This window comes from Lissotriton vulgaris, chromosome 1_2 (assembly GCF_964263255.1).
Source record: "Lissotriton vulgaris chromosome 1_2, aLisVul1.2, whole genome shotgun sequence".
Taxonomy (NCBI): Eukaryota; Metazoa; Chordata; class Amphibia; order Caudata; family Salamandridae; genus Lissotriton; species Lissotriton vulgaris.
This window is the reverse complement of record NC_141686.1, coordinates 362,821,958-362,966,136: the sequence shown is the minus strand read 5'-3', so window position 1 is coordinate 362,966,136 and position 144,179 is coordinate 362,821,958. Positions and strand designations below refer to the sequence as shown.

The 144,179-nt window shown below is 47.9% G+C and overlaps 1 protein-coding gene and 1 pseudogene across 2 annotated transcripts; one reads left to right on the top strand and one right to left on the bottom strand.

Annotated features, from left to right (window-relative positions):
* Nucleotides 1–29,455: 29,455 nt before the first annotated feature.
* On the bottom strand, nucleotides 29,456–81,508 carry LOC147736875 (uncharacterized; annotated as a pseudogene). The gene is made up of 6 exons (XR_015307516.1): nucleotides 81,428–81,508; nucleotides 55,287–56,272; nucleotides 54,098–54,506; nucleotides 52,009–52,156; nucleotides 42,481–42,606; nucleotides 29,456–30,930 (listed from the first exon to the last, which is right to left on the bottom strand). The product of XR_015307516.1 is annotated as an uncharacterized LOC147736875 (transcript).
* Nucleotides 81,509–100,641: 19,133 nt separating this feature from the next.
* Nucleotides 100,642–141,735, top strand: LOC147736874 (uncharacterized). Its single transcript, XM_086953549.1, has 2 exons — nucleotides 100,642–101,767; nucleotides 140,853–141,735. The coding sequence occupies exons 1-2, from the start codon at nucleotides 100,642–100,644 to the stop codon at nucleotides 141,725–141,727; spliced, it is 2,001 nt and encodes a 666-aa protein (XP_086809675.1). The 3' UTR covers nucleotides 141,728–141,735.
* The last annotated feature ends 2,444 nt before the right edge of the window (nucleotides 141,736–144,179 follow it).

Here is a 144,179-nt window from a genome sequence, read left to right as displayed (position 1 = left end):
ACTGTCAACATTCCAAACTGCCCAAACCAGGAAGTGTTGGCCACCATCTTGTTTTTCAGGAGAACTGAGGCACAAGAGAGCCCAAAACAAGAGTGGAAAACACGAAAAGGGGGCAGGGTAGAGACCCCCCCAACCCTCTAGCCCTTCTCAGGATAATAATATATATAAACGTTATCTGCTAATAGAATTAGCATTTACAAAACGTTTGAAATTTATTGAAAAAAAATATAGGTTTCACGCCTGATATAGTTAGGAATTAGCATTTAAAAAACCTTGCAAATTCACTTAAAAAACCATAGGTTTCAAGCCTTATATAGTTAGGAATTAGCATTTTAAAAACCTTGCAAATTCACTTAAAAAAAACATAGGTTTCAGGCCTTATATAGTTAGGAATTAGCATTTCAAAAATCATTGAAATTGCTCCTATATAGTTGAGTTTGAGTTTAAAATATTTCTTAAGCGCGCGTACACCAAGCGGTTTCATGGCGCTATAAAGTACTGAAAACCTGAGGGGCATGGAAGACGGGAGAACAAGGGAAGGAGCCTATGGAGAAAAGGCTTGTGTGAAGACTGGTGGTGTGTGCCTGGTGGAAGTCTGCACTGCCGGCAGGTGGTGTATGTGCCTGGTGGAAGCGTGCACTGCCGGCTGGTGGTGTATGTTCCTGGTGAAAGGGTGCACTGACAGCTGGTGGGGTGTGTGTGCCTGGTGAAAGCATGCACTGACGGCTGGAGGTGGGTGTGTGCCTGGTGGAAGTGTGCACTGCTGGCTGGTGGTGTGTGCCTGGGGGAAGTGTGCACTGCCAGCTGGTGGTGTGTGTGCCTGGTGGAAGCGTGCACTGCCGGCTGGAGGTGTGTGTGCCTGGTGGAAGCGTGCACTGACGGCTGGTGGTGTTAATGTTAATGTTAATGTTACCGGATTTCTAAAGCGCATAGCTGCCCGTGAGCGTCCCAGCGCTGAACAAGTACAGATGGAAAGAAGAGGGAGGGAGTCTCACGGGAACAGCCATGTCTTTAGAGATTTTCGAAATGTCAGAAGGTTGGGTTGTGCGCGGAGGTCAGAGGGGAGGGAATTCCACAGCTTGGACGCGTTGTATGAAAAACGTCGACCTCCTGATCGTGCTCTATTGATCTTGGGTGGTCTAGTGAGGTGGGTATTGGATGATCGAAGGGGTCTGGAGGTGGTATAGGGAGCAACCAGATCTTTAAGTATGGGGGGGCTTTTCCGTTAAGGATTTTGTGCATAAGGCAGAGCGCCTTAAACTGCACTCTTTCCATGACGGGTAGCCAATGCAGCGCTCGAATGGCTGGTTTGGCCGAACAGCGACTCTTGGTGTTGGTCAAAATCCTGGCGGCAGCGTTTTGAACTACCTGTAATTTAGTAGTAACCTTTCGTGGTGCGCCCAGGTACAGCGCGTTGCCGTAATCCAACCGTGACAAAATGAGACCCTGGATCAAAAGTTTCCTTGATTGGAAAGGGAGTAGTGGTAGGATTTTCCGGGTGGAGCGCACGAGACCAAAACAGACTCCCGCCGTTTTCCTTGCTTGTGTTTGCATGGTGAGATTTTTGTCTAACCATAAACCGAGGCTTTTAATCTCAGGTTTGGGAGTTGGAGGTTTTCCCATGCAAGGGGGCCAAAGAGAGTCTGTGAGGAAGTGGGCCTGATTCCCCATCACCATGATCTCCGTCTTGTCGCTGTTAAGCTTCAGGTGAGATCTGTCCATCCAGCTGACTATGTCTCTCAGGCAGGAGTAGAGGTCTATATTGGGATTTTTCTGCTGGGTGAGGGAAACCACCAGCTGCGTATCGTCTGCGTACGTCAAGAGTTTTATCCCATATGGGGTGACTATCTTTTCCAGGGGGGACATATATACGTTGAAGAGCGTAGGGCTCAAAGAAGAGCCCTGTGGCACTCCACAACGTATAGGGGTCTCTTTAGATGTATAATTGCCCTCTATCACCTGGAATGAGCGGCCTTGCAGAAACGATTTCAGCCAAGACAGGGCGAGGCCTGTGATCCCAAGATCACTAAGTCGGTGGGCCAGGATCTGGTGGTTGACCGTGTCGAAGGCTGCGCTTAGATCCAGGAGGATCACTGCCACTGATCCTCCTGTATCCATGATCTTCCTGGCCTCCTCGACCACCGTCAACATCGCTGTTTCAGTGCCCTGACCCGGGTGAAAGCCTGTCTGAGAGGATTTGAGTAATTCGTTAGTTTCAAGATAGTTAGACAGCTGGGAGTTGATGAATTTTTCTGTTATCTTGCTAGTACACGGGAGGAGGGAGATTGGTCTAAAGTTGGAGAGGTTGAGGGGGTCTAAATTCGTTTTTTTTAGTAGGGCCCTAACCTTCGCCTTCTTCCAGCTAGGGGGTACCGTTCCGTTGGTCAAAGAGGCATTGATCACGTTTACCAGAGGATCGAGAATGGTCGGTGCTACCAGCTTTAAGATTTTAACTGGGGCGGGGTCTGATGGTGAGCCACTTTTAAGTGACTGGAGAATAGGCGACAGAGTGTCAGGACTTATGAGGGTGAATGAGTCAAGTCCCGTGTTAAGGGTGTTGATCTGCATTGCAGATACCGGAGGTTGATCCATAGGGGAGAGGGGCGGAAGTAGCTGTAAGATATTTTGGATTTTTTGATGAAAAAATGTAGCCAGTTTGTCACATTGGTTGTCTGAGGGGTCATTCGAGCCTGATGGTTCTTGTGTTTTTAAGAGTTGTTTGACGATTAGGAAAGTCTCCCTCGATGAGCAAGATGCTGCATTAATTTTCTCTTGAAAAAAGGAGGTTTGTGCATTTTTCAGGGCTTTTTTGTACGTAAGAATAGACAATCTATAGTCCTTCTTGCGATTAGGGTCAAAGTCTTTCCGCCACACTCTTTCAGCTTTTTTACAGAGTTTCTTTAGATGGCGAGTCTCCTGGGTAAACCATGGGGCAGGGTTTTTTTTGCGGGAGGTAAGGTCCGTTTTTTTGGGGAGGATCGCGTTAAGGGAGTTTTCGATCCATGAGGAGAACTCCATGTCTGCTGTGATAGGGTCTGTTTCATGGGTTGGTTTTCGGAGTTCTAAGGCCTGTTTCCATTTATCCGTGTCTAGTTTGGCCCAGGGACGCAAAGGTTTGTCAGGGGATTTGTTGGGGAGAGAGATGTTGGGTACTTCCCATTTAAAAGGGATGAGTAGATGGTCCGACCATGGCAGAGGGATCGGGGCGTTAGTTTTAAGATCCTCAATGTTACATATGATAGGGTCAAGTAAATGTCCGAGCATATAGGTAGGTTGATTGCTCTGGAGCTGGAGCTGAAGAGTCGCTAAATCAGTGAGTAATTCTGATGCGGTATTGTCGTCGTCCTTATCAAAATGAATATTAAGGTCCCCTAGGATTATCATGTTAGACGAAATACTAGACAAGGCAGTTGAAAATTCCAGGAGGGAACTACAAAATTGGCCCAAAGGCCCTGGTGGACGGTAAATGAGGATTCCTGAGAGGGAGTTACATGGGCATAGTTGAATGTTAAAATGTACGTTTTCACAGTTCGATAGGGGGCTGTCATGAAATCGACATGTGAATTGATTCTTATAGATAATCGCAATCCCTCCACCCTTTCCCTTTGCTCGATCTAGATGTTGCAGGAGGTAGCCCTGAGGTAGCGCCTGAACAATGTCGTAGTCCGAGTCTGGGCTGAGCCATGTCTCAGTAAGAAACAGGATCTCGAGTTTCTCCTCTTCTAGTAGCATATGTATTTCCTGGGCATGTTTGGGTAAAGATCTACAATTTAATAAGCCCATTTTAATGATTGTCGGGGGAGGTTGAGTCTTCAGAGCTGGGGTGAATTTGAATGGGCAGTTTGGACAGTGGGTACACTGGTTCTCACCTGTAAGGGAGTTGGAGCAGGAAGACTGTAGGGGCTGGTTCAATTGGAGCAGAGATTCCCTGGAGTATGCCAGCCTTGTTTGAGTGTAGAGGTCCAGGGTGCCTGGCCCTAGGCTCATTCTGGCGCGGACGGGCGCAGACGGGCTTGCCTTAGGCGCGCCTTTGACGCGCTGCCGGCGCGCCCGCTGCGCTTCCGCCAAAGGCACATGTTAAATAGTGGGTAGAGAGCGTTGGGGGGTTGTGTGGCCTCAAAAGGGGGCGTGGCCTCGGTGCACGCCGGCAATGGCGTCCGAGAAAGTTTGTTTTGGCCCGAGTCCGCTCTCAGCGCTAAGATCCACTGTGCAGCGTGTAGCCAAGTGAGGGTTCTCGTCCTAGAAGCTGCTCAATGTGAGGTAAGTTTTTTTAAAAAACAAATACAATCAACAAGTGACACTCAAATTTTAAAAGCAATTCTGCTCCCGGCTTCCGCCTCAGGAGTACCGTTCTAAAGAGCGCTAGTTCTCAGCGTCTTTATACTAGTGCAGGGGGGCGTGGCCTCAAAGGGGGCGTGGCCTCGGTGCACGCCGGCAATGGCGTCCGAGAAAGTTTGTTTTGGCCCGAGTCTGCTCTCAGCGCTAAGATCCGCTGTGCAGCGTGTAGCCAAGTGAGAGTTCTCGTCCTAGAAGCTGCTCAATGTGAGGTAAGTTTTTTTTTTAAACAAATACAATCAACAAGTGACACTCAAATTTTAAAAGCAATTCTGCTCCCAGCTTCCGCCTCAGGAGTACCATTCTAAAGAGCGCTAGTTCTCAGCGTCTTTATACTAGTGCAGAGGGGCGTGGCCTCAAAGGGGGCGTGGCCTCGGTGCACGCCGGCAATGGCGTCCGAGAAAGTTTGTTTTAGCCCGAGTCCGCTCTCAGCGCTAAGATCCGCTGTGCAGCGTGTAGCCAAGTGAGGGTTCTCGTCCTAGAAGCTGCTCAATGTGAGGTAAGTTTTTTTTTAAAAACAAATACAATCAACAAGTGACACTCAAATTTTAAAAGCAATTCTGCTCCCGGCTTCCGCCTCAGGAGTACCGTTCTAAAGAGCGCTAGTTCTCAGCGTCTTTATACTAGTGCAGGGGGGGGCGTGGCCTCGGCGCACGCCGGCAATGGCGTCCGAGAAAGTTTGTTTTGGCCCGAGTCCGCTCTCAGCGCTAAGATCCGCTGTAGTGCGTGTAGCCAAGTGAGGGTTCTCGTCCTAGAAGCTGCTCAATGTGAGGTAAGTTTTTTTTAAAAACAAATACAATCAACAAGTGACACTCAAATTTTAAAAGCAATTCTGTTCCCGGCTTCCGCCTCAGGAGTACCGTTCTAAAGAGCACTAGTTCTCAGCGTCTTTATACTAGTGCAGGGGGGCGTGGCCTCAAAGGGGGCGTGGCCTCGGTGCACGCCGGCAATGGCGTCCGAGAAAGTTTGTTTTGGCCCGAGTCCGCTCTCAGCGCTAAGATCCACTGTGCAGCGTGTAGCCAAGTGAGGGTTCTCGTCCTAGAAGCTGCTCAATGTGAGGTAAGTTTTTTTAAAAAACAAATACAATCAACAAGTGACACTCAAATTTTAAAAGCAATTCTGCTCCCGGCTTCCGCCTCAGGAGTACCTGGTGAAAGCATGCACTGACGGCTGGTGGTGTGGGTGTACCTGGTGAGGAAAATGAAATTTTATATGGCCAATATGTCCCCTGCGTGTACCCCAACGTGTAGTATATGTGCATGACATCCATGCATTTTCCCTCTATGGCCGCCCTGATGACGCCTCTGCATTTGCGTCCAACGTTAGCATGTCAGTTATCCAGTCCTCCATGAAAGAAACGATAATTCTGCTTTGAGGCCTATGTTGCCAATGCATTTACATGGTGCACGTTTAAAAGCCGTTTTCATGGCTCAGCCGAGCCAGGACCCGAATTCAGGCTCCGAGCCTCCTCTTGATACTCTGAAAGCTGCAGTTTAATTATGTACCCCTGACCTCTCACATACTTCCTGCTTAGCCGAGAGGTGCCCAGTCAGCCTGGCCTGCCAAGACAGTGTTTTGCCTACAGTTATCTGTTCAGCTCCACGGAACCACATTCCTGACTAACGAAAGGGATAAACATATTCCGCCTGCAAAAGATAGAGCCCAGCCTTTCTGTCTCCATGCAAGTGATTTACTGAACCCGTTTCCATGGAGGGCCCATGGCCCCACGCAATGCACGAAGAAATGTATGCCTACACTAGCTTTCAGTGATGAGCAGCCTTTGCTCGAGCGACCTTTACTTCAGACAATACATCCTCCAAACACAAGATACTAGATAATGCTAAAGGTGCAGGTCGTTCTGACATCCCAGACTCTCCTACTAGTGCTAAAGTCAGCTCCCCCCAGCTCTCCCCAGTTACACGTCAATTCCACGTCATGACCAGTTTTGCGCGCACAAGTAGGGTAAAGGTTCCTGCTGACCACGCAGACCCCCTCTATGCGTCCACCCACCTATGACACACCTATGACTCATCAAGTGAACACCCATGTGCACACCTCCTTTCACGCCTCTATTCACGCCCATGTGCTCTTATCTTTCACGTGCTCCATCTGGAGTGCTCCGCCTTCTTTATCGAATTCAATGTATGTTTTAACTATATATATATTGTACTCTGTGAATAAAGATTTAGATGACGACCCTTCCTGAACCTTAGTGGTGATGGAACCCGATTCTCCAGTAGCTCGAGCTATTGTAATAAAGCCCTTTTGAATCGGACACCACGGACTCTGCCTCTCATTTTATGAGCAATCCCTATTAATGTATAGAAATTATGACTGGGTAATTAATTATTTACCACATTAATCTGGCGCCCGAACAGGGACCAGTCCCCTTCCCCACGCGCCGGCGATGTAGGTCCAGCCCCCTACTCCTTCTATAGCCGTGACGGACTTCAAGTGTACACGACAGCGGGACTTCCTGCCTACTCCCTCAGGCCCACGGAGGAGACGGAGACTGTGACCAGGCATCCACACGAGGCGGTGAGGATTGCGGACCATCCCGACCAGAGCCCAAGCAGAGAGAGCAAGGTCCGTGGTATCCCGAGGCCCACCGGTTCCGAGGCGCATGCGCAACACCAGAAGCCGTAGCAGTCCAGTCCAGTATAGAGTTTCTGAGGCCTTCAGTTTTGCTTCCCGGTGAGTACCATTATTGGGAACGCATAGAGACGGGTTCATTTATATGAGCCCGGTAAAGACGGGTCTGGGTACACAGATCCGGTAGAGACGCGTCCATTTAGGTGGATGCGGTAAAGACGTGTCCCTTTACAAGACCGGTATGGCTGTACTGTTTTTGCAGTGCATAAAGTAAAACAAGTTTTTTCAGGAGTGTTTTTTCTATGTACTAGTTAGGATGTATCTGTTTTTAATGTTTTAATGTCGTAGTGTGAATGATTGTTTCCAGTCTATTTTGCCGTATATTGTGTTTTCATTCAAATTTGTTCCAACATGCCACTGTTTTCGAAATTACGTCAGATAGGGACCAGGAAAGGGATACTCGAGGAGGCAGTCCCCGTCCCGCCTAGGGACACTCCTGGCCATTTTATGTACCAAAAGTATGGGCTAGATGCCATACTGTTTTTAGACTTATGGGTAGATTACACGAAGGATCTGGAAGAGAAATATAAATGGCCTATCTCAGGGACATGGGATGCTGATTGCATCATGAGAGTAGAGGAAGCACTGTGGAAAAAGAAAGCTAGACAGTCCCAGAAAGATGCCATAGAGTTATGGCATAAAGAAGCGCATAGGAGATCAGAGAAAGAAATCAACAAAGCAGAGAGAAGTAAAGAAGCAGCAGAAAAAGCCAGAGAAAAAGAGCTAAAGGAAGAAGGTGAACGGGTTAAGGCAGAGTGGATAGACAAAGAAATGCCCTTATTAAAGGCATGTATCCCGTCCTCGCCGAAGGACTACCTAAAGTGACCCCAGAAGTACCCAGTAATTTGCCGCCACTACTGATCCCGACCAAAGTACCTAGTCATAAACAGACAGCCGCGGACATTTTTCTTTCCTCGTATTTAGAAGACGCCGCTCCGGATTATGTTGATATAGATTTTTCTTCTCCTGGCAACAATCCTAACAATCCTTTTCTCCCTCCGCCAGCATCACAGGATCAACCCACACCAGTAGAGACCTTGACAGTAAAAGACGATTCAAGTCAAGGGGCAGTAGGAGGGGGGCCCACTAGAGACATACGGCACACACCACCACCATCACGAACACTGCGAGAATTAGCACTACAACGAACGGCAAAAACGACAGCAGCATCACTTAAACAGAATATAACGCTTACATCCTGTATATATGACCCCGTACCAGGTGTAGGCTCAATGCTCATGTACTCAGTACAATTGAGACGCGTTGCAGACTATTTGATCACATTGCCAGACATGAAGGACTATTTAGACAAAATATACCATTTCATTAGAACGGGGGAGGGACCCGAAAGTATACATGAGGCCATGGCAAAAAGGAAGGTGGAGGTTCAATGCATGCTTTTACGATTTTTGATTAATTGTCTGATCAGGGAGCAAGACCAGCCAGATAAAGGAGTGACTAAAGGTATGATTGATTGGAGTGACAACATAGCTGCCGGTAAACATGATACAATGTCAAAGATAGAATGTATGTACAGAAAAATTCGTAAAGAAATTCTGAATTTACATAGGAAAGAGTCCGACGAGAAAGAAGACGACTTAGCCTCTGAAGAGGATGGGCCAGAAACAGAGGAAGTGGATAAACTGAACTACGTAGGTAGAGCGAGACAGTTTGACAGGCCTAAAGGCCTAGATTACAGTAAACATGGCCCTCCTATACCCAAAAGATATTCTCTTGAACACCTATTCCAAGCTACTGAGAATGCACTGAGAAAACGAGTAGGGGCGGTGAACCTCATACTATGCATGAACAGGAACTAGCCCGGTCAGCCGTTCAATGGGCTTGTAATTCTAACATATATAATGATGACGTAGTGGCGCAAACTTTTTTAAGCCTTCCTCCGGAAGAACAGCGCTTAGCTGGTATTTACATGGTTCAACATCTGATCACGTTATACGAGAGCCAGCATTCTGATCCCGGTCCCTTACATAAATTACTGGACGATTTACTCCTAGAGAGATGGAGAGGCATAGGTACCGAATTAATTAATGTCATTCTAGACCAACGACATAAGTACTTGACTTTTCTGACCACACACTTGATTCCTGCCCCAAACCGCGTCAGAAAGACCTTCCACATAGACAGACAGAACCCCCTACGAGAGGTGCATCCCGTCAAAAATGCAGCGAATGAGCTTCAACGAGTATATGTCTACACACCCTTGACGAAATTAGAAATATTAGAAATGAAAAAGATGCTGCCCTGCCATGATAAAGACCCAGGGGGGTTCCACCGTGAATTAAAGGACATTCTCCGGATAGGGGATTACACATACGCTGACATCATTAAATTATTAAAAGTACTGTTACCAGCAGGCATTTACGAAAAGCTTAAAGAGAAGGAATGGGAGGTGGGAGAGAAAAAGATCAGTTGGACAGAATTGGAAGATGAAGACAAACTTCGAGGCCCTGGTGTTGGTCTTGGGGAAAAAGCTAAAGCATTACCTGAATTATTGATACAGGTCTTGCCGAGATTATTAGTTACTAAAAAGGAAGATTGGGATGCTATTTCAGCCTGTAAACAGAAACCAGATGAAGACACTAGTGATTTTTATTCTAGATTCGAAAAATGTTTTATTATTAATAGTGGCCTGAAGACAAATAGTGAATCGTACCCACATCTTTTCGTAAGCAAATTAGTAGAGAATTCCTTACCCCCGATCAAAAATAGAGTACTGAAGGTTGAGAGTACTTGGCAAGCAAATAGCCCTTCCCAAATGTTACAAATGTTACAGTACCACCAGAACAGAATTAGAGAGGAACAGGAACACGAAAAGAGACGCATGAAAGATACGAAAATGAAAGTACTAGTTGCACAATCAGTACCAGCTGATGGCCATAAAAAGGGCATGGCACCTATTAAGGGGAACTGTAATTATTGCAAGCAACCAGGTCACTATGTGAATGAATGTGCAGTCCTGAAACACAACATAGCTACAGGCAAGACAAAAGAAAGACCGCGTCCTCCTAGACAGGATAACATCCCGCAGAATACGCAAACGCCAAAGAACTCGCAACAGACAGTAGCTACACCGCAACCCATTGCTGCAACACAACATGTCACGCAACAAATGTACCAGTACGCCCAGTCAGATTATCCAGAATATCAACAGTACTCATGAAATAGCCTAGAGAGGGAGGTTGGCTTGCCCCTTATTGAGGTTCCTGTAGATCAAGAGGGTCCCTATGTACATAGTCGTGTATTGGGAAAAGATAGGAAATTTGTAATTGACACAGGGGCGAGCAGAACTACCATTAGTCATGACGAGGTTCCAGGGGAACCCCTCTCAGGCTCACAGAATATTGCCCTGGGATTTTCAGGAAAGCCTATTGTTAACGAAGTGTCAAAGCCAGTTTCCTTAGGAGTCGGTCCATTGTCCCGCACTACAGACTTGTTACTTACTAAGTCATGTCCAGAAAACCTGCTTGGTATAAAGACATTGAAAGAACTAGGAGCAGTGCTTTGTTGTTCTCCGGAAGGAATGAGATTGTTTTTACGTGATTTTAAAGGACATTATGTGTTGAGAGATTTTGATCCGAGACTCCAGAATGTACCACAGCATTTATGGGCGCAAGGTCCGACTGATGTAGGTTACATGCACATTACGCCACATCGTGTCACTCTCAAACCAGGAGTTGTACTGCCACAAATCCGACAATACAAGTTACCACCTGATGCTGTAGTAGCATTACTAAAAATTGTAGACGGACTCATTGCACAGGGAGTGGTTGTAGAAACTGACTCCAATGTATGTAATTCTCCTATCATTCCTATTCTTAAACGAACTGGCCCAAATGCACCACCAGTCTACAGACTAGTGATTGACCTTCGAGAATTGAACAAGTGTATAATACCCCAGTACCCAGTGGTTCCAGACATTTCTTCATTACTGACTGCAATTGATTCTGAGGCAACGTTCTTTACTGTAATTGATCTCAAGAACGCCTTCTTTAGTGTCCCAATACATCCAGAAAGCCAGTACCTTTTCGGATTCTGTTTAAATGGACGCAGCTTCAAATTTACGAGAGCTCCTCAAGGATTCACAGAAAGTCCTAGTATTTATAGTCAGGCCTTGAAAAGACAACTAGACAGTATTCACATGCCTACTGACACCACACTACTCCAATATGTGGACGATATCCTGATCACAGCACGAACAGAACGAGACTGTGAACGTGCATCACTGACAGTCTTATACTTTCTGGCAGACAAGGGGCACAAGGTGTCCCCTTCTAAGTTGCAATTCTGTGCCCAGCAAGTGGTATACCTTGGACACTTGCTGTCCAAGAGGGGTAGACAGCCGACACCAGACCGCATTCAGTTAATTGCAAATCTTCCACAGCCCAAGACACAAAAGGAGGTACGGGCCTTCATTGGCCTCACTTCTTACTGCAGACAATGGATTCCCCAGTATGCATATCTAGCCAAACCACTCATACAGTTGACAACACAAGAGGCAGCGTCTTCGACTGTCCTCCCCTGGACTCAAGAACATACCCTTGCATTTGACGAATTGAAAAAAGCTCTATGTCAAGAACCAGTTTTAGCGACTCCATGTTACAGCAAGCCTTTTACACTTTTTGTCACTGAACGCAAAGGTACAGCATTATCTGTCCTTACACAAGATGAAGCAGGAAAACACAGGCCTTGTGCTTATTTTTCTAGTACATTGGATCCAGTGGCCCAGGCTCTGCCTGCGTGCCTGAAATCAGTTGCAGCAACAGCCCTAGCAATCAGACAAAGCGATTCTATCGTGTTAGGACACCCCCTGACAGTACAGGTTCCACACTCAGTGGAAGTTCTCTTGAACAGAACACAGACACAACACCTGACTATAGCAAGACTGACAGGATATGAACTGACCTTATTCCAGCCACACATAGAGATCAGACGATGCAATACCCTGAACCCTGCTACACTCTTGCCATCAAGCACAGCAGACCCTGCACCACATGACTGTGTGGAAGTAGTTAATACCGTAACGAAGCCAAGACAAGACCTGACAGACATTGCACTACCAGACCCCGATCTGACACTTTATGTAGACGGTTCATGCATGAGAACAAGCACAGGAGAGTTAGTGGCCGCATATGCAGTGACCACTGATACTGAAGTCATAGAGACACAACGAATTGACACACTGTCCGCCCAAGCAGCAGAGCTCATCGCTCTGACACAAGCATGCATACGAGCCAAGAACATGAAAGTAAACATATACACAGATTCACAGTATGCCTTCGGAGTCGTTCACGACTTTGGTGTCCTGTGGCAGGAGAGAGGTTTTCTGACCTCTCATGGGGCCAAGATTCAGCATGGTCCCCACATCCAGGCTCTGTTAGACGAAATACATTTGCCTACAGCTGTAGCCATCATGAAGTGCAAAGCACACACCAAAGTCACAGACACCATTTCCCAGGGTAATGACCTGGCAGATCGAACAGCTAAACTTACAGCTCAGACTCCAACAGACATTCCCACTGACACGACAAAGACAGAAGCACCATCACTGACAAACTGTATGACAGTCAGGGATCCCTCACAAGATGTACTCGACATTCAGACACATGCCACTCCAGACGAAATAAAGAAATGGACTGAACAAGGAGGGGTCCAGACAGACCAGGGTTGGATGACAAAAGGCAAAGCCACATGGTTTCTCCCTGACTCCATGGTTCAAGTTATCATAAATACAGCACATAGTCCAGCACACTTAGGAGAAAAGGCTATGTTAGACAGTTTACAGAATATATGGTTCAACAAGCACCTGCGTGCAGCAGCAAAACAGAAAGTGCGTACCTGCATGATCTGTTGCCAGTTCAATCCAGGCAAAGGTATTCCTGTGGAACAAGGTGGATTTCATCCTCCTGACCACCCTTTTGAAGTCCTCCAGATGGATTATATTCAGATGGACAGATGTCGAGGATACAAATATGTCCTAGTAGTTGTATGTGCACTATCTAGATGGACAGAAGCGTACCCAGTCCCAGATTACACTGCTGTGACTACTGCCAAGCAGTTGGTCCGAGAATTCTTTCCGCGGTACGGCTTGCCCCGTGTCGTGTACTCAGATAACGGTCAGCCATTCTCTTCTGAACTGATGAAACAAGTATCTCTTCTGTTAGGGTACCAATGGAGATTCCATTGCGTACGGCACCCAGAGGCAGCAGGTCTCGTGGAGAGACACAATCAGACACTCAAAACCAAGTTAGCGAAGGTCTGTGCAGAAAAAGGCGTGGATTGGATGGTAGCCTTGCCGGTTGCCCTCTTTTACATGCGAATGGTAGCTCATTCCAGAACAGGACTGTCCCCGTACGAAGTGGTTTTTGGTAGACCACCGAATATGTGGGGTACGCCTATGTCAAAAAGAATTACTGATGTCGATAGCAACATGCTGACAGATTACCTGGCTTCCTTGATGTCTGCACTCCTTTCTTGTCGTTCACAGGTTGCAGCTGCCTTCCCCGACAACACCCAGGTGAAGGAGCATTCGATTGTCCCTGGGGACACTGTCTTTATTCGGAATTTTGATCGTTCAAGTCCTCTCGAGCCCCGCTGGCACGCGCCGAAGCTGGTACTACTAACGACGAGAACCGCCGTCAAGGTCGAAGGAAGGAAGGGCTGGATTCATGCCCATCACGTGAAATGCTTCCATGGACTTGGATCAGTAATAGACACTAAGGACTGCCCAGATATCAGTGACTCGAAACTCCCTTTGCTAGAAAGAACTCCGCAACAAGAGTACAAATTAAAGCTACGGTCTAGTAAGTCAGACAGCGTTTAATTGTTTAAGTCCCCCTCGGGTGAAGCGGTTAGACAGGTTCCTGACATGTATAAGATCTTAGACCCAAATAGACAGAGAGATAGACAGAGAGACAAACAAGAAAAATATTGCAAATCTTTACGCAGTAGATGTATAGTAACTCTGATCATAATGTTTTTTTAAAGTATATCGATTATCTGTATAAGCTTGACGCTACATGTTTTCTTTCCTCCTCTTGGTTCACATATACATTCTTCCTTCAATGACACTGTAGAGCACACATTCAGTGATCTGCCACCCCATGAACTGTCATATCGACTAGCACTGCGCAACAATACTTTTATTCGTATGTTACACCATTCTCACCAGACCAGCAATGTAACGAATTACTGGGTATGTGGCCGACTCCCACCTTATCAGAAAACGAAGGGAGTTCTGCCCCTCTTTCCATATCCATTTTCGCACAATGGTTCGTGCGGAGCATGGTTTGCTTTAATGTCATCATTACAAGACAGAAAGTTCACAGAAAATTCCCAGAGTGAATGGGTTTGGGGGGACCTGAATATAGTAATGAACAAGGCATGTTTCCCAGACAAAGATGGTTTTCCCCAAAGGAAAGGAACAGATCTAGAAAATGAAGTGTACGACCTAGGAAATGTTTCCCTTAACTTTATGATTCTGAATGTTCTGTCCGAGAAAACCACAGGTTCACCATCTATAACAGTTTTACCGGTAAAAGGTGAATTATGCATTAGAAAGAAAGGCTCAGTGCATTTAGGACACAGTGAATGTAATACTGTGATCGAGTTCAATGATAAAGGAAAGTCTACTTTTAAAGCTTCTCGCCATTCCTATTTTATTTGCGGTCAGACAGCCTATGTACATCTGCCCTTAGACTGGGGTGGGACGTGTTATATAGCGTTCCTACTGCCGCCTGTTTTTCTAGCCCCATCCCATTATCATCGAGATTCCAGACTAGTACATGTTAGACACAAGAGGGAGATCAATTCCCTAGTTGTTGATCAGACTGAGACTGCTTGGGAGCAATATACAGATTTCATTAAAGGACACTTCTGGTTCATAGGCCCCGTCCAAAACAGTAAATTAATACGCAGGTTAACAAGAACACTTGAAGCAGTAATAAATGAGACTACATCTGCTCTGGCGAACTTAACAGAGGAGCAGTCTGCTATGAGACTCGTTGTTCTTCAGAATCGTCTTGTTCTTGACGTCATCCTGGCAGATAGGGGCGGAGCTTGTAGAGTGATCGGATCCAGTTGTTGCGTGTTTATTTCTAATAACGCGCCATCCGTGTATGCAGCAATAACAAGACTCCACAAGATAGCCCATGAGATGCACCAAGACCCATGGACCTGGTCCAGTTGGCTCTGGAATGTCATATCAGCATGGGGATGGAAAGTATTGTCGTTCCTAGGAATGATACTGCTTATTCTGTTCAGTTGCTGTCTCTGTTTACAATGTGGCCCAGCGATTTGCGGCTTGTGCGCCACTGCCTGTATTCCCCGTCCACGTTCACATCCGCGAATGACAAAGGACGAACAAATGATGCTGTATGAACAAATAGATGGTCTCATGAATATAGATGTTTCTTGAAGGGAACGTAGGGGACAAGGAGGGAATGAGGAAAATGAAATTTTATATGGCCAATATGTCCCCTGCGTGTACCCCAACGTGTAGTATATGTGCATGACATCCATGCATTTTCCCTCTATGGCCGCCCTGATGACGCCTCTGCATTTGCGTCCAACGTTAGCATGTCATTTATCCAGTCCTCCATGAAAGAAACGATAATTCTGCTTTGAGGCCTATGTTGCCAATGCATTTACATGGTGCACGTTTAAAAGCCGTTTTCATGGCTCAGCCGAGCCAGGACCCGAATTCAGGCTCCGAGCCTCCTCTTGATACTCTGAAAGCTGCAGTTTAATTATGTACCCCTGACCTCTCACATACTTCCTGCTCAGCCGAGAGGTGCCCAGCCAGCCTGGCCTGCCAAGACAGTGTTTTGCCTACAGTTATCTGTTCAGCTCCACGGAACCACATTCCTGACTAACGAAAGGGATAAACATATTCCGCCTGCAAAAGATAGAGCCCAGCCATTCTGTCTCCATGCAAGAGATTTACTGAACCCATTTCCATGGAGGGCCCATGGCCCCACGCAATGCACGAAGAAATGTATGCCTACACTAGCATTCAGTGATGAGCAGCCTTTGCTCGAGCGACCTTTACTTCAGACAATACATCCTCCAAACACAAGATACTAGATAATGCTAAAGGTGCAGGTCGTTCTGACATCCCAGACTCTCCTACTAGTGCTAAAGTCAGCTCCCCCCAGCTCTCCCCAGTTACACGTCAATTCCACGTCATGACCAGTTTTGCGCGCACAAGTAGGGTAAAGGTTCCTGCTGACCATGCAGACCCCCTCTATGCATCCACCCACCTATGACACACCTATGACTCATCAAGTGAACACCCATGTGCACACCTCCTTTCACGCCTCTATTCACGCCCATGTGCTCTTATCTCTCTCTTTCACGTGCTCCATCTGGAGTGCTCCGCCTTCTTTATCGAATTCAATGTATGTTTTAACTATATATATTGTACTCTGTGAATAAAGATTTAGATGACGGCCCTTCCTGAACCTTAGTGGTGATGGAACCCGATTCTCCAGTAGCTCGAGCTATTGTAATAAAGCCCTTTTGAATCGAACACCACGGACTCTGCCTCTCATTTTATGAGCAATCCCTATTAATGTATAGAAATTATGACTGGGTAATTAATTATTTTTGAAAGCGTGCACTGACGGCTGGTGGTGTGTGTGTGCCTGGTGGAAGTGTGCACTGCCGGCTGGTGGTGTGTGCCTGGTGGGAGTGTGCACTGCCGGCTGGTGGTGTGTGTGCCTGGTGGAAGCGTGCACTGCCGGCTTGTGGTGTGTGTGCCTGGTGGAAGTGTGCACTGCGGGCTGGTGGTGTATGCCTGGTGGAAGTGTGCACTGCCGGCTGGTGGTGTGTGTGCCTGGTGAAAGCTTGCACTGCCGGCTGGTGGTGTGTGTGTGTGCCTGGTGAAAGCGTGCACTGGCGGCTGGTGGTGTTTGTGCCCAGTGAAAGCGTGCACTGACGACTGATGGTGTCTGTGCCTGGTGAAAGTTTGCACTGACGGTGTGGTTGTGTGTGTGGTTGTGTGTGTGGTTGTCTGTGTGGTTGTGGTTTTGTGTGTGGTTGTGTGTGTGGTTGTGTGTGTGGTTGTGTGTGTGGTTGTGTGTGTGTGTTGTGTTTGTGGTTGTTTGTGGTTGTGTGTTATTGTGTGTGTGTTTGTGTGGTTGTACGTGTGGTTGTATGTGTGGTTGTGTGTGTGTGGTTGTGTGTGTGTGGTTGTGTGTGTGGTTGTGTATGGTGTGTGCGTGTGTGGTGCATGTGGTGGTGGTGGTTGTGTGTGTGGTTTTGTGTGGTTGTGGGTGTGGTTGTGGGTGTGGTTTTGTGGGTGCTTGTGTGTGGGTGCTTGTGTGTGTGTGGTTGTGTGTGTGTGTGTGGTTGTGTGTGTGTGTTGCACAAATACTTTACTCATTGCTTTGGATGATAAGTCTGCCTGCTCTGCGCCAAGTCACCAGAGGGTGAGCACAGGTTATCTTCATTGTGTATCTGGCTTAAGCTGACTAGAGTGGGGGTTTTTTCCTGGCTTAGGTACATAGTTTAGCCAGCCAGAAATCCCATTTTTAACTGGGACCTTTCATTGGATAACCCCCTTAGGCAAACCGCGGCAACAGAGGAAGAAGTGGAGGTAGAAGAAGCTTCCTGTCCATGCCCATCAGATCTTTATGATTCTGCCTCTTCGCGCCTCTGTGGATCATCCAGGAAGTCCCTTCAGTTGTATCTTCTCTGGGTCTTTGAAAGGCCTCGTTGAAATCTTACAGAATTCTTTAAGAAGGAAGGCGAACAATACAAACTGCACAAGGGTGTGTTTGAGCCTCATTTATCCCACAGTTAAAAAAACATTTTTTGAAGAAAAAATATTTTTTCCGGCAACAAACAGAACAAAATGTGCTGCCTGTATTGTAAGACAATGAGTGAACACATTTTTCAAAGATTTGCACGGTTAAAAAATAATAAAACATCTAAAAGGTGAAGCTCAGTGCTCCAGGTTTCTTGCAGTAGGAGCTGGAAAACAAACTAGTGGCCCACCTGCAATCTACAGGGCATGATGGGATGCTGGAGGTATCCTATGCCTTCAAGGAGCAGCAGAGTTTTACCAGCTTCTCAGTCTTGAGACTATTAGTCAACATTGTACCTGTTTTTTTCATCCGTCCTTTAAAAACGGTTTGTATACCTAGTGAGTACCTAAGAATTGTTTTTCGGTAAATAGCAGAAAATTGGCCTATATAGCACTTCATAGGTTGCTCTAAAACTTTTCTTCTTCTTTGGTGTTTTCCAAAATAAAAGCGTAAATTGATTTCTCATTTGTGTTTTTTTAAGAATTGCTTGTGGATCAGATGTATGATGTTACAACGCATGTTATTACAACGGGTGCTGTTACATCGTGGTCGTTACAACGACTGTGATGTTACCACGCTATGCCTTTACAACGCAAGTCTTTACATCGACTTGCGCTAAGTGGCGTGCTAACATTATAAAAGTGTAATTTACTATTCCAATTCTAGTCCACTTATCAGTACGGAAGGTGTTGGGATAGTAAACTACACTACTTTTAATGTTAGCACGCCATCTAGCGCAAGTCGATGTAAAGACTTGCGTTGTAATGGCATAGCGTGGTAACATCGTGGTCGTTGTAACAACTGCGATGTTACAGCATCGCGGTGTACTGTCCGCGTTGTTAATGATGTTTCCCTGTGGATCCCACACGTGGGTGGGTCAGTTCAGTGCTCATGTCTAATAATGGCGATCCCCTCGGGGGGAGCAGAGTTGAAGCCACAGGGGGTGGCTGTGACTCGATTGGGATGAGGAGCTGTAATCAAGGGCTCATACACACTTGAGCTGGATTACCTGTTTCAAAAGAGACAGAGTGAATGTGAAGCCCATGTTGTGACTAAGGTGCTCAAGGAGCGGCAAGGGCCAAGGTTCTCCCTGTGGTCTGTATTGCTCTGATTCTGATTCTTAGGTTAACCTTCGGATTTCTTGAAGTTTGCCTGTAGTTCCACTTGTATGGCTGGTAAAGAGGCATCCAACGCCATCATTGCTGAAACAGGATTATTTCCCTACGCATCTCCTGGAGCCGCAGTTTGAGTCACGTCACCTGGGAAGCAAAACTATTGTGCTCAGCTTGCAATCAAATCACTAGCCTGCTTCTCCACAAGCAGATTTTGTGAATCATCCCAGTCACTCTCCTGGTCTGCAATAACATAACGTGTATTTGTACAGTGTGCGTTCACCCAGAAGGGCCTCTTGGCACTGAATAATAGAGGTTTATTGTTACCCAACTCAATGGTACTCATTTTATCAAACTCAGAAGGAGTAAAGGCTGGGTGGAACCACCGGGATTTGAATGTTACGACCCACGGCGGTGGGACACAGTGAACACTGCCTAGAGCCATGATTATCAAGAAAAGACTACAATTCCCATGATTCTCGGAGGCGAGCGACGCGTCTGGCTATGACGTCAATTCACGGAAGTCTCAAGACGGAGTGAATCCAGCATCGCCTCGCCGTTTATTCTGGTTCCGGAATGCTGTCACGGTAGGATACCATTTCCCGGAGTGTGGCTGAGTATCCTTTTCTGTTTACACCTGTTTGCTTCCTTCGTGTGACTTTCCTTGTGTCCCGCAGTTGCGGTTTTCCGCTCTGGGGGAATCCTCCTCTTAGCGGGTAGCGGAGCCTTGTTGCTGAGGCTTCGTGATTGCGGACCCGCTGTACTTGGTTCATGACTCTTCCTTGATTGGTGTAAGGCTCCCGAGTAGGAGCTCATATGTGGCAGGGAGGTTTAAAGACTGCCGCTATTACTTTTGACAATTTGCAGAGTTACCACGGGCTGTGGCAGCATCTTGTGTTATTATTTTGGTTTACATCATCGGCAGAGAGAGAGTATCTGCTGGGGTGATATCCAGGTCACTTATATTACGAACAGAAAAGCAGCGATTCTGTGTTGGATAATTGCATATATATATACTTGCTGGTTCAGGGTCTAAGCAGCAGTTTATATCAACTTTGCACATTAAGGCTTTGGGTGACGTTATCCCGAAGTCTTTTCTCTTCGTTGTCCTAAGGAAGCAGAGATCTATTATTGCTGTTTTACCTTTCTTATTACACAACAGGGGTATAATGAGCTTCGCCTGGCTGGCTGTTTTCCATTCTGCCCTCTGTTGAAGCCCCTACATTAAGCACCACTGGTATGTGACTAGTACCATAGGATTATATTGATTTACTACAGTGCATTCAGTGAGTAACGCATTGTCTTATATTTTAGGATTGTGCTGTTGTATTTTACACTCTGATGGCCAGGCAAAGCCTACCTTTTCCTGCCCTCCAGGTAACCAGTGTTTAGATACATGACTGTATCGCCTAGTGTAATTACAAAGAGTCTAGTGTATACAGGTAATACAGGGCAGGTTGTGCTTATTGAATCTTGTTCTCATTTCAGCTTCTCCGCCCTCCCGTTCCTGTCCTGCAGTTCCTGTTATCCCTCCCTTGATCACCACTGTGTGTCTGTTTATGGTCAGACCCAGAGGTTGTCGAGAGGTGGAACCCTTTTTGGCATCGTACCATCCTGAGGACATTGGGACCTGACAGAATAAACGGCCCAAGAATTTAGTCCTCCCGGTAGTACGATATCATGTCCACCCTCGAAGATGTCATGGCAGCTTTGGCCCTGGTACAGGCTGAGTTACAGGCTTCCAGATCTGAAACTGCAACATTGCAAGCACAGGTGGATACAATGAGTAGAAACCCCTTTAATGCAGGCACCCAGCCCGCTTCCTCCTTGGTAGTGGAAGTACCCGCCCCGATACCCTTGGCCCCTCCAGAACGATTCCATGGGGATAGTGATAAAGTGCAGGTATTTCTCACTCAAGTCCTTCTACACTTCTCATGCAAACCTAAGGTCTTTAACACTAACCATGCAAGGGTGGCCTTTCTCATATCCTATTTGGGTGGGGATGCAGCTCAATGGGCAGTACCACTAGTAAAGAGAGACGATCCTTTGTTAAGGGATTGGGAGGCATTTAGGTCAGATTTCGAGAAAACCTTTAACCGTAGGTTAGCCACCTTGTCTGCAGATAGGGAATTGCTGGGGTTAAGACAAGGAAACAGGGATCTGATAGCATATCTTAACGACTTCAGGAGGTTAATTGCTGAAACTGAATGGCCTGAAAATAAGCGTTTAGCCATCTTTTACACCGGATTGACTGGCGAGATGAAAGACGTCCTGGCCCAAATAGACCCTCAGCCCAGTAATTGCGAGGACATGATTAGCTTGGTGTTGAGGCTGGATCATCGCCTTAGTGATCGAAGGGGAGAAACTCGGCGGAAGGACAAGACCATGTCCAGTTATGAGCACTCCAGAACAACAGAAGTAACGTCCTCAGCAAAACCCGAGCCCATGGAAATAGGAGCAGTTAGATCCCCTCTGACGGCGGAGGAAAGGGAATACCTAAGAAAGAGGGGATTGTGCTTATATTGTGGCAGGAAGGGGCACTTCATACGGGAATGCCCAACGAGAACAAAAACCCGGTATGAAAACCGGAAGGTGTCTGTGTTGTCTTCCGAACAGAAGGCGGGAAACGAGAAGGCTTGAAGAGGAATGAAGGGTGGCCTTCAAGTAAGTTGTATATCCCTTCTTTGGATAGAAACAGCACAAAAGAAGCTATACATTTCTATGTGGATATAGGTGTGGACATACATGAGGAAAGGAAATGGATTCGAGCAATGTTAGACACGGGGGCGACTGGCTGTTTCATGGATCATGCCAAAGCCAGTAGCCTAGGTCTGGAACTGCAAGAGAAGGAAACCCCTGAAGCAGTGTTTGCGGTGGATGGTCGAAAGTTGGATTCCGGACCTATCCGGTTACAAACCAAGGAACTCTGTATGTCCATGGGTGTAGAACATCAGGAGAGGTTGTTCTTCAACATTATTCACGCACCGCAGTATGGGGTGATTCTTGGACTCCCTTGGCTGAGGAAACACAATCCCGCAATAGATTGGGAAAGTCAGGTTCTACACTTTTCATCGGAGTTCTGCCAAAGGAATTGCTATCCGATAACACTAAGTCCTGCTATAGGTTTGGCTAGCATCCATCATATTGCCACGGCAGTTGAACATGATGTGGAACTTCCGGCTGAATATCAAGACTTGGCAGAGGTGTTTAGTGAGGCAAAAGCGGAAACATTACCACCCCACAGACCGTATGATTGCCAAATAGATTTAATTCCTGGGGCTAAAATACCAGCAGGACGAGTGTATGCTCTGACGGAACCAGAGACTCTGCATCTCCGTTCATACTTGGATAAGCTATTAGAGCTCGGATTCATCAGGGAATCTAAATCCCCGGCCGCCTCTCCGTTATTCTTCATCCCAAAGGCCAATGGTGATCTTCGAGCCTGTGCTGACTACCGAGCATTGAACGCCATTACGGTGAGGAATAAATATCCCCTTCCTCTAATCAATGTATTACTAGAGCAGGTGAAGGATGCAGTGATATTCACGCGGCTAGACCTAAAGGGGGCTTACCACTTAGTCCGAATGAGAACCGGGGATGAGTGGAAGACAGCCATCAAGACCCGTTTTGGGCTGTACGAATATTTAGTGATGCCCTTTGGGCCGTGTAACGCTCCGGCAGCCTTCCAGTTTTTTTTGGATGATGTTCTTAAGGAGTACTTGGATCGCTTCGTCGTTGTATATATAGACGACATCTTGATTTACTCCTCCACCACAAAACAACATACGGGTCATGTGAAGGCAGTACTGCGTACTTTATTGGAGCATCGACTATACTGCAAGCTCAGTAAGTGTGAGTTTAACACTACCTCAGTGGAATTTTTAGGGGTCATGCTCACACCAAAGGGCCAGGAGATGTCCGAAAGGAAGATTTTGGCTGTAAAAGAGTGGCCTACACCCAAAACCGTAAGAGACATCCAGTGCTTCATTGGGTTTGCGAATTTTTATCGCAGGTTTATCGAAAACTTCTCTGCTATGGCCTGCCCGATGACGAGACTATTAAAGAAGAAGGTGGCCTTTGTTTGGACAGAAGAAGCCCAACGAAGTTTCGAGGAGCTGAAGAAAGCCTTTGTTTCGGATCCTGTACTGGTACATGCAGACCCTAGCAAGCCTTTTATAGTGGAAGCTGACGCTTCGGATGTAGCAGTAGGAGCTGTGTTATCACAACGCCATTCCGACACGGGCCAGTTACATCCAGTGGCTTATCTATCTCGTACGCTAAATCAGGCTGAACGAAACTACGTAATAGCAGAGAAGGAACTACTGGCGATAAGAACAGCCTTTCTGGAATGGAGGCATCATCTCATGGGGGCTAGACATGCTGTAACTGTTTATACGGACCATCGCAATTTACAGTACATGGCTGCAGCACGCCACTTAACGCCTAGACAGATGCGGTGGATGATGCATTTCGCAGAATTCGATTTCATCGTGACCTACAGGCCGGGAAAGGATAACCGAAAGGCAGATGCATTATCTCGACAGTACACTAGGATCGACCCTGCAGACAGAAGAGAAGAGGCCATCATCAACCCAGAGAAGGTTATAGGTGTCACCTGTACCCAGATGTTTCTACGCAGCGTCCTTAGAAATGTTCAGAGAGAGGACTGGAAGAAATGGTTAAATGCACACAAAGAGTGGACAATGGTGCAGGGTCTCCCCATGCGAAAGAAACAGTTGCTATTACCCATCCAGGCCCTACGGAAGCAGGTGTTTCAGTGGTGTCACAATGCGCCTTGTGCAGGACATAACGGCAACAGCAAGACTCTCGAGCGGATACAAAGACAATTCTGGTGGCCAAACATCAAAAAAGACGTCACGAATTGGGTGGCGGAGTGCCCGGTTTGTAGCCAGATGAAAACGTTGCATACCAAACAGTCAGGTTTATTACAGCCTCTCCCCACGCCTGATGTTCCATGGGAATGCATTTCAATGGACTTTGTGTTAGGCATGCCAGTTGATCAGGGGTGTACCGTCATCCTAGTGGTAGTGGATTATCTGACCAAAATGGCGCATTTTATCGCATGCAAGACGGTACCTTCTGCTAGTGTGTTGGCGCATCTAATCCTCCAAAACATAGTGAGGTTGCATGGGTTACCCAGAGTAATTATATCCGACAGGGGCAGTCAATTTACGGCTAGATTCTGGAAGACGTGGTGTAAGGCATTAGGTATAACATCCAGTACATCCACGAGTTTCCACCCACAAACTGATGGGCAGACAGAAAGGGCAAATCAAACCTTGAAACAATATTTGAGATGCTACGTGGATGTCACTAATGAGGATTGGGTGGATAGGTTATGGTTGGCTGAAATAGCTTATAACAGCGCTGTTCATGGGTCCACAAAACATGCCCCTTTTTACTGCACATATGGCTTTCACCCTAATTTTACTCCGTTCCATCACCCAGCTTCCGCTTCCCCTGTCCCCGAAGTTCAGGAAAGGGTGCAGAACCTCCAGGAGACCTGGCGCAAGGTTAAGGGGCACCTAGTACAAGCCAAGGCGAGGTACAAGACCTACGTAGACAAGCACAGACAAATGGGTCCAGTGTACAAAAAAGGTGACTATGTATGGTTATCCACAAAGAACATACGATTCAGGAGGTACAGTATATTCAACCCTAAATACATAGGTCCTTACAAAGTTCTTAAACTGGTGAATCCTGTGGTGGTGAAACTGGCCTTACCTTCATCCTTGCGAATACATCCAGCATTTCATGTATCACTAGTCAAACCCACGAGTGTTGGTAAAAAGATCAGGCCTTCTCCTGTTGAAGTCAATGGTGAGGAAGAGCATGAGGTGAGGGGTATTGTGGATTCTAAGATCTATCGCACCAGATTGTGGTATCTGGTGGCTTGGAAGGGGTACGGAAATGAAGAGAATTCGTGGGAGCCTGCTTCAGGTGTTCATGCTCCCAAGTATGTTCGGCTGTTTCACAAACGTTTCCCCCACAAACCATGTCTCTGTCAGTGTTCTTCTGGGGAGGGATGTACTGTTACGACCCACGGCGGTGGGACACAGTGAACACTGCCTAGAGCCATGATTATCAAGAAAAGACTACAATTCCCATGATTCTCGGAGGCGAGCGACGCGTCTGGCTATGACGTCAATTCACGGAAGTCTCAAGACGGATTGAATCCAGCATCGCCTCGCCGTTTATTCTGGTTCCGGAATGCTGTCACGGTAGGATACCATTTCCCGGAGTGTGGCTGAGTATCCTTTTCTGTTTACACCTGTTTGCTTCCTTCGTGTGACTTTCCTTGTGTCCCGCAGTTGCGGTTTTCCGCTCTGGGGGAATCCTCCTCTTAGCGGGTAGCGGAGCCTTGTTGCTGAGGCTTCGTGATTGCGGACCCGCTGTACTTGGTTCATGACTCTTCCTTGATTGGTGTAAGGCTCCCGAGTAGGAGCTCATATGTGGCAGGGAGGTTTAAAGACTGCCGCTATTACTTTTGACAATTTGCAGAGTTACCACGGGCTGTGGCAGCATCTTGTGTTATTATTTTGGTTTACATCATCGGCAGAGAGAGAGTATCTGCTGGGGTGATATCCAGGTCACTTATATCACGAACAGAAAAGCAGCGATTCTGTGTTGGATAATTGCATATATATATACTTGCTGGTTCAGGGTCTAAGCAGCAGTTTATATCAACTTTGCACATTAAGGCTTTGGGTGACGTTATCCCGAAGTCTTTTCTCTTCGTTGTCCTAAGGAAGCAGAGATCTATTATTGCTGTTTTACCTTTCTTATTACACAACAGGGGTATAATGAGCTTCGCCTGGCTGGCTGTTTTCCATTCTGCCCTCTGTTGAAGCCCCTACATTAAGCACCACTGGTATGTGACTAGTACCATAGGATTATATTGATTTACTACAGTGCATTCAGTGAGTAACGCATTGTCTTATATTTTAGGATTGTGCTGTTGTATTCTACACTCTGATGGCCAGGCAAAGCCTACCTTTTCCTGCCCTCCAGGTAACCAGTGTTTAGATACATGACTGTATCGCCTAGTGTAATTACAAAGAGTCTAGTGTATACAGGTAATACAGGGCAGGTTGTGCTTATTGAATCTTGTTCTCATTTCAGCTTCTCCGCCCTCCCGTTCCTGTCCTGCAGTTCCTGTTATCCCTCGCTTGATCACCACTGTGTGTCTGTTTATGGTCAGACCCAGAGGTTGTCGAGAGGTGGAACCCTTTTTGGCATCGTACCATCCTGAGGACATTGGGACCTGACATTGAACCTAGGACCACAAGGTCAAAGACTGGCCCCTAAAGAGGACGCATTTGTCTATTAAGCCACCAGACCTGGCTATCAATCACCACAGTAGCCAACTTGTTTGACTCAAAAGAGTGCACATGACCTGTAAGCCCCATATGTGTCACAGTCAAATCAGTGCCCTGCTTTCTGTGGTAAATTAAGTGAGCATCTGTCCATATGCACATGGAGAACATGGCGGAACATGGCGGAAAGGACACATCTTCACTATTATAATTAGGGCTCCCGGTTTTATGGTATTTATTTTTTTAACATTTCCGTCTGTATTTATCCTTATTAATTTTGTTTGTCATTTTATCTGTATATATTCGCATTTATTTTTGTCACAAGCCAAAAAAGTTGTTATAGGATTAGCTATATGTATATGTATATATGTATATATGCTCCAAATTAAGTAAACACAATACAATGTGTGAGAGTCCATTATAGACATTTGGAAGACCAATGTTGTGTATGTTTCATACAACTTTCACAAAAAAACTTTACTGTTAGATCGAAACAGCACCTCGCATATGTGAAATGGGAGGGTGTCACAGAGATTACTTGTAGTAATATTAGTGTCAGCTACTGCTGTGTTACAATATTGAAAACACTCTCACAGGCCATAATAAACACTTTTAGAATTTAGATGAGTGCACATGTGCACTTTCAGTGACCTGGCCAAAGATTGCATGAAAGTGCTGTCTACGTTCTTCATATATTACAGATATTGAATGCCTCGTTTTCCTTATTGTCAGTTTCATGCGTCTCTCTGTGGTGCGCGCTGACTATCCACAGCTGAGAGAGTAAACTACCTCCTCTAGTCTGAAGCAGGGAACTCTCATTTCAGAAATAAATCTCAATTTAAGGCCTGAAAGTATTCCAAAGCTAATGCAGCTTAATTTACCTAATGTGTTTATGCCTCCGGACTTTCTGACCTTTTTGGGTCACACTCATTTCTGCCAGTCCTACATTTGCGCAAAGTACTTGCGCTGCTAACACCTTTCGCCGCCTTCTCAAAGTTAAACTGCCTTAGAGGTGCAAATACATATTCACCTCAACCCCCACCCCCACCCTTTCACTTCACAGTAACTTAAAATAGACTGCTGTGCTGGCGCAGCGCTCACTACAAAGCCAGAGCTCCGGATATGATGAATGATCAGCTGATTGGCTAAAGAGATGTAACAGCCACATCATCAGGGCTATAGTGGGCAGATCAGAGGCAAGAGCTCCTAGGAAATGTTTTCCCGCGCCTACCAAAGATTAATGGCCCAGCAGGTGTTAAAGTGGGCAGGCATACAGGGCAATCAGGAAGAGGGGCACGGGGAGGCATCCCTGGCTGGAGCACGATCGAGCAATTCTCAGACTCCAATTTGGTCGTATTATTCCGTTTCTATGTATAAATACAGACGGAAGAAAAATATTTTTCCGTCTGTATTTATATGTAAAAATCTGTTTAAACGGAAAACCGGGAGCCCTAATTATAATGTAAGAAGGCGTTCTTGAGAGTGTTAAAGTATAATGACATTCATCCTGCACTCACATAGAATTACTGCCTTTAACCAATTCATCTTGGTTTGTCCTTCAGACGATATAGTCGTAGTTAACGAAGAGTTTATCTCCAGGATGTTTCTGTTTAGCCAGACACATTATATGACAGGTTCGATTGCGATAATTTCAGCAATAGAGAACAGTTGTTTTAAAAATTAACTGCTGCCCTGAAAAACAGCTGCACAATGAAAGACTTGCAGGCACTGATTACGACTGAATCAAGAGGAATAATTCTGGAATATTATCTATTATCGTTCACAAAGATATATTTTGGTCCCTCTCATATTATTTGTGTGCATCAACATAAGTACGTGTTTATAACATCACAGTGAGGCCTCTCTGGAACAAGACCGAAAAAAGATAATTTTACTGTTTTTATCAGTGCCGGCATCCAAATCTTCCTGAAAAATGGGTTCTGCTGTAAGAATCTTCCTGGTATATTATCCTTGTGTACTACAGAAACAGACAATGAAGCTGATCAGATAAATAATGACTACACATACAAAATCCCACCAATTTGCCTCTTGAAATGCAACAGGTTAGCTATTACTCACCTTATACAGGCATATGTGAAGATCTTTACAAATATAGAAACATATTTTACTCTCACTAAGGTCCACTCACTAATGCCAGAAGAATTTCTTGCAACACAGGAGTCCATATTTTGCACTGCCAACATTCTGACATGTGCATTCCACACGTTTTGAGCAAACTGAAGGACAAGAACTCAGCACCCCTCAGTAAATCAGCTGTTTGAATAATACCCTTGAATGACCTCCATTATCAGTATCTTCTCCCGAAGTGATGGGGATTCATCCAACCACTATATTTTAATAGGAACCGTGTCCGATGACCGGAAAATGTGGATTACGTGCACAGTGTGGCTTGTGCCTTAGGCAGACCAGTAGCCATGGACGTTGCTATGTGAAAGATCACTCGGCGACTTCTACATCAATAAGATAGATTTCTGCACACAGTATACTTTTATACTTGTAATGTACTTGTAACACTTAAATACTAGTAACGTACGTGAAATACTTGTATACTTGTAATGTACGTGTAATATTTGTATACTTTAAATATACATGTAGTACCTGCATACCTGTAATATACGTGTAATACTTGTAATGTAGCTGAAGTACTTATATACTTGTAATGTAGGTGAAATATTTGTATACTTGAAATGTATGTGTAATACTTCTAATGTACGTGTAATACTTGTAATTTACATGTAATACTTTTATACTTGTGATGTATGTGAAATACTTGTAATATACGTGTAATACTTGTAATGTAGCTGAAGTACTTATATACTTCTAATGTAGGTGAAATATATGTACACTTGATATGTACGTGTAATACTTGTAATGTATGTGTAATACTTGTAATGTATGTGAAATACTTGTAATGTATGTGAAATACTTGTATACTTGTAATGTGCGTGTGATACTTATAATGTACGTGTGATATTAGTAATGTACTTGTGATACTTACATGACATATTCTACAGCATGTCAGGTTCAAGGCAAAAGTAAAATCTAATGTATATCCATTTACTGTGGATTTGGGCCAGTGGAAAAATGTCAATGTTTACTGGTAATGTCAACAAATATATTATACTAGGGAAGTCCTATTACAAATAAAAAAAGAAGAGAGTATTTTCAGTGTATTCTACATTTGCAATACATTATACATACATGGTTGAAATGTACTTTATAAACTGATTAATTTCTTGGCTAATTATATAAATTTAAATCAAGGTGTGATTGTTTCCATTACAAGATTATCAGGAACTGCAAAAGGGCCCATTTTGTAATTGTTTAAAAGAATTCTGAACAAAGAAATGTTTTTTACCTGCACTGCAAGAGGCAGGGGAATACTGATTTAAATGCAATTATTCCCTAGTAAGACACAGCAGATTACAAAAAATATGTCTTATGAGCCAGTTAGTTCAAAGACCACGTAGGGTAGTACAAAATTACATATAATGCTTGCAAAAATTTTGTTCACTCTGTTGAAGGAGAAGTCAAACGTCAGAAGACCGGTCGCCGAATGAATTAAGGGACAACAACGATGCTGTACGTCAGTGCATTACATAAGATCAATGAATGTCAGCAGAAAACGGGATGTTGCCAGCATAGTTAAAGGATCTGTGTCCTTAAGGAGCTGCACTCTCCGTTACACCAACTCCATCTTTCTTCTCCACGTGGAGTCTCAGATGTCGTGAAAGAGATTGTTTTGCTGTGAAACTCTTCTCACACTCAGTACAATTAAAAGGCCTCTCTCCTGTGTGTGTTCTCTGGTGTTGTATTAGAGTTGTGCTCAGACTGAAACTCTTTTCACAGACAGTGCACTTGAAGGGTCTTACACCTTTGTGTGTTCGTAGGTGTTGTATGAGGGATGGTTTCAGAGTAAAACTCTTATCACACTCGGTGCAGTTAAAAGGTCTCACTCCTGTGTGAATTCTTTGGTGTTGTAAAAGAGCAGTCTTATCAATAAAACATTTCTCACAGTTTGTGCAGTGAAAGGGCCTAATCCCCTTGTGAATATTTAGATGCCGTAATAGAGCAGATTTAACAGTGAAACATTTTGCACACTCGGTGCAGGTAAAGGGCCGCACTCCTGTGTGTATTGTTTGGTGTTGTGTAAGAGCTGTTCTCACCCTAAAACTCTTTTCACACTCCGTGCACTTGAAGGGCCTCACTCCAGTGTGTATCTGTTGGTGTCTTAGAAGAGAACCCTTTTCAGTAAACCTTTTCCCACATTCTGTGCAGGGAAATGGCCTCACTCCGGTGTGTGTTCTCTGATGATTTAGGAGATTTCCTTTTTTAGTAAAGCTTTTCCCACAGTCAGTGCACTGAAACGGCCTCTCTCCTGTGTGTATTCTTCTGTGAATTACGAGATCAGACTTTAGAGTAAAGCGTTTTTCACAGTCTGTGCAGGGAAAGGGTCTCAGACCTTTGTCGAGTCTCTGATGTGCCTCAAAAAATATCTTAGTCCTATATGCCTTCTCCCACTCACTGCTGGTCAAGCGTCTTTCTGTTGTCTGGAGATCGTATTGTTGATTTAGGATGAAATTGTCAGTAAACGCCTGCATGTACTGGTCTCTCCCCTGTTCACACTTCTTTCTTCTGACTGGAAGGCTGCTGAATGAAAAGAAATGTAAAAAAACAGGGAAACAGTTTACATAAACGAGCACCAATGTGTGATATTACATCTCAGTGGTTGGCAGTACTGCTACAGGAATGTTTTGCATGTTACAATGAGAGACAGTACCAAGGATTCCTATGATACACAAATGTTGGACACTCAGGTTATTTCAGATAGATAACAGACTCTTGTCGCTCATGAGACATACTTATGTCAGTCATGTGACAGACCCACATTAGTCAAATGAAGGACGCATGTTGGACAGCCATGTGGTATGCCATGTTATGCAGATTTGTAGACGACACTGTTCTGGCCCTGAGCAGGTTTGAGTCTAACCAAACCTATGGACTAGTGGGACGACTCGAAAAGTCAGGTCTTCATCTTATTGTTGCATTCAAGAAGTGAGGGGGAGGTTCTTATGTGTAGTGACAGGTCCTTCCACACTTTACGAGTGAAGTAGGAGAAGGTGTGACTGGCAGATATGGTTTTTCGTGTCTGTGGGATTTGAGCAAGGAGTGCGGACGAGCAGAGGTGTCTGGAAGGTTTCTTTGAGCAGATGCAATTGTTGAGGCATGCTGGCCCAGTGCTATGTAATGCTTTGAAAGTGTGGGTGAAGAGTTTGAATTGTGTTCGTTTGTGTATGGAACAAGAGAGGGGGTCCTTCAGGTGAGGAATGATGTGAGTTCGGCATGGGAGCTTGAGCGTAACTGGCCTTAGAGTTCTGTGAGTTTTTTGTTGATCCTGGCATAGAGGATGTTCTCGTAGTTCAGCTTGCTTGTCACCAGGGTGTGCATGACGGTTTTGCTGGTGCTGATTGAGAGCCGTTCAAAAATTATCTTCAGCATCTTCAGGGTATGGAAGCATGAGGTTGTGACGGCCTTGCGACCCACCACCACCCGCAACAGGTTCCCCGACGGAGCTGGAGCAAGATCACCGCCGAGCAGCTCACCGCCTCCCTCAGCCAGAACACCCCCACCAACACAGCGGACCCCAACGAAGCAGCCAGCAACCTCACCAAGTGGCTGACCGCCTGCGCCGACGACATCGCACCACTAAAGAACCCCCCCAGCAGACCCGGCAGCAAGAAAACCCCCTGGTTCACCGGTGAACTCAAGGAATCCAAGAAGAACTGCTGCACCCTGGAGAAAGCCTGGCGGCTCAACCAGACCACAGACAACAGGACCACCTTCAAGCACGCCACCCACAAACACCATCAGCTGATCCGTGCCACCAAGAAGTCGGCACTCAAAGAACGACTGGACAACAACGCCCACGACAGCAAGGAACTTTTCAGCATCGTCAAAGAGTTCTCCAACCCCAGCACCGGAAACAACTACATCACCCCCCTCGCAAGACCTCTGCAACTCACTCGCCGCGTTCTTCCACCGCAAGATCGCCGACATGCACAACAGCTTCGACGCACAGACCACGCACCCTATCACCGAACCAACGCCCGCCACCACCACCCTCTGCAACTGGACCCCGATCAGCACCGAAGACACCACCCGCACGATGAACTCCATCCACTCCGGATCACCAACCGACCCCTGCCCACACCACGTCTTCAACAAAGCCGACGCCATCATCGCACCCCATCTCCGGAACATCATCAACTCCTCCTTCCACACCGCCACCTTCCCGGAGAGCTGGAAGCACACCGAGCTGACCGCCCTCCTGAAGAAACCAACGGCGGACCCCACCGACCTCAAGAACTACCGTCCCATCTCGCTCCTTCCCTTTCCGGCCAAAGTCATCGAGAAGACCGTCAACAGACAGCTTGCCGTCTTCCTCAGGACGAACGGATCCCTCGACCCCTCGCAGTCCGGGTTCCAGGCCAACCACAGCACCAAGACCGCCCTAATCGCAGCCACCGACGACATCAGAACCCTGATCGACAACGGGGAAACAGCGGCCCTCATCCTCTTGGACCTCTCTGCGGCGTTCGACACCGTTTGCCACCACACCCTAGTGAAGCACCTCAGCAACATCGGGATCCGAGAGAAAGCACTGGAGTGGATCATCTCGTTCCTCACCGGAAGAACCCAGAGAGTCCGCCTCCCCCCGTTCAGATCCGAGGCCACCGAAGTCATCTGCGGCGTACCACAAGGATCTTCCCTCAGCCCAACCCTCTTCAACGTCTACATGAGCCCCCTCGCAGCCATCGCACGCCAACACAACCTCAACATCATCTCCTACGCTGACGACACCCAGCTGATCCTCTCCCTCACCAACGACCCCACCACCGCCAGAGCCAACCTACACGAAGGGATGAAAGACGTCGCCGACTGGATGAGGAACAGCCGCCTCAAACTGAACTCAGACAAGACGGAAGTCTTCATCCTGGGATCATCACCCTCCGCCTGGGACGACTCCTGGTGGCCCCCGGCCCTGGGCACCGCTCCCAAGCCAACAGACCACGCACGCAACCTGGGCTTCATCCTGGACTCCTCCCTGTCGATGACCAGACAAGTCAACGCCGTCTCATCTTCATGCTTCAACACCCTGTGCATGCTCTGCAAGATCTTCAGATGGATCCCCACTGAAACCAGGAAGACCTTCACCCAGGCACTCGTCACCAGCCGCCTGGACTACGGGAGCACCCTCTACGCCGGAACCACAGCCAAACTTCAAAAAAAGACTCCAGCGCATCCAGAACACCTCCGCACGACTCATACTGGACATCCCACGACACAGCCACATCACCGGACACCTGAGAGACCTGCACTGACTCCCCGTCAGCAAGAGGATCACGTTCAGACTCCTCACCCACGCACACAAGGCTCTCCACGACCTGGGCCCCAAGTACCTCAACGACCGCATGACCTTCTACACGCCCACCCGCCAGCTACGATCGACCAGCCACGCCCTCGCCACCGTACCACGCATCCGCAAAGCCACCGCCGGAGGAGGATGCTTCTCCTACCTGGCAGCCAAGACCTGGAACACCCTCCCCACCCACCTTCGGTGAACCCAGGACCATCTCTCCTTCAGAAGGCAGCTCAAGACCTGGCTGTTCGAGCAGTAGCGTTCCCCCTCCCCCAATGCCTTGAGACCCTCCCGGGTGAGTAGCGCGCTTTATAAATGCCGTGATTGATTGATTGATTGATTGACTTGAGCTGTCATGTTGAGTTTGCTGTCGATGACAAGCCAGAGGTTCTTGGTGTGAATGGTGGGGGTGAGTGTCAGTCCAAAAACTATTGCCCACCACGTAAAGCCCCATGGTGAAGTGCTCTTCTCAAAGATCATGATTTCAGTCTTGTCAGCTTTAGACAACTGGTCTTCATCTAGTCGGTGATTTCAGTCATTCTGGTCTGTGAGGGAGGGCTTGAGCTGTGTGTCGTTGGCATAGGAGAGGATGTTGGGAGAGTGGATGATGCTGGCTAAAGAGATCATTTCTGCGTTGCAGAGGGTCAGGCTCAGGGAGGATCCTTGCAGAACTTTGCAGATGAGGTCACCGGCATCCGAGGAGTGTGGTGTCAGGCTAATTGCCTGGGTCCATCCAATCAGGAAAGAGCAGATCCATCAGATTGTGTGTCCTTAGATTGCAATGTTGTGCAGGCTTTGGATGAGGATGGGGTAGGAGACTGTGCCAAATGCTGCAGAGTGTTCCAGGAGAATGAGGCCACCATGTCTCCTCCATCCAGAGTCATACGGATGTCATCTGTGGCAGCGATGATGGCAGCTTCTGTGCTGCTGTTGGGTCTGAAATTAGACTGAGTGATGTTGAGCTCTGGTCCTGTCTCCTGATATGACCTGACCTCTGGTCACCCCCCATGCCGCACGGCTCCTCCTGGTTGCCCGTGACTGCCCCACTGCTGCTGCTGCCGAGGGTTCGCCGCAGGTGTTCCCCTGGTACCTGTTTCGTTGGTTCTGTATTGTTACTCTGTTTTTTCCCCATACCTGGCTGTTTGTTTTGTTTTACTGTTCCTCTGATTGCCGTTCCTTTGCGCCCTTGCCCTCTGTGCCCCCTCGCTCCCCGCCGCTGTTCCCCTGCGGCCCCTCCCGCTCTTTCCTTCTGTGTCCCATGCCGCCGCCCCGCTCCCGCCTCCCAGCTGCTCCTCCTTCCCACTTGGCCTCTTATAGGGGGCGCCGCGCAGCAGTGAGTGTGACCTCACCTCTGGTCACCCCTCACGGCTCCTCCTGGTTGCCCGTGACTGCCCCACTGCTTCTGCTGCCAAGGGTTCACCGCTGGTGTGCCCCTGGTACCTGTTTAGTTGGTACTGTATTGTTGCTCTGTTTTTTCCCCATACCTGGCTGTTTATTACTGTTCCTCTGATTGCCGTTCCTTTGTGCCCTTGCCCTCTGTGCCCCCCCCGCTCCCCGCTTCCCGCCGCTGCTCCCATGTGGCCCCGCCCCCTCTTTCCTTCTGTGCCCCGTGCCCTCGCCCATTGGCCGCGCCGCTCGCGCCTTCCAGCTGCTCCTCCCTCCCACTTCGCCTCTTATGGAGGGCGCCACGCAGACGCGCAGCGGAACACGCAAAGCGGGCGCGCCACTGGAGCACCGAAGGCGCGCCAAAGGCAAGCCCGTCTGCGTCCGTCCACGCCTGGACCCTGCCCAGCGCCAGAACCCCTGGACCCTGAACCCCCGCAACACCAGACTGCCGTACGACTCCAGCACCCTCCACGCACGCAACACCGGACAAGACCACCCCTGCTACCAGGCCACCCCAAAGCGCACCCAAGGGTCCTTCACCTGCCGGAACTGCAGATACACCAGCATCCGGCCCGCCTAACCATCAACCAGAGAACCCAACCACCTCCGATGCATCCTCCTCAACACCGGCTTCACTCGCAAGCACGCCATCGAACTCTGGGACCTCCTAGACTCCACTGCCCCCGACGTCGCCTTCCTGACGGAGACCTGGCTGAACGCCACCTCAGCCCTAGACATCGCCATAGCCATCCCAGAGGGCTGCAAGATCTCCCGCAGAGACCGCACCAACGGAGTTGGAGGGGGAATCGCCATCATCCACAAGGACACCCTCAGAGTCTCAACCAGCACCGACGACACCCTCACCACCGCCGAGCACATGCACTTCCAGATCCACACCGACCCCAACACCACCTTCAGAGGGACTCTCGTCTACAGACCACCCGGACCATGACCACAGTTCTGCGACACCATCGCCGACCTCGTCAGCACCCACGCCCTCGCATCCACAGACTACATTCTCCTCGGGGACCTGAACTTCCACCTCGAGAACAACAACGACGCCAACTCCACCGCCCTGATCGACAACCTCGCCAACCTCGGACTTAAACAACTCGTAACGACACCCACCCACGCCGCTGGACACACACTAGATCCCATCTTCTCCACAAGCCCCCAGGTCTCTTTCAACCGCACCACCGAACCCCACTGGACCGACCACAGATGCGTCCACTTCACCTTCAGGAAACCCACCACACACCACCGCACCCAACAGATACCACGCCGCTGCTGGGGCAAGGTCACCAAGAACCAACTGACTACCACCCTCGCCCTGAGACCACCCGCCGACCCCACCAACCCAGACACCGCCGCAACCAACCTCAAACAATGGATCAGCGACTGCGCCAACACCCTCGCCCCTCTCAAGACCACCACTACTAATCAACTCTGACACCCCCACACCCACCACCGATTCCACTACCCCTGCGATCACCACCCGTACATGCGCCTGACCGCCTGGACTCACGTCAGCGACGAAGACACCATCAAAACCATCCGACCCCTACCCTCACCACGTCTTCAACAAGCCAGCACAACCATCGTACCCCACCTCCGAAAAACAATCAACAGCTCCTTTGAGACAGCAACCTTCCCGGTTAGCTGGAAGCACACCGAGATCAACGCCCTTCTGAAGAAACCCAAGGCGGACCCCAAGGACCTCAAGAACTTCCAGCCCATCTCCCTGCTCCCGTCCCGGCAAAAGTGACAGAGAAGATTGTCAACAAACAGCTGACCCGTTACCTCGAAGACAACAACGTCCTGGACCCATCCCAATCTGGCTTCCGCAGCAACCACAGCATTCAGACCGCCCTCATCGCCGCCACCAACAACATCAGGATCCTGATGGACAAAGGAGAAACAGCCGCCCTCATCCTCCTGGACCTATCAGCTGCCTTCGACACGGTCTGCCACCGCACCCTATCAGCCAGCCTTCATGACCCCGGAATTCAAGAGAAGGCCCTGGCCTGGACCACATCCTTCCTCTCCGGCAGAACCCAGAGTGTCCGCCTCCCTCCCTTCCGCTCAAAAACCGAGATCATCTGCGGCGTCCCACAGGGATCCTCCCTCAGCCCGACGCTCTTCAATATCTGCATGGCTCCACTCGCCCACGTCGCACGACAACACAGCCTGAACATAATCTCCTAAGCCAACGACACCCAGCTGATCATATCCCTCACTGAAGACCACAACACCGCCAAAGCCAACCTCCACAGAGGAATGAAGGCCATCGCCGACTGGATGAAGGACAGCAGACTGAAGCTGAATTCAGACAAACCAGAGGTCCACATCCTCGGACCCACCCCATCAGTCTGGGACAACTGCTGGTGGCCCACATCGCTAGGCACACCCCTGGAACCCACCGACCATGCACACAACCTGGGCTTCATCCTCTCCATGACCAAGCAAGTCAACGCCGTCTCTGCGTCCTGCTTCAACACCCACCGAATGCTCTGCAGGATTTTCAAGTGGATCCCTCCCGACACGAGAAAAACCGTCACCCAGGCCCTCATCACCAACAGACTCGACTACGGAAACGCCCTCTACTCAGGAACAACAGCCAAGCTTCTGAAACGACTACAACGAATCCAGAACGCCTCCGGACTACTGATCCTCGACGTCCCCCGGCGCAGCCATATCGCACCCCACCGGAGAGGCCTGCACTGGCTCCCAGTCAACAAGAGGATCACCTTCAAACTCCTCATCCTCGCACACAAAGAGCTACACAACACCGGACCATCATACCTCAACAACCGGCTCAGCTTCCACACCCCCACCCGCAACCTCCGCTCTGCCACACTCGCCCTCGCCACAGTTCCTCGTATCCGGAAAACAACCTGTGAGAAGTTGGCCTGATATATAATGTTCACTATTCTAGTGAGCACTTTGTATCAGTCCAAACCACCCTTATTGATGATTGGTTGTAAGTCAACCTTATAGACCAGCTATCCTAGTAGCATGGATACGTGCAGTCTTCGGGCTAAACTCTAGAGGGCGTGTTAAGCCAGCTGTAATACCATCACATATACCCCTTGAACACCAAGTGAAAGGACACCACACAAGTGTTATGAAAATAAACAGTGTATTTATTTAGATCACAACAGTCCTGTACTCTTTATGAGGACAGGGTACTAAGCACACAACAAAACTCTTACGAAAATACTATAAGTTGCACAATTTACACAAATGCCTGAGGGGCACGAAAAACCATATACTATAAAAGTGGAATGCGAAATTACTAGCAGGTAAGTACTAATCTCATAGGGTTTGGAATCGCTAGGAATGGACTACTGAACCTTCAGATTACTAGCAGGAGGCCTAGGGGACTCGGGTGCATAGTGTGCACTCTCACGCGGGATGCGGGACAAAGTCTATGGATACTAGTAAATGCAAAGTTAGTGTTCTCGGGCGAACCCGACTAGGTAGGTCAAAAACGAAAGTGGATCTAGGCACTTAGAGAGTTGTTCTACGCTGGAGCACCGGGGTACTCGGTTTACCTAGCCCAGGGGCTGCGGCTGCATAGGGTTCAAGTGTCGTCGGAAACCCTCGTTGACGAACCAGGAGCCTGAAAGAAGAAGTTGCTGGCAGGCGACCAGTGAAGAAGTTTGAAGTGATCCAAGCCTGGATCGAAGATGGAAGACACCTGTAAGCAGAGGGGACCAAGTTCTGAATCACTAGCCCGTGATTAGCTGGGCACCAGGATGGCACCGGACAAAGTCACCTCGACCAGGTGAGTGGGCGACGCTGGGCTCTGCAGTCTCACGGACCAGGAGGCGTTGTCGGCGACCAGGATGGAGGTGCGAGCTGTCCCACGATGGTATCTGCTGTCGACTTCGCTGGACCCAGGATTGGGGCAACAAGTCTTGGCAAATGCAAGCCCACGCGGTGGAATTAAAATGGCGTCTGGAGTGGACCAGGAGGGTCCGGGGTGCTCCTCTTTTGGAGGGGAGCAAGGGCCAGTCTGGAGCAACCAGACCAGCAGTGTTGATGTTGTTCGTCGTCGGGAAGGCCACAAGCCAGCGGGCTAGTAGCCAGAATACGCGGTGAGCAGCAAAAAGCAGAAGGGCCCCACGCAGATCTGGTGGATGCTGGAGGGCTGAACTTCGGTGCTGGAGCTGCTCAGGGTTGGGGCTTCTCAGACCCCAAAGCACTCACTCGAGGATCCCTCGGCGGTCGTGCTGGGCAAGCGTCGTGCAGTCTTGAAGATGGCCGGTCCCTCGAGGTCTCGTCGCACCCACGGATCTCAGTTGAGCCGACGATGTGGGTAGAAGTCAGTGGTGCCAGGGAAGCCGGGTCTCGTCGTGCTGGTCAGTCGGATTCCGGAGGAAGGACGTGCAGCAAACCGCAGTGTTCTTGGATGGTGCCTGCGGGTGCAGGGTGACTACTCCTTAGTCACAAGGGAGAAATCTTGAGAAGAAGTCGAGAGTTCCTTTCGTAGAAAGTAGTTTCAGGATTCAAAGATGATCTCATTTGGAAGGGGGCCCGCTCCTATCTTTATACTAGGAAAAGGGGCTGGCACGCGACTAGGTCCTGCCCATGGGTGGGACCAGGAAGGGGGGTGGTTACACCCCTCTCCCATGCCGGACTTTCCCCAGCTCAGGGGCTGGTGTGCCCCTGGAACTGGTTCTAGCCGGCAGATGCATAGTGAGCACCGGGGTGCCACTTGCAGTCACCTTCCTCTAAAGCCCTGCCTACCCAGGATACACAAAACCCTGTCTGGGATGGTGCTAGCACCGCCCCTGACAGGAAACCCTTTGTCCAAGCTCCCCTTGCTGGAAGGACTCCCAGCTGCAGGGGGTCAGACTTGTGTCTGTGGTGGCAGCATCCATTTTGTGATGCTGAGGCTTGAGTTAACTTTAACCGGGGTTCACAGTTACATACATGTCATGTCCCTCTAGAAGGGTGGAATGCTAACCCCGTCGCCAGAATTGGCGAGGGGTTAGTATTCCAATTCGTATGACACCTTACTCGACATGTTTTGATAAAGCGATACCAGAGATAGCATATAACCGCAAGGATTATAATGCACTTAAGAGTATATGGTATGCGTTATCATGGAACAGCTATTAGGACTTGGTTCCGCAAGCTGCAAACGGCCTCATCTCATGCCAGAGCACCATCTCACACGATTCCAAGCACTCTGCCTTCAGGATTGTCAAGGCCTGCCATAGGAGTGACTGATAGGAATCTGTGTGTCCATTTTAGGGTTAGATATAGGTATACTATATCTAAAGCAAAGGGTGATTACACCACCTTGCCCCAGCTGTCGTGCAGCCAGTTGTGTCAGATTTAGATGGCCAGCCAAGGGTGGCATAATACATGCTGTAGCCCCTGGTAGGCCCTGGGTACACCTATGCCCTGAGTTACAGGGTCTGATAAGGTGGCCCAGTACCAATTGGTTATGTACCTAAGGTACAGGGAATCCATTTTACAGAGAGAGCAGTAGGCCTGGGGCCCTGAATAGCAGGGTCCCAGGTCAACTAAGTCGGAAAACCAGCAAAACACCAGGCACAAAGTTGGGGGCAACCATAGTCAGGATCTACCTTCCTACACCACCGCCAGCGGCAGATCCTTCTCCTACCTCGCCGCCAAGACCTGGAACGATCTCCCTGCCAGCCTACGACAGACCCAGGACCTGCTAGCCTTCAGAAGACTTCTCAAGACCTGGCTCTTCGATCAGTAGTAGCCCCCCTCCCCCCCCCCTCAGCGCCTTGAGATCCTCACGGGTATGTAGTGTGCATTATAAATGCTTGATTGATTGATTGAGAAGTTTGTAGTCATTGAGGTATTCAGTGGGGAGTTTGTTGATGATTTTCTCTAAGATCTTGGACGGGAACGATAGCAGAGAGATTGGTCTTCAGTTGGTAAGCATTCACGGGGCAGTGGGGGGTTCCATCAGCAGTGGGAGGACCAGTGCCTATTTCCAAGCATCTGGGAAGGTTGTGGAAGAGGAGGAAACATTCAGAATGAGTGTGAGCATGGTGCTGATGGAATGCAGTACTCTGGAGATGGTGTGGTAGGGGCAGGGTTCTGATGGGGCTCCTGAGTTGATTGACTTCACGCTGGGAGCAGTTCTTATGAGGTGATGGCGAGCAGAAGTTATTTGGATAAGATCGGGAGGACTTTGGAGAGGTCTGTCTGGTACATTTGAGGGTTAAAGTTGCTGTAGATAGTGGTGATTTTGTTGCTGAAGAACTGAACGAGTGTTGCAGAGGTCCTGCGAAGGGGTGATTGAGTTGAAGGCAGCCGCCTGTGAGGTCAAATCCTTCACAACGGTGAACGTTTCTTTGCTTCTGTTGGTGCTGGTATTGATGCGATCCACCGGAGCGGCACGTTTGGTGGTCTAGTTCCTTTGGTGGACTTGTCTCAAGATGGATTTGGACGGTGCTCCTGTCTGCATTGTCATGGCTCGTTCTCCGTTTGCTCTCCAGTTGTTTGCAGTGGTGATTCATCTGTCTGAGTGTTCGTGTACCAAGTGTCCTGGGGTCTGGATCTTGCTGTGCTGCTGTGTTTGGGGTGAAGGGGGGAGGAGTCAGTGCAGGAGGTGACAGATGTACAACATTGGGCAGTGGTATGACACACTCATGTTGGACAGTAATATGATAACTGTGGCAGACATGTGATATACGAATGTCAAGGCATCATGTGACAATCACACGAGGGACAGTTATATGACACTCCCAAGTGAGACAGACATGTGACAGATCCATGACAGTCATGTGAGAGACCCATGTCAGATTTGCAACAGAATGATGAAACAGGCCCATGCCAGTTCTGAGTCAGACCCATGTTGGGCATGTGACAGACCCAAGTCAGCACTTTTAAAAGTAGACAGAGATCCCCTTGCAGGTAGGTGCAGTGAGTGACTGCACCAGCCAACCAGGGGACCCCTATGAGTCCATGGCGCCCATTCCCCCTTCCAGAGACCAGCTCTCAGGAGGCGCACTGTCAGCACACCTCCTGACAGCTTCTTTGCCTGTGCGCCCGCGTCCCATGCAAATGAGAGAACACACTCTGGTGATAGCATTGGCACTATATTGGTGCAAGCACTATCTGTATTACAAAAAGGGCAGCACAAGCGTCTGTGGCCCCTTCAGTAATACCAAAGTGCCCCAGGGCACGTAAAGTGGGCAACCATGTTCATTGTGCCCCTGGGGCACTTTCCATAATACGACCCCGTAAGTGTAGATGGCCAGGTGCTCGGTTGGTGCACGTCTTCCCCTAATACCAGAGGTGAGGATAGGCAGACACTTACTGGAGGCATGTGTCTCTGTAATCCCAGCTGGAGCTGTCAGCCTGCGCGTGATTCTATGAGGGAAAGCATCATTTCTTACCTGAAGCACAACTGACGTTTTGTGTTTCCTCTGGCCTCGGATAGGTAGTGGGATGGCTCTCCTCCTCCTCCTCCTCCTCCTCCTCTTTAATGACGACCGAAATTATATTTGTTTTCGTCCCATAGCCTAAAATGAATTCAAACCAAAAAATAATTACAACATTTACATTTCAATGAACTGTCTGCATGAGTGTGAAATCTGCTGACTGACTGCATAAAGCCCCAATACTCTGCACAACTGGAACATACAACTCTAACTTGATGAGTAAAGAATGAAGGTAAAAGGAACTCTTTACACAACTCCCATAAGTGTATCCGTGCAGGTGCCGTATTATGAAAAGTGCCCTGGGGGCTCAACGGGCAAGCGTGCCGGCTTTGCACGCTCCTGTAGCACTTTGGCATCACAGGAATGGCCGCAGACGTTTGTGCGGCCCTTTCTGTAATACAGATAGCGCCGACGCACACATAGCGCCAGTGTAATCACCAGAGGACGTTCCCTCATTTGCATGGGGGCGTGGCTCCTTGCAAATGAGGGAATCTCTTTGGCTCTGAGCCCGCATATGATTATAGACATTGGCGCGGAGGCAAAGAATGTGTCAGGATGCGCTATGACAGCTAAAGACACCCAAAAGGTGGTGCACTGTCAGTGCACCCCCAGATAGTAGCCCTCTGGAGGGTGGAAAGGGGGGTTTTATGGACCCCCGAGACATCCCCTTGCAGGCAGATGCAGTCACAAGGTGATCTCTTTCCCCTCTTAAAAGTGCAGGGGGGTTGCCACCTGTCTAGTGAAACACAGGGCGGCTGCTTCAAAGCTGCGCTGTATTTCACTGAATGCGCAGCCCCCAGGGCAGCACGAGTTTGCAGCTGCCCCGGGGGGGGCAGCCCATTGAACATAAGAAGGCGCACTTTCCCGGGTTGCACCTGGCACACCTTTTAAAAGCTGCGCCAGGCACTATCAAGGAAAATGCACCACATTTAAAAAAGCGTCCCAGGTCTTCATGGGCATCTAGGCCATGAAGCAGACTCCTAAAAGTACAAGCTTCTCTTCCTCCCGAACGATGGACAGACACACTCATCTCTCACCTCCTAAGCGTGGCATGAGTTACAGTCAATAAGTGTCTGCCGCGATGTTGTGATGCATCCAGCATTCAATCAGAGTGACGCTATTGTTTATTGCAGTCTGATCTTGGTTTGTATCTTTAGTTTATACGATTTGTTGTATGGGTGTCAGCTGAGGAGTTAGATTGGAGTTGAATAGGTTTTTCCGCTGCGGGTTCAAACGCTCGTCTTTAAACCAGCGGCTGCCACATCCCTCACTCTCTCTAGTAAGACAGAGCTACCCAGATTATGAAAAGCCCCAAAAAACACAAACACATCAACACAACCTATGCTCCTGCCCATGCCAGCCGTGCCTATGCTACTGCCCATGCCACCAGTGCCTATGCTGCTGCCCATGCCACCATTGCCTATGCTGCTGCCCATGCCACCCTTGCCTATGCCGCTGCCCACACACATACATATGCTACTGCCCATGCCACCAGTGCCTATGCTACTGCCTGTGCCACCAGTGCCTATGCTACTGCCCATCCCCCCCATACCTATGCTCCTACCCATGCCACCCGTGTCTATGCTCCTGCCCATGCCACCCGTGCCTATGCTGCTGCCCATGCCACCAGTGCCTATGCTGCTGCCCATGCCACCCTTGCCTATGCTGCTGCCCATCACACACATACCTATGCTACTGCCCATTCCACCCGTGCCTATGCTACTGCCCATGCCACCAGTGCCTATGCTACTGCCTGTGCCACCAGTGCCTATGCTACTGCCCATCCCCCACATACCTATGCTCCTGCCCATTCCACCCGTGCCTATGCTCCTGCCCATGCCACCCGTGCCTATGCTACTGCCCGTGCGACCAGTGCCTATGCTACTGACCATGGCACGTGCCTATGCTACTGCCCATGCCACCAGTGCCTATGCTACTGCCCATGCCACCAGTGCCTATGCTGCTGCCCATGCCACCCTTGCCTATGCTGCTGCCCATCACACACATACCTATGCTACTGCCCATGCCACCAGTGCCTATGCTACTGCCCATGTCACCCGTTCCTATGCTACTGCCCATGCCACCAGTGCCTATGCTGCTGCCCATGCCACCCTTGCCTATGCTGCTGCCCATCACACACATACCTATGCTACTGCCCATGCCACCACTGCCTATGCTCCTGCCCATGCCACCCGTGCCTATGCTACTGCCCGTGCCACCAGTGCCTATGCCACTGCCCGTGCCATCAGTGCCTATGCTACTGCCCATCCCACACATACCTATGCTCCTGCCCATGCCACCTGTGCCTATGCTCCTGCCCAAGCCACCTGTGCCTATGCTTCTGCCAGTCCCACCAGTGCCTATGCTACTGCCCATGGCACGTGCTTATGCTTCTGCCCATGCCACCCTTGCCTATGCTGCTGCCCATCACACATATACCTATGCTACTGCCCGTGCGTATGCTACTGCCCATGGCACACATGCCTATGCTACTGCCCATCACACACACGCCTATGCTACTGCCCATCCCGCACATACCTATGCTACTGCCATGCCACCTGTGCCTATGCTACTGCCCATCCCAAAAATACTTATGCTACTTCCCATGCCACCTGTGCCTATGCTTCTGCCCATCCCACACATACCTATGCTACTGCCCATGCCACCCATGCCTATGCTACAGCCCATGCCTATGCTACTGCCCATGCCACACATACCTATGCTACTGCCCATGCCACACATGTCCTACGTGTGAGAAACGTGTGCAGTGTTTGATCTGTGTTTGCAATCCTGTTCGCTACACAAAAGCCAAAATGATTGCCTTTGCCACTACTTGTTTTATTATTGTTTCTGCGTAGCGTTGCTGTTCGGCCATTGTTGTTGCTTGTTATGCAATGCACTATGCTTGCAGCGCCTGGAGGTCCTGCAGAGAGCCCAGTTGGTTTAGTGGTGGCACATGGGCCCCTTCTGAGATTGTGTCCGAGGGAGGGCAGTGGTTGGGCATGGGGTAAAGGGGGCACTGCTCTCTTGCCGCCGCTTTGTGGTGGGTGTGTTGTCCACCTTCATCCAGTTCCATTAGCCAAGCGTTGGGTTTGTCTAGAATAATGAAGTGATTTAATTTACTTTTCCTGACATATTTTGTCGGACTCCCTGCCGGGATTAATGCATCTGATTTCAAAGGGGGTTCTGGGAAAGCAGAGCGTGCAGCAGGCGTAAAAAACAAAAAACAAATACCCACTACTATAAATGAATAAAAGTTACAGTTCTGTTGAACCCAATTCTATGGCAGTCCACGGCGGCTTCAGATTATGCTTCTCTTTCTTTACTGAAAAAACACTGCAGCCAATCAAACTTTAAATAGCATAGCCCGGAAGGACTGCCCCTCCATAGTATGCACCAATCAGGTCCCTCCAAAGGTATAAATGTCCTGAACACTAATCTTCTTTCTCTTTCTTTGCTGCTGCAGCAGCGAGTTAAGTGCATTTATTTTACTATATCTAGAGTGATATGTGGTTACTATGCGATTTATTTCAAACGTATACTGTGTTTTAATGGTCACGATCAATCCGCGTTACAAGTAAATTGCTGTATTGTTGACGATATATATTTACTGGTGGCTTGAGTGGAGAAGGACAGACGCGCTCTGGACGCTCGGGGAGCAGTCCCCTTTTCATTGCCACTGGATTCGTGCATGCGCAAACAGCCGTATCAGGTTTTTATTACTTATCGGCTGAGCGCGCATACGCGTCTAAGGACAGCTCAATCCCCGGTCCTCAGTGAACGACCGGCGGGGCGGATAAGCGTTGCAGGGCACTGCCCTAGAAGGAATAAAGGGGTGGCTCCCTCCACACTTAAAGAAAATAGTTTTTCCTAGTTAGTTAGTCTCCTAGTTAGTTGGGATACAGAGGTTTGGCAAATATATTGGATATAAAAGAGATAGGCTTTGGGCCTGGAATAGCTTATAATCAGGTTAGGGAGGGATTGTAGGGCCTTTGTCACCACTGGGTCACCCCCTCTGGAACCTTCTCCACACCTCCAATAGCATGATGGCGTACTACCCCGAGGCGGTTGACCAGTGGGCAGATTATAATCTAAGCCCCTGGAGAACTATGGAAAGCGCAAATTTAAGGCATCTCTGGGCGAGCCATCATTTCACTCTTCAGCTGAAGTCTTTTCCCTGGTGGCGCCTAATGTCATTAAAGACCATAGCTATGGCGGGTCCCTCCCTTCTGGAATTTCAGCTCTATTGAACCCAGGGGAGGCGGAGGAGTCTCCTCCTGCCGCCCCGGACATCTCGGACTCTGAGCAGGACAGGACATGGAATGGCAAGGCCATATTTGCATCAGTCCCAGAAGTAGTGATAGAATCAGTTGCCAGCAGATGGGGCTGCAGAGCCCGCAGCGGCTCTGTGGAGATGAGGGGCAGATGGTCCGTGGAGGAATTGAAACTCCATATAAATTGTCTGGAACTTTTGGCGGGCTTGTTTGCGGTCAGGAAACTTTCTCCACAGAAGGTGAGTTGCTGTATTCTCCTGCGGATGGACATTTCTCAGCAGTGAGATACATCAATCGTCTAGTTGGCACGAGGTACTGTCTTTTAGTGGAAATGGCCATAGAATTTTGGCACTACTGCCTCCTACATCACACCTCGGTGACAGCGGAGTACATTCTGGGCAAGTGAAATGTGGTGGCGGATTGAAACTCATGTTTCCTTCGAGACTCCAGTGATTGGAAACTTCATCCCAGGGTATTCCAACAGCTAAACAACAAGTGGGGCCCTTGTTCGATTGATCTGTTTGTGTCCAGACTGAAGACGTAATTGCCTCAGTGTTATAGTTGGCGACCAGATCCTCTGGCGATCAACTCAGATACATTTCTTCAATCGTGGATGACGGATATGCTGTATGCATTTCCTCCGTTTGTCAGTATCCAGAGAGTATTGGTGCAGATCTGTGGGCTGGAAGGTGAGGTGTTGTTGATATCTCCGTGTTGGAGAGCACAAGCTTGGTTCCCGGCAGCGCTGACCTTGTGTTGTACTCCTCCAAAAAGTCTGCTATATATGCAGAGATATTGACGAACCCTCTGGGTCAACCGTATTCATTAGTGGTTCAGGAACAATTGTCCATCATGGCATGGAAACTTTCAGGAGACGTTGGTAAATGCCGGGAGTTTCGCTGGAAGTAACGCTTTTCCTGCATCAATCTTGGGCTCCCTCTACGCATAAACAATATGAATTAGCTTGGCGTAAGTGGGTTGGTTGGTGTTCTGAACGACAGGGGGATCCCGTGGGTTCCGGAATTCGTATGATAGTTAATTTCCTGTTGGAGATGGTGACTAAAGGTTTGGCCTATCAGACAGTTAATAATTTAAGGTCCGCCATCTCAGCCGGTCATCTTCATGTGGACGGTAGGCCGGTGGGGTAGCATCCTTTGGTAAGTAAGATAGTGAGAGGCATCAGATTGGTGAATCCTCCAAAACTGCGATGTTCACAACTGTGGGATGCAGACGTAGTTCTGTGTTTTCTCAGGAATTGGCCCGCAAATGATGGTTTGTCGCGTAAGCAACTGTCGGCAAAACTGACACTTTTTTTATGTTTAGTTTCATGCAGAGGAGTATCTGACGTGCGAACACTGGACTTGGCAGGCAGGGTTTTCACGCCTTCGGGGGTCTCATTTACAATCTCAAAAAACAAACTCCAAGTGTGCTTCTTATCCTGCGTTTCCTCTCCATAGTAAACTGTGTGCTGTACAATGTTTAAAATGCTATGAGGATTGTAATTGAGAGTTTAGAAATGACGTTTCAGGATAGTTGTTGATTTCCTTATAGAGACCTTTTCGCCCAGTCACTGCAGCAACCTTAGCCGGCTGGGTCACTAGGTTATTAGGTCTGGCAGGTATTGATACTTTGGCTTTGGGAGCCCATTCGGTGCGAGGAGCTATGGCTTCTAAAGCTTTCTCTGAAAGTTCTCGATTAGAGGACATTATGACTGCGGCAGATTGGTCTTCCGATTCTACTTTTAAGACATGTTATCATAAGCCATTTTTTGATGTGGCATCTACAGTGGGGGAGTAACTTTGAACTAGCATAATCCGAAGCCTCAGTGGACTGCCATAGAATTAAAAGAATTCTAGCTGACGCGTCAAGAATTTTCAATTCTATTAAGGACACGGAGGCGAGGATTATCCCACCCTAGAAACATCGATATTCAATATGTGATATGGATTGTTCATATTGGAAATTGTGATTTCATGCAATGTTCTGTATACTGATGTTGGGTTTCATCCCGCCTGTAATAATGTTTGAAGGATATCCAGTGAGTGGTATGATACGGCTTTCTCTGATCTCCTGAAAATATAGGAGAATATAAGCCGTAATATACCACTCACTGGATATACTTCAAACATTATTACGGGCGGGAAGAAACCCAACATCATTATACATAACATTGCGTGAAATTACAATTTTCAATATGAAATTTTGATGTTTTGTAAAGAAAGAGGAAGAAGATTAGTGTTCAGGACATTTATACCTTTGGGGGTTACATGATTGGTGCATACCATGGCGTGGCGTGGCGTGGCAGTCCTTTCGGGTTATCCTATTTAAAGTTTTATTGGCTGCTGTGTTTTTCAGTAAAGAAAGAGAAGCATAATCCTCGCCTCAGATTCCTTAATAGAATTGAAAATTCTTGACGCGTCAGCTAGAAACATTTTTATCCCTGTGTTTCCTCTGAAAGGCTGATGAAGTTGATTATCTTTGATTTCTTTTCGAAACTTTTTTCTTGCTTTGGGAGTCTGAATGGACTGAGTGAGTCCTTTGTGGTCTTTGGCTGTTTTACACCGGGCGGCTGTGGCTACAATATCTCTTCACTGTGCCTTTTTGCTGTGGGGCCGCTGTGGCTACAATATCTCTCCTCTGCGCCTTTTTGCTGTGGGGCCGCTGTGGCTACAATATCTCTCCTCTGCGCCTTTTTGCTGTGGGGCGGCTGTGGCTACAATATCTCTCCTCTGCGCCTTTTTGCTGTGGGGCCGCTAGTGCATTAAACGGCCATGCATGCGCCGTCCCAACCCAGTGCCCCGATCACAAAGGTGGTAAATCAACTTTAATGGAAACCAGAACAGTTTCGTTATTGTCATGCCCACAGCACCAAGATATTTTTTATAAACTGGGCCAACTTTTTATTCTGCAGCAAAATTTTCTAAATATGTTCGGTGAAAATAGTAGAATTTGATAAAAAGGCCCCAACGATACATGTACAAAATATTTAAATCTGGCGCAGTGGCCATGAGCGGTGTGAAATAACGTGCCCACACTTTGCCTAAAGGTGGTAAAATAAATGACTTTATATTTTCTGGTGAATAAAAACAGCATGTACTCTGGAAAGACCCTTCCAAATTAGATCACACATGCTCTTCATTTTCATTCTTTCTCACATAGACTGCACACTGGTGCCAGCCTTACCCATGAGCATACATCACGAATGGGAACTCCACCACTGCCACCTCCCACGCCCAGTCTCCAGCCGGCATGAAAGAACCAGTGAACCTGTCGACAGGAGAGGTGGGAACAGATCTTAACTCCAGTCCCCATCACATACCAGAGGGCTACAGGCGTTAAACGCTCAGTGCTGACAAATACCGTGATCTGCAGGTCACGAGTAAGGCCAACTCGCGCTTTCATCCTTTCAAGGGTGGCAAACTGAGTGCCATTAATTTAAGTTTTAGAAACACACCTTATTTATAGCACTTTGAACCAGTAGAAGTACTGTACAAAGTGCCACATAAAGATATTATTATAATAAACTGATTTTCAATCTCAAAAACAAACCTGATCTTTGGAAAAGCTATATTAGAAAAAACTGAAGCAAACTGAGTTTGCACTATTTAAGCTACGTTTATAATAGGAAACAATAAAAATTCATTTTGACCAAAGTTTATTTTCACCATTCACACTTTAAAAGTAGAGGCTGCCCGTTTGTTCCAGTGTTTTTAGTATGAACGCAACAAATATAGAGCACATGGAGTTAGATCTATTATTTTAAACTGAGAGTGGACCTCAGGCCCGCCCATTGCTTACCATTGGTTGTCTTTACTGTTACTCACATTTGCTTGACTCTTATTAGTCAGCTTTTGTGGCGTTCCTTCCTCTTCTGGTGTTTGCTCCTCTCCTGGAGTACAGACTGATTACTTGCATCTCTCCACTGCTCCCTTTTCAGGCTTCTACTTTTTTATCTTTTTGGTTGAGCATTCTAGGAGAGTGCATGTGTTTTCCAGCTGCACTTCGAGTTCCTCATCCTCTTTCTTGCCTTTGGATTTCCCCTTCACTCTCCTTCTGTTGCCACTCTTGCTTCCTTAACTCCCACCCACCTTCTTGCCGTTCTTGCATGCCACCACCCTCTGATGTCTGTGCGCGTCCCTATCATTCCTTTGTCCTTTTACTTCACATCAACACCCACCCTAGCTTCGTTGCACGTGCGCTTCCCCATGGCCACTTACCTTCCATTGTCCTTGTGCTTCCCGATCCCTGCACGCCCACCCTTTGTTGTCTGTTTTGCGCACTGTCTGCTATCCACCTGCTTCTGTATTGGTTTCCAGCAGTAGCTTAAGTAATATAAGAAAATCCACAAAACAAGGAAAGTGTGCAGTACGACAGGCTGTTACTAGGTGTCCCTGTGGAGTTGTAAATCCATATAAGGTCCTGCACCCTTAATGCAATTATAAAGAGAAAGATTGCAACTGAGCAAACGTTTCCATTTGTTATTATTGGAAATGAGAAGCTAAATAAACAACAATGGTGCATTTTAAAACGCAAGGCAAACAAAATCTCACGTCCAATAAAAACAAATAGAAACATGTGCTCAGCTGCAAGGTTTCTCTTTATAATTGCAGTAAGGATGCAGTACCTTATGTGATCAGTAGAGGTCCCTTTACAACGCCACAGGGACACCTAGTACCAGCCTGTGGTACTGCACCCTTTCCTTGCTTTGTGGAGTTTCTTTTATTCCTTATGCTACTGCTGGGATATTTTTTCACAAACAAAAATAATTTAGCAGACATTATCACTTGCAACGGCAATAGCTTAAACTTTCACTAATGAGAGACCTACTGCATTGCAAATGCTTGTCTATATATGGGGGTCCACAGTAATGTGGTGTGGCCGGTAGGCAGGACATTTGAAACACAGACCTCCTCTGTGAGTCCTGACATGGTGTCCAGTAAAGAACAGTTACAGGGAGAACACCCACCCACCACAGACCGTATTGTGTTCAGTCTGGAAGCACCACAGGAAGGGCGTTTTAAAAGGCTAGGAACTGCGGGTTAGAAGAAATACAACTCAAGGCTCTGGCCACATTAGGGCACCCATGACACCCAAACAGGACCCTCAGAGAACCTGCCCAGATGTCAGCAGGTGGTAAGCTTCCTTGGTGTGTGTCATGTGAGACCACTTGTGTGTTTGTGCTCTGAGACTTCCGCCACGTGTCACTCACCTGAGGGACAGTCACTGCCATGTTTCCTCTCAGCGTCATCATCCACAGGCCTCAGATCTTCTGTCTCTTTTAAAGAAGACACACAGGAGGCGGTCATAGAGTCGGTTTCAAAGGAGCACAGCATTAATATTATCATAAAAGTTAAAAACTAACCTAATTTAAGAAATAAAAACATTTACTAAATAAATCAACTAAACTAACCACATGGCTTCTAATTAAATTTAGTATTATTTAAAAACTAAAACTAAAACTAAAAATGTCAGTGAGGGTAGGATTTTTTAAATACAATTATTAAATCGTTATTTTTAAATTAAACTAATATATTTAAATTAGTTATTAAATAAACATTTAATCTGATGAGTTGTTCTGCTAGAACATTTCTTTTTATTCGTTCTAGGTGAATAAAAATACATATTGCTCATTATTTTTTAAAGAACAACACATTTTAAAAATTTTCCTTGCACTTTCCTATAGGGAGATTTCCACCACATTGGCAAAGACCCCCACCTAAGTGTGAAAAGTTACTATTAGTACCATTACCCTTGTAATTCGTTTTGAAGAAAGCTTCACCCTCTTAATTTGAGGGGGTGCAGACATGTAAGTCAAGTAGATGTAAATGTGCACTCAGGAATGGTGAACCTCAAACAAGTGCAGATTTACACCTGGGTGCAGGAGTAAATCTACACAAGTAATTGTACCTATGTGACTTGGCCACTAACTAGGTTTTGTGCCAAACAGTAGAGTGTAAAGTAAGTTTTTTCACTAATGCTAATGGCCTTTTAATGTCGCTGCCACACCCCTGCAGGGCTCCTTTCTAATCTACACAACGACACCAGGGCTGGACTGCGGTCACTAAACCGTCCCAAACCAAAAGAAGGGGGTTCTCAGTGTCAAGTGTAAGCGCGTAGACCTTATTCGCAGCTCCAGAAACGATCAGTAGGTCACATTGTCATGTTGCACCGGTTAACAAAGTCAGTTGCGCAGTCACTCTACATCTCTGCTGCCCCGTGGCGGTGGACTGGTTCCAGAGGGCAGCGGTGTATGACAAACTATGAAAGGGACGTCTCCTGCAACGGTACCGCCAGAACTAAAGCTTGCTATGCTGGGCTGCCTCAGTGTGTGCTGTGTTGGACTGCCTCAGCGTGTGCTATGTTGGACTGCCTCAGTGTGTGCTGTGTTGCACTGCCTCGCCGTGTGCTATGCAGGACTGCCTCATGGAAAGTGCTATGTTGGACTACCACAGCGTGTGCTATGCTGGACTGCCCAGGGAAGAGACTGTATAGAACTCTCTCTCCCCTAGCAGACAGTATAGGTGACTCCATGAGACAGTACAGAACGCTCTTGCCCCTAGCAGATAATATAGGTGACTCAATGAGACAGTATAAAATGCTCCTGCCCCTAGCAGACAATATAGGTGACTCCATGAAACAATTCATAACGCTCTCACCCCTAGCAGATAGTATGTGACTCCATGAGACAGAATAGAACGCTCTCGCCCCTAGCAGACAGTACGGGTATGGATCCATGACACAGTACAGAACGCTCTCGCCCCTAGCAGGCAGTATAGGTGACTCCATGAGACAGTACTGAACTCTCTCGCCCCAAGCAGACAGTATGGGTCCATGAGATAGTATAGAACACTCTCGCCCTTAGCGGCAGTATAGGTGACTGCACCGTGCAGAGTACAAGGCCCTATGGGACTGTCGGTGCATTGGGGTGTCCAGGGCAATGTGCAGAGTACGAGGAGAGTTGAATATCAGGCGTGGTCAGCAGGATGTTAGGAGAGGGCAGACCACGCCTGATATTCAACTCTCCTCAAACCGAGAACAGAGACATTTTCTGGTTTCAGACCCTTTTGTACAGTGCACAATGCCCGAAACCACTCTACAACCACAGCCCCTTCTTAGTTTCCAGGGCCCTTGCACTGGACATATTGTCCCACACACCACATCACACAGGCTCCGTCTTGTACGCAGAGGTTCTTGTAGGGTGCGCATTGCCCGTCCCAGCACCCGCAGCCCATGCCTTACACCTACAGATATTGAAATGTGCACAGTAACCAACAAACCACCACCAAACAGCCATGTACCCTTCTGCGTAAAACACAGACTGTGAAATAAATACCTGGCATGGCTGGTAGTGGATCTGATTCCAGACTTCTTCTCACCAATGCGCCTGTGAGAGCCGTCCCACCTGCACGCAGAGTGTCCCGTCCGAGGCATGATGTGGGCGCGGATGTACTGTGGGCATCAGTACATGGTGACACTACCTTGTAATCCACGTCTGCCTCATGTACATCAGGACGCACCGGCTGCATGCGCTGGTTCCACTCTGAGCCACGCCCACCAACGGGCAATGGTTCTGGCTTTAGGTGTTCACCTGGTTCCTTCCCATCTGGAAGCATTACTTCTAAGCTGTGGTGCTGCTGTGGTTCATGCCCTGGTTCCTTGCATGGGTCCCGCTGCAGTCCATGTCCATCTGGAAGCACTCGTTGCAAGCTGTGGTGCTGCTGTGGTTCATGCCCTGGTTCCTTGCATGGGCCCCGCTGTAGTCCCTGTCCAGATGGAAGCACTCGTTGGAAGCTGTGGTGCTGCTGTGGTTCATGCCCTGGTTCCTTGCATGGGTCCCGCTGCAGTCCCTGTCCAGCTGGAAGCACTAGATGGAAGCTGAGGTGCTGCTGTGGTTCATGCCTTGGTTCCTTGCATGGGTTCCGCTGCAGTCCCTGTCCAGCTGCAAACACTCGTTGGAAGCTGTGGTGCTGCTGTGGTTCATGCCCTGGTTCCTTGCATGGGCCCCGCTGTAGTCCCTGTCCAGCTGCAAACACTCGTTGGAAGCTGTGGTGCTGCTGTGGTTCATGCCTTGGTTCCTTGCATGGGCCCCGCTGTAGTCCCTGTTCAGATGGAAGCACTCGTTGCAAGCTGTGGTGCTGCTGTGGTTCATGCCCTGGTTCCTTGCATGGGCCCCGCTGCAGTCCCTGTCCAGCTGGAAGCACTCGTTGCAAGCTGTGGTGCTGCTGTGGTTCATGCCCTGGTTCCTTGCATGGGCCCCGCTGTAGTCCCTGTCCAGATGGAAGCACTCGTTGGAAGCTGTGGTGCTGCTGTGGTTCATGCCCTGGTTCCTTGCATGGGTCCCGCTGCAGTCCCTGTCCAGATGGAAGCACTCGTTGGAAGCTGTGGTGCTGCTGTGGTTCATGCCCTGGTTCCTTGCATGGGCCCCGCTGTAGTCCCTGTCCAGATGGAAGCACTCGTTGCAAGCTGAGGTGCTGCTGTGGTTCATGCCTTGGTTCCTTGCATGGGTCCCGCTGCAGTCCCTGTCCAGCTGGAAGAACTAGATGCATGCCAAGGTCTTGCCCCCCCAGCAGTCCTGGTTGTAGGCGCAGGTCCTTCTGCTGGTCCAGCCGAGTCTGAAGCACGGGCCCTGTATGTTGGTCCTTCTGCGAGTCATGGACCCCTGGAGATGATGGCTTTATTAAATGGCTGTCTTGTGGGTCCCAACTATCAACAGACAATGGCTCTTGCTTCAAGGGTTCATCTAACTCCGGCTCACTTGAAAACACTGGTGGTAAGCCGGGGGCCCGCATTGGGTCATGACTATCAGGAAAGACTTGTAGACTTGGGCTAGGCACCCCTGGGCTCGCTGGACGAGCAGTTGGAAGGGACCTGGGGAAGCTACAATCTCTGACGCCTGCTGGACTCACTGCCTCCAAAGACACTGCACCGCCTTCTAGGAAATCTCGACCCTTTTCTACCCAGATTTTTTCCATAAGATGTGCAACTCGAAAAGGGACCTCTCCCACTGAATTGTGCAAGTTATCGAGTTTGGCTTCCAGCCGCTCTAGCATGGCCAACATTACCAGAGTGGGAGGGTGCCCCACATGGGACTCTGGATTAGGACCACTGTGCGCATCGGAGGTCATGTTAGGGGGGGTGCGAGTCCTGCTTACAGTTGTGCTGTAGTTGTTCACATCCTTCTCCAAAGCATTTATGAGGATGCTTTCTTGGCAGGACCCAAAAAGCAGAGTGTCTGGCATTGGTAGCTTTCCAAACTCTTCCTGGGCAGTCCATCCACAGATCTGGGAACCCAGGTTGTTGGCGCCTCCAGGCCTGTGGAGATCTTCAGGTCGTGGTCTTGCAGCAGAGAAGTTATGACTTGGAAAGGCTGCAAGTGTTCCTCTTAGACCTTCAGGTGAATTTGGGACTTTTCCATCACTTTCTGAAGCCTGCGCTCTCCACATTCTAAATGTTGATGTTCTGCGATCCAGTGTCTGCAAAGGGGATGAAAAAAAGAACAGAAACATTTTAAAATGAGAAAATCAAGGCAAAATGTTCAAAGTAACAAGGGAACGGCCAACCTATATAAAAACTCCCTTGGTTTTGTGATGCACCTCACTCCTTATACAATCTCCTCAATAGTTTAAACTGAAAACTGAGCCTTATGCTCACAATGTGTGCAACTCCCCTGCCCCTGCCGTTGCTCTGGGGCGGTTAGAACCCAAATACACTTTACCAACTGTAGGTTGCACCACCTAACATAAGAAGTCCATAAAGAAGTAAATATACGAATGTCCGCCCAATGTTGAGAAAAATCAGAGTTCTTTATTCTTCTTTACAATATTGACAATTGTACACCAAACAGCCAACACGTTTCATTCTATACGAAGAACTTCATCAGGGCTGTAAAACAATATTTAAAAACACATATGTAGGGCGTGGCCAAGATGGCGGCTTGAACGGACGGCGATTTCTGTGGCTCCCCGTCCCGATCCCCAATGCTGCCCTTTATATTGCGGTTTAATCCCCCCCCCCCAGCACCACACAATCTGTCAGCCTTGCGGGGACACCCTACAACTGCTCCCCTGAGCCCAGGTCCTGACCAGCGCGATCTCCGGGCTTCCTCCAAGTGGTAGGACACTCGCTGACGAGGGCAATCGTAATGGCCGCTGACTCCGCCGAGTAACAGCGGCCGGCCGGATTCCCTGCTGCCGACCGAGCCCACCCACGGCACATCGCCAGCCGTGCTCCCGGCCCACCTGCTTGAGGCTGGGGACCCGCGACAGCGGCGAAAGAGAGAGCACCCGCCGACGCGTCACCCCTGACGGTGGGAGGCAGAGCCCGCCGGGAGGAGCAGCACTCGAGGCCCCGGCTCCGGGCCTCTGCGGGACCCGCGGCGAAGACCTTCACGCAGCCGGCACTACGCGGGACCCCTGGCGGCTCCTGGGAGACCCGAGGAGGCAACGGGCTCAGGCCCACACGGAGGTGAGGACAGCTCGGGGCTGGTGGGAGCCGAGAGCTCGGGGGGCGCAATCGAGCCACCGGCGAAGGGCCCAGCTAGGCCCACAGACCGCAAAGCGAAGGCGGCGAGGAACGCGCGCCTGAAGACAGGGCCACTGAGAGGCGAGGCAGGGAGCTGAGAGTGGAGGGGTCCTCACAAACCTCCGCCAGGCGACCAAAAAGGTGGAACTAGGGGGCCCTGCACACAATAGCGAGGGACCTGCCCATGACGCAGTGACCGTTTGCCTCGGGGACAAACAGCCCCTCACAGACTCCTCGTGGTAGGGCCCTGGGGCTATAACCACAATAGAACCTTGCCTGACTACCAACACCCTCTTGCCTGGGAAGCCAGATCTCCGTACCGGCCGCTTCACGCCGGGACCACCCATCACCGGCCACTGAGATCAGGAGGACGGAGACCTTGCCCTTGGTCGGCGCTGCCACCTACCACGATATCGGGGACAACTGCGTTGGGACACACACACACCCAAAATTCTGCCCTAGGGGCCCTGACGGGCAGGGCCACCGGTCTGACGGAAGCGCAGCGGACAGTTTGGCGGGTCTCAGGAAGAAAGGGGAACGCACGCTTCCAGAGATGCTTGCGAAAGGCAACGCCAAACACGACATAGGGCCACCCTCCCCCGAGGTCCCCAAGTCACGACCGACGCCCGCTGACAATAATGTGACAATCACTAAATCTTTCCTGGAGTCCTTGTTTAACTCCCTTAGAGACGACTTCAAAGCCTTGAAGCAAGAGGTGGCCGGAGAGGTTAGGGAGCTTAGGAGAGATGTGGAGGGCCTGGGAGAGAAATCCATTGAGGAAGCCGATCAAACGAGAAGAGAAGCGGTCGAGCAACTCCAGCAGGAGGTCTTACGGCTCAAAGATCAACAGGTGGACCTCCAGGCCTACGCGGAGGACTTAGAAAATCAGTCCCGCCGTAATAACATAAATGTCCGGGGGGGCCCATAAAAAGCAGAAGGGACGGACGTCACTGGCTATTTACAAGATCTTTTCCGTGAGATACTGGGCGAACCCTCAGATAGACAGGGGACACAGAGTGGGGCTCCCCATGCGCTCATCTGCCCCGCCACCGGATATTTTAGCGTTCCTCCCTGATTTCCCGCTCAAAGAAAGGATTCTCCGAGAAGCTCGACGGAACCAACCCCTTCAGTACCGCTGCCACCCCATCGCCCTGTATCAGGACCTTTCTGCTATCACTCTCCAGAAGAGGAAGACATTCAGGGTGGCTACGGACTTTCTGCATCAACAAGAGGTCCCCTACTCCTGGGGACACCCGTTCCGTCTGATCTTCAAATGGAATGGGGCCCTACAACAGCTGCGTTCCCTCAAGGACACCTGCACACTACTGGGCATTGAAATGGTAGACGACGCATCGCCAGTGGGGCCCTCCCAGGAGTCCTCCCTTGGAGGCTGGTAAACGGTGGGCCGAAGACGATCCTTGGATCTACGCTCCAAGCCTGAAGCTCATCTCACAGGACAGAGCTACGGCCAATCTAGAAGTGGCCAAAGAGACATCATCCGCCGACTGACTTCTCTGACGGGGGAGGGGGGAGTATCACCGCATTGTTGCATACTAAGCGGAGGGGACGGGCAGGGGGCCACGAAGGCCGGCATTGGACATCACCCCAATAGGTATTGTTACCACAGACCTGTGTTGGACTGACAGGACTGGGACATTGTATCCACAAAGTTGGGAAGTTGGATCCGGGTGGAGGGAAGCGGGGGACTGGTCATTGGGACTGGGGGTTTTTTGGGGTTAGGGATGGAGGGAGGAACGGGAGTTTTTGGGGGGGTGGGCGGGGAGGGGTGGAAGGGGAGGGAGAGAAGCCGGTGTGTCACAGGGAATTCCACATTCTGGGCTTGTCGCCCTTTACCCTCGTTTCAGAGCACAGCGCTGTCATCCTCATACAACACCTCTCCTTTACCTGATTTGTAATGGCTAATTCTGCCTTGAAAGTGTTGACCCTAAACGTGAAGGGCTTGAACAATCACATCAAGCGGAGGGCAGTGATGTCATATCTAGAAAACTCAGGGGCGGGGATTTGTCTACTTCAGGAGACCCATTTGCTTACGAAAGATTGGCATAGGATGCGCTCCCGCGCTTTTCCACAGCAGTTTTTCTCCTCACTACCATCGAAGAAGGCGGGGGCGGCCATTCTGATTTCTAGGCACTTCAGAGGGAGGATAGGGGATAAAGTGGGGGAAATTAAGGGCAGACTCCTGGCCTACACCTTTCACATTGGCGATCAACACCTCACCATTGGTTCCTTTTACGCCCCTAACACAGGTCAAGAGCCCTTTATGAAGGGTGCCATTTCAGAGGCGCTTCAGTCACCCGACGCCCTCTTGCTCCTTGGGGGGGGATCTCAACCTAGTGTTGGACACTCATATGGATAGGTCCGGCCACAGATATGGGGACACGGGCGCCCTTTCCAGTGCAGGTAAGGCTTGGTTACAGGAGCGGGGCTGGGTGGATTTGTGGAGGGCTAAGCACCCTACTGCGTCCCAATTCACTTTCAACTCCCATGTGCACCGCACTTACACCAGGCTCGACTACTTCCTAGGATCCTCCGACCTGGCCACTTCCCTCGCTGACGTCAGCATTGTCCCTGCCGCCCTCTCCGATCATGATGCCGTGGAGATTTTGCTTGAGCTTCCTAGCCCTAGTCGCCCCCCCAGGGGCGTGGAGACTACGCAAGACTCTGTTACAACGCCCAGAGGTAACTAAACAAATCCGTTCATGTATCACAGATTACTTAACCATTAATGACACACCGGAGACGCCAATCACAGCTCTGTGGGGAGCGCTGAAATCGGTGGTCCGTGGCGACCTCATTGCCATAGCGGCAGCAGAGGCTAAGGCTCGTAAAGCGAAGCGAGAGGACCTCTCTGCCCAGGTCTCTGAACTCGAGAGAGTTCACAGTCGGACCGGGGCTCCATGGGTGTGGAAACAATTGAAGGCCGCCAGTGCCCAATTAGCCAGCCTAGATACCGACAGGGCTGAATTCGCGGTTCTCCGACTGCGCCACTCGTACTACATCGGGGGGAATAAAACAGGCCGACTTCTGGCCAGCGCGCTGAAAGCCAAGTCACAACACTTGAAGATTTCCGGCCTTCGAGACGACAATGGTGTGGCAGTTGAGGGGGGAGACAAAGATCGCGGAAACATTCAGAGACTTTTATGCCTCACTATACCATGCTGATAACGCCCCGAGCGGGGATATTGACAGCTATTTGGAGACAGCGGAGATTACCGCACTCTCCCCGGGAACGGTGGATACCCTGGAGGCCTCCATCTGCCTGGAGGAGGTGCTGGCAGCTATCTCTCGCCTCCGCCCTCTTAAATCTCCGGGGCCTGACGGTTTTTCGGCCGGTTTGTATAAGATCTTCAGCTCACTACTTGCTCCTATCCTGACCAGCTCTTCAATTCCTTCACCGGCCCGGGTTCCATCCCCCCCTGTATGCTGACGGCCGAAATTGTGGTGTTGCCTAAGCCCGGCAAAGATCCCACACACTGCTCGGCATTTCGCCCCATTTCTCTTCTCAATTAAGACCTGAACCGTGTCTGCCCGGGATTCTGGAACCCGACCAATCAGGCTTTGTCCCGAGCCGCCAATGTAGCGATAACACCAAACGGATCCTACATTTGGTCGACAAGGCCCAGTTCCAGCAATCGGACTCGGCTCTTGTCGCAAGCGACACAGAAAAAGCGTTTGACCACGTCGATTGGAACTTTTTACAGCGGGTGCTAGCCCGCTTTCGGCTCCGGGATCGCTTCCAATCCTGGATTGCGAGTTGTTACCATCTCCCCTCCGCACGGGTCCACTTGGGCGGCTACCGTTCTAGCCCCTTCGAAATACAAAGAGGCACAAGGCAAGGGTGCCCACTCTCACCCCTTTTATTTGCCCTTTACGTCGAGCCTCTGGTGCAAAAAATTCGCGATAACCCCAATATTCACAGCATCACTTTTGGCGGGGAGCCACACACGATCGGCCTATACGCCGACGATATTATTGCCGCCCTCGATAACCCGGAACACTCTATCCCTGCTTATTTGGAGGAGATTGACACCTTTGGCGCCATATCTAGCTTTAAAATTAACAGGGGGAAGTCGCTGATCTTGCCCCTGGGCAGGAACGCCTGAGCTCTAGGCGATGCGCCATCATATGGCGGAGGTCTGCAGACGACAACACAACTCCCTTATTTGGGCATCATGCTCACCTCCTCCACGGAATCAACGGTTTCCCTCAATTACGACACCCTCTCCTCCCGAATTCGAGCTGACCTCGTGCAGTGGTCTAAACAACCGCTCTCTTTGCTGGGCCGTGTCGCGGCAGTGAAAATGTCGGCACTGCCCTGGATTTTGTATATCTTCCAGACCATTCCGGTAACTCCTCCAGCTGGGGCTATCGCACATCTCCAGACTGCCTTTCACCATTTTATCTGGCGGGGAAAGCGCCCGCGCCTACACAAACAACTGGCATATCGCGGTGTCGATGAAGGCGGCCTCGGGATCCCCAATCTCCACCAGTACTTCTAAGCCTCCCAACTCCGTTATCTGGTGGAGTGGTATAGGCCGGAATCTGAAAAGAGATGGCTATTTCAAGACAGGGCGATGGCCCAGACGTCCCTTTGGAAAGTCCCGTACATCCGCCGCCAAGACCGACCGAAATACCTCCAGAAATCTCCTATCACTTGCACTATCTTACGCGTGTGGGACGTGGTTGCAATTAAGAGAAAATTGACAACCTTTCCCTCCCCGCTCACCCCCCTTCTGGACAACCCCGAATTCCCACCGGGCACTGACCCCTGCGCCTTTTTACAATGGCGAGGCACGAGCTGCAGGTCGGCGGGCCATCTCTTCGACCCGCAGGGTTTTCTCCCTCTCTCCGAACTGTCAAAGGGTTATGATGTTGTCTCTCACCACTTGTTTCAGTACTTTCAAATCAGGCACTGGCTCACGCACCCGGATTATGCTCCCCTGGTGAGCAGGCATATGACAAATTTTGAGCGGTGGCTGGTGACGAGAGAAACCGACAAACATCTTATATAGGACCTCTACGAGATGCTCACACCCCCAACCGCCTTGGGTCGAGTGGCGGACAGCGACGCTGGGAGACGGAATTGGTGAGAACATTGTCGGCCCAGGAATGGAGCTCCATATACTTTAGGGCCCCTCACACTACACGTAACACAGCGGGCAGAGAGGCGGCGGTGAAGCTAGCCCTTTACTGGCACCTTACTCCTGTTAGGCTCAACAAGGGGAACCCGGCTCGTAGTGCGCTCTGCTGGAGAGGCTGCGGGGAACAGGGCACCATGACTCATCTCCTCTGGGACTGTCGGGAGGTCAAAAAAACTGGACTGCAGTCTTAAATGATATAGATAAGACTTTCGATACCGAGATCCCACGCTTCCCTGCCTATGCTATCTTAGGCCTTCCCAACGCGCTCGCCTTCCCCTTGAAATCAATCCGAGGGCGCCAGATGGGAATTGCGATGCAGGCAGCAACACAACACATTCTGTCACTCTGGGGATCCTCCACCAAGCCCACCCACACGGGATGGCTGCATAAACTCTGGTTTACGCTAGGCATGGAGCGCATTCAAGCTATACTCACACAGTCCGCAGACACGTTTCAGAAAGTGTGGCTGCCATTGCTGTCCCTCCTCTCCAGCGAATCCAACGAGATCACGTGTCCCAGGTATCTCCGCTTACTGCGCCTCACAGAAATCCCTGAAGATCCTCCATGACCTCCTGATGGGACAAACTATACCCCTTACGGGTGGTTTAATGTTTGTTTCTCAATTTTGGCACACCGGCTGGGGTGGGGGGGGGGGGGGGAGTTGGAGGGTCTTGTTTTCAAAATTGTGCGTCTCTGCTATACTTGGCATATATGAGTTGTGCAGCTCATCCATAACCTGGCTCATGTACCTTGCTTGCAACTCGATTTGTGGAGAAGCCTTATATGTCTGTACCCGATGCTTCCTTTACATGATGCCTTTCTACTGCGATGCATTGTCTGTCATTGTTTTTGAAACCAATAAAACAAATTTAAAATTAAAAACACATATGTAATACAATATAATGAAATGCATATTTTTATACAAATAATTCATTGTATACAAACAATTAATAGCATAGCCTAAAAAACAGGAGGCTATGCTATTAATTGTTTGTATACAATGAATTATATGTATAAAAATATGCATTTCATTATATTGTATTACATATGTGTTTTAAATATTGTTTTACAGCCCTGATGAAATTCTTCGTATAGAACGAAACGTGTTGGCTGTTTGGTGTACAATTGTCAATATTGTAAAGAAGAATAAAGAACTCTGATTTTTCTCAACATTGGACGGACATTTGAATATTTACTTCTTTATGGACTTCTTATGTTAGCTGGTGCAACCTACAGTTGGTAAAGTCATGGCAAAATGTTTCATCCAGTCTAATGCAGCTCCCGAAGTTCTACACTTAAGTTATAAAAATAAAGACTGATCACTTTCCGTATTCATACAGCTAATATGTGAAACCGTGGTTCAAACATAGAACAGTTTAAGAGTGGAACCACCAGCTCTCGAACAACCACCTCTCAGAGATACCATTGGCAGAATTCAAAAACGTGTTGACAAGTCTGGACAGACGAGAGCGCAGACAGGTAGTGAGGGAATCAAAACAGGTAACTGGAAGAACTTGTGATGGGCAGGCATCGTTAGCATGGCTACTCGTCTAGGTTTAGAGGAGCTTGTGGTGGCACTGTGAACTAGCTGGCCTAAAGGACAACACATCCTGAGGGAGTGCTTGCAGTCAGTTTGGCACCATTCCAAGAGTTAAGCCATCCACAAACGTGCAGTTCCTACCGTAGAGTGGAAACTATATGGCAAAGTCATGGTTGGAGTAAGGTGAGAGCCTGTTGTTCCCTCTAAATGAACATTACCAGGCAGGCTTGTGGTGGCTCTTTAAAGGACCAGTTACAAATCAAGAATTTTATCATCTTTCTTAAAGGTGAAAATGCCCTGCTCGGAATGGATTTCTATTAAGGACATAAAGTTTCCTTCCAGCTGGTGGGTTTCTTTTTTTGTTTAGGACATTTCCTGCCTCTCAGACGTACTTCCATTGGTTGACCTGGGACTTCCATTGTTTCAGTCTGCAAACAGTGGTCAGCTCCATGCTCCAGACAGGCAAACCGTGCGTCTAGGCACTATTGAGAAGGTCTTTGCTGGGATAATCTTGTGTCACCTAGATACTTAAATTGGTATTGAGTGACATCGTGTGGCGTTGGAAACTGATTTTGGAAAATAACATTCCCTCTATGATCTGGTTTTGTCAGCTCATAAGAGCTCTTCAGATGCTGCATAACACATGGGTGGCAATGAGGCTCTACCATGACCAAGCACAGATTAGGAATCCTTTTTCCCAGTCACTCGTACACAGTGGGATGTTTTCAATGTTTATTGAACCAACGTGATTCTTGTGTAGAGTATATGTGCTGCAATGATCAATAGACAGAAGCAAATGAAAGTTATTAGAAGTATTAGGACAGTGAACAGAATGAAAAGTTCCACCATCGTGCTAAAACAATTTACACAAGCAAGCATATAAAACAATATAGAAATCTGGCGTACTCCGACTATGCTTCCCCTAACCTAGGTGTCAAGGGCGTGTGTGTGTTCTGCCAAGAGTCCACGTACTGGATGATCCAACCCTTGTTACCTGAAGGGAAGGAATGGAGGTCTCCATCGTGGTCACAAGCAGGACATCTCTTACAGAGATATCAGCAGGCTGCTGGGCCGAAGCATCAGCATGTAGAGACCTCGCCAATGACGGCAAATCGCTCTTCTTACAACACTAGGAAACGGATGTTTATTCATAATGTAAAGCATCCTTGCGAGTCCTGTGCAAGACAGCGTGGTTATGGTCTACAGATAGCTATGTCACCCATGAATGAAAAATAGAACATTTGCACAATGTATGTCGGGCCTTGGTCTTCAAGGAGTCGTGATAATCTTAAGCAAAGTGGACGCTGTAAGCAAAGAGGTTTCAAAGAAACAAATCCAACATTGTGACACACGCAAATGTGTGTAAAAGGTTATTGTGTGAAAGGGAAGGCAACTTAAGAAATATGTTCATGATGAAAGACAGCATCGTTTCTATGTGAGCCTAAGAACTTTGCAGAAATGCTTGGGCAGGGTCCATTTACTTCCCAACACTGACCCTTTGTTACAAGACACATAATCGCTCTTGCATCCCGCAATCAATGACCTTACACAAGGCACCAAAGCACTCTTGCATCCCACTATCAATGCCTTTATACAAGACACCAAAGTGCTTGTGCATCCCACTATCAATGCCTTTATACAAGACCACAGTAAGTGAAACTATTTTTCCTTTTTTTAAAGAAGATATCTCTAGTGATTTCTCACCTTCCTCAGTTCCCTTAAGGGCACATCCAGATCAAAGAGCTAGGCTGTTGCTGAACGGAGACCTTGTACTCAAGGGCAGAGATCTCGAGGTCTGACAACCACTTTCCCCACTATAACCAGTGCTCTGCCCAGGAGTGGATTCTCCAGCGTACATATTTGCCCTTGGAATAAATTTGGAGATCTTACCCGGACAAGGTCTCTGAAACCCCTATTAGCCTTGTCCGCCCAATCACATAAAGTCAAAGGAAGCTACCTATGGCATAGTACTAGAGCATAAAGACTAAGCCTAAGAGATTTTTTGGAAATTATGATCACTTTTATAAGTTTAAATAATTGAAAATATTAACGAAGATTTTCAGAAACTTCATAAAATAGACGTGAGTTAGTGAAGATCCTCCGAAAGACAGAAACGTATTCACCGTGGATGTAACAGCAAAATAACTCATCTAACATTTCCAGAGTTTATTGAAAGGACGACTGAGTGACAGCAAGGAGAAATCCATCTATTATGACTAGAGGTTACTTAATACGGCTGAGTGACAGCGAGGATAAACCCATTTAACATTACCAGAGGTTACGGACAGAATGGCTGAGTGAAAGCAAGAACAAACCTATCAAGCATGACCCAAGGTAACTTAAAAGGATGGCTGAATGACAGCAAGGATAAACGCATCTGACATGACCAGAAGTTACTAAAAGGACAGCAGAGTGACAGTGAGGAAAACCCATCTAACATGGCCAGAGTTTTCTGAAAGGACAAATAAGTGGCAGCAATGATAAATTGGAATCCCAGGTGAAAAGCACGTTGTTGATTGAAGTCACTCATTTCGAACATACGCTACTGTTTTGGCCCTTGGTAGCTCTAGTTGTACCTCCCTTTGCGATGATACACTGTAGGATTTCTGCCATTGCTATAGTGGGTTGCGCGCTGTCTGTAGAAATATGTATTCGCCGTAGGACATCCCAACCTTTCATTGTATTGCTGCCGATAAGAGGGCTGCCATTGAGTCGAGTAATGATCACCCGTCTTGTTTCAAAACCCTGAGTCGCTCATTCTGAGTCCCACAGGAATTAAATTGCAGAGTCATATTCCTCGTCTCATGCGCTTTGCAGAGGCATAGTTATCAGTGGGACAGCAGGTACAGTGCCACCGGGACCCAAAGCGGGTACAGGGGCCTGAATTATGATTCTCACACAAGCCCATTCTTGCGAGGGGTGGAGCACCCTTTCTTTACCAAGTATGATTTACTTCTGTACCCGAACTGTTCCTGAAGGTGTCGTGTGTGTTTATGTTGGGGGGGGGGGTAGACTTGTTTTTAGGTCGAGTCTTTTTTAGTCAGTGTCACTAGCGGACTTTAAGCCCCGCCCCTCTTTCCAATTGGCCGGCGTCACCGTTTATGCTAAACGGTGGCCAGCCTTCGGGAAATAGGTCCTGGTGACGTATTCTTTTCTCTATTTCTGCCGTCCCACTTGGACTGACTGCCCTGATTTCCTGCTGGTGTAAAAGGTTTGTTATCTTTATGGGGCCAAAAAGATGGCCCCATAAAGAAGATAATACATTTTTTAGGCCAGCAGGAAGTCAGGCCAAGTCCGTCCAAATGGGACGGCAGAAATAGAGAAAAGTCGGCGTCATGGCGAGCGTGTTTCCTCACTCCTGCTTGTGTTGTTTTCACCTGACTCACTGTGACTCTGTTTTCTCCTCTTCTCTCTTTTGGTTGCCTTCCTATCCTTCATTCCGTCTCTTTTCCCACCTCATTCCCCTCTCTGCTTCTACTTCTCACGTTCTCTCTTCTTTTCCCGTCCCACTTTGCCTCTCTTTAGTGTGCTTTTCGGAAGACGGTCGGGAGGGCGCCGTTACACCGCTGACAGATTCACCGCTCTAATCAAGCATACATAGAAGGAGTGGAAGAAGACTGGGGATGGATACAGGGGAACTACTTTGCATATGCGCTTAGAGTCACTGCACCCCGATACTTTTTAAAGAAAGACACTTAAATCCTTTTCATCGTTAAAAGAAATTTCATTGATGCTTAAAAGGATCAGCTACACCGCATGGGAGGATAGATAACCCCTGAGTTACCGTATCGACTGTAGAAGCGTTTGGAGCCCCGCTTCATTTTTAACAATTTCCCAGCAGAGGACACACCACCCTGCAGGGAGCGTGCCTGCACCAAGATATAATTGGAGCCCCAAGGTGCCCGGCGAATACATCTACATTGTGGAAACAGTTCCTGAACCACCCCAGTGAGATTGTGAGGATATACTGGTGTTTTTAAATTGAAAGAGAACATTCTATATACATTGTCCTGAGGAAGGTGGCGCATAATAATATAAAGGCCATCGAAACGCGTCAACGTACTTTTGGGTGTTACATCCAAGGATTTGATTGGGTATTGACTAAATGAAATGATTCATGGACACCCAAGAGATAATACAACAATGAATCCTACATGGAGTAACAAATTCTTGATGTTTTTTTGATTATACATTGTTGTTTGTTGTTCTCTCATTTTTTGTTTTATTGTTTATCTTTCTAGCACACTGGTGTTTTTTATTACGTATGTATCAGATGAAATACCTTTTTGTTTAAGTACTTTTAGTCATTGTGTAAGTTCTATACATTATATTAAATTCATTTACTTTTGCATATCATGTGTTTATGAGTATTGTTCTGCCTAGCTGACTATTGGGGCCCTGGTTGTCTCTATTTGTGGTTGTGATCGGGGACGTTATAATCTTGGGGATAAATGGTTTTGAGTACATGAGTATGGATGGTTAGGATCCATTAGTACAACGAAATCAATTTCCCAGGAGAGATTTGCTCTTTAATTACCTGTGGTACCCCTTCTCTTGGGTGTGGGGTCGCTCCCATTCTCTATTTTTATCGTCTCTTTATTGTGCACCTGTCTTCATTCCCTTCTTCCAGCGGTGCGACGCGGCGGCGGAGGGACGAGGGTGTGCGGGGACTTGGAGAGGAGCCCCCTCGGCCCCCACACAAGCTCGGTTCCGGTCTCTGCCCCCTCCCTGGTGCTCCCCAGTCTCCTCACTGCTCCCTATCCCTACCCCCTGCCCCGGTGCGCCGGTCCCCGCCTCCCTCTCGTCTGCTCTTCACTCCCTGGCAGTGTCTGCCAAGGGCACCTCAGGACACATCCCAGCTGCTAGTAATTAGGCTGAGAGCCAGGGGAGCCCTGGCATGGCCGGGGCTGGAGGGGTGAGTGCGCACGAAGAGCAGCCCCTCCTCGCCAGAATCTGTAGATGGGGGGTCAGACTGGCGCCGCCTCTCCCCACACCTACCGATGCCCCCTCCACCTACACAGATGATACTGAGCGGAGTAGTTCATGCTGGTGCGTAGTTTCAGGATTTCAGTGCTCCATGATTTCAGCACTCCGACCTCTTGATCAAACTGCTCTAGCCGCTGTGAAAAGACTCCCGCGAGACTCCCTACCAATAAACCCAAGGGAACGACATCAAACGAGCCCTCACATCCCACTGAAAGGTAAAGCACCCAAACTATCATCCACATGTGCGTAAAACGCAACCCCTGGTAAACGACTTCAGTGCACCCCTCCTTTGAGCATGACCACCAACATGTGCTGGCAGCAGATAAACAAAGTAAGTGCCATCAACATCACCATCAGATGAAGGACGATGTAGACGCCAGTAAGGTCAACTCCCAACCAGCCCCCTCGTCCATGCATGCTCCCTCGAACCAGCCCCACTCTCCAGTCAAAGTCGATTTAAGCAGTCCCCACACCCAGCCAAAATAAGACCAAGTAACAGCTACTTTCCAACATCCAGTGTGTCTGAGTAAGTCCAACCCTCATATCCACCCACCATCTTCCAAACAAACCTTACTATCAGCACAGCCATGCACCACATGCAACCAAAACAATACCAATCAAAACTCAATTTCAAGGTACACCAAGCCCAACGTCCTGAACAACCCTCCGCAACAGCGTCCACGCAATATCCCATAGTGATTCCACGTTCAATCAAGAGCAAACCACCAAATGGACTGACACCGTGGCAAGCTCTTCCCAAGCTCTACATTGCATAAAACCAAAATAACACTTCCCCAACCAGTCCCAAAAGCCAAGCAAAATAAGCCCTGTGAACACCCACATCTTAAGGAGAACACCCCATCCATTCCCCATATTCAACCATATAGCCACCTGCCACGACCCACATCCATTGGAGACTTCCCCCAGCAACCCAAGTGCCTACACAATACCCCAGAGAGCCCCACGCCCAAAGAAAGCCAGCCCCAACAGCCCATCAAGCTCTTCACAACCAGTCTCCACTTCCAAGCAAACTATTTCCCAACGAGCCCCCCCCCACACACACGCAATGAAAATAACAACCCTCAACAGCCATTCGATGAAGACACCCAATAGGTTTGTGTCCAAGCAATACTCTATTGAGCCACAACTTCCAAGCAGGGACCCCCCATACACACACACACGTCTAGTCCATCACTTTCAACAAGCCACAGCATACTAGAAAGTTCTTCACCAACCATCCCTACACCAAAACAAGATTTCCCCACCTGCTCCCTGTTAGACGGGGACCCGGAGGGTCGGCCGAGGACAGGTGGAGAGGCCTCCGGTGAGGGCCGTCTCAGCGATCGTACAGACGAGTAACTTCCCCCCCACAGATGGACACCACACAAGGATGAGGTCAACACACTTTATATACGGTTCTTGAAGCAAGGTTATCAGCGATACAGTGAGGTCTGGACACGAGGGTCCTCTCAATTCTAGTCTCTGTAGGGAAAGGGGTAGCGGGACAGTCTTGGTACCGGTCCGGAACAGGCGTGGCAAGAGGGAAGCTCACAATCCTCGAGCTTAGGGGTCTGCAAGGTCGGGCCGCGGCAGCGCCAGCAGGCTTGGATGGTAGTTCTCGAAGGAGGGCCGCGGCAGCGCCAGCAGGCTTGGATGATGGTTCTCGAAGGAGGGCCGCGGCAGCACCAGCAGGCTTGGATGATGGTTCTCGAAGGAGGGCCGCGGCAGCGCCAGCAGGCTTGGATGATAGTTCTCGAAGGAGGGCCGCGGCAGCGCCAGCAGGCTTGGACGAGGGTTCACGTTGTAGAGGGCCGCGGCAGCGCCAGCAGGCTTCAGAGATGGGTTCACAAGGCAGGGCTGCGGCAGCGCCAGCAGTCCGTCAGGGATGAGTTCTTCAAGGTGTCTCTCGACTCCAGGATACAACTGCCTTCCTGCTCTGGAGCAGCCCCAGTTATAGGTCTGGTCTCCTTTGATGTCCGGACCCTCGCGCTTGGAGGTCGGGAGGTCCGGGATGAGGGAGTCTAGACACCCAGCAGGGGGGTGGAGCCAGCGCCCGGGGAGGCTGGGGGCGATCGGCACCTGCCGGGGGAGAGCCATCGACACTCCTTTCTCTCATTGACCTGCCAAGTGGTCTCTTCACCTCCTGGGTGGATGGTGGTGCCTCGATGTCGGGGCCTGGCCAGGCCCAGGGTTGGGGTCGAGCCGAGGCCACGCGGCCTCGTGATGCAGTGTCCAAGATGGCGGCTGGGCCGGGGCAATGCTGCTGATGGAGGCCCGGCCAGCCGATACCGGGGTGTTCGGGAGCAGGCGTCCCGTTGGGGACGGGTTGCGGGTTGCCTCGGTGGGTTGCCGGGATGGTTGGTTCTTTCTGGGGATACAGGGAGAGCCGGTGTCCGGGCCCTATCATGCGGGGAGGGAGCGGGCCTTCCACGAGGCCTGTCCAACACTCCCACATTCAAACAAGACGGCCCCAAGTAGCTTCACGTACTCCCATCCACAAGCCAACCCATGCAACAAGGCCCCTCCAAACAGCCCCTCGAAAAACTAAGCTCCCCACAACAAGCTCCCGCATACAAAGGTCCCCCCCCCAAACACCATCCCCTTGCAAATAAGACAAGCATTGGCATAGCCAATAGGTCTCGCCTTTGGGACCGTATAAGTGTTTAGCCATGGAACAGTTGATGTTGTTGCACCATGGATATTGTGCTGCATAGCTAAATACTTATAAGGTAGCAAAGGCCAGACCTATTGGCTATGCCAATGCTTGTTAATACAAGTTTGTGTTTTTTCTGTGGTAAACGGAACAAAGCATTATGAGAACGCCACTCTCGTTGCCCACATACTGACGCAATTCCACGCATCTCTTAAAGCGGCTTTGTGAAATAGCCCACCAGGAGTGGGAGCCCCCAGCACTGCGCCCAACACTGACAGCACGGGGAAAGAGATTTTACTGTAACCTGCACAAGTGTGTGTAAGACAAGGAAAGAGGCCTTTTACTGTATCCTGCACTGGTGGGTGTAAGACGGGGGAAAGAGACTATTACTGTAACCTGCACTAGTGGGTGTAAGACGGGGGAAAGAGACCTTTTACTGTAACCTGCACTAGTGGGTGTACGACGGGGAAAGAGACCTTTTACTGTATCCTGCACTGGTGGGTGTAAGACAGAGAAAGAGGCCTTTTACTGTAAGCTGCACTATTGGATGTAAGACAGAGAAAGAGGCCTTTTACTGTATCCTGCACTCGTGGGTGTAAGACGGGGGAAAGAGACCTTTTACTGTAACCTGCACTAGTGCGTGTAAGACGGGGAAATAGGCCTTTTACTGTAACCTGCACTAGTGGATGTAAGACGGGGGAAAGAGACCTTTTACTGTAACCTGCACTAGTGGGTGTAAGACAGGGAAAGAGGCCTTTTACTGTAACCTGCACTAGAGGGTGTAAGGCAGAGAAAGAGGTCTTTTACTGTAACCTGCACTAGTGCGTATAAGACGGGGAAAGAGGCCTTTTACTGTAACCTGCACTAGTGGGTGTAAGACGGGGAAAGATGCCTTTTACTGTAACCTGCACTAGTGGGTGTAAGACGGGGAAAGAGGCCTTTTACTGTAACCTGCACTAGAGGGTGTAAGACGGGGAAAGAGGCCTTTTACTGTAACCTGCACTAGTGGATGTAAGACGGGGGAAAGAGACCTTTTACTGTAACCTGCACTAGTGGGTGTAAGACAGAGAAAGAGGCCTTTTCCTGTAACCTGCACTAGTGGGTGTAAGACAGGGAAAGAGGCCTTTTACTGTAACCTGCACTAGTGGGTGTAAGGCAGAGAAAGAGGTATTTTACTGTAACCTGCACTAGTGGGTGTAAGACAGGGAAAGAGGCCTTTTACTGTAACCTGCACTAGTGGGTGTAAGACGGGGAAAGAGGTCTTTCACTGTAACCTGCACTAGTGGGTGTAAGACGGGGAAAGAGGTCTTTCACTGTAACCTGCACTAGTGGGTGTAAGACAGGAAAAGAGGCCTTTCACTGTAACCTGCACTAGTGAGTGTACGACGGGGAAAGAGGTCTTTCACTGTAACCTGCACTAGTGGGTGTAAGACAGGAAAAGAGGCCTTTCACTGTAACCTGCACTAGTGAGTGTAAGACGGGGAAAGAGGCATTTTACTGTAACCTGCACTAGCGGGTGTAAGACGGGAAAAGAGGCTTTTTACTGTAACCTGCACTAGTGAGTGTAAGACGGGGAAAAGAGGCCTTTTACTGTAACCTGCACTAGTGGGTGTAAGACGGGGAAAAGAGACCTTTTACTGTAACCTGCACTAGTGGGTGTAAGGCAGAGAAAGAGGTCTTTTACTGTAACCTGCACTAGAGGGTGTAAGACGGGGGAAAGAGGCCTTTTACTGTAACCTGCACTAGTGGGTGTAAGACGGGGAAAGAGGCCTTTTACTGTAAACTGCACTAGAGGGTGTAAGACGGGGAAAGAGGCCTTTTACTGTAACCTGCACTAGTGGGTGTAAGACGGGGAAAGAGGCCTTTTACTGTAACCTGCACTAGTGGGTGTAAGACAGAGAAAGAGGCCTTTTCCTGTAACCTGCACTAGTGGGTGTAAGACAGGGAAAGAGGCCTTTTACTGTAACCTGCACTAGTGGGTGTAAGGCAGAGAAAGAGGTCTTTTACTGTAACCTGCACTAGTGGGTGTAAGACAGAGAAAGAGGCCTTTTACTGTAACCTGCACTAGTGGGTGTAAGACAGGGAAAGAGGCCTTTTACTGTAACCTGCACTAGTGGGTGTAAGACGGGGGAAAGAGGCCTTTTACTGTAACCTGCACTAGTGGGTGTAAGACGGGGGAAAGAGACCTCTTACTGTAACCTGCACTAGTGGGTGTAAGACGGGGAAAAGAGACCTTTTACTGTAACCTGCACTAGTGGGTGTAAGGCAGAGAAAGAGGTCTTTTACTGTAACCTGCACTAGTGGGTGTAAGACAGGGAAAGAGGCCTTTTACTGTAACCTGCACTAGTGGGTGTAAGACGGGGGAAAGAGACCTTTTACTGTAACCTGCACTAGTGGGTGTAAGACGGGGGAAAGAGGCCTTTTACTGTAACCTGCACTAGTGAGTGTAAGACGGGGAAAAGAGGCCTTTTACTGTAACCTGCACTAGTGGGTGTAAGACGGGGAAAAGAGACCTTTTACTGTAACCTGCACTAGTGGGTGTAAGGCAGAGAAAGAGGTCTTTTACTGTAACCTGCACTAGAGGGTGTAAGACGGGGGAAAGAGGCCTTTTACTGTAACCTGCACTAGCGGGTGTAAGACGGGGAAAGAGGCCTTTTACTGTAACCTGCACTAGTGGGTGTAAGACGGGGGAAAGAGACCTTTTACTGTAACCTGCACTAGTGGGTGTAAGACAGGGAAAGAGGCCTTTTCCTGTAACCTGCACTAGTGGGTGTAAGACAGGAAAAGAGGCCTTTCACTGTAACCTGCACTAGTGCGTGTAAGACAGGAAAAGAGGCCTTTCACTGTAACCTGCACTAGTGGGTGTAAGACAGGGAAAGAGGCCTTTTACTGTAACCTGCACTAGTGGGTGTAAGACAGGGAAAGAGGCATTTTACTGTAACCTGCACTAGTGGGTGTAAGACGGGGAAAGAGGCCTTTTACTGTAACCTGCACTAGTGGGTGTAAGACGGGGGAAAGAGACCTTTTACTGTAACCTGCACTAGTGGGTGTAAGAGGGGGAAAGAGGCCTTTTACTGTAACCTGCACTAGTGGGTGTAAGACGGGGAAAGAGGCCTTTTACTGTAACCTGCACTAGTGGGTGTAAGACAGAGAAAGAGGCCTTTTCCTGTAACCTGCACTAGTGGGTGTAAGACAGGGAAAGAGGTCTTTTACTGTAACCTGCACTAGTGGGTGTAAGACAGGGAAAGAGACCTTTTACTGTAACCTGCACTAGTGGGTGTAAGACGGGGAAAGAGGCCTTTTACTGTAACCTGCACTAGTGGGTGTAAGACAGGGAAAGAGACCTTTTACTGTAACCTGCACTAGTGGGTGTAAGGCAGAGAAAGAGGTCTTTTACTGTAACCTGCACTAGTGGGTGTAAGACAGGGAAAGAGACCTTTTACTGTAACCTGCACTAGTGGGTGTAAGACGGGGAAAGAGGCCTTTTACTGTAACCTGCACTAGTGGGTGTAAGACGGGGAAAGAGGCCTTTTACTGTAACCTGCACTAGTGGGTGTAAGAGGGGGAAAGAGGCATTTTACTGTTACCTGCACTAGTGGGTGTAAGACGGGGAAAGAGGCCTTTTACTGTAACCTGCTCTAGTGGGTGTAAGACGGGGGAAAGAGACCTTTTACTGTAACCTGCACTAGTGGGTGTAAGTCGGGGGGAAAGAATCCTTTTACTGTATCCTGCACTAGTGGGTGTAAGACGGGGGAAAGAGGCCTTTTACTGTATCCTGCACTAGTGGGTGTAAGTCGGGGGGAAAGAATCCTTTTACTGTATCCTGCACTAGTGGGTGTAAGACGGGGGAAAGAGACCTTTTACTGTAACCTGCACTAGTGGGTGTAAGTCGGGGGGAAAGAATCCTTTTACTGTAACCTGCACTAGTGGGTGTAAGACAGGGAAAGAGGCTTTTTACTGTAACCTGCACTAGTGGGTGTAAGACGGGGAAAGAGGCCTTTTACTGTAACCTGCACTAGTGGGTGTAAGACAGGGAAAGAGGCCTTTTACTGTAACCTGCACTAGTGGGTGTAAGACAGGGAAAGAGGCCTTTTACTGTAACCTGCACTAGTGGGTGTAAGACGGGGGAAAGAGACCTTTTACTGTATCCTGCACTAGTGCGTGTAAGACGGGGAAAGAGGCCTTTTACTGTAACCTGCACTAGTGGGTGTAAGACGGGGAAAGAGGCCTTTTACTGTAACCTGCACTAGTGGGTGTAAGATGGGGAAAGAGGCTTTTTACTGTAACCTGCACTAGTGGGTGTAAGACAGGAAAAGAGGCCTTTCACTGTAACCTGCTCTAGTGGGTGTAAGACGGGGAAAGAGGCCTTTTCCTGTAACCTACACTAGTGGGGGTAAGACAGGGAAAGAGGCCTTTTACTGTAACCTGCACTAGTGGGTGTAAGACGGGGGAAAGAGACCTTTTACTGTAACCTGCACTAGTGGGTGTAAGACGGGGAAAAGAGACCTTTTACTGTAACTTGCACTAGTGGGTGTAAGACGGGGAAAAGAGACCTTTTACTGTAACCTGCACTAGTGGGTGTAAAACGGGGGAAAGAGGCCTTTTTCTGTCAAACCGACTCACGGCCGAGTTACAAGAGTTGCAGTAAAAGGTCTCACATCACTGAGACGTAACGTGTTTCCTGGATAGCGTATGTTCGCCTTGAAGGGTATCTTCTACAACAGATATTTATTGCTGAGCGAATCATCACTAATAACATTGTAACATATGGTACAAGAATATTTGGACATAATATTTAAAAATATCTATAAAAGGCCAAGTCTTGGCTTTTTTATTTCACTCCCACCTTAAAGCCCACCGGGTCCACTAAGACTCCCCCCCTCTGCCTGCCTCCTCTGCCTCAGATGCTCCTAAGATCCCCCTCACCCATCCTCCCCGTCCCTCCTCTGCCCCCCTTGTCCCTCCTTCCTCCGCCCCTCGCCCCCCCTCCTCTGCCCCTGAAATGAAATGAAATGAAATGAAAGCGGGATTTATATAGCGCATGGCTGCCCGAGAGCGTCCCAGCGCTGAGATTGCATATACAACTGAGGGAAGGGAGGGGGGCAGAGATGGGATGGAAACTTTATAGTGGGAAGAGGTGAGTTTTGAGTAGTTTCCGGAATTTCATGTGGTTGGGTTCGGCGCGAAGCTGGGTTGGCAGGGCGTTCCATAGAGTAGCAGCTGTAACAGAGAAGCGGCGTCCTCCAGTGAGGGCTTTCTTTACTCTATGGACAGTGGCCAGGTTACTTTGGGAGGAACAGAGGGACCTGTTGGGTTTGTATGGGTAGAGCATGGTCTTCAGCATTGGAGGCCCTAGGTTTTGCATGGCTCTATGTCTTGACCCGAAGGTCCCTGCCAACTATAGGCCGATCTCCTTGTTGCCGGCTCTCGTTAAGATCCTGGAGAAATATGTTCAGTCAGTGCTCTCCAATTTTTTGGAGACCCATGAGATCTTACATGACTCCCAGTCGGGCTTCCGTTCAAATCGTAGCACCGAGACGGCGCTCCTTGAGGTTTCTGAAACTATCAAGGGGGTGTTGGATACCGGGGGCAAAGTCATGCTGGTGTTGTTGGACTTGTCGGCGGCTTTTGACACCGTCCCCCATGATGGCCTTCTCGCTAGACTCTATGAGATTGGTCTTAGGGGGACGGTGCTCAGCTGGTTCTCGTCCTTTCTAGCTGGCCGCCGGCAAACGATCTGGACGCCGCCTGACACCGCCGCCATGCCGCCTTTGGGAGTCGGGGTCCCTCAGGGCTCTATATTGAGCCCAACCCTTTTCAACATCTTTATGACCCCCTTGGCGGCGGTGGTGGAGTCGTTTGGCGCCCGGATCGTGTCGTATGCCGACGACACCCAGCTCCTCTTTTCTTGTGAGAGAGGGGCTGACTTTGACGGGGAGAGTATCCGGAATTGCCTTGGGGTGGTGTTCACATGGTTCCAACTGAACAGCCTCAAGTGCAATTCCGATAAATCTGAGGTACTCTTTTTCGGGTGCGATACGGAGCCGAGCTGGTAGGCCTGGTGGCCCATCGATATGTTCCCTCCGTCCGGTTCTTCCCCTATGGCTAAAAACTTGGGGGTTAAGATGGACAAGGGGCTGACGATGAAAGCCCAGATCCTTGGAGTGACCGGCACCTGCTTCGGCCTATTAAAGATGTTGCGGAGGTTCTTGCCTCTTCTGTCGGAGGAGCACAGGAAGCTGACTGTGCAGGCACTGATAGGTTCCAGGTTGGATTATGCCAACATTCTTTACCTGGGCCTACCAGAGTACCTGTTGCAGCGTCTTCAAGTTGCGCAGAACGCGGCTGCCAGGGCCATTTTTGGTCTAAACAGACGTGCTAGCGCCTCGGGCCTGTTGTTGACTCTGCACTGGCTACCCATCCGTAAACGGATCGCCTTTAAGGCTTTGACTCTGGCATACAAGGCTCTCCATGCTGTGGGAGCAAGGTATCTTCAAAAGAGACTGGCTTTTTACCATCCAGCTCGTTCTCTGAGATCAGAATCTTTGCTATTGGCGGCTGTTCCTCGTGTTAAGAGAGCGCGCCTGGGTGGCCGTTCCTTCAGCCTGCTGGCCCCACAGATGTGGAATTCGCTTCCGCTCCCTCTTAGGGGGGCTTCGAATCTGCTTGACTTTAGGAGAGGTCTTAAGACCTGGTTGTTCACTCAGTAGTCCCGTTAGCAGTCCCCTCTTCTTTCCTGTGTGTTCTCTGTTGTTTTTAATGTGTTATGTTATTGTGAATCAGTTCTCCTTACCCAAAGCGCCGGGACACTCTTTTTGAGTAACCGTTGCGCTATACAAAAGTATAAATAACATAACATAACATAACATATGGGTGGTGCATAGGGCTTTGAATATGACCCTTTCTCGGATAAGTAAACAATGAAGTGCCTTTAGGGCTGGTTTGGCAGATGCTCTTCGGGGGGTTCCTGTCAGAATCCGAGCAGCTGCATTTTGTGTTCTCTGAAGAACATTGATGGTGGCTTCTGGGGCCGCCAGGAAGAGGGCGTTGCTATAATCTAACCTAGATAATATTAGGCCCTGGATGAGCATTTTTTGTGATTGTGCGGGGAGTAGTGGGAGAATCTTCCTGGCTGAGCGAAGTAAGCCCACACAGGTACCGGCTGTTTTTTTTGTCTGTGTTTTCAGAGATAGATCCTGTTCTAGCCAGAAGCCTAAACTCTTGAGTTCCGTCTTGGGCTGAAGAAGGGGACCCAGGCATGAGGGCCACATGGCTGAGGGAAGAGGTGATATTTGATGTCCCATCAACATGAGCTCGGTTTTGGAGCCATTAAGTTTCAGTCTTGAGTTGGACATCCAATCATGGATTCCCTCAAGACAGTCATGGAGGTTTTTTATCTTTTCGCCTTCAAGGGAAAAGGACACAACCATTTGGGTGTCGTCAGCGTATGTGACGGCTTTTATCCGAAAGGGAGTGACCACATCCTCCAGTGGGGCCATGTATGTGTTAAATAGAGTAGGGCTCAGTGAAGAGCCCTGTGGTACCCCACACTGGAGGTGGAAAAGATCTGATCGTTTATTCCCTTCACAGACCTGGAAGGTTCTGTCCTTCAGGAAAGATGAAAGCCAAGTAAGCGCCTTATCCCTCACTCCTAGTTTGAGTAGTCGCTGGATCAGGATCTTGTGGTCCACCGTGTCAAATGCAGCGCTTAGATCCAGGAGGATCAGTAAAACTGATCCCCCTGAATCCAAGATGCATCTGGCTTCCTCGACTACTTTCAGGAGGGCGGTCTCGGTCCCCTGCCCTGGACGAAAACCTGTTTGCGATGGGCGTAGGAGATTGTTGGTTTCGAGGAAAGCCGACAGTTGCTGGTTGACCAGTTTCTCTGCAATCTTACTCATGCCTGGTAAGAGAGAGATTGGGCGCAGGTTGGAAAGGTCTGAAGGATCCTGGCCTGTTTTTTTTTTAAGAGCTTTGACTATTGCATGTTTCCAGTTAGGGGGGACTACTCCTTGGCTAAGAGAGGCATTAATAAGATTTGTTGCAAGGTGTGAGATAGTTGGTCCGACTTGTTTAAGGATACGAATGGGGGCTGGGTCAGTGGGTGAACCGCTTTTCATGCCTGAAAGAGTTTTCAAGAAGTCTTCGTTGGACAGCTGGTGAAAACTGTCTAGAGTCAGGCCGGTTGTGGGGGGTACCAGTTCATAGTGGAGTTTGTTATCCGTTATAGGTGGGAGGGTTTGTAGAATGTTGGTGATTTTGTTCTGAAAAAAGGTTGCTATTTGATTGCATCTAGAGACTGTAGGTTGCTGAGTGGAAGGAGGATTGGGGATTTTGAGTAGCTCTTTGACTATTTTATAAGTCTCCCTGGATGAATTGGATGCATTTTTAATTTTTTCATTGAAGAAGGATGCTTGGGCTGATTTTCGGGCTAATTTGTAGGTCCTCATTGCTTTTTTATATTCATCTTTGATGATGGGGTCCCAGTTTTTCCTCCATTTCCGCTCTTGGATCTTACAAATTTTTCTAAGGTTCCTTAGTTCCTGGGAGTACCATGGGGATTTGAAGGTCATGCTTTTTTTCTTTATATTTTTCTTGGGAGCGACTACATCAAGAGTAGAGGTGAGCCATCTAGTGAAATTTTCGTCTGCTTTTACGGGATCAGGGAGAGCGGAGGGGGCGGAGCTTATCAGTTCCTGGGTCCAACGCTCAAATGAGAGTTTGGACCAGATTCTATCCTGTTCTCTAGAAGACGAGGTTTGGGGAGTGTTTAGAGTAGTTTGCCAAGTGAAAGGAATGAGGGAATGGTCAGACCATGGCAACGGGAGTGAAGGTCGTGTTTCTATTTTTGACAGGTTGATGAAAAGAGGATCTAGAAGGTGACCCTTGGTATGAGTTGCCTCTGAATTTAAGAGGTGTACGTCAAGTGCCTTTAGTTCAGAAATGAGGTCCCTTGCGGTTTTGTCTGAACTGTCCTCGAAATGGAGGTTTAAATCTCCAAGCAGGATAAAATTAGAGGTTGAGGTGCAGGAGGAGATCGTGGAGTCTAGTAGTGAACCGACAAAGTTTTCTAGATTGCCGGGTGGTCGGTATACGAGGGTACCCGAGAGGGATTTGTTGGGAGTTATTTGGAGGGAAAAGTGGACGCTTTCGCAGTCTTCGATTCCTGCTTCTTGTAGCCTGCATATGAAGGTGCTTCGGTAAACAATCGCTATCCCACCTCCTTTTCCCTCCCCCCTCCTCTGCCCCTCGCCACCCTTCCTCTGCCCCTCGCCCCCCTTCCTCTGCCCCTCACCCCCTCCTCTGCCCCCCTTCCTCTGCCCATCTCCCCCTCTCCTCCTCTGTGCTCCCTCCTCTCCCCCTCCCCTCTCCCTCCTCTGCCCCTTCCCTCTTCCTCCTCTGCCCCCCTCACCCCCTCCTCTGCCCCCCTTACCCCCTCCTCTGCCCCCCTTACCCTCTCCTCTGCCCCCTCTTCTTCCACGGCCCCCCTCCCTCTGCCCCCTCCTCCCCCTTCCCTGCCTCCCTCCCTCCTCCTCCCTCCTTCTGCCCCCTCTTCCCCCATCCCTCCTCCTCCCTCCTTCTGCCCCCTCCTCCCCCATCCCTCCTTCTGCCCCCTCCCTCCTCCGCCCCCTTCCCTCCTCTGCCCCCCTGCCCCCCTCCCTCCCTCCATTCCCCTCCCTCCCTCCCCCTCCTCCTATGCCCCCTCTGTGCCCTCCCCTCTGCCCCGTCTGTGCCCCCCTCCCCTCCCTTCCCTCCTTAGTCTCACCGCTCTCCTCTCTCCTGGGTTTCTTCTCCTTCACTGTTGGAAACTCATGAACAGTTTCACTTCCGGGTCACCCGGAGCAGAAGCAACGGGGCCGATGGAGCTCTCCTCAGGCCTGAGAGATGAACAGTGTCTGGGTCACCGGCGGCAGCGTCAGAGGAAGCAGCGAAGGTGGAAAGAAGCCCCGCCCCCGCCCTCTCACACGTGTCTGCTTCCGGGTCAGCGGCGGCAGAATCAGCACCAGCAGCGGAGCCCAACCTGCTGCAGAGGAGGGAGAAGCCCTGGTGCTCTGTCCGTCTGTCCAGCGGAAGGAGGAGCCTGTCTGCTGTCCCTTCACTTTCAGCAGGTCAGTGAGGCGTTAGATGGAGGGGGTGCCCCGAGCCTCTCACACTCAAGTGTGAATGCAGTAGGCAGGTGTGTGTGTGTGATATTTAATAACTGTGAGACTACATGGCCCACTGTTCTATATGAATCCCTTCATTTAGCCATGGCTCTTTAAAGGACAGTGCATTATGATATTTAAACACCCATTAACATTGTTTAGAGCCGAGTTATGTATCCTTGCTGAAATTCAGGACTTGAGGTGTACTGTGCAAGGGGGTCACTTTGTGACCTTGTTATAATACATCAAAGATTTAGTGTGGCCTCAATGTGTGATCTTAACTCCTTTATATCTGGAAAATGGGAATCAACCTTTACAATGCAACCATTGCATCGCACTACACTTACAACACAGGCATTACAACGCAACATCCTTTACAAGGCATTACACAACAACGCAGGCATTACAACGTATGATACTACATCGCAATTCACTACTACGCAGGCATTACAACGCATACCATTACAATGCATACCATTGGAGTTAGAATAGTAATTTTTACCCCTCCACTATCCAACACTTACCCTACTGTTGCACCCCCTGGAGTTGGAATAGTCATTTGTATCCCCATACTATCCAATACTTACCTTAAATGCAATGTAATGGTTTGCGTTGTAAAGGTAGTATGCAATGTAATGAAATGCGTTGTAAAGGTAGTTTTTAAAAATGCGATGTAGTGTCATGCGATCCAATGGAATGCGTTGTAGTGGATGTCGCAATATAAAAACTGCGTTGTAAGTGCATGTGTTGTAAATGTATGCGTTGTAACGTCAGACATTTGTCCAGAATGGGTCCGTTTGGAGTTGTTACTGATTTTCACCAATACCTGCTCAGACCTTGTTCTTTGATGTTTGTATTCAGTGGGAGGTTGTCTCTGCAATGGATTAAGAGGTATGCTAGGAGGAAACAAAAGCATATTTTTACAGAACAATATTAGTTTCTTCTCAGAATACATGTCTTTATTAAGCACCTTTGTCCACAGTACTGTACATTGAACCCTTTGATATCTGCACTTTGTTCCCTAAAGTAAGGTGGTTGTTTTATTCATAACTAGCATATGAAGCTGACTTCTAGTTCGCTGATATACTAATGATTTGTGGGGCCCGGCAACACATATTTGGGGCTCCCTATTTAGAATTGAAGCGTTGTACATGTTTCCATATTTCCGCATGTCGCTAATATATGAAGTATTGCATGTCCATGGGGGTGATAGAGAGGAGGAATTTATATATTACAGAATGCTCCACCCACAGAACTGCTTCCTCCTCAGATACTGACACCTTCCAACTGCCTCAGCAGCATTCCACATTGGGTGTTGCCTCAGAGACTCTGGGATGACACAGCTCTGTTGAATAGACTACAACACCTTTGTGAGAAGAGTGAGCCGTGATTATTTGGGGTGTTACATGTGATTGTACAGATCTGTGTTCACCCTGTGTGTAGGTCTCTTGGAGTAGTTGATGCCCGTGAATGGCTTGGTCGAAACCTAACCTTTCACTACAAAATGTATGGAAGTGATTTGTGTGTGCGAGACAGTGTGCATGTGTTTGTTTGTGATTGGTTGTCTTGGGTGGAACATTATATATGAGCGTGTAAGCGACTGATCCATCTGATTACTTATTTCCAGTGTGTAGGTCTTTGTGCCTGGGGATGGATTGTCTTTCATGTGTTCGTGCACAGCAGAGCACAATGCCTGTGTAATTGTGCAGCATTGAAAATGTGGTTAAGAGATATCTGGTTTGTTACATTAATCCATTTATAAATGAGGTGTGAAGTGTGAGGCTGTACATGTGAGAGTTGGAGTTTGTGTCACATCTGTGAGTTCACAATTGAATGGACTTTTTAAAGAGCAATTATTGTTTGTGTGCGTGTTTGTTGCAAACATTTGGCATGTGCGTTGCAAGCATTTTGCCAAAGACAAGCCTGTCTGCTCCCAGGCACACCTGGCTGCCACTGCTGGGACCAGAAGTCAGGTAGTATACTCAATATTTCTTATAATCTGCATAAGATCTAAAGTCTTTCAGGTACACAGATTTTAGTATCTCCCTCATGTTTGTCTTGTTTTTAGAGGCAAATGGCGTGTATGCCAGCCACACATACTGGTACTCAACAGCCCTCACTGCGGACCAACAAACAATAAGACTCTTCTACATCCTCAGATTGAGGAGTCGTTAAAAGCGGCTTTACTAAACCCACCTTCCCTAGGCAAAGATAAGGTGGAAATACTCAAATTATTAGAATCTTCTAAGCTGGATATCCTGTTCTTAACTGAAACCTGGTTGTCAGAGGAATCTACTCCAGATCTCCAGAAGCCATACCCAAGATGACCAAAAGAGAATGAGCTCAGAGAAAGGAGGTAGGATAGCAGCAATTATTCACCAGTGGATCCACACATCTCTTTTATAAATTACTCCATTTAAAAAAAAATTTTTTTTCAAGATTTGCAAAATATACAGAGCTTGACATAGTGGTGTCCCCCCTCCCCCCACCCCGTTTTTACACAATAGAAGGATAAAGTTCAAAATATTAATCAGGAACATCAAAGTGCATACCAATAAAGCATCGTGAGAGAATTTCAAAAACTAGAAGTGTAATGGGACTTGCAGAACAGAGAGAAAGAAAAAGAAAAATGGAAAGGGAGATTTGGAGGTGCTAAGGAATTGAAGATTTAAATATAGAGATTTAGTCTGAGCGTTCAAGCCATGTGGTAATATGTTCCCATATGTCTATCCCTCTCCTTTTCCCTTTGCGACCTTTTTTAGCGTATATCGCTTTCTCAAGATGATATGTCGTCATTAGCCTGGCTAGCCACTGAGAGAATGGTGGCGGGTCTGCGTCTTTCCACCCGTAGGCTACACAGATCCTCCAAACTGTCATAGCTACAAACACCAAAGCGCCTCCTCTAGTCCACCTTAGTGTTTCACAGGTCCCTAGCATAATAGTTGTGGGGGTTAGTGTGTAGTCTTGTGAAACAACCTTTCCCAAGAATTCCTGTATTCTAGACTGGACAGAGGACAGTTTTTGGCAGGTAGCAAACATATGGATGGAGTCAGCTCCAACCGCTGAGCAGCATGAGCATGTTGTTCCCTCCCCCGTGCTCCACTTTGCAATTCTGCTAGGAGTTAAATATAAGAAAAAAATGGTTTTGAAGTGCTGTACTTGCAATTTAGCTGACAGTAAGTCTCTCTGTGAAAGTTCCAAGGATTTAAAAAACAGGCTACGTGGTGCTTCCAATTTTGATGACCACTTGTCAGCTATTCTAGGAAGATCATCCGGTGTGTTCAGAGTTAAAATGGCATAGATAGACCCTATTCGTGGGGCTATCGAAGTTGATAGCATATTGATAATTTTAACCTCTGAGAACCCAGCCAGTCCCCCCACCTTCCATGAGAGAAAGCTATAAATAGCTGTGTACTTGAAGGCATCTTGCTGTTTTAACCCAAATTTGCTTTGAAGTTCTAAAAATGTGCTCAGTCTCTCGTTTGAAATTAGGTCCCCTAGTTTTAAGATACCAGCTTTGTACCATTCTGCTAGGTAACTTAGGTAAAATATGCCAGGCAGATCTTGATTTTGAGTAAGGGGGGTGTAGTGATTAAACCTTCCAAGACCATAAATCCTGCGTATACTAGAAAATACCTTTAAAAGAGTTCATCAGTGTCTTAAACCAAACTCGCTTGTAATATCCGTAGGATAGCTGTCTGAAAAGGCAGCCGCGAGCTTCCTCTCCTATTAACATCCGGAAAGGAGATGGCAATTCAGTAGAAGAGGTGCAAGGATGTGTTGTGATTAATTCGGTACTATATTGTAAGACTGATGCCCAATAATAGAGTACTATGTTTGGCAATGCCCACCCCCGTTCTTTAGCAAGTGTCAGTTGTTTCAGGGCCCGTCTTGGCTGTGAGTACGCCCAAATAAATTGTGTAAAAATTTGCTGAAACATTGCTAGCTGTATCTTGGTGAATTCTAGCGGAATAGAGCGAAAATAATAAAGTAATTTTGGAAAATATGTCATCTTAATTACGTTGCATATTCTCACTATTGTCGCAGCTAAAACCTGGAACTCACTCCCCACTCACCTTCGTCTCACTCAGAACCACCTAGCATTCAGAAAGCAACTTAAAACTTGGATATTTGACAAGTAATTCCCCTCCCTTCTTAAGCGCCTTGAGACCCTCCGGGTATGTAGCGTTCTATACAAATCTACTGACTTGACTTGACTTGACTAAGGTGCAGATTGTTAATTGCCTTAAGGGACTTTTTCGTATCAGTGGCCAAAGGGACTAAGTTCTCTGCTACCAGGTTGTCCAAATTTGCAGTTATAGTCACTCCCAGGTACTTTGCTTTTGTTACTACCCTGCTGTTATTCCAGTGAATTTCACTATTAGTTGTTATCTGAGTTATGGAGCTGTTTAGCGAGTATCCTGAGATTTGTCCAAACCTATAGGCCTCTGCTTCTAGTGCCATCATAGCATTTTCGGGATCAGGGGTGGTGATGGCCAAGTCGTCTGCGTAAGCCGGTATCTTTGTTTGCAGTCCCTGTGTGCTCATGGCTTGAATGGCCGGATCTTTCTCTATTTTTTTATTAGGGGATCTATATAAAGAGCGAACAGCAGAGGGGAGCAGGGACAACCCTGCCTGGTGCCTCGTGAGATACTAAAGTTTTTGGAGAGCCTCCCGTTTAACACTAGACAGGCTGTCGGATGGTAGTATAGTGCTTGCACTGCCTGCTTAAACTTTTGTCCAAACCCCATCCTCTCCATGATGCCCTACAGGAACCGCCAGGAGACCCGGTGAAAGGCCTTTTCGGCGTCTAGTAAAATCAGGGACATCGGCTCTCCTGACACCTGTGCGGCATCAAACAGGGTGATGGCTCTCCGTGTATGCTCCGTGGTACCCTTTTTTGGAATTAATCCATGTTGCCACTTGGAGACCAGAGATTCTATTACCATGGACAGTCTGATTGCGAGCAACTTGGAGTAGATCTTAGAGTCGCAGTTTATCAAGGTAATGGGTCTATAAGAACCAATTTCTAAAGGTGATTTATCCTTTTTTGGGAAGATAGAATTTTTTGCATTAGACCAGGACGCGGGGGTGGCCCTCCGTTAAAAATAGTGGTGATTATGTCAAGAAAAATGCTTTATTTGGGGCGCAAAGACCTTATAAAATTCTACTGGGATACCATCTATACCCGCCGCTTTACCATCGGGTACACTGAATAGGGCAGCTGTAATATCGTCCCATTCTGGCACATTCTCTAACTGGGCAGAGTCGCCTGTATTAAGTTGCCTTAGTTCGATGTCCTGCAAGTAGTTAGTAATTTCTTGCTCTGCTAAGTCGTCAGGCTGGGTGTTTCCTTCTGAGTAAAGAGTTACATATAAATCTTGAAAACCCTCTTGTATCTTATTAAAATCACTGGTTTCTATCCCTGAAGGTAGACGTATTTCGCAGTTTACCGTTTTTTGTCTTGTTTTGACGGCGAGGTGATGGCCAGTACTGTTGCCACACTCATATAGTGTCTCACCGGCGGCTGCCCACTTAGATGCAGCTCTTTCCGAGAATAATGCTCCTATTTTAGCCTTAATCAGTGTTGCTTCAGTTTGTATATTCTTTGTTTCAGCTCCGTTCTGGACCCTTTGGATTAATGCGGTTTCTACTGCAGTTAGCTTTATTTGTAGGTCGGTTATTAACTGCTTTTCTGTTTTATTCTTCCTAATTGAGAATCTTAGCGTTTCCCCCGGATACCAGCTTTTACCGTGTCCCAAACTACTGTGTTGGACGCTGACCCCACATTTATTTCAAGAAACTCCTGAATCCAGGCTTGCATATGGGTCTGATAGCTAGTATCCTGTAGAAGTTCTTTCTCAAAGCTCTACCTGGGGGTGTCCTTCCCAATCTCGAACCACCTAACCGTCAGAATGAGTGGGTTGTGGTCTGATTTAAACGTGGGGCTAGGCCTATTGTGCATTTGTCTAGCAGAGAAGACGAGATCAGGAAATAATCTAACCTGGCGAATGTTTGATGTGGAAACTCTCAGCGGGGATGCGGAACAAGATGCCCCCAGGTTTCAGTCTGGACTGAAGGCGGTGGCTAGCTGGTTGACAGGAAACTGTCTCCAGCTTAATGCCACGAAAACGGAGGTAATGGTTGTCGGGAAGGGAGTAGAGCTTTGGGGCGATCAGTGGTGGCCTTCTGAGCTGGGCCCTACTCCGACCCCGGTGTCGGAGGTGAAAAATCTAGGGGTCTGGTTGGACGCGGGTCTCACCTTTGTAGGGCATACTAAAAAAACTGCAGCCTGCTGCTTTGGACTGTTAAGAGGTTTAAGACCTGTTCTTAAATTCTTTGACGCCCCAACCAGACAGCTTGTAGTCCAGGCAACTATCATCTCCCGCCTGGACTACGCTAGCTCTCTTCTGGCAGGGGCCAACCAGGCTGAGTTAACTTGTCTGCAGCGGGTTCAAAACGCCGCGGCTAGGGCCATTGTTGGCCTACCTAGATTCTGCCCGGTGGTTAATGTCCTCCGCTCCCTGCATTGGCTCCCTGTTAGGAAGCGTATTCTTTTTAAGGTCCTTTGTTTGACCTTTAAAATCCTAAGAGGTATAGGCCCTGAAATTCTGTCCAACTGTATCTCCTTCTATGTTCCCACCCGCAACCTTAGATCCCAAGGTCAGGCCCTTGCTGTTGTCCCCAGATTCAGGCTCAGCCGGATGGGGGGTCGTTCTTTCAGGGTGAAAGCTGCACTAATCTGGAACACCCTCCCAGTTGAAATCCGTCTGCTTGATGACCTGCTGTCTTTTCGGAGAGCCATTAAAACATTCCTGTTTTAGTTATCCCTTTTAGGTCTTATCTTTTCCTGTTGTGTTATGTTTCTCCTTGTCTCTGCGCCGGGACGCTCCTTCGCTGGAGTCGCTGTGCGCATAATAAATTAATATAACATAACATAACAAATGAGAAATATGTGTATCCAGGTTGTGAAGGGTTAAGTTTAGACCAAACATCCTTAAGCCCGTGTGTTTGCGCTAGGTTCATTGATGCGTTATAGACTAGAGGTTTCCTGCCTTTGTAATTCCTTTCACTCCCTAGTTCTAGATCGTGCGGCAAGTTGATGTTAAGATCGCCACATAGAATTATTGGAGTGGGCCAATGGGCTAGCTCCCCGGATATCTGATTAATAATGCTTGGGTCGTCAGTATTGCTGCCGTAGATTGAGCATAGTGTGAAGGGGGTGCCTGTAGGAAGATGACATTCCGCTATCACCCATCTACCTAGTGCGTCGGATTTCACCTTTGGGCTCTCTTAATAGATAGTTTTCTTTCAGCCAATATTCCCACCCCTTTAATTTTTGCTCCTTGTGTGGTAGCTCCTATGATTTTATAGCCTAGCGTGTCCAACAGCTGTTTTTGTGACCCCTCCAGATGGGTTTCTTGGAGACATATAACATCCCCTCCTAAAGACCTTAATCCTTGCGCCACTTTCTGTCTTTTCCCGTTATCATTCAACCCACAAACGTTAACAGAAATAAACCTAAGAATTCCTTTGCTAGCCATTAATGGTTTGTTTTAAAGAGATGGCGAGTCGGAAAATCTCTGCAATTGTATTGTTCTCCTCCCTCCTTTCTTTTCCAATTTCCCCCCCAGTCTCCTCTCCCCCCCCTCTCTAAAGCGAATCTGGACGTAGTCTTCGTTACAAGTATCTAAATAGGTGAATAACTGTGAAACATAGGATGGCCCTGAAACATGCGGATCTTCTTTGTGTTCCCCTCCTCCTGCCCCCCCCCCCCTTGAGACCCGAGCAATCAGGTATAACCTGAGTGATGGTTGCCGTGAGTGAAGATGTAAAAAAAGATAAGGAGGCCCCCTATCTTGGTTTGTGGGTCCAGGGGAGATAAGTAGAGAAACACAGGGGTGTCCCAAAATAACACAACTGTAATATCCTATCAATTACTGCAAAGCTTAATGCAACAAAGTGCAACTTAATTGATCACACAAACATGAAATACCAATTATGAGAGCGGCAAGGTAGAACTAAAAGTATATTGTTACAAGTTTGGTATAGTAATCATCTGCATCAGACCAACACATTAGCTCAAGAATTAATAAACAGTCTATTGTTAATGTAGTAAAAAATATTATGAATATTTATTACATATAGCTGTCTGGAAACAGTTTGCAATTTGTAATGTATTTAGAAAAACATATGCTAATCAACATAAGTATATACGAATCACAAAATTTAATAATCAATCACATAATACATAGTTACATAGAGTACATAAATGGTATAAAAAAGATAAAAAAGAATCAGGAACAAACAAGTGTCGATGCGGCGTTTCGTTTTTTTGTTAATAAAACACCTTCTTCAGGACAGATTCTGCCTTGTTACCAAACCGTAATTGGTCACAGACATTCCTTTTCTTTTTTAAAAAAAAACCAATACAATATGCTTAATCTAGTAAGCATTAATTACGAGGGGCAATTTTCTTTTATTGATTTAGTGCTACAGTTATGCTCCTTCGTGTTCTTTTACCACCAACATACATTTTGTTCAATACCTTTTAATGCCTCTCTCTCTCTAACCTTATACTTGAGAAATACTTAGATCTTCCATCTGTGCAAACCACTATTTATTCTAATGTGTTCACCATAATTCCAATATGGTACGTACCTCAATGTTAAAAACAGGGGGGATGTGTTAGACTCAGTCATGTACTGGAGTTGTTGCGCTATTTCTTAATTCTTTATTTGATAAGAGTGTTCTGCTGGCATATCCCATCGATTTTGGGGACTGTAAGGTATAAGAGTATTTTTGCAGCCAGATTTTACTTAATATCTCTTATAGAATTGCCATTCGTTATTCAAATTTTTGTCATTTTTACCTTTGACAAGTTGGTGCCAGCTATAAGCTGTCCGGGGGAGCCACCGATAATGTGTAGAAAGATTTTTTCTCAATTAAAATTCTACAAACAAAGGGGAAGATAACGTTATGAAGGGCCCTATACCCTGAACCGGTATGTATAGATCGTTGGCATGAGTCGGCACTCACCTTTTATATAATATGGCAATCGCTGCAGCCGAAGGGCTTCTTTTTGCTATGGCACTACGGGCTTGGGGGTTGACCTCCCTGCATTCAGTTACCAAATCTGAAAAAGGGCAGGGCAAGTGCCTTTAATCAAAACCAGCTCAGGTTCAACATCCCCACGTTTAATCACTTTTCCGTGTTTGCGGGAATGGAAGGAGTTGATTGACTTTGTAGCCAGGCCCCGGGGGTCATCCCTACTCATGACCATTGTGTTAAAACTAGTCTTCACATTAATATGGACATTGGTGTCCCACCACACTCTATGGGGTTGGGGAGTTTAGAAAATGATGACCGACAAACAATTGGTAATGAAGGCAGGGTGATCATTGATGAGGCCACCCACCGCAGGGATGGGAACCCTAAGTTAGCGCCCATAGTGGATAAGTCCACAATTTTAGGCTTAGGAGGTATATCCCCAGACCTAACCACTAGCAATGCTACTCCAAAGACGAAAATTATCAAGTTAATTTCTTGGAATATAGCGGGACTCCAGAAAAATATGTTAAAAGCAGAATGGAGTGAATTTATAGAGAGGTTCGATATCTGTATGTTCCAAGAAACGTGGAGTGTTTCCCCCCAATACAAATGTGGTTTCTCCACCTACTTTATTCCTGCTACTAGTATAGGGAGAGGCCGACCTTCAGGGGGCTTACATATTTGGATTAAAGTAGCACTCAATCTGATGGTCACTCCTCATTCCCTGCCATCCCGGGACATCTTGTATATCTCTGTAAAGGGCCAGCATTCCATAAACTCTTTTGAGCTGTTTAATGTCTATGCACGTGGGTCCCAGGGAGGACAAATTTCACCCACTATAGCTCTTCTTGAGGGGACGCTAGCAGGGATTTCTCGACTGTCCAGTGTTGTCATAGGGGGAGATTTTAATTGTACATATGAACCCCTAACGGTGGAAGACATTATGGACATAAACGAAGATGACTGTAAAAAGTTAATCCCATCCCTGACTCTCGCCCCTATTAAAAAGTGGACCCCAAGAGCGATCCAATTAAACGCCCTAACTGTAGACTATAATTTACGTGCCTTAACCGGCAGGACAATTTCGGACCCAAATGGTGCTATGACCTATAATAAACTTAGCTGCCCGTCCCGTATTGATTACATCCTGCTCGATACTAGCTCATGGAGTAGATTAGTGTATATGGTAGTCACACAGTCACAGGACAGTGACCATAATCCGCTCTGTATGGAAATAAAATGGGGGAGGGCGAGGGACTCACTTGAGGCTCCTTTAATGACCACAAAAGAAGTAGTCCCGTCTGATGGCAATCGTAGACTTAAATGGAACAGGGTGCTGTGCCAAGAAGATAGTCTACTTTGTATTAAAGGTTGGGTGGAATTGGAAGCAAGGGTATTTGCTTCTAAATCCATGGATCCCTACAGTGACCAAAACTTCAGCCTTGTAGATTCTTATAACACCCTAATAAAGAAAATTGGTTCCTTCTTCATGATAAAAGATAGTTCAAAAAGGAAGAACCCTGTAAAAGCTAGCACTCCATGGTATACAGCGCAGTGCAGGCAGAGGAGAAGGGCCATAGCAGATGCTATTAGAAGGGAGGATACAACTGCATTGCGGTTAGCTAGAAGGGAATATAAGATTTGCATTATAAATGCTAAGAGGGACTGGGAAGAGGAATTCTGGCAGGAACTAAAGTTGGCTGCCAGCACTAAGAACCTTAGCCCATTCTGGAACCTGATAAATACTCTAGATAGAAGTGGAGTAGAGCCCCTCGCCAACCTCATATATACTTATGTTGATTAGCATATGTTTTTTAAATACATTACAAATTGCAAACTGTTTCCAGACAGCTATATGTAATAAATATTCATAATATTTTTTACTACATTGACAATAGACTGTTTATTAATTCTGGAGCTAATGTGTTGGTCTGATGCAGATTACTATACCAAACTTGTAACAATATACCTTTAGTTCTACCTTGCCTCTCTCATAATCGGTATTTCATGTTTGTGTGATCAATTAATTTGTACTTTTTTGCATTAAGCTTTGCAGTAATTGATAGGATATTACAGTTGTGTTATTTTGGGACACCCCTGTGTTTTTCAGCCGTGAGTGAAGTACAGCCACCCGCCACACCTCTTTAATCATAGGGTCAAAAAACGGCTAAGTGCCACCCTGTGTGGCTGAGGCCAGTATTTTCAGCTAAGCTGAAGAAGTACCCCTTATAAAATATATCTCGCACGTGGAAAGGCGAAAAAGCAAATGCAAAAACCGTGATCTGAATTATTCTTAAAATTAGTATGACATTTTTAGAGAAAAAAGAAAGACATTTCATGTTAATATCTGTTAATGTCTATATTTGACAAGTTCCTTTAGCATTCCTCTTGATGCTTTTAATCTAGTTACTTCTTTTTTTAGATTTAATCTCGTCAAGGTATTCGCCGGCTTTGATTTCGGACAAGAAGACCTGAGAGTTCCCGCTAAAGATGACTTTGAGCCTGGTAGGGTTCATGAGATAGGCTTCTGCTCCTGCTTGCTGAACTGGAGAAATCAGTTGCCTTAGGCGCCACCTTCGCTCCACTGCCTGGTGACAGAAGTCTGGTTTAGCAAAGAATCTGATCCCATTAGCCCCTTTTTTGGAGTTAGGACGGGCTTGATCGTAGATGAGTTGTCTTAGTAAAAAGTTTCCAAAATAAACTAGAAACACCCTTGGGTGCCCACTTTCCGTGCCGCTGTTGCCGCCGACGCGCTGTCTCCTTAGGTTGAAGGGGAAGCAGTGGGCCCTCTGCACCTCTTGGTCCCAGTCCCAGGTAGGATGGTCAGGAAAAGAGTCTTGTAGGAGCTTCACAATAAACCTTCTGGGGTCCTCCCCCTCTTTACCTTCTGGAATGCCCAGCAAGCGTAGGTTGTTCCTTTGCTGGCGATTTTCCTGCTCCTCCATCTTTGTCATTATATCTCCTAGGCAAGCGGTGTTGGCTTCGCTTTGCTTTTTGACTGCCGTAACTTCGGTCTCCAGATATTCCGTGCACCCATCTATCATAGTAACACAATCACTTATGTCTGTTCATGTTTTATTTAGACGTCTGAGGCCACCTTGAACTTTCTTAGCTGCACTCTTTGATGCCTGGCTGTCCGCCCACACCTCCTCTTGGAATTCTTTGATAGACGCCAGTATTAAAGCTAAAGAGGATTCGGATGAATCAATGGCGGCTGGCAGTCTCTTTACCTTTTCCCAGTCGGTCTGCTGCGCCTCCTCGTCTTCATCTAGGGGGTAGGACATTTGCGAGTCTGAGTAGTCCCACTTCAGTTGGCTCCTTCTTTTTCCTTTGCTTCTTCCCTTTTTGGTGCGCACTGTCCCTGTGTCTTTAGCCTGTTCCTAACTGTCGCCATCCCCTTCGCTTGAGCCAAGGCCCCCTTCGTCTGAAGATGTCCTGGTACCATCAGAGACAGAATAAAAATGTTCGGGCCCTACATCCGGGGTCCAGGGTGCTTGAGACCCAGCCGCTGCTTCCACGGCCTGGATATAGTTGATTATCCCGGTCTCGTGTGTACTTAGTTTGGCTCCAGGCTTCTCAGACCTCTGTGCAAGCAGAACTCCCTTGTGTGTTCCGTTTAGACCCAGTTGGCTTGCCTGGTCAGTGTCAGTGTTGGTGTCGGTGTCGGCTGGGAGAGATGAGGGAGTAAAGTCTTCCACTCCACCTACTCGTTCTGATGCAGCCACAGGGTTATTTTGAGACGATACCTCCAGCCCCCCATGTACTACGTCAATCTCAGGGTCCTGGGCTAATGTGGGTACAAGAGTTTTAGACAGGGTTATGTCCAGGTCTGGGGAGACTATCGGCAGAGGGTTATTGTTTGCACTAATGTTATGGCTTAATCCTTTACTCTGTCCTTTAATCTGCCCTTTTGCCCCTTGGAAGATTTTGGCTAGTGTGGGCGCGCCAATTGTATTAGTACAGTCTTTGCCTGCGCCTGCGTCTTCCCCGGCTCCACCGGGTTTTACAAGCAGTTTTTTAGCGCCACTAACCTCTTGCCGGGTGCGGCTGTTGCAGGTGCCGCCCTCCATTGAAGCATTCTCTCGAGGCTCCGTGGCGTTCTTGGCTTTGCTCCCTCTCTTGATCCCCTGCTGCTCATATTAATATAGTTTTTCAGGCCCCTCCGGGACTCCCCTGCTCTACACCACGAGCTGCAACCGGTCGCGAAGTTTCCCAGAATTATAAGGGCAGCCAGGGAGAAAACTGCCAACAGCCAGGTCAGCGTCTGTATTTAGTGGGTCCTCTGAGTCCGCTCCCGCTCCCGAGGATGAGAGGGTCTCGAGGCAGAGAGTAGAAGCCCCAAGGACTTATTCTTGCCAAAGCTACCGCTCTGGTTCTTCTTAGCAGCGCGTCTCTCCTCGCTGCCTGCCAGCGCCTCTGCTCGTGCATCGCAGGCCGCCTAGCCAAGCATACGCAACTGGAGTGAGGCGGATGGCTGCTCGACCGCTCTTCACTCCAGAACCATCACCGCTCCCAAATTACTCCAACTGAAGGAGTAGATCTGCTTTCCGTTCTCAAGTTTTGAGTTGATGACGAAAACTTGGTCCCTAAAGATAATGAATTTGCTGATTTAATGATTTTGAATTTACACCAACACATTACATGCTCAGGTCACATAAAATGAAATCCCTTAGATCTGATCTGGGCGTATAATTCGAATTGACTGAATATAATCATCCTTCCTTGCATATGGTCCAATCAGTATTTTTTTTTTTTTTTTTAATTTTTTGAAAACCTTTATTGTGCATGAAAAGGAGAACAAATACGGGCCTACAACCCTCAGGCCGGCCACGATATTTTAAGCACAGGTGCAAGCAATGCGGTTCCTCAGCGGCATCAGGCAAAATATCATCAAATAGGAGCAGTTACACCGAGTGGAATCATGTCGCCAAGGAAAAGGAGCATTGAAGGTTAAATTTTTTAAAGTTTTTGATCGAAATATAAATCAGTGAAGAATAAAGTTAAGGAGAACTGAGTCCATGCATCAACTTCGCAACATGAGCAGGCAGCATCAATAAGAGCAACATTATTAAGATCACCCTGTCCGTATGGCAGTACAATACAAAACCTCAGGAGCTGCAGTACGCATTCACATACCACCCTCAGCGCCACCCACTCCCAACTAACCCCTACTTCAGACCCAGAACAGAAACAGGACAAGAAAGCGCAGAAAATAGAAAAATAAGGCCCATAGAAACCAAAAAAGGAAAACTAAATCTACCCCCCCACCCTACATCAATCCGGAGGCTACGGCCTACCCCCCCCCGGCAAAGTGCCTGTCGCCCATTAAAGAACCCGAAATACAGACCAAGAATAGAAAAGAAAGAAGAAATGATAAGAAATAAAGATGCTTGAAGTATCGGGAGGAAGAAAAGAACAAGCTATTCTATCACTCCCAAAAGAGAAAGGAAACGGGGAGGAGCCCTAACAATAACAAGACTCACGGTCCCCCAGCCACGTATAGCCCCTTTTACCAAGTGAAACAACAATATAGAGAAGTACACTACCAGAAGGGGAAGTGAATCAAATAAGCCCGGAACCCCGAGCCAGTACCTGACTGGTTACCCCGTCCATAGGGGACAATAGCATGATACACACAGTTCAACCCCACGTGCGAGGGTACCAGGATAGACATCAGCAACAGAACAAGTGTGGGGAGCTACGACCACTACCTTCGCCAGAGAGGTGGCGCAGTCCGAAACCGTACCAGCCAGTCAGACAACAGTTAATCCCCGGAAACCTCCAACCCTAATCAGGTCGCGAGCGACCACTACACCATGACGCTCAGCAGAAGCCCCCCCCAGTCGGAACGAAGGGACAAAATGGCCGCCTTGATGAGAACGCAAACAAAGGAGAGCGAAATGGACGCTGCTCTAAACAAATAGTCCCTCTGTCACAATAAACGTCCATGACCAACAGGCAGGCACTAAAGAGAGTGTAACGGAGCCGTTAGCCCACAATTAATCAGGATAGCCAGTATGTGGTGCCGACTGTGCCATTGACTAAGGTCGCAATATCCCGAAGAGTGTAAAGTAGAGCAACCACTAGGAACAATAGAGCCAGACGGGGGGAAGTATCCACCCCAAACATGTAATCCACGCAGCCAATACGTATACCATTCTAACCCCGGTCCCCACCTGGCAAGAGAGTAATATAACCTGAAACCCGCCTAACCCTGTCCCGATCTCAGGAGCCCCCCAGATCCCAGCCCTCGACGAATCCCACCCCTCCCAGCCGTAGAGAAACAAAATGGGTGCAAGGGGAGAAGAGGGGATTTGTGCAGAGTAAATAGACGGTGCCAAATATTCAACAGTGCAGCAAACACAGTCAAAAACACCTCCAAGGTGGCACGGTAACTCCAGGGCATCAGGAGGAAAAACGGAGACCTGCACAGGAAAGTCCCAAAGGGAGCCTGAGTCCACCGGGCCGGCAAGATCATCATCAATGGCGGAGGCGGATACAATGTCTCAGTCCCGGAGTGCAGCAACAATGTACCAGCGGCAGAGGCTGGAAGCGGTCTTTCAGAGGCACCATTCCAGGCATCACGGGTCTCTCCACTGCTGGATTCACTCGGCAACACAGTCCCAGCCCCAGACACTGGGAGGGGACAGGTCCGCCGTTGCTGGGAGCAGTCAATCCGCACACGATCCAGTTCCAGGGCCACATCGTCAAGTTTCTTGCTCAGCTTATGGGTGTTGTAAAGCAGCTCCGATCTCAGTTCGCCAAGGGCAGACAGGAGATCTCCGTAAGACAGGGGAGGTTGCGGTCCGTCTGCGGCTGGGACAGATGTGGGTGTAGGCAGTGCAGACCCCGGCCCCACGGCGCCGCCAGCACGGGGCGAGGGTGGGCAGTCCTCTCCACCTCGTAGGTCCACGGAAACGTCCAACACTCTCCCAAGCCGATCGCCATATCGTGGGGGGGTGCGACAGGAGTCAGCGATTATTCCCTCTCTCATTGTGTCCAGTGGCAGCTCTGCGTCGCCAGTAAGGGGCCCCCGCCCGTCTGGGCAGGCGGTCAGGGCAAACGGGCAGCTCACCAGGTCAGGGGACATCCCGTAATGGAGTCCAGGCAGCTCTCCCCTCGCACACAACAAAGGAGCCGATCGGGCAGTCTCGTCCGCCTTCCAGCCAGCGCGATCTCAGCGTCCAGCAGTCATCGAAAGGCAATAAAACGCGGGCCGCGAGAGTGGAAGCAGCTCCGCACAGGCTGTGGGTGTCCCGTAGGCAGGCCGGCCGTCTCTCCTCCGTCTAAGTTCGGCAGCCAGCGTCGATGCAAGCCTGAGTCATGGCGCGGGGCCGGGCAAGGTTCTATCTCCTCAATCCGACCGGGCCGAGGCGTCGGAGGAACACGGGTGAAGTCAGCGCGCCTTCCCCATTCCAGCGGCTGGCAAAATGAGCAGGATGGCAGGCAGGATAGGAACAAAGGGGCCAAGGGCTGGAGGAGCCGAGAGCTCACACGTCTGCTCCGGTCGCCATCTTGGCTCCTCCCCAGGTCCAATCAGTATTTGATCAGCGTTTGTATTCCGGTAGATTTTTCTAACTTGATCTACAAGCAGGAAATGAAACCATACACACATGGCGATACATTAATACAGAGCCAGTGTTATCAACACTTTCAAACCCCTCCCCCCTCTTTCCATCAATTGAAGACTTTCTCTCCAAAGAAAAATAATCCACTCTGTGGCTCAGACATGCTAGTGACCCACACCCTGCAAATCGAACAGCGTGTTATAAACCGCACCAGACCAGTGCCCTGGTACAAGCCAGAGTTAAAGGAGGCAAAACCTGGTGGGAAAGTGATGCTAAAGAGAGCAAAATCACATTTTTAAATTGAGCTTGAGGAATATAAAGGCAAACCCCGTTCCATGCAAAGTCCTCTTAATAGGCAAAACATATCTTAGAAGCAAATGAAAATACTTTTTTGAAATCCTGAATGATTATTCGCTCCCAGATGAAATGAGAACTTCCCTGACTCCTATCGAGGCATTCTGTGACAATTTAAATACTTAACAAAAACATCCTTTAAAGATAGTATAAACAAATACAGCAGCAGTAATTCTGAAGTTGAGTCTGAAAAAACTCAACCACCTTATCCATGTTTGAAGAAATAAACGGGCTTCATGAATTTAATGATCAAGGTCAAATCTGGGTCACCAACTGACCCTTGCCCTCCGGCAGTCATGGAATCTCTGACCTCATCAATCAATCAATCAGCATTTATAAGGCACACCCCAAGGGTATCTGGGCGCTGCGGGTGCTGTGTCTCCATCTAAAAGCCAGGTCTTGAGCAATCCCCTGCAGAGCGTTTTCATCAATTCAGCAGCTCAAGCTATCGATCCAAGCACGTTTCAAAATGCTGTAGAGCTCACGATACTGAAAAACCAGGGAGAAGTCCCGGATATAACCAAGAATTTTAGGGCAATACCTCTGCTCCCTTAACCTGCAAAAACTATTGGCCAGAGAACTGTCTTCAAGAGGTTCCAGGCTTTATAACTACACCGTTTCTTATCAATGGAATGTCAGCCTCACAACTCCAGTCTCAAAATATGATTCAATTTGATGATTACTTGATGAGGGTGAATCAGCTAAAACTGACTATTGACCAAACTGAGATTGTAATTTGAAAGAATAAGACCAACGTTTGGAGTCAACTTTACTCTCCAACAAAAATGAGATTGTTACCGGAGCCTAAACCCACAGCTAAAAGCCTCTGAGTGATAATCAATAGCAATCTTAGCAAGAACCAGCAGGCTGGAGCAGTAGGATCTAAATATAGATTTATACTGAAACTACTTGAGAAACTAACCCCCCTTCTCCCACTTTAGACAAGAAAATCAATAGCGGTGGCCGCAGTCCTATCTAGATCGCATTATGCCAACAGGGTATATGTAAGAATACCCAATATCACCATTCATAGACTACAAGTAATTCACAGCGACGCAGCTTGTGTACTACATCATCTTCAGAGGTGGGCACGCGCCACACCTATATTGAAATAACAAATCCACTGCCTCAGCCCTAAAGGGTTGTGATGTCTAGCCCCTCACTTCATTGAAACCAGGTGGAAATGCATTCACCCGTACAAAAGCAGAGATCTCCTCACTTGAATTTATTTGCTATTGCAAAATTACAGAGGATCAGATCAGGTGGACGCAGCTTTGGTACAAGTTCCTTTCATCCAGAAATCTGACAGCCCACAAGCCTATTCAGACTAGATTCTTCCCCGTTATGGTTCGTTTTCTCCTCTTTTATGTATTTCTGATTCAGTTCCAAGAAACCCCAGGTTGAACATGCTCTCTATATATGCAATGACATAACAAGCTTTTTGTAGATCCTGTAGAGGTTTGGCATGTTGGCGCGTGCTTCAGTCACTGACCTGAATACTGCAAAAGAGAGGTGTACAGTGCAAGTGAGGATGATAGCGCATTCTTGTCTGCCAGGGTATTATAAACCTTTCATTGCTGCAAGGCCGTTACAGTATTCTCTTTTTGTGGTTGCACAGTGTACAATTTGAGCAGGAACAGACGTAATGTTGGTAACACATTTCAAATCCGTGCCTTTCATAATATATGAACTATGTTGCGGGTATTGTGAAATTTTAATGATTCCATTTTTTTCAGGTTTTAGAAATTCCCAATTTTCTTTGATCAGGAGTATTTTGACCTAACTGTAATGCAATAACGTGTTGTCTTTTCTCTTTTCCTCTCCTCTGCAGACACTTGAGACTTGAACATCAATTTACCAGAATGGGCAGAAGACGGGCTCCAGAAAAGAAAGCGAAAGCGCAGTGTTCACGTGAATCCGTAAGAGCCACAGTCTCATCTTTAGCTCTTCATGATGTCTCAACTTCAAGATCCCGAAATGATGCTCAGAGGGACCAAGACCTGTTACCGCTTTCGGAGAACCTGCCCCACATTATTCTTCTATCCATGCTGGAGGAGTTGGAAGCCAAACTGGATAACTTGATGAATACTGTGGAGGACGTACCTTCTAGAGTCGCTGGGATGATTAAGAAAATCTTTATAGAAAAGGATCAAGGTTCCCTAGATAATGGCGCAGTGTCTTTGGAGATGGTCTGTCCGGCGAGTATTAGAGATTGTGCTGTTAGCCGGTCTCCTGCGACACCTCAACCTGATAGGCCAGGGGAACCGAGCTTGTGTCTCCAGACAGTGTTTTCTGATGGGCATGCACCAAAGCAGTACTGTACGCTCTCCTCGCCAACTGATGATCAAGTGCATCCATATGAGCCAAGCGTTTGTCTACAGCCAATGTTTCCTGATCGACATCACCCACACCAGGACCAGTGCTTGCAACCAGGGTTTCCAGATAGAAATGGAGTACAGCAGGATTGTACTCTATCCAGATGCCCTCAGACAGATCCTCCAGGCAGATCACTGGAGGCAAACCTGTGTCTTTACTCAGAATTTGTTGATGGGCAGACACCACAGCAAGACCAGAGCGTACAGTCAGCGTTCCCAGTAGAGTGGGAGCCAGATGAGCCCCTGAAGCAAGAACCATCCCTATTGTCTGCTAATAGCTGGGACCAGCAACAGAACCTCTGCCCACACCCACTATTTCCTGAAGGACATGAACCACAGCAAAACCACTGTATACAACACGCGCTACCAGATGGGAAGGAACCTGATGATCACTTGGAAGAAGAACTGATGTGTTTTCATTTCCAAGATCCCCAGGAGAAGCAGTGCCTACAACCCGTGTCACCTGATGGGAAGTCATCAGACGAACACTTGGAGTCTGGGCTATTGTCCTTTGATGAGCTGAGGTCACAACAAACCCAGTGCCTACAGCAACACCTATGCTTGAAGCAGGAATTCCCTAATGCACATTTATTGTTGTTCGAAGCTACCCCAGGTATGTGTTTCACTATAAATGGACTCTCGGAGTGCATACTAACACATGTAACCTCTTCAAAAGGTGTATGGGCAGATTTTAGAAAGTCTCTGAGGGGAGGATTATGGTTTTGAAGGAACCCACTGAGCGATACTGACCCCCAGAGTACGAGTACACACGGTGCAGATGTTTCCCTGCAATCTCCTCCTCTGTTTCCACACAGGATTGCATCCTTCCTGTGCAGAAACAGGCCTGGTAATGGGACTCTGCATGAGGCAAATAGGCCAGTAGCTCTTGACGTTCCATGATCGTCCCCATTCCAGGCTGAGGAACTGGAAATAGCGCTATTCATGAAAGGAATTACTGGCCAGAATCACAAGTAATAGTCGGATGCAAGGCATGTGGTGTTCATTGAGAATAGCAGACATGCTCAGTCTAGAGAGGGAACTGTGTTTCCAGTTGCACAGTTGCATTGGGTAAGACGCAGTCGTCTGCAGTTCCTGATATAAAAATCCTAGTCTGTATTTGGCCTCAACAGCAGGGCTGACCAGGGATGTTGTTGTCACTGCAGAGTTCTCCAGGAGTACACACCACCTCATGATAGACAGATACACAAAGGTTTTGGAACTCTGAGGTGACTTGCAATAATCTTATTATATGCACCAGGTGGTACTTTATCCCGTATAATACATGGTCACACCATCACCGTTCATAAAAAAATCTTGATGCGTAGCTCCTACATATGCAGCAGCTAACATGTTTGCAAACATGAAGAATGAACTTAAAACATCTTGTGCAAAAGTAAACATCAAAACTGTTAGATATTTCTTCCAAAAAGATATTAGAAACTGTTCAATAAAAGTCCACTGAAAAAAAGCTGCAGTAGCTCGAAACGTGTAGAAACATGCAGAAATATTCCACCCTTCCTTTATCTAAGGAAACTAATAAGCATATTCCCTCTGCTTCTCATAGTAGGCTAGTAACATACAGCAGAAGTAATAAAAGCAAAGTTCTGTTTGTTGCTGTGAACAGCTGCTTCAATTATGCTTCGTGACTTGACCTTCTTTTCACATCAGCTGCTGGCCCTGGCAGCAGGCATTGTGCCCTCAGGAGTCGACTGTAATAACTTCTAAAAGCCGAGTTCTGACGTCTTTTCTTCATAATCACTGACTTGGTACGTCACAAATTCCTGATTATAAAGAAATTCGAGACTGCCATTTATACAGGGATTACAGAATCCCATGCAATATAATTATATATATATATATATATAATAACTTTGGTACCGTTCAATGAATCCGCACAAAACTATTTGGGATTGGCATGACTAGTTTCATGCAGTGTTTTTTTGTGGTCCTCAAATTAAGCCACTAGTCATTTAAGATAGATCTAGCTGGACCTTTAGCCCATGAATGGTCCGTGCATCTGGACTCGCGGACCCAAATGTAAAAATCGATTGGATCCGATTGGATGAGCGAGCTTTTTCTCCCATCATCCATTTCGGATATGTAAACCCAAAGTTGGGTTAGCAGACCTGAAGCTCCCTGATTGGCTGGCTACATCTTGAACCATTACATGATGAAGAGACTTGTTCCCCACATCCTGTAAAAATACTAAAGAAGCCATAAAGAGCCATGGTGCCATCCTGTCTCTCCCTGGTACAGGAGCTGCCTAATGTTAAAATGTAGAAAGAAATTGCTGATTTTGAGACAGAGGTTTGATTCCACATCATGACCCTTGAGGTCGGCAAATCTTAGGCAGGTGTCTGCGCAGGCTCAGTAATTGGCCTTGTACCCTGGTGGACATTTGTGATGTTCGGAGACCAGCTGCTCGGTCTGTAACCCTATCGATGTCCAATAAGGATACACAAGTTTGCAAGGGTCCGAGAACCCCAAGAAAGTATCCGGGAACCCTTAAAAAGAATAAAGAAAAAAACATAAGCCAGGCCCTTTAGGGAATCCCCTGCTGTGCCCAGGCACCGTTGAATACCTGTGCCTGCTTGGAGTTGGCTGCAGGGAACTGTTGCGTGTGAAGAAAAAAAAACCACTGAAAACAAGCATTGGCAAAACAAATGGGTGTCTCCTATCCGAAAGCTATTGGCTTTGGCAACGTGTTTTAGCCATTATGTACCCCAGTGTGACTGCTGTTCGGCATGGCTAAATGTTAGTGGCACGACGTTGGGTGTTGTAGATAGAAGGGAGATAAATTGGGGTAGAGTGCAATGGGGTAGATTGGAGTAAAATGGGGTAGATTGAATTGAGGTAGATTTGGGTGAAGTGGAGTAGATTGAGGTGGAGTGGAGTGGATTGGAGTGGGATAGATTGGGAAAGAGTGGGGTGGAATGAGGTAGATTGGAGTAGAGTGGGGAAGACTGGAGTGGAGTAGATTAGAGTGCAGTATATTGGGGTAGTTTGGATTGCGGTACATTGCACTGGAGTAGAATAGAGTGGAGTTATATAGAGTGGTGTAGGGTAGATTGGGTTGGGGTGGGGTAGAGTGTGGTGGAATTGATTGGAGTAGATTTGAGTGGGGTAGATTGGGATATGTAAGTTTGGCGTGGAGTGGGGTAGGGTAGATTGGATTAGGGTGGAGTGGATTAAATTCAACTGGAATGAGGTAGGTTTGGGTAGAGTGGGTGGAGTGGAATTGGATAGATTGGAGTAGAGTGTTGTTGGTAGATTAGGGTGGAGTGGAATGGGGTAGATTGGGTGGATTGAATGGAGTGGGGTAGATTGGATGGAGTGGGGTAGATTGGATAAAGTGGGGAGGAATAGATTAGGTGGAGTGGGGTAGATTACAGTGGAGTGCAGTAGATTATGGTAGATTTGAGTTGGGTAGATTGTGGCAGTTTGGAGTGGGTAGATTGTGGTATGAGTGTAGACGAGTTGGATAGATCGCAGTGGTGTAAATTAAAATGGAGTTGCGTAAATTGGACTGAAGATGAGCGAGGTAGATTGGGGTGAAGTTAGTTAGATTGGAGTAGATTAGAGTTGGGGTAAATTGAAGTGGAGTGAGGTAGACTGGGATATATTGGAGCAGAGTGGGGTAAATCTGATAGTAGTGCGGTAGATTGGGGTGTGGTGGGGTTGATTGGGTAATATTGAGTGTAGTAGGGTAGATTGGAGTGGGGTAGTTTGGAGTGGGATGGGGTAGATTGAGTTAGAGTGGGGTAGATTGTAGTGGGTAAATTGGGAATGGATAGATTGGAATAGGGTGAATTGTAGTGGGATGGTTTGGGGTATTTGGAGTGGAGTGGGATAGATTGGAGTGGGGTGGATTGGAGTGGGTCAGTGGTGTGGAGTAGAGGAGCGTGGAGTGGAGTGTTGTTTCATGGAGTGAGTGGCATAGATTGGAGTGGAGTGGAGTGGAGTGGTGTGGAGTTGAGTGGCGTAGTGGGGAGTATACTTGGTGTGGTAGCGCACTGCCATTACAGACAACACATTTTCAATTGAAATGATCATTAACTTTACATCGAAATATGGTTTTACTGCACATAAATGATGTTTGCAAATGTCATCCCCTAGTGTATTAATGTGTTTCAATCATATTCAAATATTTTTTTCCACACTTCAGTAATACAAAACAAATGTGCTTCATTTGTACTAATTCTGATATATTCTGAAACATCCGCACAGTTCTTTTTTTTAGGTCTTGCCGCAACAGCGCTTTACTTTGTAGGCTTACTGCCCACTCATTGCTTTTTATTTGTTTCTTCGAATCTCCTTTAAACAGCCTTGTTTCCAAATGGCTAATCTTTCCTACCTGTCCCTCCTTTTCGTAAATTGTTCCCTCCCACGGAGCACCGTCTCGTTACTTGTATCCTTGCAATGATCCCATATTATCAACTGCTTTAGCACTTTTTCTAAGAGCACTTCATATGAGCACTTTTTTCACTCGCTCCAAGCTTTTTTGTAAATGGCTGTAATTCTTGTTCATATCTCGTCACATTTGCTGTTCAATCAAAGACCGAGATCAAATGTCAGATGATGTTTCCCCTAAAAAGCCTGTTCTTTCTCTGACTTCCAAGTAAGAGAGCCAGTTCCTCACCGTCTCACTCGTCGCTGCTTGCCTCTCCTTGCTTGTTATTTATAAAAGCGAATGACTTCAATTTCTTGCCTTCACCACCTCCCCTTTGCATAATGGTAGCAGCCGTTTCAACTAAAGTGCTCATGTCTACTGCCGCCGACCAGAAACTTCACTGTTGTCTTGGGGTGGAGGGGACATCGGCATGTACAGAGGGCCGTGCCATTGAAGCATCTTCTGGCAGCTCTCCCCAGCAGCATCATGACGCAACCCTGCCACATCTGTACGATGTTTCCAGGCCAAAAGCAGTTTAGGATAATAGCTATGTATTCTGTAACCGGGCTGTTGGCTATGTACAATCCACTGTACTAAATGATATGAAGCATTCTTGGTACATGTATTTTTAAAATGTCACATGTTGTAATATTTAGGACACATACTATTGTAATGCAAGTTGATCTCTAGTAATCTTCAGGACATGTATTATTTGTAAAGTAGAAATGTTTTCCACTTAAAATTGAATATATGTACTTGGTAGTTTGTTTAAAGGACTAATCAAACCAAATGTCAGAAGTACAATGCTATAGAATTGTGAAGCACTCTGATACCCATTTGGGTCATGTTCGATCTATATAAAACACTGAATTAATAAATGAATAACTTACCTGAGTGTGGGGAGACCCCCCCACACACACCTGGTGCCTGCTGAGAAAAAGGTGTGTGAGGGCCGAAAAATTACCTTCACGCCCTGCAAGGCCAGCGCCCTTGATGCTGCCTGCGTGGTGGCCATATTGAAGCAGAAAACCATCAGGACATCTCAGGCATTTACATCCAATACGGCAAGCCCGTGGGCGGATTTGCAAATTATTGGGCGCATTGCTAGTGGTATCTTGAGGAAAACAGTCAAATAAAGTATGACGGCGTGGCCAAGCTACTTTTCAAAAATAACATCCTCACACTGGGGAGAGACGTCTCAGGCTCTGATTGTGGGCTGGGATTCCCTGCAAATGAGAGCAACCATATCTAGTTTCTTATCAGACTCGTAGTTCCCTTTCCCTGCATTCAGAAAAAAAAATGTAATATCAGCATTTTTTGGTGCAGCACCTAAGGAGCTTATTGATGGCACAGTAATAACTCTCTGTTCCTGGCATTCTATTGTCATTAATCATATCCACCACATTTGACTGAAATTCAAAGGGTAGGCCTCAGTACCTACGCGCCAATCTTTGTAACCCCGCAAAATGCAGTAGGATATTTCTTTTTTGAATGATTGTGTAGGACACTGCTAAAAGTCATTTGCAAAATCAGTAGGTTTGCAAGGCAAGACCAATTGGCTTTGCCAGTGCTTATTTTTTTGTTGTGTGCTAGGAAAAAAATCTTACACCTTCTCCTCTTGTATGGATACTCAGCAGAATTGTCACATAAATACTCTCATTTTGAAGTCATTGGAAGAAAAGTAAACACCAAGCTCCCTCAAAGAAAGAAAAGCGTGTTTGTGGAAAAATACAGTAAACAAGGTTTGGGCAGCGGGAGGGACGGATGTGAGTTACAAACCACAAATCCAATAGTAAGGAATGGGTGGAATGTATTCCCACTGATGCTTCCTGAATATCCCCACGATGTCTTGAGCGCTGTCTGGCAGTCTTGGATCTAAAACACAAAGGTTACAATGAAGTTATTATTGGGATTGTTTTTAACATCTTAATTTATGTTTTAAAAGTATTTGAAACTCACTTAAACCATAGTCTCTCTGTCTCTCCCTCTCTCTCTTTCTCTATCTTTCCCTTTCTCTCTTTCTTTCTGTCTCTCTCTATCTCCTTCTCTTACTCTCTCTTTCTTTCTATCTTTCTCTCTTCCTATTTCTTGCTCTATCACTCTCTCTCTTCTGCTCTTCCTTCCTTCCCTCCCACATTGTGGTTATAAGACTTTCTATTGAAAAGCAATTATTTCTTTGCTGATAACTTTGTAATCTTTTGACACATCTGCACAAACTTTTCAAAAAGATGTTTTTTCTGGTTTGTCTTTATTATACCAAATGTGTTTATTTTTGTGGTTTTATACAGTACAATCTTGACCGAAGGGCATTGAAGCACTTTTCTAAAGAAGATAGACCAAAATGCAGTTTAGATGTGCCATAAAATAACAGATAAGCAATAGACTAATCCCACAGTTCACGTCAGGGGAGAAAGTTCAAACAGTTAATATCTGGATACATTGGAAAAGTAGATGCAGAAAAGTGACCACAGATTTATTATTCAGAGCATCTCTCAAGTAGGAGGATTTTGAGTTCATTTTTAACTGTGGCAAGACTTGTGGTTGTTCAAGGTGGTTGTGGGAGGGAGTTCCAGATCCTTGTAGCGCTGGCAGAGAAGGCGAGCTTTATGAAGCGTTCTTGCCTGAATGTCGCTTGTTCCAGCAGGAGGACTTTACAAATTCTCGATCCTTGTTCAGATCCAGAGATTTTGAGTTTTTCAACCACGTAGGAGGGTGTGGAGTTGTGGAGGGCTTTGTGGGTGATGCATTCAGTGTTACATTGGTCTGTTGCTTCAATGGGAAGCCATTGTAGGATGCGAAGTATAGAAGAAATGTGATTAAAACATGTTGTGACCTGTCACAAAGTGGATAACTGTATGAAGCATTTGTCTCAGTGAGGTTAATATTCTCGGGGAAGGCCAGACAGGAAAGAGTTCCAATAATCAAGTCTGAAAAGTACCAGAGTAGGGACTACTAAGTTCGTCAGGCACTCTTATGCTTTGATGAGACTTGCTTCCGAAGGTAAATGTGTATAAATATAGGTCTGTAATTGTTACGGTTGTTCTAGTCGGCGTCTCTGTTGTTTGATGAGGGGAGTGACTTGTCGGCGTCTGCGTTGTTTGATGAGGGGGTGACTTGGCCGAGTTTGAGGGAGGTCGGCATGGAGCTTCTCAAAAAGGAGGAGTTGATGATTTTGGTCCATGCAGGCGAGATATGATGTAACTGAGATTCTTGACACGCTCAGGAGGGAGTGGATTAGAAATGTGCGAAGTTGATTTCATGCAAGCGAGTAATTTGAGCACTTCTTCTGAAAGTACATTGTCAAATTCAGTCCAACTGGCATAGGGTGCGTTTGGTGAGATGACCATTAGTTGGAGGTGGGGCCGTGGGTAGACACTCTTTGCTAAGGGGGACATCTTTGGTGGAGGACGCAGAGATGGGTGGGTCAAGAGAGATTTCAATGTTAGATATTTTTTCAGAGAAGAATGTTGCAAATTCTTCGCAGCGCATGGTAGAGTCATTTATTGAGTGTTGAGGGAAAGAGGAGGTTTGCTGTTTGATGACGTTGAGAAGGTCTTTAGGTCTGTTCCTAGAACGGTCAAGGTGGGCTCAAAAGAAGAGGGATTCTTCACTGACTATGTGTTTTTTGTATTTTATGCGTTTAGCTCCCGGTATCGCAAGATGTGTTAACAAGGGTTGTTGTCTCCAGTTTCTTTCAGCTAATCGGCGTTGTTGCCTCTTTGTTACGTTTGTTGTTAAACCATGTTCTGGAAGGGATACTTCTTGATTTCTTGAGTTTCAAAGGGGCGACTATGTCAAGGAGGTCTCCCATTTTTCTGTTGTAGTGGGCAGTGAATCATCACCTTGGAATTTGGGAACTGACTAATGCTTCTAACTCTGCCTGGGAGATTCAATGTATGTTCCTCGGCCAGTGCTTGTGCCTTGGGCCTTTGGTTGGATGGCATTGAGATTGAAAAGAATTAGGTAGTGGTGAGTCCAGTCGGTGGGTAGGATAGAATGGAGGGATAAGGTGTTCTGCTTAGAGATGATTGCATCAAGGGTAGAGCCCTTGGTATGAGTTTGTTTATTGAGTGTTGGGTGAGATCGTTCGCTTCCAGGAGGGTGGAAAGGGCTTGTACTGTTGGATCATCGGCATTGTTCAAGTGCAGGTTCAGGTCTCCTAGTAGAACATCTGCGCTGCCTTTAAGGGAGTTTTGCATTAATAGGTTTGTTTAGTCCTCAAAGATTTGTCATTTTTCACCAGGAGGGTGATAGATGACATGAATTTTGATAGAGTTGGGGCCTTTGGACAAGAGTTGAACTCCTACATATTCAAATGTAAGGTATTTTGTGTTGAGGAATGGAGTTAAGCACAGATAGTTTTTGTGTATAATGGTTAATCCACCGCCAATACTATCCTAACGGTCGTACGGATGATTGAGAAGCCCTGTGGGTTGAGGAAGTTGATAAAAGTGGATGAGTGGTCATTCAGCCATGTTTCAGTTGGAAAGCAGAAGTCAATTTTGTGTCCTAGGATGGTTTTGGCTATTTGAGTGGAATGCTTGACTGCTGACTGACAGTTTAGTAGCATGCAGCAACGTGTAGGTAGTGATCTTGGACCAGGCTGACAGGGTTGGATTTTTGTTAATTGGGTAGGCCGCCTGGGCGGGCGAGTGGTGTTCGGGATCTATTCGTGCCAAGGATGACCGGGATCTTGCGGCGGCAAGGCTTGCTCGGGGCATTGTCATACGTGTTGCTCAGCATTTCAGCTTCCCGTTGCGTGATTTCAGTCGTAGTGCATCTATGATTGAGTTAGTGATGGATATAGGGGATAGTTTGTCTAGGTGTAAAGGATAGGGGATCAGAGTGTATGTTTGTGGCAGGATCAGTGTTCGCTATAGATGCGTGAAGCTGGGGCAGGAAGTAGGTAATCTTTGCGTTCTTACGTAGTGACAAGATTTCATCCAGAATAGTGTTGATTGTGAGTTCAAGCTGGGCTGTTGTAGGGATCAGTTGAGTGGCGTTGGGTCAGTGGTAGGAAGTGGAGTACGATGGAGCTCTGCTGAGTTCGGGCAGAGGCTAATGCAGGAGCGGCCCGTGCAGATAAGAGCGGTGGGGCCAGGTGGGGGTGGCATGTTCTATAGACGACAATGAGGGAGGAAATGATTTATTTGATTTTCCCTTGTCGTCGTCTCTCGCATTCCCCCTGGCCCCTCACCGCTCTTACCTGCACTGGCCGCTCCTGGGCTAATATAGTATCTAGCCTGCGGTGGTTGGAGGACTGAGAGGATTCCGGTGGGATAGATAAGTCAAGCTGGGCAGTGGAAGTGTGCCATGCAGAGGGGGCAAGTCGTTTTGATATTGAAACAGAAGGTTCATTGCGTCTGGGGATCAGAGAGGCTGTAGGGGAGGTGGAGGGGGGGCAGTGCAAGGGGGTTTGGGAGTAGAAGGTTCAGCTAGTAGATGATGATGATTACGCACTTGTATAGCGCATCACTACCCGTAGGCATCTCGGCGCTTGTACGAATACCGCCAAGGAACCCTTCCTGGTCTTTCCTTGTGAGGAGCCAACTCCTGGGCACCTCCAAGGTGAAGTCAGGCATCCTCAGCGTTGTTGGGACCGTTGTAGAGATTAAGCAAGCTATTGCCCAGAGGTTCAGAGTGGGACTCATGATTAGAATAGGCACCGAAGCGAGAATTATCAGGTCCGAGGAAATTGAGCCCGAGACCCGCCGAGGCGGGAATTGAACCCTGGTCCCGGCCAGACTACTGCATCAGGGTCTGCCGATCTAACCATTGAGCCACACTTCTCTAGATGAGGGCGTGCATGGGAGAGGGTGGAAAGGTGGTGGTGGGAGCGAATGGCATGGCGGCGCAGAGAGCCGGAAAGTGGAAAATAGATAATTTTGTTCAGTGGCTTGGATTAGGATGTTCCCATTTCTGTATATAACGATGGACAGATCTCCGCTAAAGTTCTGGGATAGGGATATAGTTTGTTTAGATCCATAAGGGACATTGGTGGCATTAGTTACATGAAGGTGTTGAATGACGTTTTCTCTCCTTTTGGTGGGTTTGTAGTGTAGAAGATGAAGTCCATTTTAAGACTTCCGTGTGTTGGATTGTAGATGTCTGTTGTTAGTGTCTCTGGGTGTTCTTTAAGGATTTTGTGTTTGTACTTTTTAGGCAGCATGTTTGGAGAGGTTTTGCAGAAATGAGTTGGGGGCGTATCTTTCCACGCTCCCGAAGTTGAAGTGATACTCAGAAGTTGTTTCTGGGGATAACCAAGGTTAGACTTCAGGAGAAGCATTCAGAGGTGTGCATAGTGGTCAAGAGGCAGCCTCCAACAGCTGAGATGGCTGCCTGATTGTAACATTGGGCCCTTCAGTGGACGGTTGGTGGGCACTTCTTTGGAAGAGTGGGATAAAAGTGTCAGAGGCTTGTGAAGAAGGTCACCAAGGCGGTCTGGTAGGATCCCTTTGAGGAAAAGGGGGCCTTGAATGCCGAAAAGCGCCGGTAGGGGCTGTTGATGTCACTGGGTTCTTGGCCATGGTATCTTGGAGCTGGTGGTTGTGATGGAGTTTATTGGTCAGTCTGCAGAAACGTCCTTTATATTCGAGGGCATATATACAAGTTACACACCCACATCATAGGTAGTATATCAATATCAGCGTAGACTAGTAGACATCACAAAGGATGGGTCACTGCTATAGGCACATGGTAGGATAGGAAGCAGCATCAACTTGAGATGACAGTATATGCACGAGATAATATTGGAATAAGATAGGAAAAACAATCCCCATGTACGCTTAGAATAACAGTGTAGATAGAAAGCCACAGTTACTCGCAAGATAACATCTTGCACTTTAGCATTGTGGAACTTCGTTGAGAGTTCATTTTAATGGTGAGATATGTTGGGAGGGGTCACTAGGTGTCATTGATGTAAATTGTCTCTTGACACTATAATTTTGTGGGACTTTGTTGAGAGTTGTTTTTACTGGCATGAAGTATTAGAAGGGACAGTAGGTGGCACTGGGAGCGCGTTTATTCTTTTGCGGTCTGGAGTCCAATATTTATACCTGGCGCCCACTAGTAGGAGTTTCCAGAGGCTTCCACCGCCATGACGTGTCAGGCATCCACTTCCTCCTTGCCATGGGTCCAGCTTGTGTGGTGTCACAAAAGACCAGTGATAACTCCTTTGTGCGAGGGCTCATGCAGAGTGTAGGAGAGTAGGGTCTGCTATCCTATGGTCACCCCAATTTTTGCTTTTTGCTTCACTGGTTTTCGACTTACTGAGGCTGTGGGCCTGCTAATCAGACCCCCAGCCTGCTGTTCTCTCTCTAAATTTATGATACATGTGCTATAGGTACATACCACAATTGGAAATGGACTCCTTGTCAGCCCCTGTACCATGCACTATAGGTGCTCAGGGCATAGGTGCCACCAAGGCCTACCAGGGGCTGAAGCATAGCTTTTGCCACCCCTGGCTGGTTCTTAAATTGACACAACTGGCTGATCACTCAGCTGGGGCAAGTGGGTGTAATCACCCCTTGCTTAGATATAGTATACCTATATCTAAACCTATATCTGGACACATATATAACCTGTGAGCCACTCCTATGGAAGGCCTCATCAATCCTGGAGGCAGAGTGCGTGGTTTTATGTGAGATGGTGCTCTGGCATGAGCTGAGCCTGTCTGCAGCTGTCGGGAACAACTCCCTAAGCTGATCCGGGATAATGCCATACCATATACTCTTAAGCGCATTATAATCCTCGCGGTTATATAGCAACTTTGGTTTGGCTTTATCAAAACATGTCGTGTAAGGTGTCATACGAATTGGAATACTATCCCCTCGCCAGTTCTGGCGACGGGGATAGCATTCCACCCTTCTAGAGGGAGAAGACATGTTACTTTACTGAAACGCGGTTGATTTAAAATGAGCCTCAGATCCACAAAATGGATGCCCCTGCCACAGACACGGGTCTGGCCTCCTGCTGCTGACCGAAACCCGGCAGAGGAGGCCTGGACAAAGAGTTTCCTGTCACAGGGCGGTGTCAAACCACCCCAGACAGGAGATAGTGGATTGGAATAGGGAGGTTTCAAAGAAACCAGACACTGCCTGGGGAGCACAAGGCTGCCCCTGGCAGGATCCGGCCAAACCGGTTCTGGGGCCTCCCAGCCCCTGTCCCAGCGCGGCCAGGATCAAAGGAGAGGGGTGTAACCACCCCCTTCCTGGGTCCCACCCATAGGAGGGGACCTAGCAGGATGTCCAACCCCCTAGATTCGAATAAGAGGGGGAGCAGTCCCAACGGACCTCAGATCATCCTGAAGAAACATAAGAAACGAAATCTGGACCCTTCGACTTTCTACACGACGTGAGAAGACTGAAGAATCTCCCTTGTGGTCAAGGAGTGACCACCCTGTGCAAACAGGCACCATCCAGCCCTCGACCCTTGCTTTGTTGCAGTTCCCGCCGGAACTCGAGCGACAGAGATCGACGAGATCAAGCTTGCCTGCCTTCTACCTGCCCGATCCACAGTCCCTGCAGAGCTGAGACCCGTGGAGGCGACCGGAAGCGTGGGGCACGCCATCTTGAAAAGGCCACGAGACGCTGACCGTGCAGCCCACGAGTGACCCTCGAAGCTGTACACCGGGGTTTGAGAAGCCCCAGCCCCGAGCTCCACTTGCACCAAAGCTCACCCCTCCACACTCGACGAGTGCTGCGTGGGGCCCTTCTGCCTGTGTGTGCTCGACGCGTTGGCCCGGTCACTTGCCAGCTGGCTTGTGGCCCCTGTGCCGACGAAACTTGAAAACCGACTTGCTTTTCTGGTTGCTCCAGATCTGCACCAGCTCCTGTGAAAAGGAGCACCCACTCTGACCCTCCTGGTTCGAGTGATAAGCAATCTCCCGGTTCCGCGTGGATTGCTTTTGCCAAGTGCTGTTTGCTACAATCTTCAAGCCGACGGTGCTGACGGCGAGAGCCTACGTGGGACAGATCGTGACCTGCTCCTGGACGTCGCAGATGCCCCAGAGCCCACGTGACAGCGGAGAGAAGCCTATCGACAACCGCCTGATTGCGCCCGACATTGCCTGGTTCCGTCCTGGTTCCACCCTGGTCACTGCTGAGTGACCCAGACTCTGTCCCCTCTGCTTTCAGGTACTTTTCTACATCGATCCACCCTTGGATCGCACCGGACACTTCTGCTTCACAGCGCCTGCAGCTGCAACAGCTCCAAGCACCCAGAACCTGCGTGACAGAACCCGACGCCACTTCGACCCTGTGCACCCACGGCCTGTGGGTGAGGTAACTTTGCAACGCCGGTGTCTTTACACTGGTACACACCTCTAGGGTCTGTGTCTGAAGTTTTGTGTTTCTAGGTTCAGCGGAAGTATCATTTAATTCACTTTAACTAACTTTTACGCACCATTGACTTTACATTGGTGCGCGCCGCACTTTCCGTGCTGCACCCGTATCCTGTGGGCTACTCCCGACTTCTTCATTGCTTGTCCTGACTGCTCCCAGCGAATCTCTAGGCCCTAGGCCTAACCAATATTCGATAAGTGTTACTTATACCATTTTTTTAGTATATGGTCTGAGTGGCCCCCCGCCCTCAGCCATAATTGTGCCAACTTTATATGTTTAACAGTGCTTTTGATTTAACGCTTGTGCCCCTTTCCTCATAAAGAGTACTGGGGAGTAATTTAGAAATAAATACATATATTTTTACAATATATACTTGTGTGGTGTCCTTTCATTTGATTACAGGATTGTATGTGGTAAAACAGCTCGCTTAACACGACCTCTTAAGTTTAGCCTTTAGGCTGCTTAGTCCATGCTACCACTAGGATAGCTTGTCTAACAAGGTTGACTTACAACCAGACATCTTTGGGGTTTGTTTGGACTGATACCCAGTGGTTCCAGAATTGGAAACACTACATATCAGGCCAACTTCTCACATTGGTGTGCAGCGGTGCGGATTTGAGCTTGCTGTTTGTTTTACCATTGCAATCTTTATCAAATTGAAAGATCACATCAAGTACCTCTAGGTACATATAAATCAAAAGCTTAGCATATTAAGTTCTACTGAACTTAGTAGTTGTAGATAAAAGGGAGTAGCACACCCTGACTACAACTCACTAGCAAGGTACAGTAGGAAACCACTTAGTGTAGGTAAGTGCACCACTTACACCTCACTAGCAGTCATGTCTGATACAGGTAGACCCTCAGGTTCTGCTCCTGTAGAAGTTGATCCTATAGGGACAACATCCAGATATGACAACCTTAGCCACAAAGACCTGAGTGCCTTGTGCACAGCCAGGGGGCTAAAAAAGGGCAGAGGCCCTACCATTCCTTCCCTAATAGCTCTCCTAGAAAAGGATGACCTAGATAAGGTGAGTCAGACTCCCTTAGAAACAGAGGAAGGGATAAACTCCCCTGAGAATGAGGATCTTCCAGATGATGATGTAGTGGAGGAGGAAGAGGAAGAGGAAGGCTCTGATGTAGAAGAGCCTGAAGATCAGGATCAGCAGGGAAACCAGGTACAGGTTGCCAGCCTTAACCAGGCCAACTTGGACCTACATGGGAATGGGGGGGGCCAGCACCACCCCAGATCTCATAACCAAATTCTCCCAGGCAATAGAAGGGAGAGATCTCCATCAGAGGACTCTCACCTTTCTAGTGCCTCAAGAGAATCTCAAAGAGGGATGACTTCCTCCCAGAGAAAAGAGCATAGGGCCAGAATGAGGGCTGTCCAACTCCAGATAGAGAGGGAAGAGGTAGCCCTGGCTCAAGCTAAGCTTACTTTGGAACAAGCTAAACTTACCTTGGCAAGGGAGAAAAAAATAAGTGGCTTAGATGCCACTGGTGGCAGCAAAATTCCTAAAGAAAAAGACAGGGCCTATGACAATAGAAACCTGACAAAAATTGTGCCCCCCTACAAGGAAGGGGATGATATCCACAAATGGATGACTGCTCTTGAGAGGGCCTGCATGGTACAGCAGGTCCCTGAGGATCAGTGGGCAGCAATTTTATGGTACTCCTTTTCTGAGAAAGGGAGGGACAGGCTCCTCACTGTTAGACCTGAGGATGCCAAAAACTACTCTGTTCTGAAGAGTGCTCTTATTGAAGGGTTTGGCCTAACCACTGAGCAATACAGGTTGTTGTTCAGAGACACCCAAAAAGCACAGACTCAGGACTGGACTGATTTTGTAGATTGTGCCACTAAGGCTCTGGAGGGTTGGCTGCAGGGAAGTAAAGTTTCAGACTATACAGGATTGTACAATCTTATGATGAGAGAACAGATCCTTAATAACTGTCAGAACCAGCTGTTGCATCAATACCTTGTTGACTCTGATTTGACCTCTCCCCAAGAATTGGGAAAGAAGGCAGACAAATGGGTCAGAACAAGGATTAAGCAGAAAAACCAGAACCAAGGTGACCAGAAGAAAACAGACCAGAAGGGTGGGAATCAGAAAGATAAAGAAAAGGACCAGAAGTCTTCAGGCCCCCAAACTAGCAATAAGGAGGGGGGTTCCCAAAATGGAAACAAGAAAAAGAAGAATGATGGCCCAAAGAAACCTTGGTGTAATACCTGCAAATCAGTTTCACACTGGGGCAGTGAATGCACTAAGAAAAATCCAGTCCCCACCACTGCAGCTCCTAAAGCAACTGCACCCCCTAGTACAGTCAGCAGTGGTGGTACACAGCCAAAGGGTTTAGTAGGGTTGACCCTGGGTACTGAGGTGGAATCTGGCCTAGTCAGAATCCCCACACAGGCAGTTCTCCTATATGATGTGGACATATCTTTGCCCACTGCAGTAAGCCCCAGTAACCTGGGCAAATATAGGCAGACTCCCTTAATTAATGAGAAACTGGCTCAGGCCTACAGGGACACTTGTGCCAGTGTCACAATGGTGGCACCTGGCTTTGTGGACCCTGGACAGATTGTACTAGGTGAAAGTTACCTAGTGACCAATGCAAGCAACTCCACTACTTCCCATAGTGTGGCTGTTGTGAACTTCTCCTGGGGAGGGGTAGATGGCCTAAAGAAAGTTGTTGTGAGTGCAGACCTCCCAGTAGACTGTCTGTTAGGCAATGATCTTGAAAGCTCAGTTTGGTCAGAAGTGGAGTACAGGACTCATGCAGAAATGCTAGGGATTTCAGCTCATGTCCTTGCAGTGACAAGGTCTCAGGCTAAGAAGTGCCTTCCTGAACCAGTGGTGGATCTTGAAACAATAGACCAACCACAACCCAAGAGGAGGAGCAAGAGGGTTAAGGCTGTGCCTTCCCACTTGCCCCAGGTTGAGGATCAAGTTTCACAGGAAACTGATTCTGCAGTCCAAGAGGAGACTGTCTCAGATGAGCTTGAACCTGAACAGGTTGAGTTTCTGGGGACAGGGGGACCCTCAAGGGCAGACCTGGGGCAGGCCCAATTAGATTGCCCTTCACTTGAACCCCTCAGACAGCAAGCTGCTGCTGAGGCTGCAGGGAATGCTCAAGGTACCCATAAGGTGTATTGGGATGAAGGGCTCCTTTATTCAGAGGCTAGAGACCCCAAGCCTGGCACCACCAGGAGGTTGGTTATACCTTTGAAGTTTAGGGGCTTCCTTCTTACCTTGGCCCATGATATTCCCCTTGCAGGACACTTAGGCCAGAATAAGACTTGGGACAGGCTTGTTCCACACTTTCACTGGCCTCACATGTCAGAAAATGTCAAGGAGTTTTGTCGCTCCTGTGTCACTTGCCAAGCCAGTGGTAAGTCAGGTGGCACAACAAAGGCCCCCCTGATACCACTACCTGTGGTGGGGGTACCCTTTGAAAGAGTTGGAATAGACATTGTGGGTCCCATGGATCCTCAAACAGCATCTGGGCACAGATTTATACTGGTGGTAGTGGATCATGCCACCAGGTACCCAGAGGCAATTCCCCTGAGGACCACCACAGCTCCTGTGGTGGCAAAAGCCCTCATTGCAGTTTTCTCAAGAGTGGGCTTTCCAAAGGAGGTTCTTTCAGACAGAGGTACCAACTTTATGTCTGGATACTTAAAAGCAATGTGGAAAGAGTGTGGAGTAAACTATAAGTTTACCACACCCTACCATCCACAGTGCAATGGGCTTGTGGAAAGGTTCAACAAGACCCTAAAGGGAATGATAAAAGGTTTACCAGAGAAGCTTAGGCGGAAATGGGACATCCTTTTACCCTGCTTGCTCTTTGCTTACAGAGAGGTCCCACAGAAGGGGGTTGGCTACAGCCCTTTTGAACTTTTGTTTGGCCACCCTGTAAGAGGTCCATTGAGTTTGGTGAAGGAAGGATGGGAGTTACCTCTCAAAAAGCCTAAACTAGACATTGTGGACTATGTACTTGGTCTCCGCTCCAGGATGGCTGAATACATGGAGAGAGCATCCAAAAACCTTGAGGCAAGTCAGGAATTACAGAAAGCCTGGCATGACCAAAAGGCTGTCATGGTTGAGTTCCAGCCAGGACAGAAGGTGTGGGTGTTGGACCCAGTGGGGCCAGCAGCTCTCCAGGACAAATGGACTGGACCCTACCCTATCATTGAAAAGAAGGGAGAAGTCACCTACTTGGTTGACTTTGGTACCCCTAGGAGCCCCCACAGGGTGCTCCATGTGAACAGATTGAAAGCATTTGTTGACAGGGAGGACATGAGTCTCCTCATGGCCACAGATGGGGAACAGGAGGAAGAGAGTGACCCTCTCCCAGACCTGCTTTCCCAGAACCCTGATGATGGTTCAGTTGATGGAGTAGCCTTGGCAGGCAGCCTCACTGAGCAGCAACAGGTGGACTGCAGACAGGTGTTGCAGGCCCACAGACAATTGTTTTCACTCACACCCAGTCAGACTAACTGGTGCACCCATGAGGTGGACACTGGTGACAATCTGCCTGTGAAGAATAAGATCTACAGGCAACCTGACCATGTCAGGGATTGTATAAAGGCTGAGGTGCAAAAGATGTTGGAGCTTGGAGTGATTGAGCCATCAGAGAGCCCATGGGCTAGCCCAGTGGTCCTTGTGCCAAAACCTCATACCAAAGATGGGAAGAGAGAAATGAGGTTTTGTGTGGACTACAGAGGTCTCAATGCTGTCACTAGGACAGATGCTCATCCCATTCCAAGAGCAGATGAGCTCATTGATAAATTGGCTTCTGCCAAATTTCTGAGCACATTTGATTTGACAGCTGGCTACTGGCAAATCAGACTAGCTGAGGAGTCAAAAGCCAAAACAGCATTTTCGACCCCTAGTGGACATTATCAATTTGTGGTAATGCCCTTTGGCTTGAAGAATGCACCTGCCACTTTCCAAAGGTTGGTGAACCAAGTCCTTGCTGGGTTGGATGACTTTTGTGCAGCATATCTAGATGATATTGCTGTCTTTAGCTCCACCTGGGAGGATCACCTGATCCACCTGAAGAAAGTTCTGGAGGCCCTGCAAAAGGCAGGCCTGACTATCAAGGCTACTAAGTGCCAGATAGGGCAGAGCAAGGTTGTGTACTTGGGCCACCTAGTAGGTGGGGGTCAAGTTCAACCACTGGAGAGCAAGATCCAGACCATACAGGACTGGGCTCCTCCAACTACCCAGACACAAGTCAGAGCCTTCTTGGGCCTGACTGGGTATTACAGAAAATTTGTAAAGAACTATGGGTCCATTGTGACACCATTGAATGACTTGACATCCAAGAAGATGCCCAAAAAGGTTCAGTGGACAGTTAGCTGTCAAAAGGCATTTGATGACCTGAAGAAGGCCATGTGCTCTGCACCTATCCTGAAGAGTCCTGACTACTCCAAACAGTTCATTGTACAGACAGATGCTTCTGAGTTGGGGGTGGGAGCTGTGCTTTCACAACTTAATCAAGATGGTCAAGACCAGCCCATTGCTTTTATTAGCAGAAGGCTGACCCCCAGGGAGAAACGTTGGTCAGCTATTGAGAGGGAGGCCTTTGCTGTGGTTTGGGCCCTGAAGAAGTTGAGGCCATACTTGTTTGGTACTCACTTCCTAATTCAGACAGACCATAAGCCCCTCTTGTGGCTAAATCAGATGAAGGGTGAAAATCCCAAACTACTCAGGTGGTCCATTTCCCTACAGGGGATGGACTTTACAGTGGAGCACCGCCCAGGGACTGACCATGGTAATGCAGATGGTCTCTCCAGGTACTTCCACTTAGAACATGAAGACTTATCTGGTCAAGGTTAAGTTTAATGTCCCTGCGTTTGGGGGGGGGTTATGTAGGAGAGTAGGGTCTGCTATCCTATGGTCACCCCAATTTTTGCTTTTTGCTTCACTGGTTTTCGACTTACTGAGGCTGTGGGCCTGCTAATCAGACCCCCAGCCTGCTGTTCTCTCTCTAAATTTATGATACATGTGCTATAGGTACATACCACAATTGGAAATGGACTCCTTGTCAGCCCCTGTACCATGCACTATAGGTGCTCAGGGCATAGGTGCCACCAAGGCCTACCAGGGGCTGAAGCATAGCTTTTGCCACCCCTGGCTGGTTCTTAAATTGACACAACTGGCTGATCACTCAGCTGGGGCAAGTGGGTGTAATCACCCCTTGCTTAGATATAGTATACCTATATCTAAACCTATATCTGGACACATATATAACCTGTGAGCCACTCCTATGGAAGGCCTCATCAATCCTGGAGGCAGAGTGCGTGGTTTTATGTGAGATGGTGCTCTGGCATGAGCTGAGCCTGTCTGCAGCTGTCGGGAACAACTCCCTAAGCTGATCCGGGATAATGCCATACCATATACTCTTAAGCGCATTATAATCCTCGCGGTTATATAGCAACTTTGGTTTGGCTTTATCAAAACATGTCGTGTAAGGTGTCATACGAATTGGAATACTATCCCCTCGCCAGTTCTGGCGACGGGGATAGCATTCCACCCTTCTAGAGGGAGAAGACATGTTACTTTACTGAAACGCGGTTGATTTAAAATGAGCCTCAGATCCACAAAATGGATGCCCCTGCCACAGACACGGGTCTGGCCTCCTGCTGCTGACCGAAACCCGGCAGAGGAGGCCTGGACAAAGAGTTTCCTGTCACAGGGCGGTGTCAAACCACCCCAGACAGGAGATAGTGGATTGGAATAGGGAGGTTTCAAAGAAACCAGACACTGCCTGGGGAGCACAAGGCTGCCCCTGGCAGGATCCGGCCAAACCGGTTCTGGGGCCTCCCAGCCCCTGTCCCAGCGCGGCCAGGATCAAAGGAGAGGGGTGTAACCACCCCCTTCCTGGGTCCCACCCATAGGAGGGGACCTAGCAGGATGTCCAACCCCCTAGATTCGAATAAGAGGGGGAGCAGTCCCAACGGACCTCAGATCATCCTGAAGAAACATAAGAAACGAAATCTGGACCCTTCGACTTTCTACACGACGTGAGAAGACTGAAGAATCTCCCTTGTGGTCAAGGAGTGACCACCCTGTGCAAACAGGCACCATCCAGCCCTCGACCCTTGCTTTGTTGCAGTTCCCGCCGGAACTCGAGCGACAGAGATCGACGAGATCAAGCTTGCCTGCCTTCTACCTGCCCGATCCACAGTCCCTGCAGAGCTGAGACCCGTGGAGGCGACCGGAAGCGTGGGGCACGCCATCTTGAAAAGGCCACGAGACGCTGACCGTGCAGCCCACGAGTGACCCTCGAAGCTGTACACCGGGGTTTGAGAAGCCCCAGCCCCGAGCTCCACTTGCACCAAAGCTCACCCCTCCACACTCGACGAGTGCTGCGTGGGGCCCTTCTGCCTGTGTGTGCTCGACGCGTTGGCCCGGTCACTTGCCAGCTGGCTTGTGGCCCCTGTGCCGACGAAACTTGAAAACCGACTTGCTTTTCTGGTTGCTCCAGATCTGCACCAGCTCCTGTGAAAAGGAGCACCCACTCTGACCCTCCTGGTTCGAGTGATAAGCAATCTCCCGGTTCCGCGTGGATTGCTTTTGCCAAGTGCTGTTTGCTACAATCTTCAAGCCGACGGTGCTGACGGCGAGAGCCTACGTGGGACAGATCGTGACCTGCTCCTGGACGTCGCAGATGCCCCAGAGCCCACGTGACAGCGGAGAGAAGCCTATCGACAACCGCCTGATTGCGCCCGACATTGCCTGGTTCCGTCCTGGTTCCACCCTGGTCACTGCTGAGTGACCCAGACTCTGTCCCCTCTGCTTTCAGGTACTTTTCTACATCGATCCACCCTTGGATCGCACCGGACACTTCTGCTTCACAGCGCCTGCAGCTGCAACAGCTCCAAGCACCCAGAACCTGCGTGACAGAACCCGACGCCACTTCGACCCTGTGCACCCACGGCCTGTGGGTGAGGTAACTTTGCAACGCCGGTGTCTTTACACTGGTACACACCTCTAGGGTCTGTGTCTGAAGTTTTGTGTTTCTAGGTTCAGCGGAAGTATCATTTAATTCACTTTAACTAACTTTTACGCACCATTGACTTTACATTGGTGCGCGCCGCACTTTCCGTGCTGCACCCGTATCCTGTGGGCTACTCCCGACTTCTTCATTGCTTGTCCTGACTGCTCCCAGCGAATCTCTAGGCCCTAGGCCTAACCAATATTCGATAAGTGTTACTTATACCATTTTTTTAGTATATGGTCTGAGTGGCCCCCCGCCCTCAGCCATAATTGTGCCAACTTTATATGTTTAACAGTGCTTTTGATTTAACGCTTGTGCCCCTTTCCTCATAAAGAGTACTGGGGAGTAATTTAGAAATAAATACATATATTTTTACAATATATACTTGTGTGGTGTCCTTTCATTTGATTACAGGATTGTATGTGGTAAAACAGCTCGCTTAACACGACCTCTTAAGTTTAGCCTTTAGGCTGCTTAGTCCATGCTACCACTAGGATAGCTTGTCTAACAAGGTTGACTTACAACCAGACATCTTTGGGGTTTGTTTGGACTGATACCCAGTGGTTCCAGAATTGGAAACACTACATATCAGGCCAACTTCTCACACAGAGCCTTTGTGATGTGCAACTGTGATAAGTGACAGCTGCTCCCCCTCGTTAAGTCAAAGAGGCCTATCCTGCCAGCACCTCGCTTCCAAATGAGCAGAGGAATACCGAAGCACTCAGCGAAGTCCAATGGCCATGCCTTGTGGCCAGTAAAGAAGTACTGCAAGATCATAGATGTTTGTTGTGATTTATTGTTTCCACAATTATTCACCTTTCTTGCGTCTGAGACGTAAAATCCATTACTGACAGGCAGCCGTCACGTGTTTTGTAATAGAGTCTTTTTCAAGGCTGCAAGAGGATATAGAAAGTATCTTACACAATTGTAACAATAACATAGGGATAAGAAATGCAGCAGTTAAGTCACCACCACCAGATAGAACAAGAAGAACGCCGTTGTGATCCTGAAGGATACCCTTTGAAGAGCCAAGTGCATCGGGTGAATTCCTAAAACAGATTGTGCCTGATAATCTGGCCTTGCTAAGTTATTGCAACTTGCTGTAAAATCATACTACTCCCGATAAAGTCATTGTTATCCAAAACAACAGTATTCAAATCTATTAGCATTCCAGAATGCTCAAGTAGAGTGGCGTCTCTGATTTAAAAAATATGCTGTTTGGCGGCAATCCCCCCAGATTTGGGGATACTAGTATATAATTAGGGCTCCCGGTTTTCCGTTTAAACAGATTTTTACATATAAATACAGACGGAAATCAATTTTTCCTTTGTCTTTATTTAAATGTAAAAACGGCAAAATACTAGCAAATGTTGCCGCTCTGCCGTCTTGAATACAGAGTTATCTGCCCACACCCCCTTCCGGCTGCTGGAAATTCCTTCCCGGGCACACACACAGCTGCACCCGAGTCCTTCACAGGTCATTAGAAAGACCATTTACTTATTAAAGAGGCTTAATTGTTCTTTCACCCCGTGACATAGCCTCCTCCAGCGCCCCTGACACCTCCTGTCCCAGGTCCCATACAGTTGCTCAGCTCTGCTTACTGATGCCTTTAGGGGTATTTTAATGTCAGATAGCGTTTTGTTTCCATTCAGAATATTTAGTCTGTATAAAAAAATAGAAACGTTGCATTGGATTTCTACTGAGCAAAGAGGGAAATGAAGTGCTTAGCACTCATGCATTTGGACTCGTGGATTTGTCAATGTCACGTAAAATAAACGTACATTTGTCTTTCTTTGTTGGAATGAAAGAGAAGCTCCGTTAGGAAAAAATGCCCTTTTTTATGCTGAAAATCATCCTCCTATAAGATGCCGTGCGTGGCCTCCATATGTGCGTACATACTGTTATTAAATGTGAAATGGCGGCTGCGGAGTCCAGGGTGTGGAGCAGGGGTGCGGAGGTAAAACGGAGACCACAGAGCACAGACCAAGCCACAGTCTCAAAATCCACCTGACCTCTCCTCCATGCCAAGGCGAAGCAGATGTGATTAGAAGGATGGCTGGCAGCAAATATCCCAGGAGGCAAGTGTGATCATTCGGAAATACAGAGGAAGGGGACGAGAGAGAGCAGGGTTGTAATGAGCTGTTTGATTCAGGTGCTAAGCACCTGAAAAATAAAACTCGAAATAGGCCCCTTTATATGTTAAATATTAATAATGCTCGAGTTAGCTTGTTTCTGAGAAATTGGATGGGCAAACTTTTTTTGGAGCCGATTAGGAAATATCTGTCTTCAGTTAATTGCAAATCGGACTTAATAACAGGACCACAATAGGCTCACCATTTGCAGTCTGCATTCATTCACAGTCAATCTTTCTCTTGCAAAGTTGAACCTATTCTGTGTGTAAGAATAGAAAACAATTTAATATGCCCCTTGTTAACCTGAATTACTTTGTTAAGAAAAGCATGTCCATCCAGCCTTGATGGAGACAGAGACGGAATTACTGTTAATGACTCACCTCCAAAACATTATGCGAACAGAAAACGTGATTCAAATACAGTCAAGCAAATGCATTTTTATCAAGATGGATGGATGGTTGGATGTTCTGGTGATTCACCAGTGGTGAAAGGATACATAGATGGATGGGTGGGCAAAGAGTTACAGGAGAGTAAGTCCGAAAGAATGAGTGGATGTATACATGAATGGATGAATGCTCCATATGATGAACAAATGAATCAATGATTTTCCAGTGAATGGATACATAGATGGATAGAAGGGTGGGATGCCTGAATGGGAGAGTCTAGAAGGATGTATGTATGTATGTATGTATGTATGCATGAACAGATGTATGCAGTCAGTAGATGATGGAAACATGGATGAATTACTGGGGGAATGATTTAGTGAATGATGCTTGCGTTGAACTCCCTTATGTCGCCCGGACTCGCGCGCTACACACAAATTAATCCCCAACTCCTGTGCCTCGCCACTTTGAAATGTCACCAGCCGCCACTGAATGATAGGTTATTTCCAGTAAGGACTTTCATGAAAAGCCAATTTTCACATAGAAATTAACAAGACAGCTGCGTGAGGCACACACAAAGCTCTGCCCTCGAAAGCCACTTGAGAGCATTCAAATCCGATTGCAGGGGTGTGACGGAGCAGTGACGCAGTCTGAGAGATCCCTGCTGGAGCAAGGAAGGCAGAAGGGTCGTTTTCAAATATGGAGCAATAAGTCACAGGTTCATGCTGCTCGCGGGTCACCCATAGCTTGTGTAGGGCTGCCACGGGGTCTTTTGTGTAGAGCGCCCCCTCTGTTGCCGGTGGCGCATTACTTCAGACAAAATTTCAAGGTGGTTTTAATGGCTTTTGCCGAGGTGAGCATTTGTACACTTAACAGACTGTAAACGAGTTATGCGCTGGGAAAACTGCGAAGCAGAATTGAGGTCCTGAGGTTATAGCACAGGTGTGCATATTCTGGGAGGTAGAGGCGCAGTTCAGTATTTATGGATTTGCCACCGTCTTCCTCGAGCTGTCAGTGCAGATTATTAGACTCCTATTTGTGCCATATTATAAAACGGGAATGTGACAACTCTGGCTGATTTTATTTCGAACAACTGCTGAGCCCTTTCTTTTATTGCACAGGTGCGCTACTCCTGGAGACGTGGACACTGTTCAGGATTTACGAGCCTGTCACTTTCTTTTTCGCGCTGTGTATACAAATTATTCCACTCTATCCGGCTCACATCCTAAAATGGGGATATTAAAAAAATGGATACTCTGACTGACTTTATTCTTAACAGCCATCAGAGGGCCAGCCTCATCGGGTTCCTTTACACTTTCAGACACAGACCACCCAACTGGGTTATATCTCCTGCATAAGTGGCTAAGGCCACTCTCATGGCCACATGCATCCTATCCAAGACTGACTCATCCACTGAATATCGAGCAGCAGGTATTAGTTTACCAAAGGATGATCTTCAGGGATGGAATATTTAGAAACCACAGATCTCCTTCTTAATCCCAACCTCCCCTTGCCACGTCTATGTACACACGTTGGTATTAATGTTGCTTTGTTTTCTCAACACGTCATTCTACACATATTTTGACCCATTCACAATGCTAAAGTGTTTTTATATCAGAAATGCGAAGCACAGGTACTCTCCTTTTCATATTACTCAGTACCGGACCATTTAAAGTACTACTAAAGCCACAACAAATCGCTAGTTTAAGTAAGCGCATGTGTGCATTGTCAATTTAAATAAATGTGGAAAAATACTAGCTGTAGCGTCGTCTTTTGCTTGTGGCAAAAATAAACGTTGATAAATACAGAAAAAATGCCCCAATAATAAATATGGATAAATACAGACGGAAATGGCAAAAAAAGAAATACCATAAAACCGGGAGCCCTATATATAATGCACAGAAGTTCAAGGTAACCAGTATGTTGCTGTCAGTCTACTCATATTTTTTTCTCATTGCTTCATCAACCCTACCCCCCTGCTGCCGCACACACCAGAAGCAACATTACAAACAACCTCCTCTCATTTTGCCGCTTTCAGCCGCTCCATTAAAGGCTTATTTTGTAACTTTAAAGCTGAGTGCGGCGCTCGCTCTTCCCTAGACTCCACCCACTTTTCATCTGTGTTGGACTTGGCCCTTTTGGCAGGTTCACCCCTGAACTTTTTGCCTTGAGCTCTGACATGCGGGTAGTGATTTTAGACCTCTGTGCACTTTAGCACTGTGGCCCAGTGTAGAGTGCCTGCGCTCTCTGAGTGCTGTGGTGAGATTGGCCTGCCCTCCCATGGGAATGCATGGGGGATATGTGTGTCCTTGGTAATTCCTGGTATGAGTGGAGTGCAGGGTCGAGTTTAGTACGTATGAACTTGTGAGAATAAATGCTGCGCAATGGTGTGCACAGATTTATGATGAGTGGTGGAGAAATGCCACTTTGCTGTGTGTCTGCCTGCCTGATGTGAATTGCATATCTGGCTTGTGAGTGACATGGGCAGGATGGTGTGAGTGGCTCCAGGAGACAGGGTGAGTCAGCCCAGTAATGAATAGAGAGATCTGCATGCAGATGGGAGGGAGGAGTTGCACCTGGGACCTGAATAGGGCTGTGCCTTCCCTCCACAATGCTGGCTCCACCTCCTGTGGTGCGTCTGATCACTGAACCCCCACCTAACAATAGGAAAGAGGAGCCTGGTAAACAGAGTGCTCCAAAATCAGTTGCATCTGGTTTCCCAAGCCTAATGCTGTAACACAAAGGAAATTGGCCTATTAATGTAGGGGCTATGACCCCATGACAGTGTTGTGCTTGGTCTCACTTTGGGAGGACACTCTGCCACGAGGAACCGCCCTCCGTGCTGGCCTGACTGGCTGCACTTTGCTGGGGTCTCCCCGGCACCAAGGACTCTTATTTCTGGCTTTTTGAGGACTTTTGTGGCCTAGCGCCTCGTGAGCGCTGTATTTGGGTCACCTAAAGGGAGAGGAGCAAGGTCTGCTGCAGCGCGAGGCTGCGAGGGAATCCCAGCATGTGGGATACTCCCATGAGCTCCTTATTGAAGTGGGAGCCCACCTGCAAATGTGTGTGCTGCCGGCGGGTGTCATAATCATCTTGATTGAAAGAGCGGGTGCCCACCCCGCATTGCCGCTGTTTCCACGTATTAGTACTTTTTTTTAAAAAACGAAGTGGGAGCCCACCCCACTGGTTCTGGCCCCCCGCTTGAGGCGCCGAGAACACAGAGGATCTACAAGAGGGGCCGCCGCGCTTCCTGCGGCGACCTGGACACCAGGCAGAGCCGCCTGGTTGTGAGCGGGGCGCTCTGCAAGAAGCCGGAAGCAGATGGGAGCCTACCCCGCGCTCCTGTAGAAAAAGGAGAAAGGAAGTGGATGGGAGCCTACCCCGCGTTTCTTGGAGCAAAAGAAGAGAGAGACTGCCCGACTAGGTGAGGAGGGGCCCAGGGTTGGGAGAGAGACGAGTCACGTTGTCGGTGCCTGCCCCACCCACCTGAACCCAGACAAATCTGCCAGTGCGGCCCCAGTGAGTGAGGGGGGCTGAATGCACCGCCATGTTGGTGCCGCTCGAGCACATTGTTGGTACTTGTGGCACTTTCTCATCTGCGCCTCCGAAGAGGGCAGGTGCAACGTTTTGGGCCCAACTAGAGGCCCGTGCTGGCCAGATTTCGTTCCAGATGCCCCGCGTGACAGTGGGCAACTACAACAGAGTTTATTTTCAGAGTCCCAGGGCGGGACTCCCATGTGCACTTTGCCCGTCGTCATTGCTTGTGGGGCATTATTTTGGGCACCAGAGCCACAGTGAGTGCTAGGACAGCCGGTGCATTCCCACTGCTGCCCTGCGAAGCGCAGGCAGCTGCAACGTTTGGGCCCATTTATTTTGTTAGAGTCCCAGTGGGGGACAGAGGGTGCCAGTGCCCAACTTTTTGGATTTCACAGCTGCCCAGCAAGTAGAGGGCAGCTGCCACGTTTAGGCCAGCACTCCTTTGGGGGCATCTCTGAATGAGGCAGGAGTAAGATGCACTCCTCTGCCCAGCACAATTGCACACTGCAAATTCTGCTGCATTGGCAGCAGCCCTGACATTTGGAACATAGGGCATTAGAGCCCCTGAGAAGGCCAGTTGACCAGGGGGACTAATAGGTTTGTAGGGCGCCAGGCCCTAAGGTGATTTATGAGTATGAGGTCTATCCTAATGCGTTTATGCCTAAGGAGATAGTGTAATGTGTGTATGCCCAAAGTGATGCAGACATAATGTGTTTATTACAGATGATAATGCTGGGGTCATTATGGTACCAGTAGTTACTGGTTGTTTCATTACTTGTGTTTTATTAGCCTGTTCTGATGGTTATGACCAGGGCCCGACTGGCCTGGTCCTGTATATAATCCCCTGTGAATATTGCCTAGTGCCAGTTGGCACAGTGTATATTTTGTGATTATGTTTCGAATGTGTTTATGACAATACAAAGGCTTTTTTTATATAACCTTGTTTGGAGTTGCTTTTTTGGTGTGCCTAGGGTGTTGCTGCTGTGCATGTGTGTGTTGCGCAAACGCTTTACAGATTGCCTCCAGGATAAGCCTGACTGCTCGTGCCAAGCTACCAAGGGGGTGAGCAGTGGTTATCTTTGGCGTGTAAATCCCTTGCCCCGACTAGAGTGGTGGTCTCTGCCTGGCTTTGGCGCAAGCCTTAGCCAACCAGAGATCCCATTTCTAACATCGGTGGTCAGCGGTGAGGATAGGACTTGCGTTTGCACAGTACCACAGCGACAACTGGTTGCACTACAAACCCTGCATTTAGATAATCGCGTGTTTGGGGATTATTGTTACCGAGTTTTATTTTATTTTATTTTTGTCTCCTAAAAGTGTCATTTTTGAATTACGTACCCCTGTTGCAGCTCTTGCACCTAGGTCTCCTGTGTTGCACGTGTCTCTGAGCGTCCTGCCAAAATAAAGTCTGCCTTTAATTTCTATGGTCTGTTTAGATACAGTATGTGGGAGTTGGTAGAGTTCTGTGAGGAGAGAGACATAGCAGTGAGTGGGTTGGACACCACGACAAAACTTCAAAAACCTGATCCAATGGAAAAAGGACGAATGGGAATGTGAGCACAATGAGGAGATGAGGGCCCTGGCCGCCCGCCAAGAGGATGGTGGGTCTGAGGGGAGCCTGTGGAGTTTGAAGGGGAGGTAGAAAATGACAGGACCGGGACGCTAGTAGATAGTGAGGACCCCATAGATAGGGAGTCTCTAGCTGGGTCCAGTGTCCCTTTCCCTATTCCCAGAGGAATGGCTAGTTGAGGGAAGAACGGGAGCATCAGCTGGCTGTGGAGAAGCTCAGGTTAGAGCATGCCAAGGAGATAGCGCAGCTGAGGGTGGAGGAGAAAAAGCTAGAGACCGAAAGGGTCTTAGCGCAGGAGAAGATGGCGGAGGCTGAGAGGGCCTTTGCCAGGGAGAAATTAGCTCTGGAGGGGAGATTAGCCCCTGAGTGCAGTTGTGGTTTTCTGGATTCACCAGTGAGGGTGGGGTCCAGTGGTGGCAGAAATATGGAGTCCAGTGCCGGAAGTCCCATTCCCAGTTCCCAAAGTATGGTACCTTCTTCCAAAGAAGAGGAGTACAGGTTAAAGTTCAGGGGCAGTAAGAAACTGTCTCACCAGTCTTGGGGGGAGTTTGCGGATGAATGTTATGATGCACTGGTTGATTGGGTGACGGTTAACCCGGAACAGGATTTTTAGGGACTGATCAATATGGTTATCAAAGAGCAAATGCTCAGTCGTTGTTTGCCATAGTTGTGCCAACACCTGTTGGAGTGTGAATCCTTTAATCCTTGGGAACTTGCACAGGAGGCACACTTCTGGGTAAGTGCCCGAAGTTCTGCTAAAGCATTGGAGAGTGATTCCAAAAGTAGCGGCTTGAGTATCTTCCCGTCCTGTGTGGGGGAAGAGGTTCAGTGTAGCCCAGCTAGGTCCCAGTGTAGTGGGAGAGGTGTAGGGGCTAACGTTCTGTCTCAGTGGAGTAGGAGTGAGTGTAGGGCTGTGTGTCCCCAGGTGCCTGAAACCCAGTCTCAGGGCCTGGAGGGTTCCCTAAAGGGAACACCAGGTTGAGGGCCTAGGCTTTACTAGGAAGCCATTTGAGGGGGATCTCCTAGTGTCTGGCAGTATCGCTCCAGTTGGGAGTGTGCAAGAAGTCCGGATTGAGAGGTGAGAGGGGGATGTGTTCCCCAGTGAAAGAACCAGTGGGTCAGGGGCCAGCCAGACGGACTGAGTCACCATTGAATGGCAATGGTGACACTACTTCTGTCCTGGGGGATCTTCGCGTGCTGTCAGATGAACAGGGGTCGGAGATCTGCGCCAGGCAGACTTTCACTCGACACATGAGTCATGTGTTACCCTCATGGGGTTGAGGCTGTGTGCGCCCCCAGAAGTCCTGGTGTACCAGGCAAGTATTCAATGGGGGGGGTTGGTCCCTTGGTTGGCAGGACAGATTCAGGATCTGCCTGACCTGGAGGGAGGGACATCTGTAACCAGTGTCCTAACCAGTTTGGCTTCCAGGGGTACCGCTCCAGATGGGAGGGTGCAGAACTCTGGAAGGGGGTGCAGAGGGAGGGAGCCCTCATCTCTGACCCCGGTGCAACCTGAGGGTTTAGACCCTAGGTTGAGAGACCAGCTGCTGGAGAGACGTCCTGAACTGGTGGGAGAGTTGTGTTCTGGGAGGCCTCTAAAAGGAGGAGAGTGCGGAACCCTAGGAGGAGAGGTAGGGGGAGGAGAGCCTCGCCCGTGACTTCTGGTCAGCCTGAGGGTACGGCCCCTAGGCTGGAGGATCAGTGGCAGTCTAGAACTGCCCCGATGAGGGGAAGAGGGGAGAATGGCTACTATGTGCCAGGGGGATCTACCCCCACTCTGTGGATGGGCAAGGACCAGTGGCATCTGGATGGTCTAGGGCCTGGTCCGGGCTGCAGGCAGCTAGTAAGTACCAGTGGTGTAACCTAGTTGGTCATGAGAGTTTTTACAAAGGGTACCACATGGGTTCACAGTGGTGTAGAACAGGAGGGTGTCCTAAGGCCTACAGAAACAAATTCTGCAATAATAGGAAGGGTGGAGGCACCAGTTTGGGGGTGATCCTGTAGAGAGGGCAATGTCTACCAAATTCAATAGCTGTTTTCTTCAGTGCAACTAACAAGCTTATTCTTGCAGTAGTAGCATCGATCCTTCATTAGTGACTACCAAGGTATATCATCGGTAAGGACGTAAGCGCTGGAGAGAGGAGTTAAAGGCCAGTGTAGAACGTTGAGTTCTGACGTACACGTAGTGTAATCTTTTTTTAAAAATTTTTTTATTTATTTATTTATTGCAAGTCTTTGGTGGAGCCCGATGATGAAGCATGTCATCACTAGGTGGTGAGTAAGGGCTTTCTTTAACATCCCAGTGAGATTGTTCCTGTATCTTAAGTTTGTTGCTCCCTACTGTGGTCAAGCCTACTCCTTAAGACACTCTTTTTTTTGTTGTTTATTGTTGATTACAATTGTGCCAGCTATTTGTGCCTGCGACCGCATTCTGTGCCATTGATTGTGCCAGTGATTGTTTTTTGTGCCCACGACCTCCTTTGTGCCAGTGATCTCGCCCAGCATTGTTGTTGTGCTCCCCCGCGGCCCCACCCCCGCTTCCTCCAGCTCCTACTGACCCTACCCACTCGCCGCCCCGCTCCCGCCTCCCAGCTGCTCCTCCCTCGCTCCGCCCCCTCCACTATCCACTTATGTCAGAGCAACATACGCGCAGCGTCCACGCGCAGCGGACGCGCCCTATGCGCGCCAAAGGTAAGCCCGTCTACGCCCGTCCGCGCCTGGACCGCGCCCAGCGCCAGACCCCCTGCCCTCCGCAAAATCCACTCCACCCGCCTAACGTATGACGCCGCAACCTGCAAGTTCGACTGCTTCAAGACCCACACTATATCCACAAACGCCAAACAGAGCTCCGACAACAACCAACTTAAGTGCATCCTGCTCAACACCCGTTCGATCCACAGACACGCCATTGAACTATGGAACCTACTAGACAACACCACGCCGGACATCGCCTTTCTTACAGAAACTTGGATGAACGCCTCATCAGCGCCCGACATCACCATAGCCATCCCGGACGGTTACAAGATCATCCAAAAGGACCGCATCAACCAGACAGGAGGAGGCATCGCCATCGTCCACAAGAAAACCATCCGCATCACGACCAGCTCCGAGGACACCCTCACAGCCGCCGAACACCTCCACTTCCAAATACACACCGACCCCAAAACCACACTTAGAGGCACCCTCATCTACAGACCACCAGGACCCCGCACACAATTCTGCGAAGACATCACTGACTTCCTCAGCCCACACGCCCTCCCCTCCGAGGACTACATTCTCCTAGGGGACCTCAACTTCCACCTGGAAAAGAACAACGACAACAATACCATCACCCTTCTGGACAACCTCTCCAATCTCGGACTCAAATAGCTGGTGAATACCCCCACCCACTACGCCGGACACACGCTCGACCCGATCTTCTCCTCCAGCAAGCACGTCTCCTTCAACCACGCCACAGGACTCCACTGGACGGACCACAGCTGCGTACATTTCAATTTCAGAAAGACCACGACCCACCACCACCCACAACAAGTCCCCCGCAGAAACTGGAACAAACTTACCACCGACCAGCTCACCACATCGCTAAACCAAAACCCTCTCGCCAAATCATCGGACCCAAATCAAGCAGCCATCAATCTCGCACAATGGATCACCCACTGCGCCGACGAATTAGCTCCCCTGAAAAAGCAACACAACAAGCCAGGTAGCAAAAAAGCCTCTTGGTTCAATGACAACCTCTAAAACTCCAAAAAGAACTGCCGCACCCTCGAGAAAGCCTGGCGAAGAAACCCAACCACAGACAACATGACCGCCCTCAAGGAGGCCACCCCCAAACACCACCAGCTGATCAGATCCACCAAGAAATCAGCACTCAAGGAGCGACTCGACAACAATGCCCACAACAGCAAGGAACTCTTCAGCATCGTCAAAGAGCTTACCCATCCCAGCGCCGACACCAACGACATCACTCCCTCTCAAGGCCTCTGCGACTCTCTAGCCTCGTTCTTCCACAGTAAAATCGCTGACATACATAACAGCTTCGGCGACCAGTCCACCCCCCTTACCCCCACCACCACCCTGGACGCCTGGAACCCGATCAGCACCGAAGACACCATCCGCTTGATGAACTCCATTCAACCAACCGACCATGCCCCCACCACATCTTCAACAAGGCCAACTCCATCATCGCACCCCACCTCCGGAATATCATCAACTGCTCCCTCAACACCGCTACCTTCCCGGAAAGCTGGAAACATGCCAAACTCAGTGCCCTCCTGAAGAAACCTACAGCAGACCCCACTGAACTTAAGAACTACCGCCCCATCTCGCTCCTCCCTTTCCCTGCCAAAGTCATAGAGAAGGCCGTCAACAATCAGCTCGCCGCCTTCCTCGAGTCTAACGGCTCCCTCGACCCCTCACAGTCCGGTTTCCAAGCCAAACACAGCACCGAAACCGCCCTCATCGCAGCCACAGACGACATCCGATCACTACTCGACAATGGGGAAACAGCTGCCCTCATCCTCCTGGACCTCTCCGCAGCGTTTGACACGGTCTGTCATAGCACCCTTGTACAACGCCTCAACAACATCGGAATATAAGGAAAAACATTGGATTGGGTCATATCATTCCTCGCCGGAAGAACCCAGAGAGTCCGCCTCCCCCCTTTCAGATCAGAGGCCACCGAAGTAATCTGTGGCGTTCCCCAAGGCTCCTCGCTCAGCCCCACTCTCTTCAACATCTACCTGAGCCCCCTTGCATCCATCGCACGCCAACACAACCTCAACATCATCTCCTACGCTGACGACACACAGCTGATCCTCTCCCTCACTAAAGACCCAAACACCGCCAAAACCAACCTACACGAAGGGATGAAAGACGTAGCCGAATGGATGAAGAACAGCCGCTTAAAACTAAATTCAGACAAGACGGAAGTCCTCATCCTAGGATCATCACCCTCTGCTTGGGACGACTCATGGTGGCCACCAGCCCCAGGCAGCGCGCCCAAACCAACGGACCATGCTCGCAACCTGGGATTCATTCTAGACTCCTCCCTCTCGATGACCAAACAAGTCAACGCCATCTCATCATCATGCTTTAACATCCTACGCATGCTCAAAAAGATCTTCCGATGGATCCTCACCGAAACAAGAAAGATGGTCACTCAAGCAACTGTCACAAGCCGACTGGACTACGGAAACACCCTCTACGCTGGAACCACATCCAAATTACAGAAAAAACTCCAACGCATTCAGAATTCCTCCGCCAGACTCGTCCTAGACATACCCCGCCACGACCACATTTCCGGTCACCTGAGAGACCTTCATTGGCTCCCCGTCAACAAGAGAATAACGTTCCGTCTTCTCACCCACGCACACAAAGCCCTCTACGACCTAGGACCCAAATACCTCAACACGCGCCTGACTTTTTACACCCCCACCCGCCAACTACGATCGTCCAATCAAGCCCTCGCCACGATTCCACGTATCCGTAAAACCACCATGGGAGGGAGATCTTTCTCCTATCTGGCGGCCAAAACCTGGAACTCTCTCCCCACCCACCTCCGCCTTACACAGAACCACCTCTCCTTCAGAAAACCACTCAAAACGTGGCTATTTGATAAGTAACAACCCCCACCCCCCCCCCCTCAAGCGCCTTGAGACCGTCCGGGTGAGTAGTGCGCTATACAAATCTTGACTTGACTTAACAGTAGTGCTAATGTGCTGGTCTCTCAAAGCAATGACATGTTTATCTAATGAACGTTCCCCATATTTTTCCCTCCCTTTCAATGCTTTAGGACCACTAAGTTTAGCCAGTGATAACTCCATTGTATGTATTTCATGGATAAGATTCCACCATTCCATGACACTAGGAGGTTCCTTCGAGATCCAAGGCCGCGCGATGACCAACCTAGCGCAAGCAAAGACCATGGATGTCAGGTCTTTATAGTTACTATTAATATCTTGTATATCTAACAATATCAAATGTGCCGAAAGAGCTGGAACTGTTATTTGCCTACTATTAAGAGCCCCTGTTATTCCTTTCCAGAATGCTGTAAGTTCCGGACACTGATAGAGCATATGTTCTATACCAGCAGCGTCCATATTGCATTTTGGGTATTTAGTACGCTCACTAGAAATATTTCCAGAGGTCCAACTAGCAATTCTTTGAGGCGTATAGTAAATTTGAGTAACCGTTCTATGAAATTGTAGCCTCAAATTTGAAGATTGGACCACTCGATTTATTTGTTTGAGCGATCCTGCCATCTGATAGGAACTGATATTGACTCCTAGTCTGCTGGTCCATTTATCCGCCATTTTCGCGCAATCCCCTACCCGGCCACTATTAAGACAAGCGTAGCTCTTACTAATAAGTGATTTAGTATACCTAGAATAAATACATTGTAAAGTGTCTGAGTGTTCTACTCTATTTTCATTTTATTAACCAAGAAATCTTGTATCTGTATATATTTAAAATACATAACATCACTAATTTTATACAGTATTTTTAGTGTACTAAAGCTCAAAAGACCATCCGGCCCATATAGATCGCCTAAAGTATTTATGCCATGACCTATCCATTGTGCGCTGGCGCCATCATAAAAAATGCCTGGCATCCCTGGATTCCCCCAAATTTGTAGCTCAGCATTAAAAAATGAGATCTTGTCAGTGATCATAATTTGATCCCAAATTCTTTCAATATCTCTCGCGGTCTTAAACTTGACCCTCTTGTAGTAATTGGGGTCATGCACACGAAACAAGAACTGGTTGCTATCTGATCCCAACATAAATTGGTGATAGAATAAGGAACTTTCCTTTAACAAAAGACTACGTATACGTTGGACAAAAGTTGCAAAAAAATAGATTTAGAAATCCAGGAAATGTAATCCTCCCATTTCTATTGAGAGTTTCAATGTGGCCATTGATCTACGGGCTTTTTATAGCCCCAAATATAGCTACTACATATGCTCTCTATTCTCTTAATATATAGATTATTCAGTTGCATAGGGATAGACCTAAATAGATACAATAGCTTCTGTACAATCTTCATTTTAATTAGAATTATACGTCCTACAAAGCTAAGTGGTATCTTATGCCAATTTGTAAGAGTGGCAGTTATCTCATTGAGTAGAGGGTCGTAATTCAGTGCTATGATTTTCTCTATATCGGCAGTAAGCTTAACTCCTAGATAAATAGCATTTGGACAAAGCCCTAATATCAGTTGCGTAGGTTTATAGTTGGCGATTGCTTGAGTTTTACTCACATTTAACTTGTACCCCGATATGCCCCCAAATTTGCTAGCTTCCTCAATTATCGTAGGAATGACCAGGACTAAGTCGGTGGTAAATATAGCTATATCATCAGCAAAAGCTGTAATTTTCAAACTCTTGCCTCCATGTTCTGCTGGGATTTTATTATCTTGAGCTATTAAGAATGGCTCTAAAGCTAAAAGCAGGGGTGATAAAGGACACCCCTGCCTAGTCCCCCTTTTGATTGAAAAATTAGCCGAGTTGGCTCCTACATAGCTAACTATTGCTGTTGGTGATTCATATAAAGATTGAACCCATCCGAGATATTGCCCCTGTATACCAAATGCACTCAGCGTTGCCCATAAATACTCCCACCCCACTCGGTCGAATGCTTTCTCCGCATCTAACATAACCATTCCGAGTGGGGTGAGAGTAGCTGCAGCCACGTCGAAGGCAGTAACAGCAGTATTAATATGGGTAGTGGTGTCTCTCCCCACCACAAGCCCATGTTGTTGGCAGTTGACCAAATCTGGCATAATAGGAGCGAGGCGATTTGCCAAGACTTTGGCAAACACTTTCGCATCAGTATTAATTAATGAGATTGGCCTATATGACCCCTGTTCCTCCGGCGGTTCGTTCTTTTTTAAGAAAAAAACTATTTTAGCAGTACGCCATGATATAGGAGCACTTCCTGTTTGCCCCATAGAGTCTATCACCAGCTGGAAGCGAGGAAGTAATTCCTTTTCACAAATCCTATAAATCTCTATAGGCAAACAATCTTCTCCCGCAGCCTTACCTGAAGGCAATGCTTGTATAGCTATCTCAATTTCCTCGATTGTAATCTTGGAGCCAAGTTGTCTGATTGCTTCCACATCTAATCTCCTGGGTAGGTACGTCTCTAAATATAGTCTAATTTCTTCTGAAATAGGTGAGTTTTCTGGAGTATATAGGTGGCAGTAATATTTAGCGAATTGGTCTAGAATCTGCTCCGATTTTCTGTATTCCTTAGAGTCTAGCCCTTTTATTACTTTTATAGTAGTTTTGGCTTTTTTATCGGCTACCTTGTAAGCCAAAATGTTGCCAATTCTGTCTCCCCCTTCGTACTGTGCCAACTTGTATTTGTGTATTTTTGAGCTGTATTTCTCCCTGAGGGTTCTCTTTAGTGCCGCCCTCAATGACACTAATCCTAATCCTAACTCTTCAATATTAGTTTTGCCCTGTGTTATGGCATCAGCCAATTGTTGTTCAACAAATAAAATATTAGATGTATTCAGTTTTTCTACACCACGTTTTTCAGCGTTGTCCCTTAAAATATATTGTTGTGCATAGCCTCTAATGTTGCATTTACATGCATCCCATACAAAATTATCAGTTGTTGAATTAATATTCAATATTATGAATTCCTTTATATGCCTTTTAATGCCAAGAATAAATTCAGAATCTGTTAATGAATATCTAGGGAATGTAAACTGTCGGGGCGCTTGTTTACTATCCACAGTTTTAAATTCAAACAGTATCTGATTATGGTCAGAAGTCACGTAGTGTAATCAAGATGTGTTCAACTACTCTCCACGTGTGGCTTGGTTATTGGTGAGTACCTGGTCTCGCAGGAAGCTATAACTGGTGACAAGATCGGGGATATGAAGTTCGTACACTGAAAGCGCTCTTCCAAAGAGTTTGCCGTGGTCCAGCACACTGCTCGTGTGTGCCACATGTGCCTCAGTTGAAGTGCAGAATCGATGCTGGCGCTGGTGGAGTCTCAGTGCAATGCCAGCCTGAATAAAATGCTTAAAGATAAAGACAGCGACACTGAGAGTCTACATGTCGCTGGACAGGAACTGAACAAAACAGCTTCTAATAGAATATATGACGCCATTACGCAAATTAATACGATTACGCTATGTGGAGTAAGAAAACTAAAGGTGGACAAGGAAAGCACACAGAAATAGTTCAGTTCACATTACACTGAAATTCACATTCTGTGAAGCAGAGATTAACCAGATGTTTTTGAAGAAACATTTAAGCACAAAATCGACCAGTGTTATCTGCTTTCATGTACTTGTAGTGTACAAAGATGTATCTCCTTCTCTAAATCATCATCAAATCATTGTCTCACAACATGCCGGAGAAGAGTCCCAGAAAGAGGGTCGGGTTGGGTTTGCCGAGTTTCCCCAGACGAAGCGGCCCACCACCAAAGCTGCTGCATAAGGGGCCCAGAACAACTTCATAGATAGCAACATAACATACAGAGCTCCGATGGAGAGCCAGGACGAGATCCAAGCTCCAAAAGTCATTAAGGCTGACCTCAAAGCCAGCACATCGCCAAGTTGTCTGATTGCTTCCACATCTAATCTCCTGGGTAGGTACGTCTCTAAATATAGTCTAATTTCTTCTGAAATAGGTGAGTTTTCTGGAGTATATAGGTGGCAGTAATATTTAGCGAATTGGTCTAGAATCTGCTCCGATTTTCTGTATTCCTTAGAGTCTAGCCCTTTTATTACTTTTATAGTAGGTTTGGCTTTTTTATCGGCTACCTTGTAAGCCAAAATTTTGCCAATTCTGTCTCCCCCTTCGTACTGTGCCAAGAAGATAAAAGTAAGTGTGTAATATAGAATCTATTTTTACTTAATCCTGCGTGGATTCCCTTTTGTGGTTTACTCACTGTGTTGCTGCACTAGTGTGTTGCACAAATGCTCTGCACATTGCATCTTTAAACTAGCCTGACTGCTCTGCGCCAAGCTACCAGAGGGTGAGCGCAGGTTATCTCAGGTGTGTATCTGGCTTACCCTGACTAGACTGGTGGATTCTGGCTGGCTTAGGTGCCTATCCTAGCCAACCAGAAACCCCATGTCGAACAGTGGTTCTTGGGAATCACTTGATTTCCCAGCATGCTCCTGCTGCAGGACCAGGTCAACGCACTTTGTGTAGGAGGACTAGCCACCATTTGTGTCTCAAAGGGAAGTGTGACTTTTTCCTAGAACATCCATTTTTTCCCCTGAATTGTAACTGTTCACTTCTCCATATTATATCAAAGCAGCTTTTTCAAGAAATAATTTCTTCATGTAATTTTAAATGTTTTTTCTATTTTGCAGAACAACAATCACATCTAGAAAATATGAATGGGAAAGAAAGCCATAAAGGTTCCGGAGGCAAGATGAATTTTACTCAAAACATCTACTTAAGGAAACGGCGCAGAATGCACATGAAGGAGAGACGCTTTGCTTGTAATGTGTGTGACAAAGAATTTATCAATATGAGACTTCTTGTGAGGCACAAAAAAAGACATACCAGCCTCAGGCCATATCCCTGCGAAACGTGTAAAAAGTGTTTCAGTCAAAAGGCAACTTTTTTACAGCATCAAAGAACACACACTGGAGAGAGGCCGTATCACTGCACCGAGTGTTCCAAGCGCTTTGCTCATAAGAATAGCCTTGTACGGCATCAAAGTGTACACACAGGAGAGAGGCCTTATCACTGTACTGTATGTGCAAAGAGCTTCAATCAAAAGGCAAATGTACTACAGCACCAAAGAACACACACAGGAGAAAAGCCTTTTCACTGCACTGTGTGTGAGAAGAGCTTCAATCAAAAGGTGCATCTACTAAAGCACCAAAGAAAACACACAGGGGAGAAACCTTATCATTGCACTGTGTGTTCCAAGCGCTTTACTGATAAGAGATCCCTTGTACTGCATCAAAGAACACACACAGGAGAGCGGCCTTTTCACTGCACAGTGTGTTCCAAGCGCTTTGCTCATAAGAAAATCCTTGTACTGCATCAAAGAACACACACAGGAGAGCGGCCTTTTCACTGCACTCTGTGTTCCAAGCGCTTTGCTGACAGGAACTCCCTTGTACGGCATCAAAGAACACACACAGGAGAGAAGCTTTATCACTGCACTGAGTGTTCAAAGTGCTTTTCTCGTAAGGCGACCCTTGTACACCATCAAATCGTACACACAAGATAGAGGCCTCATCACTGTTCTGTGTGTTCAAAAACCTTTTCTCAGAAGGCAACCCTTGTACTGCATCAAAGAACACACACCGAAGAGAGGCCTTATCTCTGCATTAAGTGTTCCAAGCGCTTTGCTTATCAGGGATCCCTTGTACGGCATCAAAGCGTACACACATGAGAGAAGCCTTTTCACTGCACTGTGTGCGAGACGAGCTTAAATCAAAAGTCAAGTCTTGTAACACCAAACACACTGGAGAGAAACCTTATCACTGCAACGTGTCTTCCAAGCGCTTTTCTTAGAAAGAAAGTGCACATACAGGAAAGAGGCCTTATCACTGCACAGTGTGTGGGAAGAGCTTTACTGGTAAGGCACATATGCAACGGCACCAAATAATACACACTAAACTGAACCCTATCACTGCACAGTTTATGCCAGGAACTTCACTCAAAACGAAAGTTTCTACAACACCAGTTAATACAAACAAGATAAATCCATTTTCACTGTAACAATCTTATGTCCTGCTTACCCCAAAGTAAGTTTTACTGGAATGTTGTAACTTAGCGAGGGCTTATAGTCAAAAATGCCTAATGGCCAGTGTTCCCTGTAGGGTACGTGCATATAGTGTAATAACCACGAGTGCGCAAACTGCCTTGCAAAGCACATACACTTCACTCATCACTGAGGCACCATTTGCAGCTTTTGCTTTTCAAAAGCGAGCAGCGTGGAAAAAAAAGATCTCTTGCGTGAAGGAGCACAGAGAGCAGATCTTGGGCCTAGCAACATACCACAGCGGAAGAGGGAGAATGTTGCAGCTTACCTCTTAAATGGCAGTGTATTTAGTTGCAGAGGGACACAAGTTGTGCAGCATCCTTCTTCTTCGCATGCCGTTTGCTGCACTAGTTTCTGAGAGAGGCTGCAGGGCTTTACAGGCAGCTGTGGCTCTCCGGGCGTGATCTGTCCCTTTCAGATTCATTTATTTTAAAAGGCCATGCACTAATTAGCATTTTTCGGTATTTAAGGGCATGATGTGCGGCATACTAATGTTTAAGTCCCAGCTAAAAGTGTTCAAAAAGCAAGCACTCGGTGCATAATGGTATGCCTGTGCTAAACGTATTTAGAGAAGTAATTTCTGACCCTGCCGCAAGCATGCTTAGTCATATGTGCCCCCAGTGAGGCAGCATCATTCAGATGAGTCATTTTCCCAGTTCCGTAATTGCAGCTCTGGTCACCTGTGAAGCGTGATTGCGAGCGCCCATACAAGAATGTAAGGAGATATGATCGGTAACCAATCACACCCTTGTGTTATTTCTTTATAAATGTCCAGAGCATTTCTCACTGCTAGTTGATTCTATTGTACCAACCGAATATAGGATTCATTTACTACCTCGCTCACGCCGTTACATGAGGGCACAGCCGCAACGCTCTCTCGCCATCTTACAAATCACACACTAAACTACTACTTACACGTCACAACAACTTTGAGCTCACAGCTAGGGCTCTCAGCACAGCCCCCTATTTGCAGATGCCAATGTGCTAACAAATCGAAGCCCGATGCCCCTCTGCAGCGCACAGAGGTACTCGCCTCGCGGAACAGACTTGCTTCTGTCTTCAGCCCAGGTGCTGCTCGCTCTTTGTTGTGCATGATTACCGTTGGAGCTGCAGAAAGAAACAGGGGCTCTTTTACATTCCCTTCATACCTTTTACAACATATGTTTAAGAGTTAGTAGTTGAACTGTGGTTATTGCAGATGTATATAGACATATTTTCTTAAATAAATCCTGCTGTATCTTGCATTTCAATGGGTTTGAGTCAGCATTCTGTGCATTTAAGATCCCCTCCTAGAGGGCGCGCATTTATTTTTGTGTCGCTCTGTAAGCTCTACAGCGCTCAGGCTTCGGTAGTGAAGAGTGCGGCTACAACCAAATGGAAAGCAGCTAACCCACTGAGCAGCCCTCTATCTATGAGTGCCGCCAGGTATAACTTGATTTACCTCCTGTAAGGAGTAAGTACTGTGTCCATACTGATTTTTTAATTTCTTTTTTTCAGCTCCCAGCCCTTTTTTGCTTTCCTCATTCGAAGAATGCAAAATACACCAAGACTTAGGGCAGGATGAACTAGCATCAGGAATACCGATTTCTTATTTGCGATATTCTACGATTTGCAATTTGGAAATCGGGATTCGTAATGTATGAAACTCTTTTAAGTTTCATTAGCGATTGCTAGCGAGTGTCAAATAGACCTGCCTCATGCATATTAGTGTGGTAGGTCGCAATTCGAGACCCATTTGGAATCAAAACCATCACAGAGATGGAGCCTACTGAGGTCAGCATACCACCATGTCTATGATTTGGTTTTTAAAAAAGCAGTCTGTTTTTTTTTAATGCAGCCCATTTTCCTTAAAGGATGATGGGATGCATTTAAAATGATTAAAAAAATAAGCAGTCTGTTTTTTTTTATGCAGCAC

Excerpts from the sequence above, each read along its gene's own strand:
- LOC147736874 (XM_086953549.1), top strand. The coding sequence starts at position 100,642 with ATGGGCAGAAGACGGGCTCCAGAAAAGAAAGCGAAAGCGCAGTGTTCA. Across the intron at positions 101,768-140,852 it reads GTTGTTCGAAGCTACCCCAG|AACAACAATCACATCTAGAA; the intron begins GTATGTGTTTCA and ends TCTATTTTGCAG.